The sequence below is a fragment of the Nerophis lumbriciformis genome, linkage group LG02, assembly GCF_033978685.3.
Source record: "Nerophis lumbriciformis linkage group LG02, RoL_Nlum_v2.1, whole genome shotgun sequence".
NCBI classification, from domain to species: Eukaryota; Metazoa; Chordata; class Actinopteri; order Syngnathiformes; family Syngnathidae; genus Nerophis; species Nerophis lumbriciformis.
This window is the reverse complement of record NC_084549.2, coordinates 40,936,717-41,080,895: the sequence shown is the minus strand read 5'-3', so window position 1 is coordinate 41,080,895 and position 144,179 is coordinate 40,936,717. Positions and strand designations below refer to the sequence as shown.

The 144,179-nt window shown below is 40.4% G+C and overlaps 2 protein-coding genes and 1 long non-coding RNA gene across 7 annotated transcripts in view; 1 reads left to right on the top strand and 2 right to left on the bottom strand.

The window, feature by feature from the left end:
* LOC133607810 (serine/threonine-protein kinase 32C-like) overlaps positions 1–34,030 on the bottom strand; it is a 186,347-nt gene extending 152,317 nt beyond the window's left edge. For 2 of the 4 annotated variants that reach the window (XM_061962795.1, XM_061962803.1), the window contains exon 1: positions 33,662–34,030. In XM_061962795.1, the coding sequence (XP_061818779.1) occupies positions 33,662–33,743 (82 nt within the window). In that variant the 5' untranslated portion in view covers positions 33,744–34,030. The remainder of the gene's footprint in view (positions 1–33,661) is intronic. The other 2 variants (XM_061962787.1, XM_061962813.1) reach the window with 2 other exon arrangements.
* Positions 34,031–86,969: 52,939 nt separating this feature from the next.
* pwwp2b (PWWP domain containing 2B) lies at positions 86,970–117,430 on the top strand. Of its 2 annotated transcripts, XR_009815451.1 has the most exons (4): positions 86,970–87,378; positions 100,923–102,648; positions 115,918–116,090; positions 116,175–117,430. XR_009815451.1 is itself a non-coding variant. In XM_061962738.1 (3 exons), exons 1-2 carry the CDS (start codon positions 87,239–87,241, stop codon positions 102,646–102,648), a joined length of 1,866 nt encoding a protein of 621 aa, XP_061818722.1. In that variant the 5' UTR covers positions 86,970–87,238; the 3' UTR covers positions 115,918–117,430. The 2 variants fall into 2 exon arrangements, 1 of the variants encoding a protein (XP_061818722.1); XM_061962738.1 differs by having other exon boundaries at positions 115,918–117,430.
* A 19,574-nt stretch (positions 117,431–137,004) lies between these two features.
* On the bottom strand, positions 137,005–142,522 carry LOC133607914 (uncharacterized). Its single transcript, XR_009815463.1, has 3 exons — positions 142,278–142,522; positions 137,492–137,679; positions 137,005–137,400 (listed from the first exon to the last, which is right to left on the bottom strand). It is a non-coding gene; the product is annotated as an uncharacterized lncRNA (long non-coding RNA).
* Between the last annotated feature and the right edge of the window lie 1,657 nt (positions 142,523–144,179).

Below are 144,179 nucleotides of genomic sequence, written 5' to 3'. Positions count from 1 at the left end.
TCATGGGGGGTCTGCACTCCAATATGCATGCTAAAATACATAAGCCTGCAGATAGGTGGCAGCGGTACACAATCTCGTCAGCAGTTTTAATGTTTTACCCAGCAGTGGTAAGTACACAATAAGAGATGTGTACAGACTAGAGCCAACAAAGGGTAGACATGGAGAGGTTTGTGACGGGGATGAAAAGAAAAAAAAAGAAGTTGTTGGCGGCAAGGAAAACAAGTGAGGATAACAAGAAAAAAGACCCAGTAGTACAACAAAGCATTCATAGCCTTTGGATTCACCGTAACTACAGTACGAAATGATAAAAGACCGGGTGTGTTTTATGCCATTTAACTAGCCTTTGCAGCAGCCTCTTTCAGTGAGATAAACGTTTCTACTGTTGAATATAAAAAAAAGTACAGGTCCCACCTTAACATTAAGCAAGAATTAAGAGTAGCAATATTAAGTTTAAAGGAGCCATATGTAAAAATTGCATGTCAAGTCATCATTAAAAATGGCTCTGATCTGTCAAAAGGCATTAATAAATCATGTTATTTTCAAATACCTCTATAACTCATAACTTTAGTTCAGCTGGGATATGCTCATTTCTAAATTAGATTTACAGCCCTCCATCGTTTCAACCAATTAGAAAGTTTGTGAGTGTGTTCAGAATCAGAATCAGAAATATTTTATTAATCCCAGAGGGGAAATTACAATTTTCAGCACAATCCCATTCAAGATCGTTACATCCAAGTTGGCAGTTACGTACCGCCATCTTTGTCTGGCTATAGCCACTGGTAAAGTTATTAAACATGTCAGACCTTAGTAAATCTAAAAGGCTTTGTTACTATTCTCAACTTATTCATGACAAAGCCAGGAACAAAACGAAGATTTGTATCGGGAATGCCTTTGAAAGATGGATTCGACTGAAGGCGGAGAAGATTTTTTTCAACTGACGCCAAAATTGCTAATTTCCTCCTTGATAGGTAAGTAAGGCATTTACATTTTCTTATTACTTGTAATAAATAGAAATGGACATTTCGTATGTAAACTATATTGTCGAATATAGTCTACGATCTTGTCTAACAAAGCTTGTATGTTTGTGCAACAAATGCTTATTAGCATGCTAGCCCGGTCAATGACACATCGACATATAGGTTAATGGGGGAAATATATGCCTGTTAGCCTATATGTCGATATATAATTGAACTTACAGGGCAAAATATACTTTCAACAAATAAAACCTTGGTGGATTTGGGTCGTGTCAGTGCCTATTTCATTCTCAATGTGCTGATACACTGAGGAAATGGGTTCCAATATTAGCACGGCTGTCATGGCAATGTGAAACGTATGGAGACAGCCAAATTACATGATAAAAGCATATTGTGGACTACATGCACCAAATTATATGGCAATCTGAAACGTTTGAAACAGTAGCCTATAGGCATACTTTGGTAAAATGGCTCCTCTTTAGTTTTGGGCGTACATTAGACTGCTAAGCATGCGCTACTTATTTTCATCAGTACAACCATTGCAAGCATTGGTTGCAGTTCCTTTTAGACTTTGTTTTCTGATAATACTGACAATAACCATATGATTGCCATTTGTTGTGATATTGTACGCAGACGTGATGTACTTCTTCCTGATTTTATCGATTTTTTTTTCTTGTTTCATTATCTCCTTGAAGAGCGTACCTCAAATAAATAATTAGGGGACAAAATGAATAGAACATTCAAGCTCAAGATAAGGGCACATAATTCTGATTTCTGACATATGTACAATGATGTTGCTAGCTACATGTCCTGCATTCCTGACGCCTTAATATCGGAAAGAATGCTGTAAACTCACTCTCTATGCGTCCCAAGGATGCACCTCATTCTACTAGTGATCAACCCAGCGATAGTACCACAGCTTTGCCTCCTCCTGATGAGCCCTTTGCAAAAGACTAGGGGCACCCTGAGCTAACGGGAGTGTACTGTCTATGACAGAAAAATTGCAAAGAGGCGTGTACGTGTGAAAAGTATAATTGGTTTCTGAGGGCAATGCTGTTAGATTGAATGGTAGAGTTTGTCTCACTTTAATACACAGAAGCCTATGCGCACACACTCACATACACACACACACACACACACAAAACTGCATATTCTCAAGACATGAATTATATATTTTGATCTGAATAGCAATATAATGTTGCCTTGGTTTAATAAATTCCAGAATGTTTGAAAATGTATCTACAAAGTTTGCTCTTTAGAAAATAGCAAAAATGCCCTTTCTCCTTCCCTTTACATGAATCTACTCTGGTGCTGTAATGGCAGTGGGCTGACAATAGCATGAAAGTACCATATTTTTTCGGACTATAGCACGCGAATATAAGCCGCATCCACTAAATTTTAGAAGAAAATAATATTTTTCCATATAATAGCACTAAATGAAAGGACACTGCAGCACCTACAGTGAGCGAATTCAGCCAAAAGATGGCCCATAGCACAAACAATAAAACACCCCCTCAGTGGTTTTGCTTGTTTTTTTTAATACAAATTGTTTTATTATGGCCGTCAGTGAAGAAAAATCAACAAATTAACCGCTCCGTTTTATAAACTGCAGGGTTTAAATTGTAGGGAAAAAGTAGCAGCTTATAGTCCGGAATTTACAGTGATATGTATCTGTAAAAGGAAGAGTCTCCTCAGCAAATCGGTAGACAACAATCTATTGTGTACTGCAATGGTTGACATTTTTCCCGTTAATAGTCAGGTGAAAAATCAAAGATAGCAGATGGAAAAGATTCCATGAGGACATTTCAGTGACGGACCCATCTCAATTTATTAGACACTGGCCTAACCCAATGCAGCCTGCAGGAGCATACATGCACACGCCAGCAAAAACACAAGAAAGTAAGAGTGACGCCTCTTCCCAATATGTCAACTCAGCATTAGAATGAGATCATTTCTTTGAAATATCGCCTTTTATTATCAGGAGGAAACAGTGTGACTTTGGATCATACTTGCCAACCCTCCCGGATTTTCCGGGAGACTCCCGAAATTCAGCGCCTCTCCCGAAAACCTCCCGGGACGAATTTTCTCCCGAAAATCTCCCGAAATTCAGGCGGAGCTGGAGGCCATGCCCCCTCCAGCTCCATGCGGACCTGAGTCCGCTTTCCCACGATATAAACAGTGTGCCTGCCCAATCACGTTATAACTGTAGAATGATTGAGGGCGAGTTCTTGGTTTCTTATGTGGGTTTATTGTTAGGCAGTTTCATTTACGTCCTCCCAGCGCGTAACAACACACAACAACAGCAGTCATGTTTTTGTCTACCGTAAAGCAGTTCGTCTGCCGTAAACAGCAATGTTGTGACACTCTTAAACAGGACAATACTGCCATCTATAACATCAATAACATATACGGCTTTTAGAGAGTGCAGTGCACAACTGCGCACACAACAAGGAGACGAAACAGAAGAACGAGGAAGATACAGCCATGGCGACGCCGACGGCGAGTAAGATGAAGAAATACGCTTTGTTGCACCTTTCCTGCCTGAGTCCAGCGATTAGTTGCAAATCTTGCTTTATTGATTGCTTGCACACAGCCAATCCAACACAAAACAAACTACCGCTCCCTCTCTTCTCTCGCCCACACACTCACCGACGTCACTCACCTCACATGCTCACCTATTAAAGGGCCACACACACACATACGCTACTCTCATAACAGCTTGTAAGTTCCAAGCCGCAGCTGCGATTGGACCTGGATAGCCTCTAGGAAGAAGTAGTGGACTACCAAGTGCTTGGCACTGAAAATCTTCCTCAGGAAGCAAAGATTGACCGGTTTTGGGCCATGCTAGGGAGAGATGGAAGATTCCAGACTCTAATACATTTGATGAAAGCACTTTTGTGCGTGCCACACATCAATGCATCATCAGAGAGGGTGTTCAGCATGGTTAGAAAAATAGTGACAGAGAATAGAACAAGGATGGACAATTCAACCCTTAACTCAACAATGAGTAGATGAGTGTTATGTTTGTGTATATGTGTAAATAAATGAACACTGAAATTCAAGTATTTATTTTATTTATATATACATATATATATAATAAAATTAATATATATATATATATATATATAGCTAGAATTCACTGAAAGTCAAGTATTTCTTAGATATATATATATATATATATATATATATGTATGAAATACTTGACTTGGTGAATTCTAGCTGTAAATATACTCCTCCCCTCTTAACCACGCCCCTAACCACGCCCCCGCCCCAAGCACGCCCCCGCCCCACCCCCCTCCCCCCACCTCCCGAAATCGGAGGTCTCAAGGTTGGCAAGTATGCTTTGGATTTTTTTTTCTAAGTGTTAAAATATTTACAAGCACAATAAAATGTTAAATACAATCCAAACATATCACAACTTTGCCTACATAAACATATTGTCCAAAAAAGGGATAGGCAGAAGAGCTTGTTTGATCCTGTCCTGTCCCATTAGTCACTATCATAAATCATTAATTTACTGTGTTCAACATGTTCCAGCTTACCAATTAGTGATACTTTTGTTTTTGTTCACAAACTCAGGAAATAAGTCCCTGGACACCGGAGGGCTTTAAGGGCAAAACCAGATCCAACATTGCTTATGTTTAGTTATTTTATTAATTTATTTTGCTCAAAATGTGTGTGCAATTAAAGGGAGGAAGAAAATAATTGTATTTGGTATTGATATTAGTTTTGGTCGAGACTACAAATTTGTGTATTGAATCAATACCAATAATTGGATCATACTACCCCTGTAGTATGATCTACTACAGGGGTAGTTTGGACCATACTAATACTGAAACTGATACTAAATGTTCAAGATCATTGAATGGATGACTTTTTGATCACAATTACAATCACACAAAAACACAGAATGGCGGTGTAACAATATCAATGAATATCTCAATTAAGTACTTGGTTTTACACATAAAGGTCCTCCCTTTGTCCTGGGACTTATTTTCTAAATTTATAAACAATATCAAAAACAACAACATATTTTTTGATAATAAAAAAATATAAATCTAACCACAACCACCTGATACCATACTTGGTATCGTTACTGTTGATATTTGCATCGATCCGCCCACCTTGTTTACATTCAAGAGCTCTAGCTTACAGTTAGTGGTTAGCATATCCTCCTACAGTGTGTAGTGGAGCATGTTTAGCTATTCCTCATCCTCAAATGATGATACTTGTAAGAAACAGTTTATTTGCCGCCATGGAGGCGAGGATTACGGATTAAAAAAAAAGTTTTACACTGTGGAGAAATGTTAGTCGCTAGCGATAATTGTACATTGCGTTAAGGACAAGACACAGCTAGAATGTGTCATCAAGATGCATTATCACAATAAACCGAGCATTAAAAACTCTAATCAGCCAAATGTATATAATTTGTTAGATATTTTCTATATCACTCAACCATACCAGCAAGATGAATCCTGCTGCCACACAGTCTACAAAGATGCAGCACTGAAACACAATATCTGATTTAAAAAATTCTACAGTTTAGCATTGTAAAGTTTGGCCCAATCATGTAGAATAAAAAAAAATATCAGCAAATTACCAGCATTATTTTGGTGTATAATCCCAGCGAAACCTCTCGAGAAATACTATGTGCCTATTGATTTTTATAAACTAATCATATCAATATAATTCTATTAATGTATTTTCTGCATAACCCTTTTACTGCTGCACAGGAAGTGTACACTAAGGCAGTTTTCAATACATATTGCGCTACATGGCAAATGACCAATTATAGTGGTCTCTGCTGTGGTTAAGAGGTCAGTAGCTGCAGGCATCAATGGAGTGAAGTCGAATAAAAGCACAGAGAAGCTGGGAGTTGGTAAGACAGATGAAAGCAAGTGGGTGTCTCAGTATTCAGTGCAAGTAATCAGCCATTTCTCTGTAGCTATCTTTATACGCAACCAAATCTGCTTTCATTGCCTCATACACTTATCCTTGACAGGAAGTGCAGTCACGCACACACTCAGACATTCAGGCAGACTGAAACGCACATAAACACGAGCATACACAAAGAATGGAAGCCAACTGTCCACATACAGTAAATGGAAATATGCCTTTGATATGAATAAAGGGATAAAACATAATAACGACAAAATAAACACACAACCTGAATACAGTAACATGCACATACTGTATTTAACAACCCACTGTTTGCCATTGAAGGGTTTATTTAGGGCTGCTTGGACCATCAGACCAACATCTACTGTACATGCAAGCTCAGGTTTCTTCTGAATAAAGATGAAAGACCTGTACTGTCTATATCAGGAATATTCAAACATTTTCCAACAAAGACCAGACAAAAAAAAGGAAGAATGTTATTAGAGAGTGACATTATTTATTCAACCTACAAAATTGAATTCTAACCAGTTCAAGACATCCTAAAAAGTTAAATGTAATTCATAAGAAAACCTTAAAATAGCCTAGTGGCATGAGAGCTTCTTGTTCAAGTCTCATAACATCTTGTAACCGTCTCTATTTCTATATCTTAAATTTCAATCCCTTGTTATGATCGGATACGGGCAATATTTTATATATATGTATATGTATATATGTATATGTATATATATATATATATATATATATATATAATTTTGACAACAAAAAGCAAGCAAGCTACAAATGGCCCTCAGGTTCGACTTTGGACACCGCTGGTTTGTGTACTTCTCCAACTTCTCAAAAATTATTATTATTGTATACTGTATGTAATCATTGCTTTTAGTTTGTCTGTTTGCCAGTCAGTCAGTTAGCTAGCAGAAAAAGTCAAAAAACTTATGGGTGAAGCTTAATGGAACTTTTAGTACTGATTTGATTTTGGGCATGAGCCGGATCATTTCTACTGTCAATACGTGGACCTTGGGGTGTTGTGTTTTCCCGGAATGCAAAGGAAAGTTGGCGCGGGCAAGGCGTGAAGGTAAGGACATGTTTATTTTTACACTAACAAAAAGAACAAACGAAAAGCGTACACAATGGCGGAGAACAAACTTGACTAATGAAACCAAAAGACTAGCACGAAGGCAATTAACTATGAACATGAAACAAAAACACTTACTGTGGCATGGCATGAAGCATGAACTGTAGTAAACAGGAATCTCATGGGTAGCAGAGGTAGTAAGGATAATGTCACCAGGCCGATCAACAGAAAAAGACAGGTTTAAATAACAGTGGCATGATTAGTGACAGGTGTGTGAGTTCAAATGAATCAGGTGCGTGACATGAGGACAGGTGATAACTAATGGTCGCTATGGTGACAAAACAAACAAGAGTGCACAAATAGTCCAAAAACCAAACCTGAACATAACCAAAACAAAACATGATCACACAGACATGACATCTACTATGTTTCCTTTACATTGTGTAATTTCCTCCTTGATAGGTAAGGCATTTACGTTTTCTTATTACTTGTAATACATGGAAATGGACATTTCGCATGTAAACTATATTGTCCAATACAGTCTATGATCTTGTCTAACAAAGCTAGTATGTTTGTGCAACGAATGCTTAGTGTGATGCTCAGCTCCTAGTATAAAGCTTAGTTAGCATGCTAGCCCGGTCAATAAAACAACGACATATAGGCTAACGGGGGAAATATATGCCCGTTAGCCTGTATGTCGATGTGTCATCCAACTGACAGGGCAAAATATCCATCCATCCATCCATCCATTTCCTACCGCTTATTCCCTTTGGGGTCGCGGGGGGCGCTGGAGCCTATCTCAGCTACAATCGGGCGGAAGGCGGGGTACACCCTGGACAAGTCGCCACCTCATCGTAGGGCCAACACAGATAGACAGACAACATTCACACTCACATTCACACACTAGGGCCAATTTAGTGTTGCCAATCAACTGCGTGGGTTCCCTCCGGGTACTCCGGCTTCCTCCCACCTCCATAGGGCAAAATATATTTTTGACAAATAAAACCTGTCGATATGGGTAGTGACAGTGCCTATTTTGTTCTCAATATGCTGATACGTTGAGGAAATGTGTTCCAACATTAGCATGGCTAATTGCAGTTTCTGGTACTGTATGTGCATCAGGCACACATAGGGTGGTATTTGCTTGGCACAATATAATGCATTACATGTAATGATTTTCTACTTTGTGTATTGACATGGTAGTAGGCTATATGATTTATGCGTAACGTGGTTTTTACGTAACGTGGGTTAGCTCAAAGAATTGCACTCTGCAGTGAAAGATGGTGATGTGCGTACATGGAAGAGAATGCAGAGCGTCAGGTTGGATGCAATATGAAGTTATGCTGAACGACATGTAGCGGTAATTTTACTGTTGGCCTTGGCTTGCCATCAACGTAGGCCTATGCAATATATAATATGTCATATATTATTATATATTATTATGTATAATTATTTCCATGGTGGTCTGTGCGGTCAAACTAGACATTTTAGCAGGGTAATGCCAACAATCTGTACCGACTACCGACGAAAATATTGCTGCGTAACTTTACAAATACATTTGGCTAATCGACGACAGTAAAATGTGGCATAATTACTTAGTAAACCATCTTACAAGAAGCATAAACAAAAGAAACCTACAGCGTAGGACTCGCCAATTGCCATTTGAAGTTCCTTGGAGTAGGATTTGGATTCGGCTGCGTATCTGGCAACCTCAGTCATGGAGAGTGGGAGGGGACTACAGAATTCTGACCGTGATTGCAGTACCATTTCTAGCCACATTATTACATATGGCACCTTTAAGGAGGACAGGAATTCTATCAATCACTTTATTGAGCAAACCGGTTTATACTGGGGTGTAACTACACCAAAAACATTAGTAAAAAACGTATATCTTGCAAAACTGGTCTATTTCTGCCGTACTAACCAGATCAAAACCAACTCTTTGTCATATGTCATATGCCATTCGCACTCAAGGCACTTAACCACTGCCGGTGATGCGTTCATGGCCACAAACAAAGTCGGACAACTCCAACAGTATGAATCCCCAATCAGATGTGTGCTTTTTCTTTTGTCATGTATTAAGCATGTTAATTTATGGGTATTAATTATGAAATGCGGTTACCAATTACTAATTGAGCATCTGACAAAGGTCACTTACATTATCATGGTGTGTTCAATTGTAAAATGTGTTATTAGTGGGATATTTGAATAGCGTTAATATAAAAAAGTTAAAACGACTATTTAGAATTTGGGCAGTTTTGTCTGACTTTTGCAGGTGGAGAAAGAGCGTTTAACAAATTGAAAGTAGTTAAAAACTATTTCAGAACTGCAAATAGCCTTACTAGACTTACAATTGAAAGTCAGCTGAGCCCACAATGGACTTCAAAGAAGAAGAAATTTGCTAACAAAAAGGCCGGCGTAGGGCTTTCTAAAGAGACTTACAGTGAACAAACAAGTCAATTCAAACACTAATTGAGATTAGATGAGGCTTGTTGTTGTTTGTAATATTTGTTTTATAACAACATATGCATGTGCTATTTACTTGCACATTTAGGTTAAATGCTACATATTTACATGTGGACTATGTTAGTTTTTTTGCATATTAGTGAATGATTGTTAAATACAATAACATATCCACTATACCTATTTGTTGAGTGGTTAATTGAAAATGTATTTTCAATCAGGTGTAATAACATTTTTCAAATCAATGAAATGAGAATAAGACAACTAATAATACATTTTACATAATACTCTGATTTGTTAAGTCGTTAACCGGGAAAAAGGAAACAAATTGGGTGTATTACACAAGGCACCGTCAAGAACACTGAAAAACAAAACGTATGAAGGTGGCAACGGGCAACGGCCCTGGGGATAATAAACAAGTGAGTACATTTAGGGGCTGATTTGGATCATTTCTATGTTGCTTTGCAATTACGTTACGTGTTTCAACTGTGTGTGTGTGTGTGTGTGTGTGTGTGTGTGTGTGTGTGTGTGTGTGTGTGTGTGTGTGTGTGTGTGTGTGTGTGTGTGTGTGTGTGTATGGGAGCGGCCCCGCCTCCCCCCTAAGAGACAAAGACAGTGAATGCGTTAGGGAGTGGGAACGTAGCTTTGCAGCATCACTCCAGGGATGCAGAGACGTGAGGCAGACGGTAAGAGTAAATGAATATTAATTGATATGGAGAGGAGAAATTAACGGAAAACTCACTCACAAAGGAGTGGAGAAAAAACAAAATAGGCTAAAGCAACTAGTAGGTGCGCAGGACACGGAACTTCTTTTGAAGTAATTAGACACTCACTTCGACAGGGAACAACACATGTACGTGAAGCAGGCTGATGGGCAGTAAGTCTAACAGGTGACGTCGTCAGACCCACTGAAAGAGCAGGTGGCGTCGTCGGACCTACTGGTGGAGCTAGTAGCATCTGCAGCAGACGCACTGGAAGCGGCACTGGAAATGCTGGCTGGAGTGTCTTGGGTGCTGTTGCCAAAGCAGGAGGTATCTGTGCGTCCCCTGCCGCAGAGTCTCCCATAAACCCCCCGCCATCCCCGTCCCCGGGACCGATGCCAGACGTCCCCAGGGAATCTCACAGACAAAAAGGAATGGGTGGGAGAGAGATTGAGGAGGAGCAGAGGAGTCCGACCATGTGGCCATAAGATGAACAAATTGTGCAAGAGAGCGGCCTCCTCAGCAGCCCCGGCTGTTATCCGGCTGGCTAGCACATCTAGTTCCAGAACAGTCTGGGAGAGTAGTCTCTGCGAGGTCACTCATAGATCAGATCATTATGTCAGGAAGTGGGAACGTAGCTTTGGGGTGTGACCCCAAGGGAGCAGAGACTTAAGACAGACGGTAAGTAAAATAATAGTATTTGATACAAACAAAAGGAGCGCTCACATGGAGAGGATAAATGAACAGAAAACTCAGTCACAAAGGAGTGGAGAAAAACCAAAGCAGAGGACACAGAATTTATTTTGAGGTAATTAGACACTCACTTCAACAGGTAACAATTTGTGTTTGTGAAGCATTATGCTATAATTCAAGCAAAAAAGTCAGCGACTGGATTCAGGACTTTTTTTTTACTATTGAGAGATAGAGCCTGGCGAATGTATGCACTCTTTGAGTGCTTTTCTAGTTCTTAATTGTAATATTTCATATTTATTACAGATGTAATAATATGAACATTTCATATCACAGTTATCGTGACCAAAATTACAACGGATATAATTATTATCGTGGTATGGTTTTATGTGCTCAAAAAGTACTTAGCAACACTGAAATCTTTTGACCAAGTAATTTTATTTTTAATAACTAAAATAAATAGACACACTGTTAGAAAGCCCAGTATTTTGCATGTTTTGTATTTCTTATGCCTCACTAATAGTGTTTTAGTCTTAGTATTTGATCTGTTTCAATGGCTAAGCTTTTATTGTTTAAAATATTGTTTTGTACTGCAGCACGTTAGAATGTATTCAAATGAAAATTGCTTGACAAACCAAATATAGTATTAATATTTATTATTTCTGGTAGGCGTTGTGGCATCCTACTCTGTTCAGTGGTCCTTGAACACACCGTAAAAACACCACTGTCTTATATTGTATTGGAGTATAGAATAGGGATATAAGGGTATTGTAGATACCGTGGTATTGCAGTTTCAAAATAATCACATTAATGCCGTTACCTCTGACGGTATGAAACTAATACTTAGTGAGTCTAGATTTTTAAGACCCCACTGTTGGCTTTGTAAGGTCCTGTTAGCTTGAATCTAAACAAAATTGATGCTAATCCACCTTTTTGTTAACTTTTTTCCATATAATCGATAAGAACCGAATCGTTGAGCAGAATCAAAAGTGGAATAGGAACCGGATAAATCTGATCAATTCCCATCCCTACTAATATGTAATATTTTATATTTACATTGTTATATTCATAATCACCATCATAGCTTACATATGTACATACATACATACATACATACAGGGTATCCCATATATTTTACCATTTGAATTCTTGAGTAACTAATCGTAAGGTCCTAAGGACACAAAATTAAAGTTTACTTTAGTCATAGGTTCTTTAAGAACAACAGCTAGCATTTCAACCATTTACTACATTCTCATCAAACTATATAGGTGCCAAATTCTTGTGTTCAGACAAAGATTTTAATTTAAGAGAGGTGTCTTACCTGCTGACAGTTTCGGCTGACACTTTAGCCTTCGTCAGAGCTGTTGTAGCTTCCTGGTGTGATGTGTCTAAAAACAGCTGACTGGGTCGGGAAACTTTCAAAATAAAGTTCCCCGACCCGGTCATATCTGTTGTCCGGCCTGGCTTTGCCGATGGAAACTAGCTTTATAGTAGAATGAAATAAAATAAACATTTTTTCGCCCATAATGGGGACATTTCCAAATGCCTTGAACTTGAACCCCACTGCTGGAATATGCCACTGCGTTTGCCGCTAAATGTGATTTTACTCACATACTTGTTACATTAAATTTCAAACAGACTTAAAAGGAGGCCACAGCCGAAAACAGCACCTACAACACGATGCACTTCCCACAGTTATCAGTGCAAGGGATGAAACATGATGAAAGAGAAGCAGCTGTGTTACAAAGGAGGCAAACTGCAGAATCCACACTTTAAAGTTTACAAGATAAGCAGATGGACATGAATAGTAAACTCTTCTCAATGGTGATATGCCCTATGCCCAATTCTTCTTAATTAACAACAGCATGAATTAACAACAGCACTCCGAAAGAACAGAACTCTACCAAGGGCAAATTGTTGGCCAGTAAAGTGTACACAAACAGACACAGCCAGGGAAAAAAAACCTCTTAAACTGCACTCAAGAGAAACAAGGCAAGCACGTGGAAGATGAGCAAGCCGTTAACACCATCTTAGATTTTTACAGTTAAAAACAAAAAGCTTTCTTAATTGTAAAACAATGAATATGCAACTGAATGGCATTTGAACAGTTGCAATTGGGGAGCGGTAACATACTATATACAGTGGTACCTTGGGATACAAGTTTAATGAAAATGTAATTTCAGTTCTTATGTGTCTTGTACATGTTAAAGAATGGACAATAATAAAGCATCCTGAATCCTGAATCCTGATCCTGAATTAGTTACGTGCCGCAGCTCTTACCTAAAAAAAATGGTACTATAAAATAGTGTTGCCCGTTCAAATTAAATGAAATCACTTCAATACGTTGCGATGAGGTGGCGACTTGACCAGGGTGTACCCCGCCTTCCGCCCGAATGCAGCTGAGATAGGCTCCAGCAGCCCCCACGACCCCAAAAAAGGGACAAGCGGTAGAAAATGGATGGATGGACTTCAGTACGTGTTTGTCCCCCAAAAAACAACATCATTCTAACATGCAATATGAAAATCAACCTTTTAGATAAGATATATGTCACTGACAAATTCATTTGTCAACATTACTTGGTGACGTAATCACTGATGTTTTTCCAAACAGAAGCGAGTCAGCGTAGCAACTCGTAACCACAATGCAGGTGAAATCAAGTCAAGTGTGGGGACATTACAACCTCCATCTATCCATTTTCTACCGCTTGTCCCTTTTGGGGTGGCGGGGGGTGCTAGAGCCTATCTCAGCTGCATTCAGGCGGAAGGCGGTGTACACCCTGGACAAGTCGCCACCTCATCACAGGGCCAACACAGACAGACAGACAACATTCACACTCACATTCACACACTAGGGCCCATTTAGTGTTGCCAATCAACCTATCCCCAGGTGCATGTCTTTGGGGGTGGGAGGAAGCCGGAGTACCCGGAGGGAACCCACGCAGTCACGGGGAGAACATGCAAACTCCACACAGAAAGATCCCGAGCGCAGGACCGAACCCAGGACTACTCAGGACCTTCCTATTGTGAGGCACATGCACAAACTCTTTTTTTTTTTTAAACATGAATACTAGGGGTGTAACGGTACGTGTATTTGTATTGAACCGTTTCGAAAAGGGGGTTTCGGTTCGTTTTCGGTTTGGTTCATGCTAGCAACGACCAAGCTACGACAACATATAAAAGCCAGAGCTGGAAGACCCTCCTGCCTCGTTAAGATCTCCCGTTTGGGAACACTTCGGCTGCGCGGTGCGATACAACAATGGAGGACGGAGGTTTGCCGACATTGTTCAGCAGCGGTAAGGCATGCTTCTGCCAACAGGTCAAACATGCTAACCCATTTGAAGCGGCACCACCCCCAAGTGAACATCGCTTCAACAAAGATAAAGACGAGCAAACAGCTCCCACCTCTTACTGCCAAGTTAGCCAGGCTGGGGGGAGGGGACAAAAGTTAATCTGAGGCTGAGTTGACTTGAAACTGTTTAATGTTGCACTTTTTATATGTATAAGAAAAGTTGTGTCATTTTATTTCATCTGAGCAACAACTTGACGCAGTTTAATGTTGATTAACGTGGACCCCATCTTAAACAAGTTGAAAAACTTATTCGGGTGTTACCATTTAGTGGTCAATTGTACAGAATATGTACTTTACTGTGCAATCTACTAATAAAAGTCTCAATCAATCAATCAAAAAAAGCACTTTATATGTAGAAATATTTTGTTAAGAAACCATTCTGAGCCTTATCTTATTTAGTTTTTATTTTATATATGTTGACCACATTAACCCTGGCAATGGACCCTGTGTGTATATGTATGTTATGCCATTATTTACAAATTTGGTAAATAAATAACCAAAAAATGTATATTTTGTTGTTTTCTTACTGTACCGAAAATGAACCGAACCGTGACCTCTAAACCGAGGTACGTACCGAACCGAAATTTTTGTGTACCGTTACACCCCTAATGAATACCATGCTCATTTTGCAAAGCAGACTTATTACTGTAACTGGTTTAGTAAGGTGGGATATTAACTCAGCAGAAAGGGAAGACAGTAGGTTGGAAGTCAGGAGGCACCATTTTGTTGTCTGTCTTGTCTGTCGTCAAAACATGTCAAGACACCTCTTCTCAAACAAAACTCACACTTCCGGCTTCAAAACAATAGCGCTACGTGTCATAGCTGGTCTAACTACACTAATCAAAATTAAAAATGGCTTAAATACGATCATGCTTGATTGACAATGATGTTTTGTAATTTATTATGTGATAATTCTACCTAAAAATGCTAGTGCATAAGTTAAGGAATATAGGGGGAGAAAGTTCCTGGCAGGCTGAAATATTGTGTATATTCTTTAGTAACATGTTCTGGTTGATCGTCCTCAATTACAGAATGTTTAGAATGTTCTGCAGTCTACGTCGCCAAAGACGCAAAGCTTGAAATTTTGGGAAGTGTACGCAAGGCTTGCGGGAAGCTACGCAGGGGGATAGGGAAAGACGGTGTCACTTACGCAAGTCACATGACGCAAGAGTATACAACAGGCGTAAAGGAAAATGGCACTTTTTTTTTTTAATTTTGCCTATCGTTAACAATCATTATGCGAGAATTGACAATGGATGTTATTTTTTTTAATGCATTCTAAATGTTAAACAAATGCGATCAAAAGTCAGCTTACAATGGAGCCTATGTTAGTCGTTCAACTCTGCCCTTAAAAAAACATCCAAACACCTCCATTAGGATTTTATATACATAATGTAATATGTAATGTAATAACAGGCACCGTTAATAATAACATTTAATATTTATGTATTTTAATCATTTTAAAAAGGAGCAATATGTAAGAATCTGGCCAGAAATGGTACTGCAATCATGGTCAAAATTCTGTAGTCCCCTCCCCCTATTTGAAAAGAACATGATTTATTAATGCCTTTTGACATATCAGGGCCATTTAATGATGACTTTACATGCAATTCTTACATATGGCTCCTTTAAGCATACACATTAATTACAAAAACGCATAACACTTGCTTTTATTATCACTGATTTCTGCTAACTGCAGACTTTATGAGAGCCAACAAACATAATAAAACATCACTTAATGTACAATGTCTGCTGTCATTAGGATGCCAACTGTTAGAATGTTCATATATTCCCATTTAGATGAAGAATATCTCATAATACTCACAAAGAAACAGATTGTGGAGGGGGACCCAAGCGCTTTCCGTGTCTTTCTCGCCAGTTCCAGGTCCTAAATGGCTGTCAAATAGTCCCAACTTGTCGGATTATATCCTCATCCATCTACTTTCCAGGTGAGAGGCATGATTTATAATCTACAATTAACTTCCAAGGAACAAGGAAGCGAGGAATCAGCAGACCACTTGATGATGTAAACATAGGATCACACGGTAGTTATCACGTCGCCGCTATAAATAGCTTGTCTGCGTTTGTGCTTAAAATAACAATATCCCTAATACTTGGTTAATACTCAAATCACGAACTGTCAATAGAGTATAGATGGCGCTTTTTGGAATGGTTATCTATGGGATTTTATGGGCAAAATAGAGGACCTCCCATTGGCTCCGCTGTCAGCAGACTTTTAGAGGAATGTTTATTTAATATTTAGAATGCATTAAAAAAAATCCATCCATCGTCATGTCTTTCATAATGATTGTGAACGATCGTCAAAATTCCAAAAAGTTCCCCTTTAAGCCTACAAAATAATGTCAAGTCAACTAATGTTGATGAGGCAAATGCACAAATCAGCCTGTTATTGGCAATGCCGTCTACAAAACATATATATCTTACAGCAAAATGTACTTCACACTTCAATATAGCCAACACGACTCCACAGCTCTGTTTTGCTCTCGTGTTACCTACTGCCCATTATAGCTCAACCCCTAAATCACAGTTCAAAACCACACACAATACTCCTGTCACTACAATATCATTTGAGAAGAGAATAATTGAAATAAAAATATACACAAAAGGGAGGAAAATAATCCCGCCCATTCTCCTCGTGTCTTTGCCGAAAGTCACAATTAATGTACCAGCAGTGGTTAGTGGTGGTTTCGATTTCAGCTTTGTCAACAACCACTTATGTTGACGTCAGTCAGCCAGTCTGAGGGGCATCAAGATAAGTGGATTACACAATGAAAAAATAAAACACACAACGTCAACATGTTTCATCTAAAAACTATGACCTTTGTTGTGCACAGAAACATGGCTGCAGATGTGTTGGATGATAAATGATGTCCAATGTGTCAGTGGGATACAGTTCTGCCGCATAAAAAGCAGACTTGTAGAATCTCTATGATGATCTATGGATCATGATGGTACGGGGAGAGAAGAGAGTGAGCACACCCTAAAAGGTGATGGAGACTGATTATATTGGATAAACTTTCTTTAGTGCCTGATCAGTCACACGTAAATGGCACTTGTCTCATACTGATGATAAGAAGTGATGGATGCCGGCTCCAGGTAGATCATTAACACCAAAAGGCTCTTTGTTTCTCTATTCACCACAGACAAAAGGGACAAAATGTGAGGGGTAAAGTTAAAGTGAAGCTTCTAAATTAAAATATTTATGAAGTTGTACAAATCAGAGTACAACCAAAATGTCAAAGAAATACAAAGTTTTAAACAAAAAAAAACTGCCATCTCTTCCAGAGGAGATCTTGACATCCCCGACAGAAAAACAACCTATGGACAAACAGTATATATCATATATTTTTAGAGAATATTCAATTTTTTACACTTCTAAAGAGCATCTCAAATTGTTTCTTAAAAATTCACAGTAATGCCTATTTCATTGTTTTTATTTTTTTTGTAAGTTTTTTTTAAGATTATTGTTATATTGTCCTGTGTTTTTATGTTTTGGGACTACAGATGACTACAAATGATCAACTACGCTATGATCCAGCTCATTTCTAGTCTATAAATCAGATTGTTCATCTATGTGCATTGTCTTGAATAAATAAACGTATAAAAGTATCCATGTGAAATTGCAACACACCAAGAGTACATTTGGACTGCCATAGAGAGATTTGGTGTCTGCCCTCGCTCATAAACACATTATAATTTATAGACTGTCGGTATATTTAGCAAGTATTCAGAGCCCTCTAGATAAGCTTGGTTCAAAAACTGACGAACAAAAAATTTAGTGGAGACTTTTGGAAAGTCTGAATGAAAGCACTTATTGCTGTTCTCAATTAGAACTAGGTGCTGCTGTGGGTCTAAAAACACTGCAATCTCAACCTGGACAATTTACAGTAAGTATGATGAAGAAATAGTCTATCCACAATCTCTTATTGCAAAAACCAAACAGGCTACCAAACCATTCCAAAACAATAATCAGCAAAAGTAACTGTCCTGTGCGCACGCAGCCATCCACCTTGGCCTGCACCAATACACAGATAGGACTCAGCCAGCTACTTTCAAGGACTCACAGGTCGTCAAAAATCACCGAAATAAGCGACAGAAATAAGTTTGTATGTAGTTATGTGCATATTTGTTTTGCTTGTCATGTTTTTTACTCACATTTTGAGAACGTTCTTTTTGTACTGTACCACCATAGAATGATACAGTGAAGAAAACAATATGGCTAAAGCTTCGATGAGTTGACACTAGGGATCGACCGATTATAAGCGCCATTTTGACATATATCGTCATCTGCCTTTTTTCAATTGGTACAGGCTTTTTTTTTTTCTTAAATATTGAAAATAAATAGTAATATTTAACCTCTATTATTCCTGTTACTGACATTTTAAATGTGATAAGCATCTGCCTTTTTAGGATAAGAGGCAGAGCCATGGTATTCTGTAGGCTCCTCAAACTCACTGCAGAGAAAGTGTAGAGTCACTGCGCTGGGTGTACTGTTGTTTCAAAGTACGTAAAAACACAAAACTCACAAAATTGTAATAAACCTTTCAGTCTTCTACATGTCACAACTACTAGTAACATTACTATGAGTAGAATACCGTAAAAACGTAACATTAGCGGCGGCTCTGCTAGCTCGTAGTCCTTCACAAAGTGTCTGTAAATCACTTGAAACAAAGCTGCTGAAATGATGGTTTTGGAAACAGTCCGTTAGAGTAGAAACATGTTCGTTTGATTGAGAGACAGATTAAATCACTCAAACTAAACTCAGTCTAGTTTGGACTAGGGTTATACGGTATTGTAGCGGTTGCTATAAGGACATCATTCACCACACCTGTTAAGTTAAAGTTAAAGTATCAATGATTGTCACACACACATGAGGTGCGGCGAAATTATTCTCTGCATTTGACCCATCACCCTTGATCACCCACTTGGAGGTGAGGGGAGCAGTGAGCAGCAGCGGTGGGCGCGCCCGGGAATAATGTTTGGTGATTTAAACCCCAATTCCAACCCTTGTTGCTGAGTGTCAAGCAGGGAGGTAATGTGTACCATTTTTATAGTCTTTGGTATGACTCGGCCGGAGTTTGAACTCACAATCGTTTACTTGACTTTGTCGTCATTATTCACTGTCATTGTTCTATTGTTCTATCGCCCTAACCGCTCCACAGAGGACGCCATCTCCTCTGCACTCCAACTGAGCTTAGAACATCTGGAAGGAAAGGACACACATGTGCGGATGTTGTTTCAGGACTTCAGCTCGGCGTTCAACACCATCATCCCGCAGCATTTGGTGAGCAAACTGGCCCCCCTTCGATTCAGTACCCCCCTATGCAACTGGCTGCTTGACTTCCTCACAGATAGACCACAGTCTGTGAGAGTGGGCGACAACACATCCAGTGCCATCTCCCTGAGCACCGGCTCCCCCCAGGGCTGCGTCCTGAGTCCGCTGCTGTTCACGTTGATGACCCATGACTGCTGCGCCAGGTCCACTACTAACCACATTGTGAAGTATGCGGACGACACGACAGTAGTGGGCCTCATCCGTGACAACAACGACATGGATTACAGGGAGGAGGTAAACATCTGGTTGACTGGTGCAGAACCAACAACCTGGTCCTGAACATCAACAAGACCAAGGAGATCATCGTCGACTTCAGGAAGCACCAGTCCAGCCACACTCCACTCTTCATCAATGGCACAGCGGTGGAGATAGTAAGCAGCACCAAGTTCCTGGGGGTGCAGATAACTGACAATATAACCTGGTCCCTACAAGCTCAGCAGCGCATGCACTTTTTGCGTCAGATGAAAAGAGCACAGCTCCCTCCCCCCATTCTCAGCACATTCTACAGAGGCACTATAGAGAGCCTATTGACCAACAGCATCTCTGTCTGGACTGGAGCCTGCAGTGCCTCAGACTGGAAGTCTCTGCAGAGAGTGGTGAGGACGGCGGAAAAGATCATCAGGACTCCTCTTCCTCCTATCCAGGAGATCGCAAAAAGCCGCTGCCTGACCAGGGCTCAGAAAACCTGCAGAGACTCTTTTTTTTCATTCACATGTTGCTGTGCAGCGGTAACAAACAGAACCAAGGAGCATGTTGAGTGTGTCACACACACACACACACACACACACACACACACACACACACACACACACACACACACACACACACACGCACACACACACAAAACAGAAACAGTGTGTAGAGGGAAAATGTCAAATGAAGGCAATTCTACTGGTTGATAAAGAGGGTGGGTGAAGCGCAATATGGAGGTATTTTTTTAGCTTCAAAACTATCGATCAAGGTGACGCTTTAAACAAAAAAGTGCCGCACTGCAAGCAGTGCTTTAAAACATGCCTCGCCAAAGGTGGCAAGACACTGCAGTATTACCACATGTGCTTCAAACTGTTGTAAACATGTAAATAACAATCATCCAGACCTGCACAATAAGTTTAAAGGTAATGTAGTTAAATACCTCCTCTGCTGTGAACATATAGACACATAGACATGCACACAACTGGTTTGCTTGTTACCAAATATTAGCAGAATCTAAGCCGCCCACGTAGCGTAAACTAATAGAAGTGAAATGACTGAATTTTGTACCAAATTTGCACAATTTGTGTTTTATTTTTAACAATTTGTTTTACCTGCTACGTGTCTTATCTGTGTAGTCTCAGCCATAGTATTGTTTTAGTAATTACTAATGATTGTATGTGTCTTACAACACAGACCAAGAGTGGCAACCATAAATCAATAAAACTTTATATTCTATTCTAACCTAATCCTAGATTATGGCAGGCTATGTGTTATACATACACTTGTAAATTGTTCTTTGAGTGCAACAAGAAACAAACTAAAAGAGGCCCTCTGTGAATGTGAGTGTGGATGTTGTCTGTCTATCTGTGTTGGCCATGCGATGAAGGGGCGACTTGTCCAGGGTGTACACTGCCTTCCGCCAGAGTGCAGCTGGGATAAGCTCCAGCACCCCCCGCGACCTCCGGACAAGCAGTAGAAAATGGATGGGGATGGATGGATGGATGTTTAAAGGGGAACTGCACTTTCTTTGGAATTTTGCCTGTCGTTCACAATCATTATGAAAGACATGACGATGGATGGCTTTTTTTTATAATGCATTCTAACTCGTAAATAAAAGTCCGCTAACAGTGGGACAAATGGGAGGTCATCTATTCCATCCAAAAAATCCCATAAATAACAATACAAACACCGCCAACAATAATCCATTTAAATTTTGTGATTTGAGTATTAAACAAATATTAGTGATATTGTTATTATAACTTGTTATAGCAGCGACGTGATGACTACTGTGTGTCCCTATGTTTACATCATCGAGTGGGCTGCTGTTTCCTCACTTACCTGACCCTTGGAAATTTATTGTAGATAAACTCATGCCTGTCACCTGGACAGAAAAAGTCTGAGGATGTATTTCGACAATTTGGACCAGGGAATAGCAAGAACAAAACAAAAAGACGCTTGGTTTTTGGGCGTAGTCACCACCATGTCATTGAATAAATTGCATAATTTGTAATGGTGATATACGTATTTTTGAAAGAGGCTCAAAAAAATGTATACATACATTTAAATACAAATCTGTTATTATGAATTAGTATTTACATATATATTTTTTTATCGTTTAGCCATTTTTCAATTGTTAATGCTTATTGTACAAAGTACTTAGTTGAGATTTTTTTTAAGAGTCTAGAGATTTTAATGACTTTTTTATTAAAAAACAACAAATCTAGAATATTTTTCTGGTGTTATAATAAAAAATGTAGCAATGTTTAGAGACTCTACTTCTGTCCATCGATGTCCCTAACCAACGAGGCGAGCTGCAGCGAGCATGGTGTCACACTTGCTTTGCGCTGTTGTTCCAGATGGACTTTCTGTCTTTAAAGGGGAACATTATCACAATTTCAAAAGGGTTAAAATCATTAAAAATCAGTTCCCAGTGGCTTATTTTATTTTTCGAAGTTTTTTTCAAAATTTTACCCATCACGCAATATCCCTAAAAAAAGCTTCAAAGTGCCTGATTTTAACCATCATTATATACACCCGTCCATTTTCCTGTGACGTCACACAGTGATGCCAATACAAACAAACAGCAAGGTATAGCGACATTAGCTCGGATTCAGACTCGGATTTCAGCGCCTTAACACTGTCTGATAAGATAATTACTAACAACTATGAGCTAGGTTTACAGCATATGAAATACATTTGGCAACAACATGCACATTGAGAGTGCAGACAGCCCATTTCAGGCGCGCTAAGAACATATATTTTTCCACGATTTCAGCACTCAGGTTAACCATACCTAAATAGACACAAAATACTGCATTACACAAGACTACCCGAATGTACTCGAATGATTGAAAAAAATAAATGTTTTTAAGCTAAATTATTGGTAAACACAGTTTATGTATAATAATTTACGTAAAACCGCAAGTAATGAATAAAGTTTTCATTAATTAATATATTCTGTAGACATACCCTCATCCGCTCTCTTTTCCTGAAAGCTGATTTGTCCAGTTTTGGAGTTGATGTCAGCAGGCCAGGGAAGCTAGGGTCGATATTCTTCTCTTGATCATCTTCGGTGGCATAAGGGACGGTGTGAGCCAAGACATCCAGGGGGTTTAGCTCGCTCGTCTGCGGGAACAAACTGCCGCCATTGCTTGCCGTGCTACCGAGGTCCGTTGTCCCTGAATAGCTCACACACTCCGGCAGATTCAATGGGGGTCTGGCGGCAGATTTCTTTGACTTTATTGTTGGAAATGCATCTGCTTTGAGTGTCGCAGGATATCCACACATTATTGCCATCTCTGTCGTAGCATAGCTTTCGTCGGTAAAGTGTGTGGAACAAACGACTGACCATTTCGTCGGCTTTCCCCACACCCTCATATTTTGAACCAATTTCGTCCAATTTCTTGCCACTTTCGCATCTTTGGGCTACTGGTGCAACTTCAATCCGTCCCTGTTCGTGTTGTTACATCCTCCGACAACACACAGACGAAAGTGAGAAAATGGCGGATTGCTTCCCAATGTGACGTCACAACGTCATCGCTCCGAGAGCGAATAATAGAAAGGCGTTTAATTCGCCAAAATTCACCCATTTAGAGTTCGGAAATCGGTTAAAAAAATATATGGTCTTTTTTCTGCAACATCGAGGTATATATTGACGCTTACATAGGTCTGGTGATAATGTTCCCCTTTAAAAGCCGCCACTGCCTTCTTAATATTTGCACATTTTGCAGATCGCTGTCTGCGGATATATCTGGGACATGTTAAAGTTACGTACATATCGCAGACATGCTGACAACGCTCCAGACAATGGCATAAGTTTTGTTTACATCCGGTTTCGGCAGCGCGGTTTTTGCTAAGAGTAAGATGCATTGCATGCAGTGTCATTTTAAACAACTAGTTTTTGATCAAATAAAAGCAAAACTGGTTTTGAATTATCACTGTCGTTTGTATTCATTGGTTTCTTTAAAAAAAAAAAATTTTTAAATCGTAAGTCTAATGTGTTGTTAAGAAAATCAGAGATATTATTTTTAGGCTATATCGCCCAGGCCTCCCCTGACGTCACACTTGCTTCACACTGCTGCAAGCCTTCCTCTACTTATAAGTGGCCACTGTCCTCGTACATTTTGTAGATCGCTATCCACCGGTATGTCTCGGATGTACAGTGCATTCGGAAAGTATTCACAGCACTTCACTTTTTCCACATTTTGTTATGTTACAGCCTTATTTCAAAATTTAATACATTAATTTTTGTCCTCATAATTCTACAAGCAATACCTCATAATGACAGTGTGAAAACAATTATTTAAAAACATTTGCAAATGTATTAAAAATAATTACAAAAATAAAAAAATCACATGTACATAAGTATTTACAGCCTTTGGTCAATACTTTGTTGATACACCTTTTGACAGCAATTACAGCCTCAAGTCGTTTTGAATACGTTGCCACAAACTTGGCCCACCTATCTTTGGGCAGTTTTTCCCATTCCTCTTTGCCCGTTTCTCTTCTCAGCACCTCTCAAGCTCCATTCAGGTTGGATGGGAAGCGTTGGTTTTCATCCATGATGTCTGTACATTGCTGCATTCCTCTCAGTCTAGTCAGGGAGGTGACCAACAACCCGATGGTCACTCTGTCAGAGCTACAGCATTCCTCTGTGGAGAGAGGAGAACCTTCCAGAAGGACTATCATCCCTGCAGCATTTCTCCAATCAGGCTTGTATGATTGAGTGGCCAGACGGGAGCCATCTCTTAGTAAAAAAATCAGTTTGCCAAAATGCACCTGAAAGACTCTCAGACCATGAGACACAAAATAATCTGGTCTGATGAGACAAATATTGAACTCTTTGGCGTGAATGCCAGGCATCATGTTTGGAGGAAACCAGGTACGGAAGCATCATGCTGTGGGGATGTTAGGATAGAGGGAAGGCTGAATGCAGAAATGTACAGAAACATCCTGGTTGAAAACCAACGCTTCCCATCCAACCTGATGGAGCTTGAGAGGGGCGGCATAGCTTGGTTGGTAGAGTGGCCGTGCCAGCAACTTGAGGGTTCCAGGTTCGATTCACGCTTCCGCCATCCCAGTCACTGCCGTTGTGTCATTGGGCAAGACACTATACCCACCTGCTCCCAGTGCCACCCACACCGGTTTAAATGTAACTTAGATATTGGGTTTCACTATGTAAAAGCGCTTTGAGTCACTAGAGAAAAGCGCTATATAAATATAATTCACTTCCCTTCACTTCACTTCACTTGAGAGGTGCTGCAAAGAGGAATAGGCAAAGAGGAATGGGCAAAACTGCCCAAAGATACTGTAAGTGTGCCAAGCTTGTGGCATTGTATTCAAAAATACTTGAGGCTGTAATTGCTGCCAAAGGTGCATTAACAAAGTATTGAGCAAAGGCTGTGAATACTTATGTACATGTGAATTTTGAGTTGTTTATTTTTAATAAATAAACAAAAAATTAAAAAAATAACAAATCTTACATTGTCATTATGGGGTATTTTCTGTAGAATTTTAAGAACAAAAATGTATTTATTCCATTTTGAAAATAAGGCTGTAACATAAAATGTGGGGAAAAGTGAAGCGCTGTGAAAATTTTCCGGATGCAGTGTATTAAAGTACAGTATTTACAGTATAAGCCGCACCCACTAAAATTTAAAAGAAAAAAATATTTTCCTAATATTAGCCGCACCGGACTATAAGACGCAGATATATATATATATATGCCTTGTGAAAAGCGTTATCTACACAGAAATATTTTGTTAATTATTTTTTCACACCTTAATTATTTCCAAACGGTGCCTGTAATACGCCAGTAAAACAGCCAATCAAACAAAAAAAAGTCATCGTCATAGACCCACTAACTGCGGAAACTAGCTCTTCAATCAAACTCAATAAGTCCACTGTATGTTTGGGTGAATTTAAGAAACTGAAACAATACAAAAAGAATGCCATTGCAAGTGAATAACACTAATCGAGACAGTCGTAGACTTATTAGCATATTAGCTACTTCTAACGACGCTAGCTTCATTACATTAAGATAGCGCGTACAAATATGCATAAAAACACTCCTACGGACATCACACATGGGACGGTTTAGTAAGTATGATTTGGTTTAGTTAAATTGTGAAATTTTCAGCTATTAAGTGGAATAATGAATGAAGAATAATTTTGAGCAGAAACCCTATGGACGGTTTTACTTAATTACGGTTTAGGGAAAAACAGGAAGTAGATTTTTAACTCGAAGCACCTGCAGTGAGCAAACTCATCAAAAAGATGGCACCAATAACACACCATTTTTAATCTATAAATTAGCCGCACTGTTTTATAAGCCGCAGAATTCAAGTGTTGAGAACAATTAGTGGCTTGTAGTCCAGAATTTACGGTACGTCCACATTGCAGTCATGCTGCCTCTGATTCAGACAATTCTGTGCGTATTGCTAACGTCATTAATAGGGTTGTCCAAAAAAAATCGATTTTCTAATTAATCGCGATCATTACTTGTAACGATTTTTGATCAATTTCATAAAGTCATTAAAAAAAATGTTTTCTTTTTTTTTTTTTTTATGATTTTTTTTTTTTATCTGTCCTGTCCAGTCTGTCTGGCTGGACAGAGATTTACTTTAGAAAAGAGAAGTGTTGGATACTTCTCTTGTTGCTTTATTTTTATTTCACTTTATTAAATGTTTGGGTAAAATGTTATTATACAAAACCAAAGACATGCACCTGGGGATAGGTTGATTGGCAACACTAAATTGGCCCTAGTGTGTGAATGTGAGTGTGAATGTTGTCTGTCTATCTGTGTTGGCCCTGCGATGAGGTGGCGACTTGTCTAGGGTGTACCCAGCCTTCCGCCCGATTGTAGCTGAGATAGGCTCCAGCGCCCCCCGCGACCCCAAAAGGGAATAAGCGGTAGAAAATGGATGGATGGAAGTTTTGCATGGATGATTGTGAATCAAGAATCGTTTTGAATCGAGAATTGATTCTGAATCGAATCCTTACCCCCAATAATCGAATAGAATCAAATCTTGTGGTGCTCTAAGATTCACAGACCTAGTCATTACAACGTCTGGTTTTGGCAGAGCTGTGCCAGTGATTACATTTTTGATGCACTACTAGTTGTACGTTAGTAATAAACAATATATATCCATTCATACTACAATGTGTATGTTCGTGTGTTTCATGGACCTCATGTAGAAATTTAATGTGCATATAAAAAGCAAAAATAGCATTATAACCAAAATAATATGGCAGAAAAAACATATTAAGATAAATTACTAACATAACTAACATAAATGTGAAAATTGTGCAAGATAGCACTTTATGGACATAAGAGATTCAAAAACAAAAAACAATGTAAGAATTTTGAAAGATTGCACCTGATGGCCATAAGACATAACTGCACTTTCTGTCCATATAAATAAAAATAGTGTTCATGAATGAGACCTAGTCTTACACATAAGGCTGCCATATGTGGCCAAAATAACAATTAAGATTATTTGTATCAATATTGAAATCATGACTACTGGTTGTTAGGTAAAGCAGTGTTGGGGTGAGGGGTAAAGGCAATACCATCATGTAAGTTGTTATGTCTAATAAGAAGGCTATAGATAAACATTATCCATACATCTATCTTTTTTGTTCATTAATAATATCAACGTGTCAGCTTTTTCTCATTACATGATGCCTGTATCTCTCTATTTTTACATTTTGATACATGGAGGTATTTTCTTTAAGTTATGTACATTTATATGTACATGCAGATGCTGTATCGGGGCAGATCCATTTAGAGTTTGAGCAGAAATATGTCATATAGGAATTAACTATACACAATAAAACATTAACAAAATCTTATGTCACATGAATGGTTTCTAAAGTAATACCTTTGTGACATGAAAAAAACACAAGTAATGTAAAAAAAAAACAGTGTTTACTTTTGATATCAATATAAAACTCAAAGCATCAAATACACAATCTTTACAGATGACAAAACTATATAGCTAGTATTGATGTTTTTTAACACTGATAAAGTTAGCAGTTAAATAATGGAGGCGTGAGCGTGCCAGTATACAAACTATCCATCCATCCATTTTCTACCACTTGTCCCTCTCGAGGTAGCGGGGGGTCCTGGAGCCAACCACAGCTGCACTCGTGCGGAAGACGGAGTACACCCTGGACAAGTCGCTATCTTATCGCAGGGCCAACACAGATAGACAACATTCACACTCACATTCACATACTAGGCAGCACGGTGACACAGGGGTTAGTGCATGTGCCTCACAATACGAAGGTCTTGTATTGTATTGTCCACACCTGTTGCCATCTAAAAACAGCAGTGCGCTCTTAAACGCACACCGAGACTCCACGGAAATGAAGCAAAGTCAAACCACGCGCTTGGCTCTGTTTACTCCGAGGGGAAATCTCCAGAGCAAAGTCTGTGTAGTTTGTTCCGCCATGATTTTCAAGCCAAATGACGCTAGTGTGCATGCGCCTGTGCTGTTGTGACTTCATTTCCAGGAAGTAAACAGTGTTGCCTAAAATGCATTAATAAATGACGTTTTTTCGGTAATAAAAAATGTAAACGGTATTACTAACCGTCGGGAATTTTACCGGAGTTTATCATTATACCGTTTACCGTTACATCCCTAGTACACGGGAGAGAATATGCTTTGAAATTGGGACGGTTGTTGGCATAAAATTTGCAATAAAAGTTAAAAAGGTCGTTGGACTTTGTGTGTCTTCTTCTGGACACTACAATACATTATATTACTTTAATTTGTTTTCACGCAAAACAACCCTCATTTTTAAGCTGCGGCAGCATATATTTTGCCGTGGTGGTGCGCCACGATCTAATACGTTAAGGGGAAACCCTGAATAATGTTCGGTATAATTTTGCACCGAACAATTCGCCTTTATTGATGGTGGTCCTGTGTGTTTGTGAATGTGTGTATGTTTGTGTACATGTGTGTGAGTTTGTGTTCATTTGTTTTTTGTCCGTGTGTGTGTGCGCGACCATTCCTGTCCTCGTCGTCGCGAAAGTCATGCTCCCCACGAACTAAATAATGTTCAATCAGCGTTGTGCCTCTTCCCCCTTACACAGCTGGAAGTGGAGCCCAGAAGATTCAAATAAAGAAATATGGCCAACATTAGCATAGAAGTTGAAACACAACATTGAGAAGGAGCAGCGATTTCAGCAACAGACTTTAGTCTCGTTGACTGCTGCAGCTCACCAGTAATTATACCCTTAATGCGCACTTGCACGCAGGCACAGCATGTCTTTGTGACTGAACTATTGTAAGTTGTTGGTCCAGACTGGAAGAATACAAATACCTACAAATTTAATCAGAAAAACAATTAGATCTAAATACAGGTTTGAAAACCTTTTCCATGGCCAAATTCAAGCACTTTTTAAGGACTTTTAAGATTAATTTTCCAGTTTTTCTAGTACCCTTCAAAAGGCGAAAACCGGTGTGAATCAATCCATAGCTTTGCTGTTTGAGGTCACCAAATGCTGTCTGTAGGAAAAATACAGAAATTCTGCTAAAATCTAATCCTAACGTTGAACCAGCAGTTATCATTAACTGGCATAGAAAATGAAGCAGTGTTTCTGTAGACTACTCAATGTCATTGGTGTTTGCAAACGTTGTTTACTTGTTTGTTTGTATCATTATCATCATCATTCCTTACAAGAAATAAAATTAATTATTGTTTACTTGTGTGTTTGTATCATAATTCATGTATACATCATTCCTTACATTAAATAACATTAATTATTGTTGTTTACTTGTTTGTTTGTATTATAATTCATGTAGACATCATTCCTTACAAGAAATAACATTATTGTTTACTTGTATCATAAATCATGCATACATCATGTTCATTAAATCGACAACCTCCAGGTATGATGGACCGATGCACCACTGTCCTCTTGGGGGCGACGGGCATGACAACAACCAAATGTAAGGGCTCGTGCAAAGCCAACAAATCAAACGTGTAGCTTTCATTTTTAACAAAACGTATTTTATTTGTTTCCATTTTACAATTAGCCTATTGAGTCAGACTGCCGAGAAATATGATGAACATTTCCAAGCACTTCACCCAAAATTCTAACATTTTTCAAACCTTGAAAACACAACATTAAAATCCAAGCATTTTCAAGGTTTTTAAGCACCCGTACGAACCCTGTAAATATTTTTAAATCTGACTTTTTGTATATGTGTTTGCTTGGATTCAACTTCACTGATATAATGTGCTAAAAAACTGCAGACAGACCTTTTTCACTGTCACTCCGACACAGGACTTTTTGGCAAAAATGCACTCCAGCTTCTATTAAAGTCAGTTAAATTTGGCTTCAAGCTAGAGAAAGCCTGCACGGTGTTTGAGGTGAAGGAGTCCAGGGACCACACAATAAAAGGCAGAAGAGGGCCAGTCTGTCAGCTGACTGCAACATCGAATCCAGGAAGGCAACGATGGAGTCAGCTGGGGAAACCAGTTAGGTTCTGGTCCAAAGCCTTGAAGAGGGAAAGGAAGGCTCGAAGTTGGAAGTTGCTCAAGCAATGCATGAGCATTACCTCAAGAGGTGTCCCAGGGCAAGTGTGGGCTAAAGGGCAAAACATCCATAAAAGGTGGCACCAGCTTATCACCCTGCATCTGACTCAAATTGCACTAGATAATTACAACGACATCCTGTGTTTTTGTCTGATTATAACTGTGATCAAAAATGTAATGATTCAAATATTTTGAAAATCAGTATCAATATTGGTATGGCCAATACTGCCACTCTAACTACTTGGTATTCAATCGATACCCAAATTTGTAAAATCCCCAAAAAATATTATATGGAGGATTTGACAATAAATAATATTTTGGGAGTATATGAAGTAGCCAAACAAGGGCAGCTAGACCCATGTTAAAACAGAAAGTAGCACTATCCACCTATTAACAGTAAATTAGCACGTAGTTTTGAGAACACGGTACAAACAGGAAAAAAAAGCAATATTAGCCAAATTAGGAGCCTTTGTAACCTGTTTTAAAATGTTTCTATTATCATACATATACCAAACATATATTGTGAAATACAGTACAGGCCAAAAGTTTGGACACACCTTCTCATTCAATGAGTTTTCTTTATTTTCATGACTATTTACATTGTAGATTGTCACTGAAGGCATCAAAACTATGAATGAACACATGTGGAGTTATGTACTTAAGAAAAAATAAATAAAAAACTGAAAACATGTTTTATATTTTAGTTTCTTCAAAATAGCCACCCTTTGCTCTGATTACTTCTTTGCACACTCTTGGAATTCTCTCGATGAGCTTAAAGAGGTAGTCACCTGAAATGGTTTTCACTTCACAGGTGTGCTTGAAGCTCATCAAGAGAATGCCAAGAGTGTGCAGAGCAGTAATCAGAGCAAAGGGCGGCTATTTTGAAGAAACTAGAATATAAAACATGTTTACAGTTATTTCACCTTTTTTTGTTATGTACATAACTCCACATGTGTTCATTCATAGTTTTGATGCCTTCAGTGACAATCTGAAGGCATGAAAATAAAGAAAACGCATTGAATGAGAAGGTGTGTCCAATCATTTGGCCTGTACTGTACATCGTTATCGCATGGGGCTGCAATATACGTATCGTAATATAGATTTTTAATTAAATTACTGAAAATTACTTAAGTCGGATAAGCGGAAAAAGATGGATGGTGGGATGGATGGATGGATGGATGGACAATTACTTAAGTAATGAGTCAAGTTGTGGAAAGGTCAATGCCTAACCCTACCATTCAGAATACACTATTAAATAATAACAAACCTAATGCAAAATAGTGCAGGACTTGTAGGGAACTGGTAAAGGAAGCAGGTTTAAATGGGTTATCTTTGCATGCAGTAGTGCATGAGATACACACACACACAAACACACAGAGGCAATATGACTATATCCCTGTGGTGAAATGACCTCATTTACTCAAGTTGTCCCTTTAACTCTCTTGAACGCTGCCGTGCTGCAGTTTATCACCAAGATTCAGCACTGGACTTCCTTGAGAGGCGTATTTTCTCTCACACTGGCAAGCCGTTATGAATTAACATTACTTCCATGCATGACACTAATCTTGCCTTAATTATGCAATTAACTCTCTGTCTTCCATGAGATCCTCTTTCAAAAAGGGAGCATTCAGGCATGAACAAAATATTTTGCTCACAGTGCTAATGCTGCACTTTATACCACGCATGCAGGATTTGCATGTAGCAAACACTGAGGAGGGAGAAATGTGCGATGAATACAGTATATACACTAAAAGGCCACAACATTAGGTACACCTACACATTTCTAATAACAATTGTATTTGATGAGCATTATTTTTTTTCCAACCCGCGTGGCGCAGTTGGGAGAGTGGCTGTGCCAGCAACCTGATGGTTCCTGGTTTGATCCCCAGCTTCTACCAACCTCACGTCCATTGTTTTCTTGAGCAAGACATTGCTGCTCAGTAGCCTTGTGGTTAGAGTGTCCGCCCTGAGATCGGTAGATCGTGAGTCATACCAAAGACTATAAAAATGGGACCCATTACCTCCCTGCTTGGCACTCAGCATCAAGGGTTGGAATTGGGGATAAAATCACCAAAAATGATTCCCGGGTGTGGCCACCGCTGCTGCTCACTGCTCCCCTCACCTCCCAGGGGGTGAACAAGGGGATGGGTCAAATGCAGAGGACAAATTTCACCACACCTAGTGTGTGTGTGACAATCATTGGTACTTTAACTTTTTTTTTAACTTCACCCTTGCTCCTGATGAGTCGTGGTTAGCAACTTCCTTTGCAGCTCCCGCCATCCGTGTGTGTGTGTGAATGTGTGTGTGAATGGGGAAATAGTGTCAAAGCGCTTTGAGTAACTTGAAGGTAGAAAGGCGCTATACAAGTATAATCCATTTACCATTAAAATGATTTAGAGTTTAATTCAACAGTGTGTTTAAATGCAATGTTAGTCATCTGAGGCCACAATATTAGGTACACGTACAAATTTCTACTAACATTATGATTTGATGATAACAGTTAAAGATGCTACCTCAGTAGAAGCATTTAAGTCTCATTTTAAAACTCATTTGTATACTCTAGCCTTTAAATAGACCCCACTTTTAGACCAGTTGATCTGCCGTCTCTCGTCTGCTCTCGTCTGCCCCCCTCTCCTTTGTGGAGAAGGGGGGCAAAGATTAGGTGACCACAGATGTTGCGCTAGCTGTTCAAAGTCAGGACCCGGGGTGGACCGCTCATCTGTGCATCAGTCGGGGACGTCTCTGCGCTGCTGACTTGTCTCCACTCAAGATGATCCCCTGCTGGCCCCACTATGGACTGGACTCTCACACTATTAACTAGATCCACTCGACGTGCATTGGGTTGAGTTTTTCCTTGCCCTGATGTGGGATCTGAGCCAAGCATGTCGTTGTGGCTTGTGCAGCCCTTTGAGACACTCGTGATTTAGGGCTATATAGATAAACTTTGATTGATTGATTGATTGATTGATGATATTCTTTGTCAATTTATCGTTTAATTCAACAGTTTGAGTAAAGGTAATATTTTGGTCTTTAAACACGTTAATTACACCCACTGCAAATTGCAATTACTACAAACGTGCACATTTATTGCACTCTCGTAGTGCTGGGCTAATATTTATGCATCGAATTAAGGTGCCCAAAATATTAGAAACAGCTATATGTGTGATGCAGCTCAATATCACTTTACATCACTGCAAACTACACCCACAATATGAACATACATCGGGTTATTACCACGAAACCAAACTGAGAAAGATCATCTTGAACACATTAGTGATATTAGTAGTATGAGAAAACTTGGACAACAACAACAACATGTGACGCTAATGCTAATTGAGTATAGTGCAGATCGATGACCGAATAACGCAGACTCAGCAAAAACTTCCAACGGAGTGTTAGCTCTTTGCCATCACTTACCATCTTCTTTTTCGTCGAAAACGGGTCTCTTTGACGAACTATTGGCTCCCATCCTCTTCTTCCACTTTCCCCAGTGAAACATTGATGCTCAGATAGCATTCCTCGCCTCTTGAAGAGAAACTACACCTCAGAGTGGGAGACTCTCCGCGGAAAACATTAACAACATTTCACCCCAAACTGTCCGTTACCTTATTTGTTTTAGTCTTGACAGAAATACCGCGAGTTTGAAGTCTTTTGTTCGCCAGAAAACGGCAACGGTGGCCAATATGTGTTAAAGCAAGTTCCACCGGAACGTTAAGCCTGTTTCCCGGTGTCGCTCGTCTTCCGTAGTGTGTGTCCGTTCACTCCGTTGTGACGCAAACATCCAAGACTTGTGCTACTCGTTTGGAGTGGGAGCTGCGTCAAGCTAGCTGTGGTTAGATATAAAATACCGGAAATTCAACGAATCAGCCTATACAGTTTGTATACTAAATTGGAGTAAATAGGCGTGTGTTATTAATACACACAACTAATTGTAACTACAACAATCACACAACACCCGCTTGGTGGTTTAAATGATGACTTTCAGACATCGTGAGAGGATATTATGTTGAAAGTCTAAACCGGAAATAGTTGTTTATCACGCTTACTAGGTCTCTTTGTTAAATTGCTTAACCGTTGCTGACCAGCGTGTTAGGGTTGCTCCAAATTTTGAAGATACTTGAATGATGTTGTGATTTTGCCAAAAACGCACAAGCAAAGGTTTTAGGCAATTAAAAAAAAAAAAAAAAAAAAGATTTTTCTGAACAGATGTATTAGTGAATTATTTAACAACGCAACAACGTAAGACAAGTGTAACAATGTCAACACAATAATAAAATTATTCATTCATTGTATTTTATTATATACAAACCATAAAGTCAAAGGCAAACATTAATTCATATCATTTGGATTTTTGCTTCCAAAGGGTGGATGAAAAACCATATGGTTTTTCATCCACCCTTGTAGCATGATGAGATCCATACGGATCTCATCATGCTACATGGTATTAATATTATCAATATTTGGATTCATCCTATCACCTTTTATAAAAGTGTTTAACTGATATATTCACACATAAGTCAAAGTCGAGGGCAAAGTCACAGAAAGGCAAAGCATTCTAAATGTGTGTGCTCTCTACCTATATGATACGTGTGAAGTGTTGAAATGGATGTGTTTATTAGTCTGCTATAGACAAGTAAATAAAAGTCAATTCGCTCAGTTGGACCTTCGACGCTTGCCGTTGAAAACTGTGTTGCCATGGTTACCACACCCGAATCCTTCAGGCGTGAGCTATAGTTGCCATGTTAGCATTTATCAATTGAAATTAGGTGAGTCGACACTCATTGAAGTGACTACTGACTCTTTCACGCTGCATGTGCGATTTATTTCGCATTTTTATTCCAGAAATACATTATTAGTCTGTGCAAACTGGAACCAGAACATATCGGGCTATAAGACAGTGTAAATAACACATAATGTCTTTCTTTGAGGAGATAAACAGAGCTAGCAAGCCACACAACAACCTGGCTGAGGATGTTAAGCGCATTAGCCCGAAAGTGTTCTGAAACATAACCAGCAGGATATGGAAGCATTCCATTCATCCATCCATCCATCCATCCATCTTCTTCCGCTTATCCGAGGTCGGGTCGCGGGGGCAGCAGCCTAAGCAGGGAAGCCCAGACTTCCCTCTCCCCAGCCACTTCGTCCAGCTCCTCCCGGGGGATCCCGAGGCGTTCCCAGGCCAGCCGGGAGAGATAGTCTTCCCAACGTGTCCTGGGTCTTCCCCGTGGCCTCCTACCGGTCGGACGTGCCCGAAACACCTCCCTAAGGAGGCGTTCGGGTGGCATCCTGACCAGATGCCCGAACCACCTCATCTGGCTCCTCTCGATGTGGAGGAGCAGCGGCTTTACTTTGAGCTCCTTCCGGATGACAGAGCTTCTCACCCTATCTCCAAGGGAGAGCCTCGCCACCCGGCGGAGGAAACTCATTTCGGCCGCTTGTACCCGTGATATGGAAGCATTATTGTAGCAAAATTATTTGCAAATGCTACAATAATGCTTCCGTAGCAGGAGGTCTTCTATATGTGTGCTCCTCTGGACCACGGTCCACCAGTATACAACATGCAGCATCACACATCCTACTTCTGATTGTATGCTTTTAGGTTTGGGTGATGTTGTTGTTTTTTCCACTTGAGTATTTATATCTTGAAGGGAATAAAATATGCAGTCTACCAAATGCAATTAAGGTTTGCGCGGGGCATTAAAAAGCATTAAGGCGTTGTTCACACTGCAGGTCAATTCCAATTGACCCGCATCCGACCAGAACATCATCAAACAGCGATAAGCATCATAATTACTCGCCAAAATAGGCAGTTATAAAATAAATAGTTGACAACGGAGCAGAAAACAGGCGAAAATAAAATGTTTTAGGAACTCATGGGAAAGTTCCACCACTTCTGTCTCCGACTGCTCACCCACAACTACTTGAATTGACTCAGCTTATTTCTAATGCATTTAAAGGGCTCACTGGCATTTTTCCAAATATCCTTTCATGACTTGTCTTTTGTTTAAATCAATCAACCATTTTGAACACATGCATCATTTACATTCCTAATATGATGTTCATTTAATATACCGTAAAACCATCCATCCATCCATTTCCTACTGCTTGTCCCTTTTTGGGCTCGCGGGGGGGCGCTGGAGCCTATCTCAGCTACAATCGAGCGGAAGGCAGGGTACACCCTGGACAAGTCGCCATCTCATCACAGGGCCAACACAGATAGACAGACAACATTCACACTCACATTCACACACTAGGACCAATTTAGTGTTGCCAATCAACCTATCCCCAGGTGCATGTCTTTGGAGGTGGGAGGAAGCCGGAGTAACCGGAGCCAGTTAACAATTTTTTTAATACTTGTATCTTGATTAAAAAATGTATTGTCCAGTTTGTGGCTATTATAAAGCATATTTTCAGAGGGTATGCATTTTTACAGCATGTTTTAAAAGAGTTACAATTTAAAAATTACTTCTGGGTATATTATACTGATTAACTGATTTAGAATTGGATGTTTATTTAGAGGGCTCTGTGGCGACTTGTCCAGGGTGTACCCTGCCTTCCGCCCGAATGCAGCTGAGATAGGCTCCAGCACCCCCCGCGACCCCAAAAAGGGACAAGCGGTAGGAAATGGATGGATGGATGGGTTCCCCTTTAATCATTTTGATTGAAGGTACTTGTGAATAATTGACAGGCAAAAGCTTTAAATTGGCTATTGTCGACGATCGGTGCTCAAAGTCAGAACATCGGATGCGAGGAATGCTATATCCTGTGAACATGCTCATGCTGTGGTGAAAGCGAGATGAATACATGAATACATGTCGGGAAAATGGGAAACTGCAAATTTCAGCAAAAGTGACTGGCTGGCTAACACTTAAAAACTTGGTTAAAGTCTGTCTATTGTAAACCCAGAGGAGCAGTCTGCAGCGTGTGCAAAAATATATCCCCCCAACTTTGCTCGATGGGCATCAATGCGGTGAAATCACACATGCTATTAGCTAATGCCAAGTCGGCAATAAAAGGCAGGCAGCAGTTAAAAGTGCCAAATTTATTTGGCATGACCAACAACGCCGCTTCTGCTGTTGCCACCACAACTAAGGTGCTGCTACCACTACAGAAAAATACATTCATAAAGGTACATTCTCAGATGTAACAGTCTTGTGATATTAATGCTGTAACTCCATTGACCTCGGAAGTTGGAAGTCGGAGTTGGGAATGACGTCACAGTCGAGTTATTTTTTTATTTTTATCTTTTTAATTGAATATACAATGTACAAACATATTAAGGAACTTTCAGTATAATACAAATCAATATTGTACATATTTTACACAAGGTTGAGCATTATACATCATATAAAATACATTTTAGTTAAATACAATCCTCATACAAACAAAACCTGTTAAGTAATGTAAAAGTAAACAAAAGACAATGCAAATCAGATTGAAAAAATATATATACACATTATGAATAAAAAAAAATCTGGTGTTATTTAAAACAACTGAAATTCCTCCAATACAGATAATAATTTAAGTGATTTTGTCCTTTTTACCATCTTCCAAGATGTAATGAATAACTTGAAATCATTAAACCAATATGAGAATTTGGGTTTAATTTTAAGAAAACGACATTTGTGTATGAAATATTTAGTTTGCAATTTAATAATTGTAATAATAATTTATAGGTTGCGATCTTGAATAAATATGCCAAATGTAATCTCTTCTATAGTAAATGGAGACATTTTTCAGACTTTCAGATCATCTCTGAACTCCTCCCAGAAGAAGTGTACAGTATCACATTCTAAGAACACATTATTTACATGTTCTATAGCATTACAGATATGACAGTTGTCAACTATAATGGTAAAATTGTGTTTTTAAAAAAATTATTGGTGCGGTATATTCCATTTATAATTTCAAATTGTATTTCTTTAACTTTAGGAATAATTGGATTGTAATATATTACAGTCAAGTTGTGTTATGAGCGTTCAAGGTACAAAGTTGGAATTCAAGATGGCCACATCCATCCATCCATCACAAAAGCTATTTAGAAAGCAGTACTGCAAAGCATGCTGGGAACCGGGAAGTACCCCAAGTGAGGCGTTTTGTAGATTTTTGTTTTTTTGCCTAAAATCCGTGTCTTTTGTTTTATTCTGATTAATTCATCATCAACACATTGAAGGTAAAGGCACAAAATCATACAAGGATATTGAAAAATACAGAGTAAAACGTTTCACTAATTGCAATACTGATCCTGTTTTTACTTGGTATCAAATTGGTGCCAACATGTGCAGAATCACCCATCCCTACCTTATGGCATGTGGCTCGTTGGTCTTGCAATCAGCAGTGTGCACTCTGACAAGAATGAGGCAGCAGATGGCAATGCATGTCTTTTATTTTGAAAGCCTGCTGAAAGTTAACACACAACATTGAAACACAACAACGCAAGTCCATACAAAGGATACGTTTAACTCAGTCGTGCATGGACGATGACGAAGCTGTACTGTACAATTTGTGATTCAGGGGCGGTTGGAACATTGTCAAACGGCAAATATAAATTAAATAGAATTGTAAAAAATGTGTGTCCGACCATATTGTGGCAAGTAGCTGTTACTGCAATCAGCAGTGCGTGCTCTAAAAATAATGAGGCAGTAGTATGTCTGTAGATTCTCAGTCTTAAAAGTTAAAGTACCAATGATTGTCACACACACACTAGGTGTTGCGAAATTATTCTCTGCATTTGACCCATCACTCTTGATCACCCCCTGGGAGGTGAGGGGAGCAGTGAGCAGCAGCAGTGGCCACGTCCGGGAATCATTTTTGGTGATGTAACCCCCAATTCCAACCCTTGATGCTGAGTGCCAAGCAGGGAGGTAATGGGTCCCATTTGTATAGTCTTCCAGTTCATGGTAATCAGCAAAGTTTGGTGCAAACCTTTGCACTCTTGTCTGCACATACAGTGCATCCAGAAAAAATTCATTGCGCTTCAGTTTTTCCACATTTTGTTATGTTACAGCCTTAATCCAAAATGGAATTAATTCATTGTTGTCCTCAAAATTCTACACACAATACCACATAATGACAAAGGTAAAGTTTTTTTTCCCCTTAAATTTGTAAAAAAAATAAAAATAAAAATGTAATCAATCTTTTGCTCAATACTTAGTTGATGCACCTTTGGCAGCAATTACAGCCTCAAATGTTTTTGAATATGATGCCGCAAACTTGGCACACCTATCTTTAGGCAGTTTTGCCCATTCCTCTTTGCCCGTTTCTCTTCTCAGCACTTTGGGTTGGATGGGAAGCGTTGGTTTTCATCTATGACATCTCTGTACAATGCTGCATTCCTCTTAGTCTAGTCAGGGAGGTGACGAAGAACCCGATTGTCACTCTGTCAGAGCTACAGCATTCCTCTGTGGAGAACCTTCTAGAAGGACAACCATTTCTGCAGCAATCCACCAATCAGACCTCTATGGTATAGTGGCCAGATGGAAGTCATTTTTTAATTAAAAAATTGACCAAAATGCACCTGAAAGACAAAATTCTCACCAGACAAATATTGAACTCTTTGGCGTGAATTCCAGGCATCATGTTTGAAGGAAACCAGGTACCCCTCATCACCAGGCCAATATCATCCCTACAGTGAAGCATGGTGGTGGCAGCATCATGCTGTGGGGATGTTTTTCAGTGGCAGGGACTAGCTGACTAGTCAGGATAGAGGGAAAGCCAAATGCAGAAATGTAGAGACATCCTGGATGAAAACCAACGTTTTTGTTATGGTTACAGAGGGCAGGTGACGGCTTAGACACCAGGGAGCAGTAATGTTCAAAGATTTATTATATATATAGACCAAATATATAATAATAAAACCATAATAATATAAACCAAGGAAATGTAGTGTGAACTAGATCCAAAAGTGTATGTGGTGTAAGGCTATGTGTGTAGTTAGCTGAAGTGTGTGTTACGAGAGACAAGGAAGTCCAGGGGAAGAGAGAGATCCGTGTCAAAGCGGGAGGTCGAGATCCAAGAGGCAGTCCGGGGAGCAGGGGGAGAAACGAGGTATGTCGAGACGCACAGCTCGACACGTGGAACAAAGGCAGACTGCAGGAAGTATGACAAGGGAAAACGTGAGACCATATAAACACGGCGGAGGAAAACACAGAGAGCGAAGGAAGGTTTGCATAGAGCAGGAGGTGGCTTACTGTACGCGAACAGAAGGTTATATTCCGGCCCGGCATGGCAGCTTGTGCAGGCTTAAGAAGGCAGCTCGATCACTGGAGGCAGGTGCGCTGATTCCCGGTGAATGATTTCAGCTGGCGGCTGCTGCAGGGCGGAGACTCGCGCGGCGTGTCCCTGGATGTGCGACAAGCAGAGCGCATTGGAATGCGCCCTGGCCGTGACAGTTTTCCATCTAAAATGATGGAGCTTGAGAGGTGCTGCAAAGAGGAATGGACCAAACTGCCCAAAGATAGGTGTGCCAAGCTTGTGGCATCGTATTCAAAAAGACTCGAGACTGTGATTGCTGCCAAAGGTGCATCAACAAAGTATTGCGCAAAGGCTGTGAATATTTATGTGCACATGATTTATTTAGTTTTTTATTTTTCAAAATAAAAAAAACTTTTTACAATCTCATATGGGGTATTGTGTGTAGAAGTTCGAGGACAAAAAATGATTAATTCCATTTTGGAATAAGGCTGTAACATAACAAAATGTGGAAAAAGTGAAGCACTGATTACTTTCCGGATGCACTGTAATATCATCCATCCATCCATCCATTTTCTACCACTTGTTGCATGGGTTGCAGGGGGTGCTGGAGCCTATCCCAGCTGCACTCAGGCGGAAGGCGCGGTACAGCCTGGACAAGTCGCCACCTCATCACAGGGCCAACACAGATAGACAGACAACATTCACACTCACATTCACACACTAGGGCCAATTTAGTGTTGCCAATCAACCTATCCCCAGGTGCATGTCTTTGGAGGTGGGAGGAAGCCGGAGTACCCGGAGGGAACCCACGCAGAATAGACAGAGAGCACAGGGATCAAACCTAGGACCCTCTTATTGTGAGGCACACGCACTAACCCCTGTACCATCGTGCTGTTCCTTGGGCAAGACACTTCACCCCTTGCTCCTGATGGCTGCTGGTTAGCGCCTTGCATGGCAGCTCCCGCCATCAGTGTGTGAATGTGTGTGTGAATGGGTGAATGTGGAAATACTGTCAAAGCGCTTTGAGTACCTTGAAGGTAGAAAAGCGCTATACAAGTATAACCCATTTATCATTTATTTATTATAATACATCAAAACTAATAATTTCTCCCAATTGTTCATTCTTGTTTTCATTAGCAGCGGTTTTGTCAGGACGTAGACTATGGAGTGTTTGTTTTCCCGAGATGCAAGTGAACTTGGACCGGACATGGCGTGAAGGTAATGACATCTTTTATTTTAAACACTAACAGACTACAAAAAAGGATGCAAACAAAAGGCGCGCACAATGGCAGAGAACAAACTTGACTAATGAAACAAAACTTGCACAAAGGCAGAAACTATGAACAATAAACAAAAACTTACTTGGCATGGAACTATGAAACAAGCAGCGTGAACTGAGCGTGAAACCGTAAACATGGCATGAAGCAGAGTGATGTTGCCCGAAAGACAGCCTGGCAACTGGAAGCTTAAATAATAGTGACATGATTAGTGACAGCAGGTGCGTGACTCAAAATGTGTAAAAAGTGAGACAGGTGCGTGACATGAGGATGTGAACCAGATGAAAGTAATGGTTGCTATGATGACAAAGCATGGGAGTGAAAACAGGGACTAAAAAGTGTCCAAAAACCAAGCAAAACATAACTAATGAAAACATGATCACAGACATGACAGGTTTTAGATATAGGCCATGTGGGCAATTGCTGCATATGACGTCATGTCTAGAGTCTCAAATTCAAGCACACAGAGGGCAAACAAGCATATTCATAGCAGGAAATCAAGTGGAAGAGTGAAAATTCTGCATACATGCATCTGAGGACATTTTTTCAATGTAGTAAATGTAGTTTTTAGTAAAAGTTATTATATAGTTTATAAGTCCATCAAAAAAGTTTCTGCTGTGTTAAACCGCTTTCTCTCGTCGAGTAGAGCTGAGACAACAACACCATTGAGTTTGCAAAGACCACTTTGTCAATGTCCATATGAACCTAAAATGAGCTGAAAACGCCTGTTTTTGATTGATTTACTTTGCTTATTCTCCTTAAACTTACATTTGAGCATTTTTCCTCATGATTTTATTGTTCTGGCATCTATAACTAAATAGTATCAAACTGGATTAATAAATATCTCGTAAGCTGCATATCCCATATCAATGACATACTGTGTCTTGATATCGCTAAATATTGTTGGGAACTCAACATTGCTAGACAACAAAGAAGCAACTTTGAACCTTAGTAAACATTGAAACAAAACATGGACTGCACATCATTAAAAGTGCAAACATGAATTATAGATGAAAGGAAAATATTTGACTTGCAACAGGAGATTAACTGCAAAAACAAAGGTTATATTGTGACGAACAAAAGATCTATGTCTCAGACCCAGATCTCAGGTTGGGGCGAGGTTTTGGTGTGTCATTCTGGCGTGCATTTCGTGGTGTTACAGATTGCTTGACAACACTGATAAACAACAATCACACAACATCAATCAAAGTCTATCAAAGGCGTAATGACCCGCAAGCAAATAAATCAATTATTTCCATACATGAAAGACATATGGAAGAATCTCTCTCATCCTGTACTCATCCTGGACTGCCACTGCATCGAAGCGTGCCGCCAAACAGTTTGTCATTTCAAAAACCAGAAAAGGAAAAGTGACACATCAAAGAGACGCCATGTTGTCTTTACAAAACAAAACCACTTACAGTTCCTCAGCAAAACAACACAGGTCCAGATAGGGAAAAAAACAGCCCTGCCTGATTTTGTACTTCAATGAAATACAAAGATTATTAAGAGTCCCTAGTTGGTGGTGACCTGTCCCTGGTCCTCTTCGGGCCTGATTCGCAGGAACTTCAATGCCTTGGACCCGGACTCTCTCCAGCTCCCTCTCCCACTCCCGGAGCCTCTCCAGAGTGTCCACCACACTCGGACTCCCGGGCTCCACAGCGCACCTTAGTTTGTTGTTCTCATCTCTTGGACCAGCTACTGCTTGGTCAGGTTCTGCAGGCTCTCAACGTGATGCATCTTGTAGGTCTCGGAAGTCCGGCTGGAGAAACTCCCCGCCAGTGTTGCCGATGTCGTTGCTGCTGCTACCGCCAACTCCACCACTGCTAACACTAACCCTAACCCTCTAGCCCGCATGCCACTTTTGTACCAAGCCTTTCCAGGCCTACCCAAAGCCAGTACCGCCAGGGGATCCTCCCACACCGAGCTGCTAACCACCAGCTGCCACCGAGACTTAAAGGAGACCGATGATGAATTCCCTCTCTTTTGAATTTTAAATGTTGTTACAAAGTTGGATACTCGCGTAAACAATGCCAAAGCATGAAATCATTAGGTTAATGTGCGTGAGCTTGCATGCAGTTTTGGATGCCCCTGAAGGCTGTATTTTGCAGTCTTCTTAAACCATGCGCCATTTGCGAGGAACATACTTACATTATCTGGGTATTCTTGCATCCTCCTCTCCCTCTGTTGAGCTGAGACTGCTGCCTGCTGTGTTATTCCTTCAGGTATCATGTCATCCCGCCTGCTATGATTTCTATCAAATCAATACTTCCTTGTTTATTTGTGCGCAACATTTTACATTGGACGGGTTTGTCATCACGGACCGGTATACAATGTTGAATTAACTGCTAAACTCCGCCATTGCGAATCTTTATACCGGGGGTGTCAAACTCATTTAAGATCAGGAGCAGCATAGAGAAAATGATATTCCTAAATGGGCAAGACTTGTAAAATCATGGCATAATAACTTAAAAATAAAGACAACTTCAACTTTGTTTCACTTTGGCCAAAAATAGATGAAGCACACTCTGAAAATTGACATATTACAAATAATCCTCACTTCTAGTTAGTTGAGTAGTCTGAGGAAAATATTGGCGCAGTTTCTAAAACACAACAAATGACACCATGAATTTAGACGTTGTTACGTTATATCTACCAAGCCATGACTAAACTTTAGGTCACAGCTTATGTGTGATTGAACAAAATACTAAATAGATAATAAATAATGAAAACTCTTCAAGGGATCAAATACAGCCCGTGTATGTTGCGTTTTCGTATGGAATATAAAAATTAAACATAAAATAAAATGTTCCCTGTTTCGGTATAATAATAAAAAAATAAAAACGGAAAAAGCATTGCTATCCATTATCCGAAGTTATTGTGTTTAAAAATTAAAAATATGAATTGAAACAGCGAGTGGAAAACTTTTTCTCCCCATCCCACGCGACAGTTTTTGTGTTGAAAGGGTTGAAGAAAAATATTTGAAAACGTTTGATTGAAAAGCAAAAATGGTCTTAGGACAATTTAAGCCGGAATCAGACCCCAAAGAAGAGATGGACACTTATAAAAAAACTAAATAATTTAATAATAACAGCTGCACTCAAATCGAGTAAAAAAACAAACAAATCGCACTCAAACGGAGTGAAGAACAAGCTACACACATGTACCAGCATGAAGCCAAAAGAGGTAAGTGTGAGCGGAGCCAACGGTAAAGATGATCACAATGGAGCCAAGCACAACGAAACATCCTTGGAGCAGAGTGAACCATAGTCACTAACTGGCACTGCAGGCTGTGGAGGTGAGCGGGGCTTAAATAGGCCTAATTGCTCAGTGGCCTTGTGGTTAGAGTGTCCGCCCTCAGACCGGAAGGTCATGAGTTCAAACCCTGGCCGAGTCATACCAAAGACTATAAGCATCAAGGGTTGGAAATGGGGGTTAAATCACCAAAATGATTCCCGGCCACCGCTGCTGCTCACTGCTCCCCTCACCTCCCAGGGGGTGAACATGGGGATGGGTCAAATGCAGAGAATAATTTAGTGTGTGTGTGACCATCGTTGGGACTTTAACTTTACCTTTTTATTGCTAATCCGCTCGCAGGTGTGAGAGAGAAGCTCCGCCCAGGACGGCCAGAGAGGCGCTGCAAGAGAAGGCGGACAAGAGACAAACACCACAAATGGCCTTTGATCTGAAGTTTGTCTAGTCTAAACTCGATCATTACGTAATAGTCGCAGTTCTTTCCAAACGCATAACTATTGGTCATTTTTCCTCAGGAAATGTGGTTAGCCTCAAAGGGCTGAACTTGAGGTGTGTCCTGCAGTCATACTTGTCAACCCTCCCGATTTTCCCGGGAGACTCCCGAATTTCAGTGCCCCTCCCGAAAATCTCCCGGGGCAACCATTCTCCCGAATTTCTCCCGATTTCCACCCGGACAACAATATTGGGGGCGTGCCTTAAAGGCACTGCCTTTAGCGTCCTCTTTCACCTGAAACCTTCACCCCTTAACAGCCGCATACTGTCCAGGCGTCCGCTTTTCCTCCATTTAAACAGCATGCCGGCACAGTCACATAAAAATGTAGCGTTGGACGGGTTTAACAATGGTCTTTACTCAAAGATGTCAGGAAATGCTGACACGTTGTATGCTCTTTTAACTGGTTTAATGATAACGTTAATTTCACGCACGCATGCACAAGTGAAGGCTATACATACTTGGTCAACAGCCATAAGTGTCACACTGACGGTGGTCGTATAAACAACTTTAACACTGTTACTAATATGCGCCACACTGTGAACCCACACCAAACAAGAATGACAAACACATTTTGGGAGAACATCCGCACCGTAACACAACACAAATACAACAGAACAAATACCCAGAACCCCTTGCAGCACTAACTCTTCCGGGACGCTACAATAACATCTACGGCTTTTGGAGCTCAGTGCACCACTGCACACGCAACAAGAAGGAGACGAAGCAGAAGAACGAAGAAGAGACATGGCGACAACGAGTAAGAAGAAGAAATACGCTTGTAAGTTCCAAAATGATTGGAAAAAAGAACTTAATTTCATCCAGGACAGCTTGAAGGGGAAGGGGTATGCTGCCTGCACCTCAACCCCGCCCCCCCAACCCCGCACCCGCAACCCCGTCCCCTCAACCACGCCCCCCCACACCATCTCCCGAATTCGGAGGTCTCAAGGTTGGCAAGTATGCCTGCAGTGTATCCTCCATTTTCTGAGGTGCGTTATGGTTAGGCGCCCGGTGAGTGGGACCCCTGCAGCTAAGTCAAAGGCATCCTCTTAACTTTGAGCAAAGATTGTGTTCAGCGTCCACATACATCCTTGCCATCTGCTCCTTCATCAAAGAGTGGTTGTCCACTAAAATAGCTCCCTGGCCCGCTTCACTGGTGTCACCTGTGTTCCCTTGGGCACACCACAGCTGAGTCCTCCTTTGTTACAGCCTGGTAATATTTTTAGCCAGATGCAAAATAAGATTGATAACCTGCGGGTTCCAAACAGAAGCGCCCTATCACTAAGTGCTGTTTGTCTGGAGCTAATGATCGTGAGAAGGAAGCGACAGCCCTCCACAGGAGATGTTGCTGCTGCGCAGTGAGCAGTCACACATCTTATCTCACCAACCACAAGGTTATTAGTGAAGACAGACCTGGGAGGGAAATCCACTGGCTTATGCTAATTATCTTCTACAATACAGTAAATTGATTTGATGTACACTTCATTTACATGCATTATGCTTTATAACCACACTTCTCTCAGCTGAGATGACAAAAAACATTCAAAACTGTTTAATGGCTTTCACACGACATGGCAGCACCCTGACACCTTACACGCCTCACTTTTTTGAGAAACACTGTCTTAACACGACTTCTTGCAGTCTTTTACCGCTTTGTTGTGTCATTTCCAGCTAAAAAAGTATTTTTCTACTCTTAAATGCACCTTTAACACTGAAAACATTGGCATCTATTTCATACTTTCAGACCTAAAAATGATGTCTACAGGTTAAAAAAAAACCAAAATAGATACAGTTATGACAACAGTGCGTGATCCCAGGATCAATCAATCAATCAATTAAAGTTTATTTATATAGACTGACCATACGTCCTTTTTTCCCCAGACATGTCCTCTTTTGCGGAGCTGTCCAGGCGGAGTTTCTTAAATGCCTCAAATGTCCAGCATTTTGAGTTAGGGTTGTGTGTATTTTCAATGTACGTTCAGGGTTAAAAGCCTACTGAAATGCGATTTTCTTATTTAAACGGGGATAGCAGGTCCATTCTATGTGTCATACTTGATCATTTTGCGATATTGCCATATTTTTGCTGAAAGGATTTAGTAGAGAACATCGAGGATAAAGTTCACAACTTTTGGTAGCTGATAAAAAAGCCTTGCCTGTACCGGAAGTAGCAGACGAGTAGCGTGACGTCACAGGTTGTGGAGCTCCTCACATCCGCACATTGTTTACAATCATGGCCACCAGCAGCGAGAGCGATTCGGACCGAGAAAGCGACAATTTCCCCATTAATTTGAGCGAGGATGAAAGATTCGTGGATGAGGAAAGTGAGCGTGAAGGACTAGAGGGCAGTGGGAGCGATTCAGATAGGGAAGATGCTGTGAGAGGCGGGTGTGACCTGATATTCAGCTGGGAATGACTAAAACAGTAAACAAGACATACATATACTCTATTAGCCACAACACAACCAGGCTTATATTTAATATGCCACAAATTAATCCCGCATAACAAACACCTCCCCCCTCCCGTCCATATAACCCGCCAATACAACTCAAACACCTGCACAACACACTCAATCCCACAGCCCAAAGTACCGTTCACCTCCCCAAAGTTCATACAGCACATATATTTCCCCAAAGTCCCCAAAGTTACGTACGTGACATGCACATAGCGGCACGCACGTACGGGCAAGCGATCAAATTTTTGGAAGCCGCAGCTGCATGCGTACTCCCGGTACCGCGTCTGCGCATCCAACTCAAAGTCCTCCTGGTAAGAGTCTCTGTTGTCCCAGTTCTCCACAGGCCAATGGTAAAGCTTGACTGTCATATTCCGGTAATGTAAACAATGAAACACCGGCTGTGTTATCCGGCACAACAGTCAAGGGGTGCATTCTTTGGCGGGGGTGCGTTATCCGGCACATCACCTGCCGCAATACACCGCTTCCCACCTACAGCTTTCTTCTTTGCTGTCTCCATTGTTCATTGAACAAATTGCAAAAGATTCACCAACACAGATGTCCAGAATACTGTGGAATTTTGCGATGAAAACAGACGACTTAATATGCTGTCCCAAAATGTCCTCTACAATCCGTGACGTCACGCAGTCGTCATCATACCGAGACGTTTTCAGCAGGATATTTTGCGCAAAATTTAAAATTGCACTTTAGTAAGCTAACGCGGCCGTATTGGCATGTGTTGCAATGTTAAGATTTCATCATTGATATATAAACTATCAGACTGCGTGGTCGGTAGTAGTGGGTTTCAGTAGGCCTTTAAGCAGGGGTTAAAAACAAAACAAATTGTGAAGGTGTGTGCACGCAGCAGCATTCGTGAGGGAGGGGCAGAGACAGAGAGCGAGAGAGTTATGATAAACGCGCATGCGTCGCCAGGCTCAGCTTTTTATCCATAGATTTATCAGATTTAATTTTTTATTGTCTATAGCAGGGGTGTCAAAAGTTTGCCCCGGAGGCCATTTGCGGCCCACAGCTAATGTTTTAAAGGCCCACGGCACATTCTAAAAATACTATTAAAATAAACAAAAACATAACAAAAGTGAAATAAAAAAAGCTTAAAGGTGAAATGTAATTTAGAAAAAGTTGCAATGTAGACTAATAAAACAAAGCTGTTTTTTTTTTTCTTTCAAACTGTCATTGCTCAAAACATAATATTGAATCAAAATCAATGTTATTATGAATTATTGACCTATCCAAGGTTCCGATTACTTCACATCAAATATTCCACTTTGAAAAATATTTTTGGTGGAAGATTTTGCATATTTTGTGTGTTTGCCATTAAAAACATAGTTTTGTTTGACAAAAAAGGGCGGGAAACAAACAAACAAAAAAACAACATAAAAAAAATTAAAACTTTTTTAAATGAGGAATAGATCTGAAGTTGATGTAGACTCCAGAGATTTAAGCGTTAAATATAAAATGTATGTATACCCTGGCACACCATTATCATCATTTCATGACCGAAGCAAAACACGTTTTACACTTTTATACTGAAATAAATACACCTACAACTTATTAAATAAAAACATAGAAAAAACTACCAGCAGCGGTAAAGTTCAGATCCACGAAGGAAAGAAGAAAGTGAATGAATGTTTATAACTGAATACATTTACATATGTATACAAATTTGTTTTCTTTTTTGATTTTTTTTTTTTAATGAATTAAGTAACGTTTATGACAACCTTTTTCAAAACACAATATAGAATGTGAGATGTAACAGGATAATGGATACGTTTATCTTTTTTTTTCAAAACGCTTACAAAAAAGTGGGACCCCAAAAACTTACTGTGGGACCCCATTTTATATATGATGGGGTCCATCATATATATATTATTTATAAAGCAAGTTCGAGTATAATTGGCAAATTTTCACATAGTCCTGGCCTTGGCGTGCTGCCCGCCTTGGCACGCATATATGTGTCCTCTTTTTGGGATTTCAGAATATGGTCAGCCTAATTTATATAGCCCTTAATCACAAGTGCCTCAAAGGGATGCACAAGCCACAACAACATCCTCGACTCAGATCCCACATCAGGGCAAGAAAAAACTCAAGCCAATGGGATACAATGAGAAACCTTGGAGGGGACCGCAGATGTGGGGACCCACGCCCTGGGCGACCAGTGCAATGGACATCGAGTGGATCTAGTTAATAGTGTGAGAGTCCAGTCCATAGTGGGGCCAGCAGGGGATCATCTTGAGTGGAGACAAGTCAGCAGCGTCGCGACGTCCCCAACTGATGCACAGATGAGTGGTCCACCCCGGGTCCCGGCTTTGAACAGCTAGCTCATCATCTGTGGTCAGCTAATAACCTCTCCACACAGGAGAGGGGGGCAGAGCAGAAAAGAGACGACACATCAACTGGTCTAAAAGGAGGGTCTATTTAAAAGGATGGAGAGAAAGTAGGCCAGTTGCAAGCAGGGGGTACCTTTTTATTAGTTACGGAGCAGAAGAGAAGTAACACAGGTTTAGCAGGAACTCCGAAAACTACAAAACACTTTGGCATACAAAAGATAATGAACCAGCACTGAAGGAGGGAACAATGTGGAACTAAACGAAACTAATTGACAACGTAGAACTGGTGTGCTGATAGGACAAGGAACAGAAAAGTAAAGATTCTGCAAAACACTTATACCAAATAGCAAATACTACCAAAACAAGAGCGCCAGCACAGGAAACAATTCAATGTCTAGTCAAATTAATACGAGACAAACCCCAACATATTGTATCTTATATCGTCGGAAAGTCTTAATAGTGGCTAAAGTGCTACTTAATTTTTAGAACATGTTTGTGTTACCATCATCATCATCATCATCATCATCATTTCTTTTTAATCATTTCATGAAAATGCATATATACAAGCCATATACAGTTGTCACTTTCATTGTTTTTTGTTTCTTATACATTTCCATGATCAGAAAGGAGCAGATGGAAGAATACTATTCTTATATTTATCTGCCCCCTTTTTAACACAAATTATTTAGATGACTTTATCACTGTTCCCTCCACCAACACCCGAACTCCAACATACTTTTAATTTTCGTTTAAGCATTTTCAAAATGACACGTTCCAATCAAAATCAAAAATCAGTTTGATATAATTCCAGTTGTCTCTTTTTGTAACTCCTTTTAAATTCAAAGACATTCTTGCAACTTTTTAAGTCTTTGTCTAGAGAATTCCATGCTTTCACACCAGCAACAGATAAGCACATTTGCTTCAAATTTGTTAGCACTCTTGGATATTTAAAGTCATACGGCCTTCTGTGATTCTCATCTTCCGACGTGAACACAAATAACTTTTGTAAGTCCTTTGGAAGAACTTTATTTCTAACTTTGAACATCACTAATAGAGTATGCAATTCTACAATGTCTTTAAGTTTTAATAATCCTGACCTAATGAAGAGTGGATTTGTGTGGTCTCTATATCCTACTGTAAAATGATACGAATTGCTCTTTTCTGTGAAAGAAATAAAAGCATTATGTTGCTGTAATATGTATTTCCCCATATTTCTGCACAATAATTGAAATAAGGTAGAATTATTGAGCAATATAACATTCTCATTGTATTATACGGGAAACTGTATTTAACCTTGTTCAAAATAAAAAAGCTTTTAGACAGCTTATTTTTCACATGCAATATATGAGCTTTCCATCAAATCAAATCAAATCAACTTTATTTATAAAGCACATTTAAAATTTACCACAGGGGTAGCCAAAGTGCTGTACAATGAGCAGGTTAAAAGATAAAACGAGTACCGAGCAAACACAACACAACACAAACAGAACATGATAAAAAATAAATAATTAAAATAGAATTAATAAAAACATAAAAACATAAAAACAGGATCACAGCAGGTGTATTATGGGGCGCCATTGCAGGATGGATATCACTCAGTGTTAAAAGCCATGGAATAAAAGTATGTTTTTAAGAGAGATTTAAAAACAGGAAGAGAGGAGGCTTGTCTAACACTCAGGGGTAGGTCGTTCCAGAGCTTGGGAGCAGCAACGGCGAAAGCTCTGTCACCTCTAAGCTTCAGCCTTGTGTCAGGGACCGTCAACAGCAGCTGATCGGCTGATCTTAAGGATCGGGTGGGGCAGTAAGGCTGAAGGAGGTCGGAGAGATAGGTTGGCGCGAGGTTGTTTAGACATTTAAAAACAAATAAAAGGAGTTTAAAATGTATTCGGTAACGCACAGGGAGCCAGTGAAGGGACGCTAAAATAGGGGTGATGTGCTCACGACTGCGGGTCTGTGTTAGCAGACGAGCAGCAGAGTTCTGCACGAGCTGCAGGCGGGCGAGGGAGGCCTGGCTAATGCCAACATACAGGGCATTACAGTAATCAAGACGAGTCGAGATAAAAGCGTGGATTAATTTCTCAAGATCATGTCTTGATAAAAGCGGTTTTACTTTCGCTATTTGGCGTAATTGATAAAAGCTTTTTTGAACGACGCTGCTGATTTGTTTTTCGAATTTAAAATCTGAGTCAAACTTTACCCCCAGGTTTGTGACAGAGTCGCTGAGATACGGGGTCAGAGTGCCGAGGTCAACGTTGGGGGAGGGAGAGCGACTTGGACCGAACAACATAACTTCTGTTTTGTCTTCATTTAGGCTCAGGAAGTTAGCTGAAAGCCAGACTTTGATGTCGTGCAGGCAGTCAATAAGACTTTGAACCGTGTTATTTTGTGCCATGGGAAAATAAATCTGGCAATCATCGGCATAAAAATGAAATGCAATACTGTACTTCCTAAAAATAGAACCAAGGGGGAGAAGGTAAAGCGCAAATAAAATTGGGGCAAGGATTGAACCCTGGGGGACCCCATGTGGTAAAGGAGCTGTGGACGACATAAAACTGTCTACTTTTACACAAAAACTCCTGTCGGTTAGGTACGACCGGAACCAGTTGAGGGCGGCGCCCTTAATGCCCACACAGTTCTCAAGACGAGTGATTAAGGTGGCGTGGTCGACAGTGTCGAACGCAGCAGACAGATCTAAAAGCACCAGGACAACATATTTACCAGAATCAGTGGACAGGAGGATATCGTTAAAAACTTTTAGAAGCGCTGACTCTGTGCTGTGGAGGGCTTTAAAACCGGACTGGAACAGCTCAGTGATACCATTATCCTCTAAGAAGGGCAGCAACTGACTGTAGACAACCTTCTCTAATATTTTGGAAATGTATGGAAGATTAGAGATAGGTCTGAAGTTAGAGAGGAGAGAGGGGTCGAGGCTGGGTTTTTTAAGTAGAGGTCGTACCACTGCATGTTTAAACTCTACTGGAACTATTCCAGAAGAGAGGCTACTATTGATAATGTTAAGGACACTTGATCCAATAGTAGCAAGTACCTCCTTAAACAGGCGAGGTGGGAGGGCATCTGCAGGAGAACCAGAGGGCTTCATATGACTAACTGTGTCACTTAAAAAAGAAAAGGACACCGGCTCAAACTGATGGAAAACAGAAGAGAAATGCAGGGGAACAGAAGGGTCATATGAAGGCTGAGATAGACTGGCTCTAGTTGACACAATTTTGTCAGTGAAAAAATGGAGACAATTTTCACAGAATTCAAAAGAAGCATCAAAACCAGCAGATTTGGGAGCATCAATGACAGTGTTAATAGTTTTAAACAGAACTCTGGGGTTGTTACAGTTAGAAGATATAATCTGAGATAGATATATATTCATTTCTGCTTTTACAGTCATCTGAAAGGAAAACAGGCTTTCTTTAAAAATGGCAAAGGACACATGCAGCCTGTCTTTTTTTCATTTTCTCTCTGCTCTTCTACATACGCGCCTGGCAGCCCGAGTGACGTCATTCAACCAGGGTTGAGGCGTGGCTTTAGCGCGGCGGCATTTGAAAGGCGCGATCGTGTCCAGTGTTTGTGAACAGATAGAGTTGAACCCAGAAACCAACTCTTCAGTATTCAGACACACAGATGCTGCAGAATTATCATCACAAAGAGTCAAAAAAATAGAGGAGAACCGAGCAGGAGACGAAGAATTAAACATGCGAGAGCGTTGGGGCGGTGCGCACAATTTAACTGGACACTGCGTGGCAATATCAAACAGGATCGGCATGTGATCAGAGAACACAGCGTCGCAAATGTCCAAATTAAAAACACACAAACCATACGAGAGCACTAAATCGAGTGTATGCCCGCGTTCATGTGTAGAACCACACACAGACTGTACAAAGTTAAATGAGTCGATTATATTCAGGAAGCTCCTGGAAAGCGGCTCATCTGGACAGCAGGTGTGAATATTAAAATCACCCACAATAAGGACACGATCATATTTGGGCAGGATTTCAGCCAGAAATTCAGAAAAGTCAGTTATAAAGTCTTTGTGGTACTTGGGTGGTCGATAGATGACGGCACACAGGACGACATCAGAAAGACCCAGTTCAAACATGCACAGTTCGAAGCTTGAAAAGGAGGATTGTAGGCGGATCTGACGGCATTTAAAGTCATTTTTAAAAACGACTGCTAATCCTCCTCCTTTTCGACCGGACGGCCGTGGGGAATTAAAGTAGGAACACTCCGGAGGCAGAAGTTCATTAAGAGGGGCGGACTCACCGGCTCTCAGCCATGTCTCCGTCACACAGAGGAAGTCCAGTCCGCGGGAAGTGAAGAAATCCTTCAGGATAAAAGTTTTGTTTGTCAAAGATCTTGCGTTCACAAGACCGAACCTGGCGGGGGCCAGCACGTCCAAGGCCGCAATTAATCCGGGTGGGGCCCGACACACAGCCCGCAGGTGGCGGTGATCCACCCCGCGCCTCCGGGGGCGGGGACAGCAGGAGCGACGACGGCAAGCTTCTTCCTCCAAACCAACGATAGGAACCAGCCAGGAGCCGATCGGATCGAGCGAGCGTGGGTGCAGGAGGAGACCGGATACCGCACCATTCATCCTTCGGGGAGCCACGGGAAGCCGGGCCAGGAGTGCCCTAACTTTCACCAGCTGGCCGCCACGTTTACCGCGGCGCCGGAGACGCTTCCGCCGGGGGAGAGGAGCCAGGGGGCGGGAAAGGAAGGCAGGAATCCGGCCAGGTGAAAAAGCTGACTGGGACGTCGAAAAACCAACGTCGAAGTTGATCATATCAGTGGGAGAGGGGCAAAGATCCAACAGTGTTTGGCGGTCATACACAAGCAGTGAGCTGACAGAGACGAAAATAGACGCAAAAAACACAAAAACGAACAGAGCTGACAGCGAGAGACGGCAGGCCAAAGCACATACTGGCGCCATCTTGCATCGGGGCGTGGCCAATTCAATGCCCAATTCCATGTCAACTTTTCATCTAAGATGACCCCAAGAAATCTGATTCTGAAATCAGCAAGAAATCTGAAATGTTCTGAATGGCGATGCTGTTCAGAAAAAGGATTTCTATGGGCCAATTGAATAGGTACCTCTAGGCCCATTGAATTGGTACACCACTTTTCCCATTCACTTTTTTTTCAGGAACCAGCAAAATGCAGCAATTTGACCTATTCTTGTTGCTCAGCCATTATTTTACATAGCTAGGTGCTTATTTTGTCCACATCTTGGAAGTGTGCTAATGTCTCTTATATTAGCATGCTAACGTTTTATGCTAGCTTTTTAGCAAATTTTGTATGTTTAAACATAAAATTCATCGCCATTTTGGACGTATGCTAACATCTCTTGTCTTGGCTTGGAGGGTCTTGGTCTTGGCATAGAGGGTCTTGGTCTTGGCATGGAGGGTCTTGGTCTTGGCTTGGGTCTTGGCGTTGTGGAGCTGCGACTGGCGGCACTTGGCGTCGTGGAGCTGCGACTGGCGGCACTTGGCGTCGTGGAGCTGCGACTGGCGGCACTTGGCGTCGTGGAGCTGCGACTGGAGGAACTTGGCGTGGTGGAGCTGCGACTGGAGGAACTTGGCGTGGTGCTCCTAGGCATGTTGCTAGCCTTGGAGCAGGGCGTGGAGCTAGCCGTGGCGTAGGTGCTAGCCTTGGTGCTGGTGCTAGCCTTGGCGCTGGTCGTGGTACTAGCCTTGGAGCAGCGACAGGTGCTAGCCGTGGTGCAGGTCGTGGTGCTAGCCTTGGAGCAGCGACAGATACTAACCGTGGTGCAGCTAGCCATGGTGCAGGTGGAGGTGGCCTAGCTGGGGGTTGCGGCTTGGCAGGCCGAAAGACCGATGGTGGTGGCCGGACCGGAGGTTGCGGCTTAGCAGGCCGAAAGACTGGTGGTGGCGGCCGTGCTGGAGGCTGTGGCTTGGCAGGCCGAATAACTGGTGGTGTCGGTCGTGCTAAAAAGTTAAAGTTAAAGTACCAATGATTGTCACACACACACTAGGCGAGATTATTCTCTGCATTTGACCCATCACCCTTGATCACCCCCTGGGAGGTGAGGGGAGCAGTGGGCAGCAGCGGTGGCCGCGCCCGGGAATCATTTTGGTGATTTAACCCCCAATTCCAACCCTTGATGCTGAGTGCCAAGCAGGGAGGTAATGGGTCCCATTTTTATAGTCTTTGGTATGACTCGGCCGGGGTTTGAACTCACAACCTACCGATTTCAGGGCGGACACTCTAACCACTAGGCCACTGAGTAGGTGGCTGTGGCTTGGCGTGACGATGTGCGACCCCACCTGAACATCTCCCGGCCCTAGCCCCCCCCTCAAGGAGCGGATACCAGGCGCGCTCCCCGCGGTCTGGAACTGTCTTTTGGGGTGGGTGGAGGGAGGTCAGGAGGGGGGCAGAATCCTCCCCATTAAATTGTCCAAAATGTCTTTTTTCTACCTGGGTGAAAAAAAAAATTTTGTGACTTGGGCGTGGCTTGAGTCCTGGGGGGCGGGGCATGAAATTTGGGTGGCTTGGATTGACAGGATCTAATGTTCAGGAACATGTTTTGATAATGCTTTATCATGGTCATGGGATTAGAGTCTTTTGCTGGGGGCGGGTGATCAAAAAAAAAAGAGTTCAGAAAAAAAAAAATCTTGATCTGTGATGTCATCCTTGAGCTGTGGGGCTGGCAGCAGCCTGCTTCCGCCCGGAGTGGGAGGAGCCTGCGGGAGCGCCGCGTGCTGTCCGCTCGTCTTCCCTGATGTCCTTGGTCTGGAGCGGCGCTTCCGGGACTGCGGTGATGCAGCGCCGTCCTCGGGCCAAATGGAGCTATTTGGGATTAGCTTGCCATTCGGCCCCCACGTTCGGTCTCGCTTCGCCATATCTCCTAGCGATTCCTACTTTCCTTCCTCGTCCAAATTCCTTGCGGGAAAGCAATTTGCTGGCGACATAATGTCAGACCGTGGACTATGGAGTGGTTGTTTTCCCGAGATGCAAGTGAATTTGGACCGGACATGGCATGAAGGTAGTGACATCTTTTAATTTTAAGACTCAAAAGGGACAAACAAATGGCGCTCACAGCGGAGGTACAAAACGTGGCTATGAAAATAAAACACTAGCACGAAGGCAGAACTATGAACATAAAACAAAACTTGCAAACTATGGCCTGAATAAAGAAAACTTACTTGGAACAAGAAAAGAGCATGAAAAAGAGCAGCATGGATCATCAACAAGGGTGTGTAGAGAGCAGAGGTGGGTAGAGTAGCCAGAAATTGTACTCAAGTAAGAGTACTGTCACTTTAGAGATTTATTACTCAAGTAAAAGTAAGGAGTAGTCACCCAAATATTTACTTGAGTAAAAGTAAAAAGTATGTTGTGAAAAAACTACTCAAGTACTGAGTAACTGATGAGTAACATACACACTCATATCATATATATATATATATATATATATACTGTATATATATATATATATATATATACATACATATACATTGATATACACAGTATATAATTTATATGTATTTATTTTGCTGTTTTTGTTTACATGTTAAAGGTGTTTTAATGAATATACATGCATGTTTAACATATAGATTCCTTTCTTTAATGAAGACTAGAATATAAGTTGGTGTATTACCTGATTCTGATGACTTGCGTTGATTGTAATCAGACAGTCGTGATGTTAACGTCCACGTTTTCAAATGGAGGAGAAGAAAAGTTCCTCCTTTCTGTCTAATACCACATGAAAGTGGTGGGTTTTCGGCATCCTATTTGTCCAGCTTCCATATTCGTTTTTATACACTTTACAAGAAATATATTGGCGTCAAACTCCGTAGCTTGCTAGCTTGTTTGCGCTGGCTTTCGGAGACTCTTGTTTTGAAAGCGCAGGCGCGATGGAGCGGTACTTTTATTGTGAAGACAGGAACGTCCTCATGTGCGGTCAATCTTGAGGCTTTTGACGGGATGTACGGTTGAAATAAAAAAAGTATATTTTTTCCTTCACACTTTTGATTGATTGATTGGAACTTTTATTATTAGATTGCACAGTACAGTACACATTCCGTACAATTGACCACTAAATGGTAACACCCCAATAAGTTTTTCAACTTGTTTAAGTCAGGTCATGTGACCACCTGGCTCTGTTTGATTGGTCCAACGTCACCAGTGACTGCATCTGATTGGTGGAACGAAGCGAAACGTCACCAGTAAGGCAGGCAATTTGAAGGTCTGTCTGACAGACCAAAACAAACAAAGCGTGCATTAACAGATCGTTAAAAATTAGTAGCGAGTAGCGAGCTGAATGTAGATAAAAGTAGCGGGATAAAAGTAGCGGAGTAAAAGTAGCGTTCCTTCTCTATAAATATACTTAAGTAAAAGTAAAAGTATGTTGCATTAAAACTACTCTTAGAAGTACAATTTATCCCAAAAGTTACTCAAGTAGATGTAACGGAGTAAATGTAGCGCGTTACTACCCACCTCTGGTAGAGAGTGATGTCGCCAGAAAGACAGCCTGGCAACTGGAAGCTTAAATAATAGTGACATGATTAGTGACAGCAGGTGCGTGACTCAAAATGTGAAAACGTGAGACAGGTGCGTGACATGAGGATGTGAACCAGGTGAAACTAATGGTTGCTATGGTGACAAAGCAAGGGAGTGAAACCAGGAACTAAAAAGTGTCCAAAAACCAAGCAAAACATAACTAAACAAAACATGATCACAGACATGACAAACCTCAGTAAAACCAAAATAATGCTATTCTGTAACAGTAGAAGGGAAAGTCAAACACAAATACAAATAGACGTAGTAGACATGGAAAAAACAAAATATATATATTTTTTTGGTGTAATAATAGAAGATAAAATGAACTGGACATCTCATGTTAAAATATACAACATAAAGTAGCAAAAAAATATTTCAATGATGAATAAAGCAAAACTATGTACTGGACAAAAAGTCACGTCATATACTCTACTCCTTACCGGTATTACCATATCTGAGTTATTGTGTAGAAATATGGGGAAATAACTACAAAAGTATATTCCGTTCATGAACCGTGTTGCTAAAAAGACCAATTAGATGTTGTCTATAGAGAACATTTAAACCGTTTATTAATTGAATTGAAAATATTTAAATTCAACAATATAGTAAATTTGTAAACAGCTAAAATTATGTACATAGCAAACTATAACCTGCTACCCAAGAATATACAACAATTCTTCTCAACAAAAGAGGAGCAATATAACCTCTGAGAAAAACTTAATTTAAAACATTTGTATGCACGTACAACACTTAAAACTTTTCGTATACCAGTATGTGGAATTAAATTATGGAATAGATTAAGCAAAGAAGTCAAACAATTTACTAATATGGTCCACTTTAAGAAACTGTTCAAACTACAAGTGTTTACAAAGTCCAAGGAACAAGGAACAAGGAAGAAGAAATGTGATAAACATATTGATCTTTATTCAAAATGAGTTACGGTATTCTCTTATGTGAATCGTTGTACTTCGAATGCTTTGATTTAAACTGTGTTACAATTTGAGAAGAAGGAATGAACGCATGTATTAGAAGTTGTTATGAAGTGGATTAGGATTAAAAAGGCTTTGCTTCTTACTCCTTTTTGGAGTAAGAAGCAAATGAGAAGTTGTAATGAGAAATGGAAATGTGTAATATGTGATGTAACATGCTGACATTGTATACATGTTCGGCAGAAACATGAACATTTATACTTACAGCATGTAAATAAAACCTAATGGAGGTGTTTGGATGTTTTTTGAAGGGCTTTGTTGGCAGAATAAAGCGGCTGCCATAGGTTCCGTTGTAAGCGGACTTTTGATGGCATTTATTTACAATTTAGAATGCATAAAAAAAGAAAAACGTGTTTTTGTCACAGATAAGGATTGTGAACGATTACAGATGAATATAAAGGGTTTCACTAAGTAACCTGGTCCCCACACACCGGAGCTCAGCAGCGCATGCACTTTTTGCGTCGGATGAAAAGAGCACAGCTCCCTCCCCCCATTCTCAGCACATTCTACAGTGGCACTATAGAGAGCCTACTGACCAACAGCATCTCTGTCTGGACTGGACTCAGTGCCTCAGACTGGAAGTCTCTCCAGAGAGTGGTGAGGACGGCGGAAAAGATCATCAGGACTCCTCTTCCTCCTATCCAGGAGATCGCAAAAAGCCGCTGCCTGACCAGGGCTCAGAAAATCGGCAAAGACTCCTCCCACCCCCACCAAGGGCTGTTTTCACTGCTGGATTCTAGAAAGAGGTTCCGCAGCCTCCGAAGCAGAACCTCCAGGTTCTGTAACAGCTTCTTCCCTCAGGCCGTAAGACTCTTGAACGCATCATAATGAAATTATCCCCTCAACTCCCCCCAAAATGGATTAACTCACCGGAATAAAAAAGACAATATAACATACATCCATAAACGTGGACGCATGTGAAAAAGTGCAATATATTTATCCGTACAGTAACCTATTTATTTATTTATATATATTTATATATATTTATTTATTTATATATGCACCTTATTGCTTTTTTATCATGCACAACCATGAGCTAATGAAATGAAATTTCGTTCTTATCTGTATTGTAAAGTTCAAATTTGAATGACAATAAAAAGGAAGTCTAAGTCTAAGTCTAAGTAAAGTGCTTTGAGTCTCTACAGAAACGCACTATATAAATACAATTTGCAATTGGCAAAATTAAAAAAAAAAGTGTAGTTCCCCTTTATGACCTACCTCACAGTCACTGCTCCACTGCTCTCACCGCCTATTGTTAAAAGAAAGTACAGCTTGATGCCAGATTTTTCAATATTTATCGAATCATAGCCAAGATCCAAATTTTTATTACATTTTCGACAATAACTATTAGCATGTCAAGGGGTGCGTTTCTATGACCAATCACAACAAAGTAGGCGTGGTTGGGGACATGACAGGTAATGGGGTTTTTTGGCCAAGAGGAGAAGAGTGCAGATTTACCCTGCACAAACCTTGTATTTCATTCAAAGAAACTTACTATAGTGCTTTCTGGAATCTAATATGATTTTAAAGCGGAGAAGGACACCTTAAAGGACCTTCAGTATGTTATTTGTACATGCTGTTGACAGCCTGGTGACAGACACTGCTGTATCATCTGAACATGTTGTGTCCTTCAGACTTATTATTATTATGTCAGCATGAAAAGAACACTCAACATTCACAGGCTCCCTAACATGCCAAACTTATTTTCTGTCATTATTCTATTGTATCTGTCAGTGACATGCGGTGAGGCTCATGGCTGGTGAGGCACTGACTTCATCACAGTCAGATTTACAAACATATGAACCTTAAAGAGTATCTTATTCACCATTTGATTGGCAGCAGTTAACGGGTTATGTTTAAAAGCTCATAGCAGCATTCTTCCCTGCTTGGCACTCAGCATCAAGGGTTGGAATTGGGGGTTAAATCACCAAAAATGATTCCCGGGCGCGGCGCCGCTGCTGCCCACTGCTACCCTCACCTCCCAGGGGGTGATCAAGGGATGGGTCAAATGCAGAGGACAAATTTCACCACACCTAGTGTGTGTGTGACAATCATTGGTACTTTAACTTAACTTTAACTTTACACATACAAACTGTAGCACACAAAAAAGCACATTTAATAAAAAAATACGTTATTATGGTTGTGCTGGATTAATGCACCCCCGCCGTAGAATGCACCCCCTGACGGGAGTGTTATGTTAACTAAAGCCCACACTTAAACTTTCCACGTGCAAGATTGAATCTTTTTAAAAAGTTATTTAATAAGAAGCCAAAAAGTGCAAAAACAATAATGTTCGTGTTGGAGGAGTTGTGAATGAATGAAATATGAAATCCGTGCTGCAGTCTGCAGGTGTACCTAATGTTGTGGCCCTGCGGTTGTTCGCGCCTCCTCCAACGCGAGCATTGTTGTTTTTGCACTTTTTGGCTTCTTGTTAAGTGACTTTTTTGAGTGGGTTCGGTCTTGCACGTGGGGGGTTTGGGTGTGGGCTTTGGTTGGTGGGGCACTCCCGTCGGGGGGTGCGTTCTACGGCGGGGGTGCATTAACCGGCACAAGGAGGCGGGATTACTGCGAGCCTCAGCCAGTGCGTCTTCGCAGCAGTTTTATGATTGTTCAGCACAATAAATACGTTACACACATACAGTTGTTGACAAAATACACTGTACATTATATACCTCAGCTAACTAAACTATGGAAATGTATAATATAGTTCAATCAATCAATCAATCAATCAATCTTTATTTATATAGCCCTAAATCACAAGTGTCTCAAAGGGCTGCACAAGCCACAACGACATCCTCGGTACAAAGCCCACATACGGGCAAGGAAAAACTCACCCCAGTGGGACGTCGATGTGAATGACTATGAGAAACCTTGGAGAGGACCGCATATGTGGGTAACCCCCCCCCCCCTCTAGGGGAGACCGAAAGCAATGGATGTTCATATAGCAATACGGTCTCACAGCAGGCCAGCAGTTAGCCGAGTCCACAATCCATGTTGAGGCACAACTGAGTGACGTGCCTCAACTGGCTGCTGATCACCGCACCATCTCTTCTCAGTATTTGAACGGCAAATGTGAAAATTCAGCGATTTTGAATAAAAATAATCTAAAACTGGTGAATTTAAATGGAAAATAACTTTATAGTATAATCACTGGATACATATAACAATTTAATTAATTTTTTTTCTTTTTACATTTTTTTTCTTTCAATGATGGCATGTGAGGCCCCGCCTCACCTGCCTCCAGTGACTGCACGTCACTGGTATCTGTCTATGTCAAAGAAGAACTTTAACTTAGTGTTCAAAACCCAACAGCAATGCAGAATAAAAACCAACTGAATGTTGTCTGTCTATCTGTGTTGGCTCTGTGATGAGGTGGCGACATGTCCAGGGTGTACCCCGCCTTCCGCCCGAACGCAGCTGAGATAGGCTCCAGCACCCCCCGCGACCCCAAAAAAAGGGACAAGCGGTAGCAAATAGATGGATGGATGGAGCAAGAAAGACAAATAAAACTATGGAACAAACTGGACTTACAACACAAGTAATGCCAAACTATTAATCGATTTAAACTATTATACAAAGATGGGGTCTGGTTCAAATATAGAGATGAGGGTCTTTAATTTTACCTGCTGTTGTACTCTGTCTCAAAGCGTTAACATGTGCTCAATGTTTCCTTACCATTATTGTTATGTTGTCTATTACCATTATTGCTATGTTGTCTATTACCATTGTTGGTATATTCATTATTCCTACATTGTTGATACAAATTATTGTTTCAGTGTAATAATTATTGTTACCTGTGGTAATGCCACTATGATACAACATCTGTATTATAATCATTGAACAAAGTAACAGTGAACTCATGTGAATAATCACTGAATGGAGAACATTGGGGGTGGGATTAAATAAGTTATCTTCTTCCCACTTCCTTTCAGGCAAAATTGGACAGTCATGCACTATATTAATTTATATTATTATGTTTTGTCAACTTGTACCTCTTTATGTCATTCCCTGAAATAAATAAATAAATGAAAAAAAAAAAAAGAATGAAAATGTGAGGAACTGTCAACCAGTTGACAACATTTTCACCACTAGGGGGCAGAAGAACACCACCTCAGCCAGACTAGACCTAAACAATGAACACCACTATAAAGACACAAGTATCAATTAGTTCATTATTCAAGGAGTTGGGCTAATTCCTTATCTCCCCCAGAATCTTCATTGTTTCAGACAATTTTACGCGTCCAACTTTGCAGCAGCAGTTTTCTGTTTCAGCATGATTGTGCCCAGGGCAAAAAGCAAGATATTAGCAATGGATCTGTCTGCTGTGGAAGTGGAACTAAAGGCCATTTTCCACCAAAAGTCCAGGAATTTCTGGTTCTTGGAACCTCTTGTTAGAAGTTCTTGTCGAACTGTTGTTTGTGTTTATACTGCATTTCACAGTTCAGGGTAGTTTATACAAATCACGTATGGAAGAGTGTTTTAGTATATTTCTACACTGATATCATGTAAATAAATAGACAATATTAGGTCACAGTTTTTTTACTAAAAAGTAAATAAATTAAATACAAAGCAATCATTTACAAAACTATATGATTTTAAAAAATAAAGCGTACCGAATTGTTTGTAAAACGTCAGGCTTTTGTCCGCAATGTCTAATAGTCAGAAAGTCGTCCTCACAGTAAATGATGAATAATGAGGGTCAGGTGATTCATTATGGTCCATTTCATCTGTAAATCACAATATATAAAAAATAAATGTCACTGTTTATCTCACACAACACAAACACGTCGGCTTTAGTGTTAGCTTGTTAGCATTAACATTCCGTTCACTCAGGTTGAGTCGAATAAGTACACAAATGGAGTGTTACTGACTACTTTAATAACATGTAATAAAGAAAATTGTTAATATTTGATGTTATTCACCTTCTTTGTGTACTGCCTTCTTTATTTCACATTCATCCAATGAAGTCTGAGTAGTAAGCAGATGAGGTCCTAGCTTAGAGTCTGGCTTTTAAAGAGTCAGTCCACTTCTCAAAGCTTCGTGTATTGATATGAAGTTTGTAAAAATAATAAACAACAATAAACTGCATAGATATAGTTTAGAGACTACGGCTGAGTAAAAACATTTCAAGATAGTTCCACTGATTGATTGATTGATTGAAACTTTTATTAGTAGATTGGACAGTACAGTACATATTCTGTGCAATTGACCACTAAATGGTAACACCCGAATAAGTTTTTCAACTCGTTTAAGTCGGGGTCCACGTTAATCAATTCATGGTACACTGATCAGCGTTCTTCAACACAAAGATGCCACACAAAAGTTCCTGCATTTCAAAAGTTAATTTCATTGTTCTTTCCCTCCGTTGTGTAGTGTGGTGTAATACAACTACACAAGTAATAAGAAATAAACAAGTCGTCCTCGCATACTCCGCAATGGCGGTCGTGTGTATGAAAAATCAATTTTAGGAACACCCTCAACGGTGTTCAACAAGTCAGTGTTTGGCAGCACACCTCGCTAGATTCGAAAGGTTCCTAAAGAACTAAATCTACCTGGGTAATTTTTGGTGGAAACACAGGGGGAACTTTACTTACGCGGGTAAGTAGGACAGTTCCTAAAAAAGTTCCTGCGGTGGAAAAGGGCCTTAGAACAGAAATAGTCTGACATCAGTGACCTCTGAATGAATGGACAAAAACTTAATGAGGACTATATTTGTCTTCTTTTTCCATTTCAAGTAGAATGATTTAATGGCTGAATACTTTTGTCTCGATGGAACATCAAACTGACGTTCCAGCAAATCATTTGCAGATAAATGAGTCTCAGGATGACGCAGTGTAATTCCACATCGCTGTTAACTACGGCCACAATGAAAAAAATGTTAAGGCAGACTTTTTCATACAGTTCTTGTGTTGTGTAAGTAGTCAATATGTTCGGTCCACTTACTGTACATAACAGCTTTCCAATATTATGCAGCTTGGAAGTTGGGCAAGTAACACAATGAATCCTTTATAAAGAGGTTATCAACACAAACGGTGGACTGTAGGCTACCATTTTATTTGCAGAAGATATATATCCATTCATCCATCCATTTTCTTCCGCTTATCTGAGGTCGGGTCGCAGGGGCAGCAGCCTAAGCAGAGAAGCCCAGACTTCCCTCTCCCCAGCCACTTTGTGCAGGGATTCCAAGGCGTTCCCAGGCCAGCAGGGAGACATAGTCTTCCCAACGTGTCCTGGGTCTTCCCCGTGGCCTCCTACTGGTCGGACGTGCCGTAAACACCTCCCGAGGGAGGCGTCCGGATGGCATCCTGACCAGATGCCCGAACCACCTCATCTGGCTCCTCTCGATGTGGAGGAGCAGCGGCTTTACTTTGAGCTCCTCCCAGATGACAGAGCTTCTCACCCTATCTCTAAGGGAGAGCCCTGCCACCCAGCGGAGGAAATTAATATCGGCTGCTTGTACACGTGATCTTGTCCTTTCTGTCATAACCCAAAGCTCATGACCATAGGTGAGGATGGGAACGTAGATCGACCGGTAAATTAAGAGCTTTGCCTTCCGGCTCAGCTCCTTCTTCACCACAACGGTTCGATACAGCGTCCGCATTACTGAAGACGCCGCATCGATCCTCCTGTCGATCTCATGATCCACTCTTCCCTCACTTGTGAACAAGACTCCGAGGTACTTGAACTCCCCCACATGGGGCAAGATCTCCTCCCCAACTCGGAGATGGCACTCCACCCTTTCCCGGGCGAGAACCATATCTGCAGTACCGTATTTTCCGCACTATTAGGCGCACCTAAAACCCTCTAATTTTGTCAAAAGCTGACAGTGCGCCTTATAATCCGGTGCGCCTTATATATGGACCAATATTGAGCCACAACAAACCTAAACTTCATTTTCAGAAAGTTTAGGTCTCGCACTACGGTAAGCAGCCGCCAACTTCATTTTCCCCCGTAGAAGAAGAAGTTCTTCTTCTATGGTAAGCAGCCGCCCCCGTAGAAGAAGAAGAAGCGTGCGGTGCATGCTGGGATATAAGACGTTTCATTTCCATTTGTGTGTTTATGTAAAGACCCCAAAATGGCTCCTATTAAGAGACACGCTTACGACGCAGAGTTTAAACTCGAGGCGATCAGTCACGCAGTTGAACACGGATGACAGAAGGCGAACACACACGTTCACCAAGACAGCGAGACAGCGCCGGACGACATACGCCACTATCTGCCAGTGGATCGTAAATGCCTGGGCTGATATTTCAGTCTCAACTGTGGTCCGAGCTTTCAGGAAGGCAGGAATTGTCACTGAACTGCTAGACAACAGCAGCGACACTGACTCCATTAATGACAACTTCGACGAGACGGAGCCGGGCATGTTGGATGCCGTATTCCCCCAACTGTTTAATTCGGACATTGAAGAAGAAGAATTCGAGCGATTCGTGGATGAGGAATAACTTCATAAAGTGAGCTTTACATGTTTATTTTGTGTATTGTGTTGTGTGACATTAACGTTGAGTTATTGATATATTGTTATTGCTTTGCACTATTTCGAGTGTTACTATATTGTGATTGCACTAACGTTTGATTTACCGTAACACGTGTAAATCAGCTGTTTATTCATTTTGGGAGTGAACAGAGTTGTCAGAACGCTGGTTTGTAATCTATTAATAAAGTTTGACTGACCTATCTGACTGTTTTGTTGACATTCCCTTTAGCGCAGCTCCATCTAATGGATGCATAGGTGCGCCTTATAATCCGGTGCGCCTTATATATGAACAAAGTTTTGAAATATACCATTCATTGAAGGTGCGCCTTATAATCCGGTGCGCCTTATAGTGCGTAAAATACGGTATATATCTTAAATATTTCCTTTTTTATATTTATTTATTTACTGTACTTGGCACTAGTGTGGACGACAAAGAAATAACCTTATTATACAGATGAAACATGTCTCTAATGTGCACAGCTTTGGTGCCGCAGGAAAGACAGTAATTCTCGAACGGTGGTACGTGTACAACTAGTCAGAGTCAATTACAAAGAGAACATGGCAAACTCGGTTTCAGGCGATCTTCTCCTCAATGATTGGTTTAAAAGGCCCTCATGTGACTACAGGGCGCTATGACTTCTACCAGCTGATGTTATGTGTTTGCAGGGCGCTTCCTCCTAAGTTTTTCGACGTGTAAAAATGTCCTGTTGTGCAACATGGGGCTGCTCCACCAGCGAGAATTGTGAAAAGCTTTGACATCGCTTGCCCCGCAATGCGGAAAGAAGGCAAGTATAAGAATTGGAGAACCACCAATTACAGTGTCTTTTACCAGGTAAACACATGACGTGTCTGCGTTTTGTTCAGGAGAATCATTTTGGGTGTAATTGTAGATGAGAAAATCTCATTAAAAAATATGCAACATAAAGTGGCAAGAAATACGTCACTAATAAATAAAGCAAAATATGTTCTGGACCAAAAATCACTCCATATTCTAAACTGCTTGCCAGTGTTACCATATCTGAGTTAATATGCAGAAAAAAGGGGAAATAACCACAAAAGTATACTTAGCATGTTACAAAACAGAAAGATCAGAATATCACATAACGAGTGATACATATAGTGATTACAAATACATTGGGGACAAACTTCACACAAAAGTCACAATTTCTCCGTGACTGTTGGTCCAAAACTAATGACAATTTTGGTAAAATGAGGATAATAAGCAATGCCTGCTGGTCAAGAAGTGAGTGCGTCAAATACGCCGCAAAATTATACTTTGACGAAATAAAAACATGTTTTACTGTAAGTTTATGAGCTGAAGTATGTTTAGAACTATATATAGACTTATTGTTTTTGGTTTATTTCGTCAGAAAAACAAAATGACAGCAAATGCATGCATCTGGGCACAGCCGCACATGTCCATGGTAGCAGTCATGGCGCCTCTCATTCATTTGGCCACACTCTCTTCATACACGACTCTGCCACTAGTGGTGCGCGGGGTGCATCTAGTGCAGGGGTGTCAAACTCAAATACAGAATGGGCCAAAATTTAAAACTGAACAAAGCCACGGGCCAAGGCTTATATAACTTTATAGTGACATGCAAAATCGAGTTTCAAATAAAAATAATAATAATAAAAAAATATCAATCAAATACAATTTAAATAAAAATTGAATGCCTCTTTTCTATTTGCAGCCTTCTGAGGTAAATATCAACATTAACTTTTTCCACAGGCTAATAATAAATTTGAAAATAAAATAACAATAATGAATGAATAAAACATTCAAGCCTTGAAGTAGCAAGAGAAAGTGCATGAATAAAACGTTAATTATTGCTCAGTTTGCTACACTGATTTGCTTTAACACTGAATATGGAACAAGCAATACTTATATAACTTGATAGTGCAAAATCAACTTTCAAAAAACAAACGAAAAAACATCAATGGTATATTAAATCAAATGTAAATAAAGAATTGAATGCTTCTTTTCTATTTGCAGCCTTCTGAGGTAAATATCAACATTAACTTTTTCCACAGGCTAATACATTTTAAAATAAAATAACAATGAATAAATATCCATTCAGGCCTTTTTACTGCTTTTTACTGGGGGGGGCGGGGGGGGGGGGGTAGCGGGGGTGTACACCCTCAGTGTGACCTGTATGGCTGTTGACAAAGTATGCCTTGCATTCACTTGTGTGTTGTGTGTACGTACAAGCCGCGTAAGTTATGTGACTGGGCATACACGCTGTTTGTATGGAGGAAAAGCAGACGTGACGACAGGTTCTAGAGGACGCTAAAGGCAGTGCCTTTAAGGCACGCCCCCAATATTGTTGTCCGGGTGGAAATCGGGAGAATGTTTGCCCCGGGAGATTTTCGGGAGGGGCACTGAAATTCGGGAGTCTCCCGGGAAAATCAGGAGGGTTGGCAAGTATGAGCGGCGGTGAATGCGGTGTTACAGTGGCATCGCCGCTGTATAATACCGGCGGGCCAGCTCTAATGTTAATTTGATATTGCCAAATTTGGCCCGCGGGCCAGAATTCAAAACCCATGATCTAGTGGTACGCCAAAGAACCACTTGATTAAAGTACAGTGTTGTATTTTCCTATATTCAAACACTGTTCATTTTCAAACTGTGTAATGTTACAGTGGCCAAAATGTATTGTTAAATAAAACATTTGCCTTGTTTTTAATGAACACTTAGGCCCAGTCCGCTACTGTGTTTTAATGTTGGTCATTATGTTGGTACTTAGAAAGCTATTTTTTTCAGAGGTGGTACAAAAACAATGGGTTTTGTATTTCAGGAGGTAAAACCCGGAATAGACGACAACAGCAGCCAGATTAAAAATAAAACCTCTGACTCACCCACCACTTGGCTGGACGACACCAGTTACCACTTTGTAACCAACAAGTGAAGTGAAGTGAAGTGAATTACATTTATATAGCGCTTTTTCTCAAGTGACTCAACGCGCTTTACATAGTGAAACCCAATATCTAAGTTACATTTAAACCAGTGTGGGTGGCACTGGGAGCAGGTGGGTAAAGCGTCTTGCCCAAGGACACAACGGCAGTGACTAGGATGGCGGAAGCGGGGATCGAACCTGCAACCCTCAAGTTGCTGGTACGGCCGCTCTACCAACCGAGCTATAGTGTGCCAAATTCTACACACCATCATCAGTGTACTTTCACAAAAATGTGTAACCACGAATTAAGGCTGAAACGACGCGTCGACGTAGTCGACGTCATCGGTTACGTAAATACGTCGACGCCGTTTTTGTGCGTCGGCGCGTCGCATATTTACGTCACTCTACTTTACTGTCATGGCGGAGCGCAAAGCAGACGATGCGAGCGAGGGGAAAAAAGCACGCCAAAAGTCGTCAAAAGTGTGGGAGTATTTCAATAAACGGCCTAATAATGTTGTTGTATGCACACTGTGTCGAGCGGAAATGGCCTATCATAGCAGCACAACGGCTATGAACGAACATTTGAAAAGAAAACCCCCGACAGCGTTCTTGCCATCACCATCAACAAGTCAATCGTCCGCGTGCGTATACGTTGTCATTATTACACAAAAACATGAATGTGTCATTTGTATCTGCGTTGTAAATTCATAAACTAAAGCACCGTTTCGCTCTGAGAGGCGCGTTTGGCGTGCCTGTTCAGTGTTTACAAAGACGCGCTCCTCTTTAACGCTGTGGAGAGGCGGCAGCGGCGACCGAGCGGCGAGGCGGGGCGCGCCGGGAGCGACGCCGCAATCGTGCCCAGGTGCGCGATCCGCGCAGTTGGAAGAGAAAAGACTTTGTGTAAAATTAAAAGATTGTAAACCTGGCAAAGCCGTCTGGCGTTCAGTCTGTCGGTCCTGAAAGAACCCCACGGCACAAGACGTGTCACAAACGCTAACGTTAATTAGTTGTGCAAATACCTTTTACAACATTAACAGTTACATATACTATGTACAAACGAACAATTAACTTTCACTTTAATCATACTATCATTGTTGTGTTATTAAGCAAAATAAGCAATACTTTTACTTTTGTTGAAATGTTTACACTGTACACTTTTTTGTATTGGATGTTTAGCTTTATTTTTGCACATTTTAGCAAATAAGCAATACTTTTACTTTTGTTGAAATGTTTACACTTGTTACAGAATATTTCCGTTTTGCACTTTTTTGTATTGGATGTTTATCTTTATTTTTGCACATTTTAAAGCAAAATAAGCAATACTTTTACTTTTGAAATGCTTATACTATTCCAGAATATTAAGATTTGCACTGGATGTTTACTTTTATATTTGCACATTAAAAAGCAAATAATATACTTTTAATTTTGTTAAATGTTAAAAGTTTTAAATGTTTACATTGTTACAGAATATTTTGTCATGTTGTTGTCAATGTTGACTGAGTGGCCATACTTTTTTTTTTGTAAATAAAAGCCATGCCTTTTGAAAAAACTGGCCTACATTTATTTTTTCCTCTTCATTTTAAATTAAAAAAAAAAATCGTTAAAAGGAAAAATAATCTATAGATTAATCGAAAAAAATAGTCTATAGATTAACCGATTAATCGAAAAAATAATCTATAGATTAATCGATAGAAAATTAATCGTTAGCTGCAGCCCTACCACGAATACAATTGGAATCACACTGATGCCTCACATGAATGTCTTTTAGTGACTTGAGGCCAGGCTGTGCCTCCCCTGTTTTCATGAAAAATAAAAATAAATAATATGAATGATAACCAAGTAAATATTTATATTTGGCAATTGAACGGTGTTATGAATGTTTTGTTCTGTATGATTCCAGTTGTACTTTACATTTTATTAAGTAAAAATCGTTGACATTTCACATTTGCAGAAAGATGAGATACCACGAGCCAAGCCTACTCTCCTATTGTACAATCTAACCTAAACGGAGTTACTGCATACTCGTTTCTGTTTGTCAGCGTGACAACAATATAATGTTTTCAGAAATATTTTTTATACACCATGACCTTTTACAACCTGTGCAATGTGTTTAATGTAAGCGTGACATCATTATTCTTGCTAGCCGGACAATAAACTGCACATAAATGCCATGTGATTTTCAACCACTGTGCCGCGGCACACTAGTGTGGCTGGTGTGCCATGGGAAAATATGCAACTTCACCTAATTGGTCCAAAAAAAATTTTTTGCAAATCAATAATCATAGTTATGTGCCGTTGTCTAGTGCCTGCGCTGTGTAGAGCTTGACAGGGTAATCTTGTAATACTCCATACCAGTAGGTGGCAGCAGGTAGTTCATTGCTTTGTAGAAGTCGGAACGTGTCGAGGATGGTTTGTCGTGATCCCAATATGCAGAGCACAGCGGGAGACAGCGTGCAGGTAAAAAGGTATGCAGGGGCGCCGAAAAGGGGGGGTAAAGGAGACGGATTCTAGGGGCCCATGATAGAGGGGGGCCCAGAGAGGCCCCTAATGATGATGAAATTATAATACAGAAAAAATAATGACACTGTGTTGGGGGCCCTGTAAAGATTCTTTCATGGGGCCCAAAATCCCTAGCGGCGCCCCTGAAGGTATGTAACGCTTAAACCAAAAAATAGCAAGGCAAATCCCGCTAGGAAAAGGCACGGAAGCATAGGAATGGCTATGTAAAACAAAAGTAAAACTGAACTAGCTACAAAGTCAACAAACACAGAATGCTGGACGACAGCAAAAACTTACAGCGTGTGGAGCAAAGACGACGTCCACAAAGCACATCCCGTACATGACATGACAATCAACAATGTCCCCACAAAGAAGAATAGCGTACGCACAACTTAAATAGTCTTGATTGCGAAAACAAAGCAGGTACGGGCAATAGTGCTCAAAGGAAGGCGTGGAGCTGCTACAGGAGAACACCAACAAAACAGGAAGGGTCACCAAAATAACAGCGCAAGACAGGAACTAAAGCACAACACACAGGAAACAACAACAAACTTTCATTGTTTAACCTTTTCTGCTGGTGGTGTGCCTCCGTATTTTTTTTATGAAAAAATTGTGCCTTGGCTCAAAAAAGGTTGAAAAACACTGCCATAAGGTATGGCGAGGCGCACACTTCTCTGGCTCGCCGTGTCGCTGCCATCTTTCTACAGGGAGGAAAACCGCAACTAAGAGAGAATAAGAGAGACTTTTTTAAGAATGTAGTAGAGCTTTTCCTGGAGAAAGATAGTGTCGTGTTTTTAACATGTCTTTATTTCATCTGAACTATCTACCGACCAGCTTCGTCTTTGCCGGTTTGGCCCCGCTCTCAATGAATTATAGACCAAATGTCCCCGCCCGAAAAATATTACAATTCTATAACTAAATATATGCAGTAGTACATTTTGTATCACTTACATCACGACATTGAAATGTTTGTAATAGTTATTTTTGTTCAAGCTAGATTTGAAAATACAAATATTTGATAGTATTTTAGTTATTTGGTCAGTAAGAAAGAAAGCAATTATTTTATTTCATTATTTCTATCGTTTCATTCCGGAGCTTTACAAACTTATTTTTGCACCTTTGAAACATATTGAAAGTTTAGGTATGATGAAGTAACCTCTGAGAAGCCTATCTCAAAAGTGTGTCATTTGTTAGACTTAGACTTAGACTTCCTTTTATTGTCATTCAAATTTGAACTTTACAGTACAGATAAGAACGAAATGTCGTTGCATTAGCTCATGGTAGTATAAAAGAGCAATAAGGTGCAGAGTGTTTGCATTTACAAAAGAAGGTGCAGATATAAATAAATATATTACTGTACAGGTAAATAATTTGCACTTTTGCATATGCATCCACGTTTATGGATGCATATTATATTGTCTTTATAGTCCAGCGAGTTAATTCATTTTTAGGGGGGAATTGCGGGGATTATTATCATGCGTTCAAGAGTTTTACGGCCTGAGGGAAGAAGCTGTTACAGAACCTGGAGGTTCTGCAACGGAGGCTGCAGAACCTCTTTCTAGAGTCCAGCAGTTTGTGGCCTACAGATTGTTTTTTATGTGGCATATTCAAAAATAAAATTAAAAGTGGCCTGCAATAGAACATTACGAATGAGTTTTTGGGCCACACAGAAAACTAAATAGAAATTACCAAAATAAAATAAAAAATGACTACCTCTGCATGGTCAGGCATAGGTTGTGTAAGAACGATGTTCACGCGTCCTGCCATGAAGAACTTTGGCTTTGGTGTCAAGTGGACCTGTTGGCAGGTGCAAATTATATTAATATGCTAATAATATGTTCAGTTCAGTTTCAGTTTATTTCAAACATGCATACGATACAATGTAGTGCATCACATACTTCCAGTTGTTTCATTGTAGCACGTCCAAAAAGTAGTAGGAAGAAGCTGAGTTTATTTATGTCACATGGGGGTTTTGCAGCTTGCTACAGTTTGTTCTCTCAATGCAAAAGACAGCTCCGGACGAAGGCGTAAAGGTAGGATTTGATTTATTACCATAAATCACCCAACTACCAAAACACAAACAACACAACAAAAAGGCAAGTGTGCCTAAAACAAGTGAAGCTAATACTTAGCAAAAGCTATGGCATGGAATGAACAAAACTTACTTGGCATGAACGAGACGTGTGACAAAATCAAAGAAGCCAGGCAGACTGACAGGCAAAGGTAACTTAAATAATGCCTCTGATTAGTGCTCGGGAAGCAGTTGAGCGGGCGAGCACTAATCAGAGACAGGTGAACATAATAAGTCACCATGGTGACAAAGACAAACAAGGACGCCTAAACGGGAAGTCCAAAACTAACAGAACATAACTAAACTAAAATAATCCAGACCACGGATCATGACAATTTAATCCTACCCCTTTTTATACCATAGCAGTTTTATCCCATTTCCTTGTTCTTTGTAACAGAACAATGAACAAATAAATAATAAATAATATACCTTCCATCCATCCATCCATCTTCTTCCGCTTATCCGAGGTCGGGTCGCGGGGGCAGCAGCCTAAGCAGGGAAGCCCAGACTTCCCTCTCCCCAGCCACTTCGTCCAGCTCTTCCTGTGGGACCCCGAGGCGTTCCCAGGCCAGCCGGGAGACATAGTCTTCCCAACGTGTCCTGGGTCTTCCCCGCGGCCTCCTACCGGTCGGACGTGCCCTAAACACCTCCCTAGGGAGGCGTTCGGGTGGCATCCTGACCAGATGCCCGAACCACCTCATCTGGCTCCTCTCGATGTGGAGGAGCAGCGGCTTTACTTTGAGCTCCCCCCGGATGGCAGAGCTTCTCACCCTATCTCTAAGGGAGAGCCCCGCCACCCGGCGGAGGAAACTCATTTCGGCCGCTTGTACCCGTGATCTTGTCCTTTCGGTCATAACCCAAAGCTCATGACCATAGGTGAGGATGGGAACGTAGATCGACCGGTAAATTGAGAGCTTTGCCTTCCGGCTCAGCTCCTTCTTCACCACAACGGATCGATACAGCGTCCGCATTACTGAAGACGCCGTACCGATCAGCCTGTCGATCTCACGATCCACTCTTCCCTCACTTGTGAACAAGACTCTGAGGTACTTGAACTCCTCCACTTGGGGCAAGATCTCCTCCCCAACCCGGAGATGGCACTCCACCCTTTTCCGGGCGAGAACCATGGACTCGGACTTGGAGGTGCTGATTCTCATCCCAGTCGCTTCACACTCGGCTGCGAACCGATCCAGTGAGAGCTGAAGATCCTGGCCAGATGAAGCCATCAGGACCACATCATCTGCAAAAAGCAGAGACCTAATCCTGCAGCCACCAAACCAGATCCCCTCAACGCCTTGACTGCGCCTAGAAATTCTGTCTATAAAAGTTATGAACAGAATCGGTGACAAAGGGCAGCTTTGGCGGAGTCCAACCCTCACTGGAAACGTGTCCGACTTACTGCCGGCAATGCGGACCAAGCTCTGGCACTGAGCATACAGGGAGCGGACTGCCACAATCAGACAGTCCGATACCCCATACTCTCCGAGCACTCCCCACAGGACTTCCCGAGGGACACGGTCGAATGCCTTCTCCAAGTCCACAAAACACATGTAGACTGGTTGGGCAAACTCCCATGCACCCTCAAGGACCCTGCCGAGAGTATAGAGCTGGTCCACAGTTCCACGACCAGGAGGAAAACCACACTGTTCCTCCTGAATCCGAGGTTCGACTATCCGGCGTAGCCTCCTCTCCAGTACACCTGAATAGACCTTACCGGGAAGGCTGAGGAGTGTGATCCCACGATAGTTAGAGCACACCCTCCGGTTCCTCTTCTTAAAGAGAGGAACCACCACCCCGGTCTGCCAATCCAGAGGTACCGCCCCCGATGTCCACGCGATGCTGCAGAGTCTTGTCAACCAAGACAGCCCCACAGCATCCAGAGCCTTAAGGAACTCCGGGCGGATCTCATCTACCCCTGGGGCTTTGCCACCGAGGAGCTTTTTAACTACCTCAGCAACCTCAGCCCCAGAAATAGGAGAGCCCACCACAGACTCCCCAGGCACTGCTTCCTCATAAGAAGACGTGTTGGTGGGATTGAGGAGGTCTTCGAAGTATTCCCTCCACCGATCCACAACATCCGCAGTCGAGGTCAGCAGAACACCATCCCCGCCATACACGGTGTTGATAGTGCACTGCTTCCCCTTCCTGAGGCGGCGGATGGTGGTCCAGAATTGCTTCGAAGCCGTCCGGAAGTCGTTTTCCATGGCTTCCCCGAACTCCTCCCATGTCCGAGTTTTTGCCTCTGCGAGCGCTGAAGCCGCACACCGCTTGGCCTGTCGGTACCTGTCCGCTGCCTCAGGAGTCCTATGAGCCAAAAGAACCCGATAGGACTCCTTCTTCAGCTTGACGGCATCCCTCACCGCCGGTGTCCACCAACGGGTTCTAGGATTACCGCCACGACAAGCACCAACTACCTTGCGGCCACAGCTCCAATCAGCCGCCTCGACAATAGAGGCGCGGAACATGGTCCATTCGGACTCAATGTCCAGCACCTCCCTCGTGACATGTTCAAAGTTCTTCCGGAGGTGGGAATTGAAACTCTCTCTGACAGGAGACTCTGCCAGACGTTCCCAGCAAACCCTCACAATGCGTTTGGGCCTGCCAGGTCTGTCCGGCATCCTCCCCCACCATCGCAGCCAACTCACCACCAGGTGGTGATCGGTAGAAAGCTCCGCCCCTCTCTTCACCCGAGTGTCCAAAACATGAGGCCGCAAATCCGATGATACAACTACAAAGTCGATCATGGAACTGCGGCCTAGGGTGTCCTGGTGCCAAGTGCACATATGGACACCCTTATGTTTGAACATGGTGTTCGTTATGGACAATCTGTGACGGGCACAAAAGTCCAATAACAAAACACCGCTCGGGTTCAGATCCGGGCGGCCATTCTTCCCAATCACGCCTCTCCAGGTTTCACTGTCGTTGCCAACATGAGCATTGAAGTCCCCCAGTAGCACGAGGGAATCACCCGGGGGAGCACTCTCAAGTACTCCCTCGAGTGAATCCAAAAAGGGTGGGTACTCTGAGCTGCGGTTTGGCGCGTAAGCGCAAACCACAGTCAGGACCCGTTCCCCCACCCGAAGGCGGAGGGAAGCTACCCTCTCGTCCACCGGGTTGAACTCCAACGTACAGGCTCTGAGCCGGGGGGAAACAAGAATTGCCACCCCAGCCCGTCGCCTCTCACTGCTGGCAACGCCAGAGTGGAAGAGAGTCCAGCCCCTCTCGAGAGAAGTGGTTCCAGAGCCCTTGCTGTGTGTTGAAGTGAGTCCGACTATATCTAGCCGGAACTTCTCCACTTCGCGCACTAGCTCAGGCTCATTCCCCCCCAGCGAGGTGACGTTCCACGTCCCAAGAGCTAGCTTCTGTAGCCGAGGATCGGACCGCCAAGTGCCCTGCCTTCGGCTGCCGCCCAGCTCACATCGCACCCGACCTCTATGACCCCTGCTATGGGTGGTGAGCCCATTGGAGGGGGGACCCACGTTGCCTCTTCGGGCTGTGCCCGGCCGGGCCCCATGGGGACAGGCCCGGCCACCAGGCGCTCGCCATCGTGCCCCACCTCACCTAATATACCTGTTCATCATAATTATTGTTCTGTGTACTTTGTGAACGCTTGTAGTTTGAATAGTTTCTTAAACTGAATCATGTTGGTGCTTTGTTTGATATCTTTGGTTAATCCATTCCATTATTGAATTCCACATACTGATATACTAAAGCAGTGGTTCTTAACCTGGGTTCGATCGAACCCTAGGGGTTCGGTGAGTCGGCCTCAGGGGTTCGGCGGAGGTCAAAACACACCTGACTCGTCGTGTAAATACAAACTTCTCCCTATCGGCGTATTACGGATATGGCAACAGCTGACTGATTTGCAGGTGTGTAATTTGTTGTGAGTTTATGCACTGTGTTGGTTTTGTTGTTTGAACAAGGTGATGTTCATGCACGGTTCATTTTGTGCACCAGTAAAAAAAACATTGTAACACTTTAGTATGGGGAACATATGCATGTTACTAATTTGCATGTTAATAAGCAACTATTAACATGCACATTAGTAACATATTGGCTCTTAACTAGTCATTATTAAGTACTTTTTAAGCCTTATTATAACCCTAACCCTCTAACCCTGACCCTAACCCCAACCAAATAACTCTAAATTAAGTCTCTATTACTTAGAATATGTTCCCCTAGTGTCCAAATAACTCTAAATTAAGTATTTGTTACTTAGAATATGTTACCCATACTAAAGTGTTACCAAAAACATATACCTTTGTCTTGAATTTATTTTTCACTAAAGAAGGGTTAGGTGAATGCGCATATGAAACTGGTGGGGATCGGTACCTCCAACAAGGTTAAGAACCACTGTACTAAAGGTTATGTGTCTGGGACCCCTAAAATACGCACAGTTCCTCCAGGATACTCATGCTGACAACATTTGCTTTGTAAAATATAACAAACATCTGGTATTTATTTATTCATTATTTGGTATATCTTGACCAACATTGCATTTATGAGCATGTTTCATAATATGAATTTGATGGTGGAAAGTGCAGTGCTGTGGACACCCCCCTGCTCTCAGGCAGACGAGAGACTCCTAGTGGACATTGTGACACCCGCGGAAGGAAATCTGCATTCTGCTTTGTTCCAATTCACTTCGTTTTTTATGGTTTTGAGAGAAGATTACGTCACATTGTGTCTGATCTTTCAAGGTTTGTTGATGGACAAATTACACCACATGAAGGACATCTTGTTCCATCCATAAATGCTGATGCTATTTCCATACGCATCTACAGTCAATAAATTTACTCTACGTGTTGGCCTTTTGACTTCTTTTTAGGCCTTATAGCGCCACTGAAAAACATCTGGAATGGCAGATGAGTGCCGATTAGTGTTTTCCCGATACCAATATTTTGGTATCCAAAATGAGTTTGATACTTTCCGGTACTTTTCGATACTTTTCTAAATAAAGGGAACCACAAAAAATGGCATTATTGACTTTATTTTAACAAAAAATCTTAGGGTACATTAAACATATGTTTATTATTGCAAGTTTGTCCTTAAATAAAATAGTGAACATACAAGACAACTTTTCTTTTAATAGTAAGTAAGCAAACCAAGGCTCCTAATTTAACTGCTGACATATGCAGTAACATATTGTGTCATTTTCCCTTCTATTATTTTGTCAAAACGATTAAGGACAAGTGGTAGAAAATTAATTATTAATCTACTTGTTCATTTACTGTTAATATCTGTTATTTTCTCTTTTATCATGTTCTATCTACACTTCTGTTAAAATGTAATAATCACTTATTCTTCTGTTGTTTGATACTTTACATTAGTTTTGGATGATACCACAAATTTGGGTATCAATCCGATACCAAGTAGTTACAGGATCATACATTGGTCATATTCAAAGTCCTCATATGTCCAGGGACATATTTCCTGAGTTTATAAACATAATATACATTTTTAAAAAACAAAAGAAGATTTTATGATTCCGGTACTTTTCAGAGGTGGTATAGTACCGAATATGATTCATTAGTATCGCGGTACTATACTAATACCGGTATAACCATAGTGCCGATGCTGTGCACCTACTCAGTGGCCTAGTGGTTGGAGTGTCCGCTCTGAGATCGGTAGGTCGTGAGTTCGAACCCCGGCTGAGTCATACCAAAGACTATAAAAATGGGACCAATTACCTCCCTGCTAGACACTCAGCATCAAAGGTTGAAATTGGGGGTTAAATCACCAAAAATGATTCCTGGGTGCTGCTCACTGCTCCCCTCACCTCCCAGGGGGTGAACAAGGGGATGGGTCACCTCCCAGGGGGTGAACAAGGGGATGGGTCACCTCCCAGAGGGTGAACAAGGGGATGGGTCAAATGCAGAGGACAAATTTCACCACACCTAGTGTGTGTATGACAATCATTGGTACTTTAACTTAACTTAACTTAACTTAAAAAAAAAAGATGATGATGAGGTCCTTTATGTACATATTGATCTAGAATTAATGTTTGATTACTCTCGTTTCTCTCTGAATGGCAGTTTAAAAATGACAACCGATCATGGAGGACACAACAGAGATTGTTTCGCTTTGTTCACAGGAGACGTGGCTGTTTATACCAAATGATGGCGATAAAAATTATTGAAGACTGAAGATGAGTGTCCCACTAGTCCAGTGTTTCTCAAACTAAAGTACCACCCTAAAAAAGTACCTCCATAATGACGTAGTAGCCCTTGGTGTTCATTAAAAACAAGGCCAAATTTTTGTATGTATATTTTATATTTTGGCCAACTTTACATACTTTGAACAGTAACACTGTGTTTGAATATATGGAAATAAAACAATGTACTTTAATCAAGTAATTATTTGGCGTACCACTAGATGGAACCCGCGTACCACAGTTTGAGAATCACCGCTATAGTAGTATTGGCCATGAGAGGAGACCAAACCAATCATAGCATGCTGTTCAGTATTGTGGCCCCTGATTGGTTCAGCCTCAAGCAGCGTTACCAAACTACTTTTTTTCACCTCAGAAAAACTTTGGCTCTCCAAGTACCACCATAATGCCCATCCATCCATTTTCTACCGCTTGTCCTTCTCGGGGTAACAGGGGGTGCTGGAGCCTATCCCAGCTGCATTCGGGCGGAAGGCGGGGTTCACCCGGGACAAGTCGCCACCTCATCGCAGGGCCAACACAGATAGACAGACAGCATTCACACTCACATTCAGACACTAGGGCCAATTTAGTGTTGCCAATCAACCTATCTCCAGGTGCATGTATGACCAACATTAAAATACAGTAGCGCAGTAGGCCTAAGTATTCATTAAACAGTCAGTTATTTAACAATATTTTGGCCACTGTATCATTATACACAGTTTGAACAGTAACACTGTGTTTGAATATAAGAAAATGAAATGTTGTACAAACGTACTTTAATCGAGTGATTTTTTGGCGTACCGGTTTGAACATCACTGCTATGTGTCAAGGTGACTAAAGTATGTTATTTAAAGTCCAGAGAGCTATCATAATGTTGCAAAACATATTTTGAAGGTAGTAAACATATAAAAAAATATTTTATTTATAATCCATGATTCCGACTTAGCAGAAATGTGTTGGTTGCAGTCATGTCTAAAACCAATTAACAGCGACAAACGAGGGACGACTGTAGTTCAAAACGTACACACACCCCAAGTAAGGTAGTACAACTTGGTATTTACATATATACCTGTATAACCTCATTTGTATTATATTTATACTTGTTGGATATAGTTTATTGTCACTTATCATTTGTGCATTTTTATCTGTATTGTTCAAATGCTCTCGTGCCACAAAGTTGTGTAGGTGAGGGGAAGTTAAAAAATAGTGATGTCAAACAAGGCATCGGGGTATGGCACCACTTTTTAGTGCAACAGATTAAGTTTTAAACGTAGGATAAAAATCTTAACATGATGCTTTTAAAACGCTTCCTTCTGGTGACGTCAGTGTTTCTTAACCAGTGTTGGGCCGCGAGCGCAACCCAGAGGGCCGCCAAAAATGATCTGTTTCTCAGCTGTGGTCCTTATGGGCCCCAGCAATACTCGGTTGTAATACACTTTTCCGCCACTTGTGGCAGTAATGACAATATCAAACAAACAAGAAGTCTGGAGCTAAAGACATAGAGGTTTATTATTAAAACTATGACTAAAGTGGTGATGCTCTATTTACGTTTGCACTTTCATTTTATTGACAGTTTAGTTAAGAAACATATTCATTAATAATTTATTTTAATTATTTTAGCACAACATAATTGTATGTAAATGTATTTTGTGTCATTTATTTATGAGTCCCTTCTTATGAAGTATAGTTGGTTAGTACTTAGCCAAACTTAAGCCTAAACTTTATGTGTGCTTGATAAATAATATTTGTGATTAACACATGGTTTTATATCATTTGACAAGGTTGTTATTGAATACTATTAAAACCAAGAGTAAGATTATTAATTCAGTGTTAATATTAGAGTGGGCCCCGGGCCCCTCAGTAATGGAAAAGTCGGGCCCCAAGGTCAAAAATATTAAGAACCCCTGGTTTTCATTAACATGTAAGGTTGGTTCTTTTGTCAAACATTTTTATAGCGTGTTTTACAGGCCGTTTTTAAGCCACTTTCTGACCGTCTCTTCAAAATGCACTGTTTTGTGGGCGGTCATAGTTATGTGCCTCCACTTTGACAGCATCTTCTCCCTGCCATCTTTGCTGTAGGTTTAGCGCTTCCATAGCGCGTTGACTGCCAGTTATGAATCCGAACTATACACTACTTTGTATTACAAAAAGCAACAGCGGATGATGCATGTGCATGTACAAACCAGTCTGCCCTACAACAAGAGAATAGAAAAAAGAAGGAGCTTATTTACCAATGGTGCACTTTGGGTAAATCTCTACCGTATATGGATAATCCCCCAATGTCACCAAGGGTAACAACGTCAGCAATGGGGAAAATTTCAAATGAGTCGTTTGAAAAAACTATGAAGGAAGTCAAGATTATTTATTAAATATATACGCAATGCCTCCATGGTTTGATTTCAAAATTTCAGGACTTACACAGATCCCATATGCATAAAAGCAGGTACTAGTGTTGTCCCAATACCAATATTTTGCTACCGGTACCGGTACCAAAACTATGTAGATACTTTTGTAAATAAAGGGGACCACAAACAATTGCATTATTGGCTTTATTTTAACAAAAAATCTTAGGGTACATTAAACATATGTTTATTATTGCAAGTTTGGCCTTAAATAAAATAGTGAACATACAAGACAACTTGTCTTTTATTAGTAAGTAAACAAACAAAGGCTCCTAATTTAGCTGCTGACATATGCAGTAACATATTGTGTCATTTTCCATTCTATTATTTTGTCAAAATGATTAAGGACAAGTGGTAGAAAATTTATTATTAACGGCTTACTGTTAATATCTGCTTACTTTCTTTTTTAACATGTTCTATCTAAACTTATGTTAAAATGTAATAATCACTTATTCTTCTGTTGTTTGATACTTTACATTAGCTTTGGATGATACCACAAATTTGGGTATCAATCCGATACCAAGTAGTTACAGGATCATACATTGGTCATATTCAAAGTCCTCATGTGTTCAGGGACATATTTCCTGAGTTTATAAACATAATATAATTTAAAAAAAAGCAAAATAAGATGTTGTGATGTCAAAAAATATTGATGTAATCATAGTAGTATTGACTAGATACCCTACTGTACTTGGTATCATTACAGTGAATGTTAGGTGTAGATCCACCAATGGCATGTGTTTACATTTTGACGCCGGTGAGCTACAGTGTGTAGTGAAACATGTTTAGCTATTCCTCGTCCTGCAGAGATGATACTTGTAAGAAACATACTTTATTTGTCGCCATGGAGACCAGGATTAGTGATTTAGAAGTCGCTAAAACACTGCAGACTGCGGATGGACTTTAGCCGCTAGCTAGCCTTGTCTTAAAGCACTTCTTCCTGAGGGCGTTTCAGTGTTAAAGCTTCACCTTTAACTTTAGTTTTTCAGAGGCGGTATAGTACCGAATACGATTCATTCGTATCGCGGTACTATACTAATACCGGTTTACTGTACAACCCTAGCAGGTACCAATAGATCAGATAAGTTTTTCGTAATAAGTCCGCTTTAAAAGTTTAGAGGCAAATATACAAGCCAGATATCATGAAAAAATGTGAATGGGATAAAAACACAACAAAAATAAAAATATAGTTTCTGATTAATCACCCAAAATAGAGGAATATTGGTTAACTTATTCTGATATACATCTTATCTTATAACTGCTGCATTTTATTGTTTCCTTGATTGAAAAAAAAAAAAGTTAAAAAAGAACTATAACAACACACCAGTCTTTTGAACGCTCTGTGGAAGGACCGGCTCCTCGAGATCAAAGATCCATATGTATTTGGGACATGCATATACAAGGTTACATTTAAGTAGAGGTGGGCGATGTGTGAATGTGAGGGTGAATGTTATCTGTCTATCTGTGTTGGCCCTGTGATGAGGTGGCGATTTGTCCAGGGTGTACCCCGCCTTCCACCTGAATGCAGCTGGGATGGGCTCCAGCACCCCCCGTGACCCCACAAGGGACAAGCGGTAGGAAATGGATGGATGGATGGATGGATGGAGGGTTTTGGTTTATTTTGTCAGAAAAACTAACATCAAAACAACAGCAATTGCAGGCTTTCAGACATGTCCTTGGTAGCAGTCATGGTGCCTCTCCTTTTATTGTCCATACCCTGTACATAAACGACTCTGCCATTAGTGGTACGCAGGCTCTATCTCAGGGGTGTCAAACTCATTTTAGATCAGGGGCCACATGGAGAAAAATCTACTCCCAAGTGGGGCGGACTGGTGAAACCAAGCATGATAACTTAAAAATAAAGACAACTTCAAATTGTTTTCTTTGTTTAAAAATAGAACCAGCACATTCTGAAAATGTACAGATCATAATGTTGTTGGGTTTTTTTTACACTTACATGTTGCGGTTAATAGTATTTTATCCTTATTTGTCGTTATTTGTACTTGGTGAATAAATTATCTGATAATGTTCACCAGTGAACTTATTGGTGTTCATTTTCAATCTATCAAGATAAAAAAATAACATCAAAATTAAAATACAGGATGTTATTTATGTAGTTTGCTCGATTTCTTCGACTGGTGCACTAACATCATGTGGTTTATTTTGCACATATGTAGCATCATCTACAAAGATACAAAGAATTGCTATTGTGACATCTAGTGGACACATTTACAACAGCAGTTTCTTTTATTCAAAAATGTTGGCTTATTTTTTTACTTAGCAAACTCATTCCGCAGGCCGGACAAAACCTGTTTGCGGGCCTGATCAGGCCCGGGGGCCGTATGTTTGACACCCCTGATCTAGTGGATAGGGAGTTCAGCGTTTAATTTTCCTATATTCAACACAGTGTTACTTTTTTATGTCACGTTAAGGTGACCAAAATATTAAATATACTTGTTAAAATAAACCTCTGCCTTATTTTAATGAATACTTACGCTTGCTATGCTACTGTATTTTAAAGTTGGTCGTTGTGGTGGTGTTTTTTTGATTGATTGATTGAAACTTTTATTAGTAGATTGCACAGTACAGTACATATTCCGTACAATTGACCACTAAATGGTAACACCCGAATACGTTTTTCAACATGTTTAAGTCAGCGTCCACGTTAATTAATTCATGGTATAAATTAGGCATGTCCGATAATGGCTTTTTGCCGATATCCGATATTGTCCAACTCTTTAATTACCGATATCAACCGATACCGATATCAACCGATATATACAGTCGTGGAATTAACACATTATTATGCCTAATTTAGACAACCAGGTATGGTGAAGATAAGGTTGTTTTTTTTAAAATTTATAAAATAAAATAAGATAGATAAATTAAAATCATTTTCTTGAATAAAAAAGAAAGTAAAACAATATAAAAACAGTTACATAGAAACTAGTAATTAATGAAAATGAGTAAAATTAACTGTTAAAGGTTAGTACTATTAGTGGACCAGCAGCACGCACAATCATGTGTGCTTACGGACTGTATCCCTTGCAGACTGTATTGATATATATTGATATATAATGTAGGAACCAGAATATTAATAACAGAAAGAAACAACCCTTTTGTGTGAATGAGTGTAATAAAAAACCAATACCGATAATTTCCGATATTACATTTTAAGGCATTAATCGGCAGGCCGATATTATCGGACATCTAGTATAAATATATACTATCAGCATAATACAGTGGTCATACAAGTTAATCATCAGAGTATATACATTGAATTATTTACATTATTTACAATCCGGGGGGTGGGATGTGGAGGTACTTGGAGAAGTTTTTTTGTGAAGTAGTGTTTGTTAAAAATAAAATAAAATAAAAACGATGGGAGAACCACTGGAGTAGGTTTTGTTTTGCTTTGTGATGGACCAGATCAGTGACTTTCATTATTTGTCATTTTATTTCCAAATGTCTGAATTGAATATTGCCAAAGACAGAATTAAAATATATCTAATCTTGCTAAATAAATGTATTTGATGCTGTTTGTCGTGTGACTACTACAATACATCATTTAATAATAATAATAATAATAATAGTAATACTAATAAAAAATAACGCGCGTTGATGTTGTTACATTGTCGCGAATAAATGCATCTAAATGTTGCGTCTCGGTTGATGGTGTCGAAAAGCGGAGACAATTCCGAGGAAGAAGGCTGGAATAATGAAGGCGATGGAGTCCAAGTGGGGCAGAGGAAGGGAAGGCCTTGTCTTGGGAGACTTGTGCTTCAGTGTGATGTCAGCGGTGGCAGTGTCGGTGTAATTGACTTGCTAGGGGTGATGGCGTCATTTTATGCCCTGCTGTAGCCTCCTGCTTCAATAGCGAAAGGGGGAGACGGAGCTTTAGCGGACGCGACCGTGGCTCCCTTTGCCCGGATCGAGCACCGCCGAGCCGGACACCTCGCCACGGGAAACATGGAGGCTGCGGCCGAGGAGCTGCTGGCCGGCTCTCGGGTACCTGTCACAATCGATCAAATAGTTAACGATACGCTGCTGGTGACGCTGACCTATCGAGAACGGAGCTTCACGGGGATTTTACTCGACTGTAACAAAAAGTGAGTGTCATTTTTTACTTTCACTTTGATCATTTCTGCCTCTTTTAAAATTTCACTTAGCTAGCGGCTAGCTTGTCGTCGGAGCTAGCTGCTAACGGCTAGCTAGTTAGCCGCCTGGGCCTCGATACAAAAGACATGGCTTATTGTAGCTGACAGGATAGCTAGCATCCTGGCAAATAACTCTTCCCTTTAAAGGTCCCATAAACGGACTTAAATGCGCCGTTTCATTGCGAGAGAGGCATGTGTGGCGACATACTTGTCACATTTTCTGACATAAAAAATGCCTTGATGTGAACAATAGCTAATGTCAGTGGGTTCATCTCTCTAGCTTATTGTTAGCCAAATCATACAGATCAGCTCTCTCGTATTAAATACACGAAATGACTGTTCGACATCTTGTAAATATGTGCTGTCCCACTGTATCTATACTTATACGTTGGTTGTGCATTGACTTTTCAAAAATCATATTCCTTGCAAAATAACTGAACTAATGTAGCTGTGCTGATAAACAGCCATTTTTCAGTAGAATTTGCAGATACAAAGGGAATGACTAAACTCAGTTGTGCATTTGTCTCTTCAAAGAGGTATATTTGGAATGTTAAAGTCAGCCCAGTTGATGTGTGAGGGCCTTACAGGCACACATGTATCAATGTAACACTGCATGTCTCACATGTACACTATAAACCTTGTGTAAGGTTTTTTTCTCTCTACTATTAATAGATGAGCAGAATCAGATTGGACTGAGTGTTGCTTCCTAAGTATGTGGATTGCTTTTCATTTGGCACTGGAGTCATTTTTAACAGGCCTCAACTTTGGATATTCAAATATGTAGCCTTTGCCATTACAATACTTGTTTTCAGGTCATCATTTAAAACATTTTAAGCTGCGTCTGGATACTAAATAAAATGACATTGCATTGAGTCATACGCTGTGTCCTAGTATGCTTGACCGGCCCTGCCTGTTCCATGTCACAGGCAGCACAGTGTGCTGAGCCAGTCCCTGCAAAGGTGAATATTCCGGTTCCTTAGGGGCACATTTCCGTAAGGGGAGTTGAAGAAGCTTCATCAGGAGACTATTTCGGAGGTGACTGTTCTCCAGTGGTCCCCTAAATGTGCACTAATTAATAATCTCACCACACATAAAGCTCAAGTACACGGGGATGTGTAAATAAATAGAAATCTCCTGACTCCTGAGTCCCTACTAAGAGTAGGCCTCAAAATCCCATGTGATCCATGTTTATTTGCTCCAATCAAAGGCCAAAGGAACAGGAAGGTGGGGGTATCCAGTGTCTTTGTCTGCTAAAACGGATGAAAGCAACACAGACAAAAGTATTGCTTACCAGTCACTGTAATACATGAATATAACTTTTAGGCCAACCTGAATCACAGTTAACAACAACAAAGACTAAAGTTCATCCCCTAAATTAATTTATTTCTCGCGGCCCTTCACAAACAGATTTGGGATACTATAATAGATATGACGCAACATGTTAGGTAACTCTGTTTCTTAAAGGGATCCTATTATGATTGATTTTCTGCATTTGCAACATGTACAGTAATGGTAGTTCCTTGGTCAAAATGTTGCTTAGATTATGTTTTACAGACAGCCTTCTGACCGTCTCGTCCAGATGCTCCATCTTATTTACATGCCTCCACTTCGACAGCGTCTTCTTCCCGTCAGCCAGGTTGTAGTTTCCCATGCCTTGGTCATACATAGCCAGTCTACTGACATGTAAGTTAGAACTCTATGCTACTTTGTAACAGTAATGGCAACAGTGGATGATGCATGTGCATGTAAGAGCCAGTCTGCCCCACAACAAAAGGATAGAGAAAAAGAAGGAGCTTATTGAATACGTCAGGCTACAATGGCGGACTCGCGCAAAGCTCTTCCGGTAAATCTCTACCATATTTGGAGATTTCCATATATTATGTACAGTATTTATTTATTGTTACGAACGCCTCTATTTGCGTCCTTTGCGGGTTACGAACATTTACATCGCGCCAAATATGCCTCTGCGTGTGGACCATATCTCTGTTTACAAGCGCTTCATTCATTTTTACACAAGCACAGCCATTTTGAAGAGGCAGGACCCCCTATGTCACATCCTATTTACATCCTGAACACACCGGCACAGCCTATTCGAAGAGCTTCGATGCTAACGGCACTTCTGACGAGTTTATTTCCACAATTGTCGTACTTCAGCCGGTTTGAGCTATGTGAGCCTTTTCGAAGAGATCACTTTGCGTGATCAGATACGCTTTGAATGTGTCCAAACTCTGTCTTGCTGGATAGCTTTGGGTTGCTAAGACAACCACTGAGGTAGTATTTTAGCTATGGAGTTAGCGTCCGGCTTGTGGCACCTTCGTTTAATTGTAGCTTCCAAATTTGTGATCCTGATTAAAATTTTATTAATTGTGCAGCTCTTGCTACACGTACCCGGGTAGATTTAGTGTTTCAGGAACTATTTTCAGCGACTTGTCTATTTCTTATTTCTTGTGTATTTCTATTACAAAATATTTGACAAAAGAGAGAAAAAAGAAAATAAGAAACGTTCTACTTGCAGGAACTTGAGTGTGATATCTGTGTGCTGCAGACCGCTGCTCAGTGGAACTATCTTCCAGTGTTTTTGCTCAGGCGTATAGTCTTTAAACTTGTATGATGTTTAAAGCTGTTTTTTGTTTTTTTTACAAACTTCATTTCAATACGCTAAGCTACGAGAGTTGGGCAGCTCTTCTAAACGTATCTACAGGAAAATAAAGTATTCAGCCCCACTCGAAATGGCGAATTCAGCTGCTTACTACTCTGAGACTTTGTTGGATGAATGTGAAAAAAAGGAGGCAGTACACAAGTGGAACAAAAGTGAATCACAACAAATATTAACTATTTACTTTATTACATGTTGTAAAAGTAGTAAGTGACACTCCATTTTTGTAGTTATTAGCCTCAACACGAGTCAACCGAATGCTAATGTTAACAACGCTAAAGCTGATGTGTTTGCGTTGTCACCGTGAAATAAACACTGACATTCATTCTTCATATATTTTACAGCTGAACACATCACTTCAGTGATGTTGAATCATTTTAATCTTAAGGAAAGTATTTCTTAAGAGTAGGGATGGGAATCGAAAACTGGTTCTTGTAAAAACCAGTTCCCAATGTATCAATACCTTGGAATGGCTTGTCATTTTATCACTCTTTTCTTTTAATCGATTCTGCCATTACGCAACATGCTTAGTGACGTCAGATCTCAAAATGTCAGAGCCCGGCTGCAACAAACATTCTAAAGTTGACTACATTTTACAAGAAAAGATTGCAGCATCATTATATTATATAGGTGAAACTCGTAACATTAGATGTGGTGTAAAAGTCTATTCATGTCAGCAATTAACTTCAAATGTGAAACTAATCTGTGATATTAACTCATTCCATGCAAAGTGAGATATGTCAAGCATTTGTTATTATTTTGATCATAATCACTTACATTTTGTAAGAATTTCAATTGAAAGTTTTCGAAAACTATAAGCCATAATCATCAACATTATAACGAATAAAGTCTTGACATGTCTCACATAAAGTGTAGTAATAAGTTAATATCTGATGCTACTAATATCCCTGTGTAATTTGAACATGATTACATTCTACAGAAGAATATTAATTTCTTATATTTATTTATTTACAAAATAGTTTTTGTTCTTCTATGCTACATTTATGCCTCTTGAGACCTCATTGTAGACTTTGTAAGGTCATGTTACCTCCAAACTAAACAACACTCATGCTAATTCACCCTTTTTAAAAAATGTTTTCCAAATAAGAATCGATAAGAGAACCGTGAAGGAACCAAATTGTTAAACAGAATCAAAAGTGGAATCGGAACCGGGAATATTCCCATCCCAATTTAAGAGTGTATGGATCCACTCCATCGCATTCACATGTTTTCATGAATTTTGGCTTGTATATTGGCTTTCAAACCTTTTAAAAGGGAGCTATTATGCAAAACCAACTTGTCTTATCTTATTGGTACCTGTTTGTGTGTTTTTGGGATTTACTTTAGTTCCGAAAATGAGAAATCAAACAATGGAGGCATTACGGAGCTGTCTATAAAACTATAGTGCCTTCCTTCAATTATGCCATTTTCCCAACTTAGACGTCAGCGAATATCTCCATACATGGTAGAAATTTACCCAAAGTGCTTTGCGCGAATCCGCCTTGTAGTCTAACAATGTTGTCAGTAATCTTTTTCTCTATCCTCTTGTTGTCGGGCAGACTGGCTCGTACAAAACCCAAAACCAAGTAAAGTTGGCATGTTGTGTAAATTGTAATTAAATACAAAATACAATGATTTGCAAATCGTTTTCAACCTATATTCAATTGAAAACACTGCAAAGACAAAATACTTAATGTTCGAACTGGTAAACTGTTATTTTTTGCAACTATTAGCTCATTTGGAATTTGATGCCTGCAACATGTTTCAAAAAAGCTGGCACATGTGGCAAAAAAGACTGAGAAAGTTGATGAATGCTCATCAAACACTTATTTGGTGCATCCCACAGGTTAACAGGCTATTTGGGAACAGGTGGGTGCCGTGATTGGGTATAATCATTCACAAACAAGGATAGGGCAAGGATCACCACTTTGTGAACAAATGCATGAGCAAATTGTCGATCAGTTTAAGAACAACATTTTCACAACAAGCTATTGCAAGGAATTTAGGGATTTCACCATCTACGGTCCGTAATATCATCAAAAGGTTGAGAGAATCTGGAGAAATCACTGCACGTATGCGGCAAGCCTGAAAACCAACATTAAATGCCCGTGACCTTCGATCCCTCAGGCGGTTCTGCATCAAAAAGCGCTATCAGTGTGTAAAGGATATCACCACATGGGCTCAGGGACACTTCAGAAAACCGCTTTCAGTAACTACAGTTTGTTGCTACATCTGTAAGTGCAAGTTAAAACTCTACTATGCAAATCAAAAGCCATTTGTCAACAACAGCCAGAAACACCATCAGCTTTGCTGGGCCCAAGCTCATCTAAGATGGACTGATGCAATGTGGAAAAGTGTTTTGCTGTCTGACGAGTCCACATTTCAAATTGTTTTTGGAAACTGTGGACGTCGTGTCCTCCGGCCCAAAGAGGAAAGAACCATCTGGACTGTTATAGGCGCAAAGTTTAAAAGCCAGCATCTGTAATTTTATGGGGTGTATTAGTGCCCAAGGCATGGGTAACTTACACATCTGTGAAGGCACCATTAATGCTGAAAGGTACATACAGGTTTTGGAGCAACATACTGTATGTTGCCATCCAATCAACGTCTTTTTCATGGACGCCCCTGCTTATTTCAGCAAGACAATGCCAAGCCACATTCTGCACGTGTTACAACAGCGTGGCTTCGTAGTAAAAGAGTGCGGGTACTAGACTGGCCTGCCTGTAGTCCAGACCTGTCTCCCATTGAAAATGTGTGGCGCATTATGAAACGTAAAATATGACCACGGAGACCCTGGACTGTTGAACAACTTAAGCTGTACATCAAGCAAAAATGGGAAATAATTCCACCTGAAAAGCTTCAAAAATTGGTCTCCTCAGTTCCCAAAAGTTAACTGAGTGTTGTTAAAAGGAAAGACCATGTAACACAGTGGTAAAAATGCCCCTGTGCCAATTTTTTTGCAATGTGTTGCTGCCATTAAATTATAAGTAAATGATTATTTGAAAAAAACCAAAAAAAGTTTCTTAGTTGCAAGTTGCTCAATATTTATTGAAGTGCAATTTTTGCGGTGATTGAAAGTCTCTACTTATTTTGATGATTAAAATTCATGACCGTTCAATTACAATGGTAACAAATAATGAGAAATAAAGGTTTATTGCTTTTAAAAGGGTTACTTCAAGCAGTATTATTGTTATAAGTTATGAATAAGTTAGTACACAATTTAGTCTCAAAAGAAGGCTGACAATAATATTGTTTATCGGCAATAATCGTTGGGACAATCTATCGTCCAGCAAAATGTATCGGCCCAAACCTACCACCATGTGCAACCCAGAAGCGCTTGTAGGTCACGTGTACCAGCAATGGTAACCGATCGCGTTATACTATAAACAAGCCCAAACACATTGACAGCCAATCAATGTCCATTTCAGGGTGTGACTGACCCTTGTTTTTACAGTACACTAGGGATGTAACTATAAACGGTATGATAATAAACTGCAGTAAAACTCTAGATGGTTAGTATTACAAATTGAAATTATCGTAAAACCGTGATTGATAACCACACTTTGATAAACTTATTGACTGTGGACACCGCTCATTTACTGGAGAAGCAAGCCAGCGCTATCTTACTAGCTAGATTAAATGCTAACATGAATACAGGAGACATCGTCTTTCCCAATTGATAAACTACATACCCCTATCTAAACTTGTATCAACACATTGCTGTCTGAGCAAATAAGCTATTCAACTGTGCACACTGAACCTACATGCTGTACTCTCTTCGTACAAAGTTGTCGATCTATATACTTGAAGAAATAGAAATAAACAACGGGAAGTGAACTCTCGTGATGTCACAAACTGAAAGTGAAGCAATCCCAACAACTGTTTTTTTTATTATTAAAAAAAATAACTAAAACCTTTACAAATTAAAATGGCAGAAGATAAACATATTTGACATTGAAATATAAATGAAAAATGTGAGTGTGAATGTTATCTGTCTATCTGTGTTGGCCCTGTGATGAGGTGGCGACTTGTCTTGCCTTCCGCCCGAATGCAGCTGAGATAGGCTCCAGCGACCGCCCACCACCTCAAAAAGGGACAAGCGGTAGAAAATGGATAGAAGGATGGATAAAAAATACGCCTCTTAAAAATAACATTTAATGTTTCGCCTGCGAAGAAAATGTCTGTTTTATTTATTAAATAAAACTTGGTAACAATATTTCAGTGTGTGTATAAGTAATTAATGAGCACATTCAACATTACTGCAATAATACTTATGGTCACAATAACTGATATGAAATTTTCATATTCTTACATCCCTTTTTTACACCCTCAATAAGTCAAACACAATATGGAACAAGGTAGCTGGCATTAAGAAATTGTAATGTTGGCGATTGAAAATTATAGATTATTATGATTAAAAAACATATTACGCTAGATATGACTAATTACTTACGGTAATCACAATAATTATCTTGACTAATTATACACAACTTATTTTAACGGATTGAAATAATTGAACTGTAGCCGTTTAAGAATTAATTCAAAATCGCAGATATCTGAATCATAATGCATTTAGGAATCGAAAATGTCCCCCACCACAAAGAGATCGCTGTCCTGTGGCAAACACGGGACTACGTCTTACATCTGCAGGCTTGCTCACAAGCTCCCAACTCCCACATGTCAAGAATTTTCAACATGCAGGTGACAAGGAGTGCAGCTGGGTTGGCCAGTCAAATGAAACAAGTAGTAAACATCTGAGTTTACCCACTGTTACTAATTTTTGGTTTGAAGAAGCAATAGGAGTACACAAAAAAGTTAAGTAAAATAGTGAAATTACAAGATTAGTGTCGTAAGGCGACAAGGAAATGTTGAAATTCCCACATGACAGTTGATGACCCGCTATCACTGTTTGTCATTACAGATATTGATCTGGCAATATCTGTAAATTATTAGTTAAAAACATGTTTGGCTCGATGATTGAACAACACCAATAATTGAGGACATTTCAGTCTGTGTTTTTTTTCTCAAGAATAGCCAATAATTAATATATAATAATATAAAATGATAAACAATATGTGATCATTTAAATATGGCCTATGACAGACATTTTTTGTAATCCACTCAAGACTTACACAATCGAAAGCAACAAGCTGCAACACATTATTGATGAAATAAGCAAACATGATTGAAAGAAAATACAAAAATAAAAAAATACCAATACTAAAATACTCAGTTTCCCCTACATGTAATTGAACGTGGCGCCTCGCCCCAGCAAAATAAAAGCAGCTACACCTTTAAAAATGTGTTTTTTTTTTAACGTGATAACAAATTTAACTTATACAGCATATTGTATGTATGGTTATATATTATATAGCCAATATACGCACTAATGGCCATGATTAGTTTGCAAAACTTTTCAAATATCATAAAAATGTTTCTGCTTTATTTTGAAAAAAGTGCATCTGAGTCATCTGTCAACATAAAATGCTACAGCTGGTCGCACACCTGATCAACCCTGGAATGGAGTTGGCTCTATGCAAAAGAAAGTCATGAAAAGAAGGTATTTCAAGTTAATTAATGCATTTTTTTTGTTCAAACCTGCAAAAACTACCCTAATTTTGACATTACTATCGACCGTAATCTCTAATCAACACTGTGTGAGTCTTCAATTCTGAGTTTTTACATCTCTGTGGTGTGGAGTTTGTTCTCCCTGTGTATGTGTGGGTTTTCTCCAGGTACTCCAGCTTCCTCCCACATTCCAAAAATATCCATGTTAGGTTCTTTAGAGACTCTAAATTTTCCTTATGCATGAATGGGAGTATGAATGATTGTTTGTCTATGTATGTATGTGCCCTGCCATTGGCTGGCAACCAGTCTAGGGTGTACCCAGCCTCTCGCCCGAAATCAGCTGGGATAGGCTCCAGCTTACCCCCTGCGACCCTAATGAGGGTAAGTGGTATAGAAAATGGATGGATGTGAAAGTTTGATCTGCTAATTTTTGTTAGCCTGTCAATGAGGTGGTCCATTATATGTTAGCATTAAACTAGCCCAGGTAGAGCCAACCTTCATCCTGTATATTTGTATTGCTTTTTGTACAATACAGTTTTTCTAAACTGTATTTGCCAATCACCTTTCAGGCACTGATATAAAATCCAAACCACACAAACATAAAACATTAACATTAACACCCTACTCGTAAATAATGTGTGCAACAGCAACAAACATTGCAGTGGACGCAAAGTTAAATCATGAAATGCAACCTTACCCGAGCAAAAATAATGCATATTATCCGGTCTTGATACCAATTTCCTTGACCCAGCCACACACAAATAAGCTGTAGACCTCCATTCATTTACAAGTTCCCATCTGCTTAGTCGTGTAGAATGGCGTCTGGAGCACAATAGTTTGAAATGTCTGGGAAGGCGACCGATGTATAATCCTTAATCACTTGAGAAATCTTTTTGTGATAAAGTATAGGAATAGATTCTATTGCATACAAAAGGGACAAGCAGTAGAAAATGGATGGATGGAAGTTTGCATTTTTGCTGATCTGCTTTTTGCAGGAGGATTTATGCCTAGTTAGTACTTGATTTTTTGGTATTAAAATGATATCTGATAGATTATGTTGAAAAATGTACCGTTTGCACAATAAGTGTTTTCAACTACATGCAAAATGCAGTCCATCCCTAACACTGTTTCCATAATAGTAATAAGCTAAACTTTTCTGATTCTGATTCATTATAAACCAAAACACTATATATATGCCAAAGCAAGGAAAGTTTATATCAATCAATAAATCAAAGTTTACTTATACATCCCTTAATCACAAATGTCTCAAAGGGCTGCACACGCCACAAAGACATCCTCGACTCAGATCCCACATCAAGGCAAGAAAAACTCAACCCAATGGGAAAAACGAGAAACCTTGGAATGGACCGCAGATGTGGGGACCCCCCCTGGGTGACCGGTGCAATGGATGCCGAGTGGATACAGTTAATAATGTGAGAGTCCAGCCCATAGTGGGGCCAGCAGGGGATCCACCTGCATGTAGACACGTGGTGGCGCAGAGACGTCATGGACTGATGCATAAGGAGTGGTCACCCCGGGTCCCAACTTCATGTGAAAGTCCAGTGCATTGGGAGACCAGCAGTGGGTCATCTTGAATAGAGACAAGTCAGCAGCGCAGAGACGTGACCAACTGATGCACAGATGAGTGGTCCATCCTGGGTCCCGACTGTGAACAGCTAGCGACTCATCCGTAGAGGTTGATCCGTGGTCACCTGATAACGTCTCCAGAGGGGGGCAGAGCACAAAAGAGAGACAGCAGATCAACTGGTCCAAAAGGGGGTCTATTTGAAGGCTAGAGTGTACAAACAAGTTTTAAGATGGGACTTAAATGCTTCTACTGAGGTAGAATCTCTTAACTGTTACCGGGAGGGCATTCCAGAGTACTGGAGCCCAGTAGAAAATGCTCTATAGCCTGCAGACTTTTTTTGGGCTCTGGGAATCACTAATAAGCCGGAGTTCTTCGAACACAGATTTCTTGCCGGGACATATGGTACAATACAAACAGCAAGATAGGATGGAGCAAGACAGTTTAGTATTTTATACGTAAGTAGTAAAACCTTAAAGTCCCATCTTAAGTGCACAGGAAGCCAGTGCAGGTGAGCCAGTATAGGCGTAATATGATCAAACTTTGTTGTTCTTGTCAAAAGTCAAGCAGCCGCATTTTATACCAACTGTAATCTTTTAATGCTAGACATAGGGAGACCCGAAAATAAAACGTTACAGTAATCGAGACGAGATGTAACGAACGCATGAATAATGATCTCGGCATCGGTGGTGGACAAAATAGGACACATTCTTGCGATATTACATAGATGAAAGAAGGCTGTTTTAGTAAAAATTTTTACAGAGTCGCTTTGTGTAATTGTTTGGTTGTCAAATGTTAAGGTGGTATTATTAAAATGGTGCCGGTGTCTGGCAGGACCGATAATCAGCATTTCTGTTTTCTTAGCATTAAGATGCAAAAAGTTGCTGGACATCCATTGTTATATAATAAAAAAATAAGTGCACATTTTGAAAGTCTTTGCAGTTTGCAATAATCTTGCAAACAAGGTACAGTTACTAATCAATAATGTAGTAAACACACTCAAACAACTTAACATAGTGCACCATTTACTCTTCTTTAGTTTAAACAGTTTTTGAAACAAACAAGCTTGTTTACCTTTTTGCTGATCTCTTTTTTTGGTACAATGCGACCCCAGTTCGTTGTGATTACTTATAGATGTCCAACGTTCTCCAGAAAGCAAAAATAAATTCACATTTAGTCTGTAGTTGCATCGTTATGCTCTTGTTTGTGTAGTACAGTTGGTTTATGCTGGCTGTAATTGTGCCTCCTAAAGGCATTGTACGACAGATCAGCTGTGGTGATATGAATGACTTGGTCTCCACAGATGTTAGATGTCCTGCATGCGATGGCTGTCCGTTTAGGAAAGGCTTAACTGTGCTGCTTTTGTTGACAACATTGAATCAGTAAACTTTGACAGCATTCATGTCCATGTAGCTAGTATTCATGCTTGCATGTCGCTGTCGGCGGAGCAGTACCAGCTGACTGACAGCAGCCGTCAATGCTCACTGAGAACAGTGACTGCTATTTCTAAGTCACTAATCCTCTCCTCCATGGCAACAAATAAAGTAAGTTTCTTACAAGTATCATCCCTGCAGGACGAGGAATAGCTAAATATGTTTCACTACACACCGTAGCTCACCGGCGTCACCACTGACGCCGTTTCTTAATGTAAACAAATGCCATGGGTGGATCTACACCTGACATCCACTGTAATGATATCAAGTACAAAAGCGTATCCAGTCGATACTGCAATGATTACAACGATATTTTTCATCGTCACAACATCTTTTTTCTTTAAAAAAAAAATCATATTATGTTTATTAACTCAGGAAGTACGTCTCTGGACACATGATGACTTTGAATATGACCATTGTATGATCCTGGAACTACTTGGTATTGGATCTATACCTAAATTTGTGGTATCATCCAAAACTAATGTAAAGTATCAAACAACAGAAGAATAATTGATTATTACATTTTAATATAAGTGTAGATAGAACATGTTGAAATGGAAAATAATCAGATATTAACAGTAAATGAACAAGTAGATTAATAATCCATTTGTACAGCTTGTCCCTCATAATTTTGACAAAATAATAGAATGTGAAATGACACAATATTTTAGTGTTTACGTCAGCAGACAAATTAGGAGCCTTTGTTAGCTTACTTACTACTAAAAGACAAGTTGTCTAGTATGTTCAGTAATTTATTTAAGGCCAAAATTGTTCTTCGATTGCAATAAGAAACTAATGTTTAATGTACCGTAAGATTTTGTGTTCAAATAAAGCTAATAATGCCATATTTTGTGGTCCCCTTTATTTACATAAAGGGGACCAATATTTTGGTGCCGGTACCAAAATATTGGTATAATATGTATATAAGTCTTTGGTTTAAGAGGACATTTTAAACATCAGCAACAACTTGAAAAAAATATATCATTAACAATGGTGTTTTTTCAACTCAGCATTTTTAGAAGACCATTTGTTCCTTTTAAAAATTTAAGCCAGGAACACCAAGCTGCCAACTGCAGGATGCTGTGTGGCAGCTCACAATATTGCCACTGCAATTAAACACCCTTTCAGATTGTGTGTGTACATTTGTTGTGGCAGTGTTTCTTGAGCAAATTAATTGTGACAGGCCAGGAAGGTCATATAACAAATTAATTATTTCTGGCAGCTTTTTAAAATCGTTTTTTTCATACAGTTGCAACTAGGAACATATCTATATTCACAAAGTTTATATTTTGGCAGAAATGTCTTCTCCATCGTTTTCAAGTGCATCCATCGCTCTCGTGGGGTTGATTTGATAGAATCACGTCGATAGCAACTCCCACGCTGCTGTCATGAACGCGTCTTACCCCAGTGATGCCGAGGCTTGAGTCAAACAGACCCGATTGCTGGCAACAATAGTGCTGAGGATTATTTATTTATTAAGAGCAAAATGAAAAACGGGAACGGCAAGATTCCGTGAAAGGAGGACAAAATATGTGATTTCCCGGCAAAAAAAGGGAAGGTTGACAGGTATGCCTCACACTCCTCGTACTGGAGTTTATGTCAAGTGAGCAGTGGCTCCTACCCCGCCACACTCTGTGCTTGGAGGAGGCGGGACAGCACACAGCGCAGACAGAACGTGCAGAGAGACTTCTGTGTCAAAAAATTAAGGAATACATATATATTTATGGCGGTATTATCACAAATACATACCTCTTTCTAATATATATTGGTATACCGTACAGCTTTAATTTAATCAAACTGTTTTGTAGGTTTTGGAATGTTAGGTTTGGTCTGTAAGCCAACCTGTGTGTGACAGTCGGGCATTATGGGTAGTATTGGAAGCCCAATACAGGGGAAGGGGTTTGATGTGGAGGCCATTTTGTTTAAACCATTTAGACATGCTGCCAAAAAGCACACGCTTTATTTTCTTGGTTTTAGTGAGAAGGTATTTGCTTTGTATCTTTTGATAGTTGTTAAAGTTGTTTCTTTGACTTGTTCTGTTTGACACGTGTTTTAGACCTGTCTTTTCAATAAACATACCACACATTAAAAAAACTGAAAGTCTGCCCTCTATTGTTTGCCCTTGGACAACATTAAAAAGGCAAACTATTCATGACAATTTGCCATTTACATTACTCTAGAAATAATACTGGATGAGTGAACTGAGATGCTTGATTAAGTTGTTGATCTTTCCCCCCTCTCTATATTCTTTTAGGACTGGACTTTTCTGTTTACCAGATTTCACAACAAAACCAGTGGACTTCCCGATATCCAAGACAACTTGTGAAATCCCAGAAGTGCAGGGTGACGAGCCAGATTTTATATCTCCCAGCCAGTCATCACACAGACCAAAGGATGAAAATACTCTCCCAGAAAACGGTGCTGCGCCACCACTTTGTCCAGTTCCAACACCGGTGCCAGCTGGGCAAATGCCATACCCTCCTTATTTTGAAGGAGCCCCCTTCCCCCAACCTTTATGGGTGCGCCACAGCTACAGTCAATGGGTACCACAGCCCCCTCCACGACCAATTAAAAGGAGGAAGAGGCGGACACGAGAGCAGGGACGCATGGCCATCAGTACCATCCGTCTGCGGCCACGGCAGGTACTTTGTGAAAAGTGCAAAAATACCTTGAATAGCGATGAGGACAGCAAAGATGGCATAAACAATACCAAGACCTCGAGAAAAGAGAACACACTACAGAGCGATGACGATGGAGACGACAAAGATATACCTAATAATAAGCTCTCAAAAAAAGACGATGTAGTGGCAACCAAGGACAGTAAGAGACGGGAAAACGGCACCAGCATTGACAGCAAACGCCTCAGGAAAGACAAAAAGGGGGAATCTGAAGGGGAGAAGTTCTCTGGAAGTGACGTTATCCCCCACAGTCCAGTCATAAAGATTTCATACAGCACTCCACAGGGCAAGGGAGAGGTCATGAAGATCCCCTCGCGAGTCCATGGTTCAGTAAAACCATTCTGTCCCAAGCAACTAGTGCAGAATGGCTTAACTGCAAATGGCAAGATTCCATCTAATCCTACCAAGGAGCAAAGACACATTTTAGATGCTAGGCGGTCTGGTCTTACTGTATCCATTCCCAAACTCAAACTGACGAGACCTTTCACCACCGTTTGTCAGGATTTGCCATCTCCAAAGATCCGCTTGAAACACCCACCGAGGCAGCGCAATGAGAGCCTGGTCGAATATGAGGCAGAACTTGTAGGAGATCCCAGGAGACGAAGTCCAAGGGCAACAGCACCCTGCCTCGCCCACTCTGAAGACTCTGGGGAAGGCAAGAACTCTCTGGAGTTGTGGTCAGCGAGTTCTGGAGAGGAGGCGGAACACGGCCACAATGACCTTACCCTTCTCATCAATTTCCGTAAGCGAAAAGCAGATTCCTCCAGTCTGTCAGTTTGCAGCAGTGACAGCTTGGATGAATCCAAGTCTTTCAGTTCTGATGGCACGTCACCAGAGCTGTGTGATTTGGCACCTGGCGAGGATCTATCTGTAACCTCATCTTCACTACCATCACGGGACGATTGCAAGACTGTTCCCCCACTCACAGTGCGGCTACACACCCGCAGCATGACAAAGTGTGTGACAGAAGAGGGTCACGCTGTGGCGGTGGGGGACATTGTGTGGGGAAAAATCCATGGCTTCCCCTGGTGGCCTGCACGTGTCCTCAGTATCAGCGGCACCCGCAAGGAGGAGACTGCCACTTCGGAGGCCCAGTGGCCCCAGGCAAAGGTGGCATGGTTTGGTTCTCCTACAACATCCCAACTTTCTGTTGCCAAACTTTCACCCTTCAGAGAGCTCTTCAGGTCCCGTTTCAATCGTAAAAAGAAAGGGATGTACCGCAGAGCCATCCTGGAGGCAGCCAAGGCTGTTGGACACATGAGCCCAGAGATTACGTCACTACTTTCCCATGGCGACACATAGGTTAGTTGTTACATTATGTGTGGTCACTTCAACTTTCCACGCAAGACCATTTTAATCTTTGACTGTTTTTATAACCATAATGTTAAACTTTGGGAAATCATTTATTTGGAAAATACTATGTTGAGTCTTTTGCGGGATGCTGTGAAAATATAGGTGGAATGCTGGACTCTGTTGCCCAAAGCAGAATACATGTCGTAAATGATCCATTATTACCTCTAAAAATTAGTGAATTAATTAAGGACATAGGGGATTATTTAAAAACAAATTTAAGCATTTATTTTTAGGCAGTGATTATTGCCATTTTAAAAAGGACTTTCTGTGTTGGCTACATGAGCTGACATCTTTGTCAGCAACAATTATAAGTACAGTACAGTGGTACCTTGGGCTGGGCAATTTGGCGGGAAACTATATCACAATATGTGTTTTATATCGGTTGATATCGATAATTGTTGGTATTTTTAATGACCTATCGAAAACAAGGACCAGGAGAAAAATCTGTAAAATTAAAAAACATTTTTATTTAAAATGCAACCTTTCTCTGATTATAATCTCCTCTGCTATCAAGGCATAAGGAAATGTCAATGCAACCATGAAAAACACTAAGTCAGTCAATGTAAACAATATTCTGAATTCACATTTAACACTTATCAATATCCTCTTAAACTTAAGGTGCGAAAATATGCAAGAAATGCTAAATGAAGTGTAACAAAATAGTGCAAAGTGTGAAAATGCAATCAGAGAAACCCGACAACTATTTTCAGAAGGTTTTGTGCCAGGAAGTTATGGCTGTGCTCAAGAGCAAGCGCGGCAAAGATGGTGGTATTACCGGTGTTGGTACAGACAAGCGCCTTGCATAGTTTATAGACCACATTAAAAAATAAAAAACTGCCATAAAGATGAGGGGACATTTCCTGTTTTATCGACAATTCTTCGCTCTATGCAGCATAGGGATGGTTCACATTTCAACCATAACGATACCAATTTCAATACCGGTTACTCAACAATACCAATTTTTGGTACTTTTGTGTGTGTTTAAAATATATTAGTTTTATGGTAATAAAATGTAATATTTTTATTGCAACTTTTAAAAATGAGCTAAATATGATAACGTCGGTCCAGTTGTTATATGTTGTTTTATTATTTTCATTTGCAAGTATTAAGTTGCAAGTCCAAGACGTTAAATAGCTGTGATGAATAGTTTGTGTTTTTTATTGTGCCCGAAAAAGTGTTAATACTGCAAGTATTGTACTACCAGCAGCTTGATTGTAACGTTCATCTTAGTTGTAGTTTTCATGAACAAATTTTGAGGTATTGAAATCGCTAATGCTAGCAGCAAACCCAATGTAGCGTATTTTTCGGATTATAAATCGCAGTTTTTTTCATAGTTTGGCCGTGGGGGCGACATATACTCCGGAGCGACTTATGTGTGAAATTATTAACACATTACTGTAAAATATCAAATAATATTATTCATCTAATTCACGGAAGAGACGAAGCAAATGTCAGCAATCGTCAAACACACGTCAACCAATAAGAATTTGGCGGGGGAAGGTCATGGCAGAAGTGCATTGTGGGTCATGGGATGCTAACTGCTATATGCTACTGCCGTAGCTATTAAAATTTATCATTTAAAAAAAAATTGAGAAGGGCTGAACAAAAATGGTACCGAAAAGGAAATCATATACTGCAGATTACAAACTGGACGTAGTGAAATATGCAGCAGAAAACATCGATCGAGCAGCAGAAAGAAAGGATGCTAGCAGCGCATACCAGGAGCGACAACGAGGAAGAAGATTTCATCAGATTTAGCGATCAGGAGTGACAGATTGTTTGGTAAACGTATAGCATGTTCTATATGTTATTGTTATTTGAATGACTCTTACCATAGTATGTTACGTTAACATACCAGGCACATTCTCAGTTGGTTATTTATGCGTCATATAACGTACACTTATTCAGCCTGTTGTTCACTATTCTTTATTTATTTTAAATTGCCTTTCAAATGTCTATTCTTGGTGTTGGATTTTATCAAATACATTTCCCCCAAAAATGCGACTTATATATGTGTTTTTACCTTCTTTATTATGCATTTTCGGCCGGTGCGACGTATACTCCGGAGCGACTTACAATTCGAAAAATACGGTATATTAGCATCAAGCTAGCACATTTTTTGGAAAAGTGGAGTCTTACTTATTTTTTGTTGGAGCGTTTTTGGGTCAATTTCCTTGTTGGCATTGAAAATTGCAACATTATCTAAAATTAGTTTGGCTGAGCCCACTGTCAGTGCTGCTGGAGAGATTGCCAAGTGCTGTAGTGCAAATAGCCGGCTGAGTCGGCAAACAAGCGTGACGTCACGCACAACTCAGGAACTATGATATGGCACTGTTGGATTTATGTGAAACGGTGCCCGGTACGACTGGCTGGTTTTGGTCCGTGCCAAAAAAATACTGGATTTAGTATCCATCCCTATCGCGGCACTCATTTTTAGTGTCTCTTCTAGCTCCATGCAAATAATCCACTGCGAGACAACAAGATGGCGCAACCAAACCTAATAGTTGATACTGTTACCAGATTGGCTGTTGGCATGTCACTCCCACTGATCAGTGATCACTTTCTGGGTTGCTCGATTATCAGAGAGCGAGTTCTTTTGTTAAGGCAACCAACCTTGCTTAGCAACATCCGATTTCTTCTAATAAAGACGAAAAAATTATCGTAATGTTTTTCCGAACGCAATTTTTAGCGATTATGTGTGTATTGCGATATATATACTTATCGTTTTATCGCCCAGCCGGAGCGGTACCCTTATTTTTTGTATGCCCCACTTTTTGTATCATTCGGTTTTTGATGAAAAATGTTGCCAACATTTTCCCCCCGTTTTCATATTTCGACTTAGTTATCATGCGTAATAATTACAATTACGCACAATTACATTACGCGTAACAATCTAGATCATTTGCCTGCATTGGGAATGTAACGATATGAACATTTCATATCATGCTTATCTTGATCACGTTAACATTATCGCAATATTGTTGAATGTGCTCAAAAAGTCCTTATCCACACACAAAACATTTTTGATCAAGTTATTTGTGTAAATAACAAAAAAAAATTGTCACACTGTTAGAAAACCCACTATTTTGAATGTTTTTTGGGTTTTTTTCGGGCCTTCAAGTTATTTAAAATATTAATGCGATGAATCACATTTTGTTCAAAGTGAACTCAAAATGAATCACAATTAATGACATATATTTTGTTCATCATTATTAAGTGTACCCTGGATGGATCATTTTTAAGTTTTTCAGACCATGACTGGACATTTAGTTTTAATTAAATGTTAGTTTTTTTTAAACAGCTCAACACAAGATGGACATAAACAATAAGAAAATGACCTGCAGTGTGTTGGTGTCTTGCGAGATTTTGTATTTTGTAGGAATATGTGAAAGTTGTTGATCTGTGTTGGCCCTGTGATGAGGAGGCAACTTGTCCAGGGTGTACCCCGCCATCCGCCCAAGCTGAGATAGGCTCCAGCGCCCACCGCGACCCCGAAAGGGACAAGCGGTAAAAAATGGATGGATGGATGGATGGATGGACAGAATCTGTATTCCTACAGAATACAGAATTTGTATTCTGTATTCCTGCTGTAAGAACACTTGCATTTAGAGAAAAAGAGCTACACTTCCATGTTTAAATACCAGTTTCACGTGTTAACAACACAAAATGTGGACTGTTACGATCATGCTTTGATTGTCAAAGATGTTTGGGAATGTAATCTGTGATATTGTTTTTACCTGAATAAATGCTTCTGATATTCTGTACATTACTTGGTTTACAAGTTAATGGTATTCATATCACTGCATGTATTTACCTTCTCTATTTATTAATTAAGTGTAAAATTCAGTCTGCTAAACATTCTTTAATTGAGGACTATCTACCAGAACATGTTGTCAAAGAATATACACAATAGTTCAGCCTGCCAGAATCCCTCATATTCCTCAACTGATGTACTCGTATTTATTTATATCACAGATTACATTACAAAACGTCTGACTATCCATGATCGTTATGTAAGAAATGTTTTCATTTTGTTAGTGGAGCTAGACCAAATGTGACGCATATCGCTTCTACTGTGAAGCTGCAAGTGTGTGATTGGTTTAAGAAGAGGTTTCTTGACATGTTTTGACGACGTGAAAGTCTTTGTTAAAGTAGTGACTCTAAACTTTCTGCCTAGCGGTTTTCCTTTTTGCTGAGCTTTTATTGCATTTTACAAAACCAGTTACAGTAAGAATCTACATTTCATGTTATCAATGCAGTAAACTGTAATCCAAACACGGAAGTGAAGCTCCACCCTTCTGAGTGCAAGTGTGCCAGCAGGCATTTGCTGCAGTGATGACGGCTCACGGCGATCGTTGCGTAATATTGTTTTGAGTTGTCGGGGGAACGATTTGCCATGGCTTTGGACCTGGGTTTTCCATAATGTACCTTTTTGATTTTCCATTTCTGCTAGCTATTTAACGCCGCTCGTGGCTTAACAGGAACGGAACGCAACTACATTTTCCCACTCTGTAGAATGGACCAAGGGTCAGACAGGATACATGCGCGATAATTGCGTAACAAAACCTGTTATTTCTGGCAGATGTGGCGTTCTACGCTTTTGAGCGGCCCTTTAACACACTGTATACACCCCGTTTCGTATTCTAGTATATAGAACGATCCCTTTGTGCACTGCTCAGAGAGCACGTCTTGCAAGTTCAATGTGCACAATTAAATAGCTTAGTTGCAGACAGCAATGTGTTTATATAAATTTCGAATGAGGTGTGTCGTCTCCTAATGGAGAAAACCTCAATGTCACTCGTTTTTATGTTAGCATTAAAGCCAGCAAGCTGTCACCATTCAGTCTAAGTCTATCAAAGTGCAGTTATCAATCACATTTTTTTAATAATTTCAATTTAAAACGGTAATACTAACCGTCGGGGGTTTTACCGTGGTTATCATTAATACCGCTTATCCTGTATAACTCCGTGGAATCGAGTGCTCAAGCAAAAAATCCGACATGTTGGCCACTCAGTCTTTGTGCTTTTTTGTTAACTGACAATGACTGCAAAATAAGACACCCTGGGGCCAAAGAAGGATGTAATGTCATCACTTTGATGAAGAAGGTGTGAAACTATTAATTTCGGCTACGTTCACAATGTGGAGTAGGATGTAAAATTCTTATTTTTTGGTGGAAAATTATATTTTTATGTAGTCATTCATATTACATAAACACGCGATGTCTAAGGTGAACACAGTCTGACTGGCATGCAGACATGATGTCATGACGTCACACACGCTGCAGTGTTGACAGAAGTAAACATGGCTCCAATTTGAGTAGGTCTCAGTCCTGGCGCATTTGTGGCAATTTCAAGAATTTTATGAACCAAAATATTGCACGTAGAAGATTAAGAAGAAAGAGGGCAAGCATTCTGGCTCGTGCAGTTTGTGGGGCATTTGCTTTGACCTCTGCTGTCAACTATTTATTTTGCAACAGTCTATATTGGCGAATAATTATGAAATAATGCCTGTCGCTTTTTGATGACTTATTATTCGGATGAGCGATACATCTCTGTTTTATTTCCATATACAAAAGAGGCCTGAGTAGAATTTGAAAAATCTGGAATTGCACTGTTCACATCAACATGAAAAAAATCAGATACAGGTTTCATATGGAAAGATAAATCGGAATTGACCTGCCGTGTGAACAAGGCCTTCAACTCTTCCCTCCTCCCTCTGCGCATATCGCCATCTTTGCCAACTAGAATCTTTAATAATATATGTATTTCACATTTACTGCATGTGAAATTATAGTTATCTATAAAATGGTGTTTTGGGTGTCTGGAACAAATTAATTAGATTCACATTATTTCTTATTGAAAATAAATTTGCTTCAGTTTTCATTGGAACTTTTGTAACAGCTCACAAACAAAAATCGAGGTACCATTGTATAGTGTAAATCGAACATACAGTGGAACACAATTTGTTCTCTGATGTTGGTCGACCTCCAAATTGTTTTGCTTTCAAAATATTTTTTTCAAAAGAAAACCAATATGATTTGATCGTTTCTAGAGTCCATTGCCATCATAAAACCTTTTAACTTTACTGGCAGTTTTAATTAACATTATTAAAAAGTTAATCACTGTATAGCAGGGGTACCTCAAGTTACGAGCTCAATTGGTTTCACGACCGTGCTCATAACTCAAAAACTCATATCTCAAATTTATGCTCGCAACTTAATAACAAAAAGTTTAGAGGCAGCTTGTATCACAAAATACACTTACCGGTACTATAAGTTGGGGTATTTCTAAAGTTGGGGTGCCAATGTACATAATGCAATACACTTTGTAATCACTCCTAACTTATATTTTACTTTTTCTTTTTTAAAAAAGGAGAAATTGAACGTAGATCCGTCTCTCATAAAATTTCTTAACATTGGCACACTTGTCAAAAGTTAATCACTGTCAAATCAGTAAAATGCTACTTTAACAGTTACCTTGACATTTGGTGTTAAAGTAGTTAGTGTTAGTTGCTAATGTTATAAGTCAGCACCCTTGTAACGCAGTACATTTACTTTCTTACATTTACTTAAAGGTGCTGTTTGCAACTTTCTCACCGTAACATTTTTCGGCTATATTCACACTGCAGAGTAGGATGTCCAATTCCATTTTTTTTTTAAATCTGATCTTTTTATGTACCGGTAGTCGTTCACATTACATAAAATGCGAACTCTACTGTGAACACAATCTGACTCTCATTCAGACATAATGTCATGACGTCACAAATGCTGCAGTGTGACACAGTAACATTTTTCAAAGCAAAAAATATAACAAGAACCCCACCGTCTAGCTTAAGTTATATACACACAGTGAAATTAATACAGCGTAAAATAATTTGAATGTTTCGTTAGTCAGTAGACCAAAAATAATACACCACATAGATCAAAGAACTTCAAGACAGCATTGATCTTATTGATTCAAATCAACCACAACATCGTTATTCACACTTTATTTAGTGATGTAAGAATTAAATGTCCATTTATACAACAATTTTGGCAATGTCGTTGACTTGTAAACCAGTAATTGAAAATAATTCACTGCAGTCAAAAAGTTGACCAAAATAGATAATTTTTTGTATGTCTTTGACGATCACAATAAACACGAGTGTCATTTAAACTAGGGCTGGGCGATAAATCAATAACAATATATATCGCGGTAGACCCATAATATCAATAAAAATTTTATCAATAAAACATTGGAAATATATTTATATATATATTTTTTTCTTTGTCGGAAGAAACGGGAAGTTTCGAAGGAAGGTTGCTTGCATGAACAAAGGCACTCTTTGGTAACCGAGCAAAACAGGATCACTGATTAGTGGGAGTGAGACACTAACAGCCAATCAGGTAGCAGTATCAACTATCAAGTTTAGTTGCGCCATCTTGTTGTCCCGCGGTTGATTCTGTGCAGAGTGAGAAGAGACACTAAAATGAGTGCTGCAGAGGGCCAATAAATTGTCGATAAAATAGGAAGAGTCACCTTGAGTACAATTTTTGGCTACACTACCACCCACAGTGGAGTCAGGAGCTTTCCACTGCTTTAAGTGAAGATTAACTAAGTTCTTTGATGCTTTAACCTCCCCCATGTTTTTGTGCGACCTCTTCCCATAAAGTTGTACATTGGATCCTTGCAAATTTATGGATGTTTGGTTAAAAGAGATGTTTTTAACTGGAAAATCCTCACATGATCTCCAAATTTTAACTAACCTTTCCAATGACTTAGATAGAGTGTACTGCGCTGCACTGGGACAATGCACTCCCGTGGAAACTGCCACAACACGATAATGTATGGGAATAATATAAAAACTGTTAGCGTATGTCTATTAATGCTCAATGGGACTCAACAGAATTTGTTGGAAAGGTTTCAATGCCTAACCCATTGCTGCAGCTAAATGGGTTTAATATTTATACACATCTGCCTGTTTGACTTAAGGGTTAATGTTGTCTGATGAAACAAACTTAGGTTTGTTTCTCAAACGTTCTCACACACACACAGACACGCATACACAAATACACACGTTACATCGCTTTTTTTCGCCACACAGCAGAGCGTTGATTGTGATGTACTCACAATCATTTGGACCAAAATAACACTTTAGTTTGCGTTGAATAAACCGACTGAACAATAACACATAACTTCAAGTCCTTCAACAGGCCGCACTTGTCCTGCGGGCCATAGTTTGGACAGCACTGCTCTAAATTATGAATGCGAGTGTGAAAGCCCCAAATGAGGTTGGATTGGATTTGATTGGATAAGATAGGATGGATAGATAGATAGATGGATTGATTCATGGAGTTCAATATCAAAGTAGTCTTCATAAATACTGTACTTACCCACCATGAACAACTAAACATGAGGAATGTGAATCATGCAATAACTCGCAATTCAATTTGATTCAGAATCCAAACAGATTATTTCAATATATTATATAGTAGAAAAAATATAATAAAACTATTTCAAAACAGATTACAGGTTACAAAAGCTCCTCTTGGCTGCTGACGTATGAAATATATACAAGCTGTGAGTAACTGCAGAGATGACCTAAAAACACTTGATTGATTCTTAAAAAATAAAAAGTTTTTTTTTCGATTCTTGAAAATGATCAAACAATTTAGAAGCAGAATAAATAGGAATTGCGTTTCGTATGTGATTTTTATTTTTTTTCTTCAGCACCCCAACTAATCATTTTTCGATCACCAACAGTAATGATAACGTGCGGTAAAATTCCTGGCTGACTGAAAATCGTGGTGGTTTGTTTTGTCTTGGTCACTTAAAAACACTCTTAAAATCTTTTACAAATTTAAACAGTACACTAGGGTTGTACGTATACCGGTATTAGTATAGTACCGCGATACTAATGAATCATTTTCGGTACTATACTGTCTCTGAAACGTACCGGTCCCGCACCCGACCCCGCGCCCACGGCGAAGTCACGTCGTGACATTGTTGGTTTACGAGCAGACGAGCATGTTCGGTAGCACACAATCACGGAGTACTTACAAGCAGACACAGTGTGTAGACAGAAAAGGGAAAACGGACGCATTTTGCTTTAAAAACTAATGATAAAGGTGAAGTTATAACACTGAAACCCTCAGGAAGAGATGCTTTAAGACATGGCTAGCTAGCTAGTGGCTAACGTCCATCCGCCGTCTGCAGTGTTTTAGCGACTTCTAAATCACTAATCCTGGTCTCCATTGCGACAAATAAAGTAAGTTTCTTACAGGTATCATCCCTGCAGGACGAGGAATAGCTAAACATGCTTCACTACACACTGTAGCTACCATGAATTGATAAACGTGGACCCCAACTTAAACAAGTTGAAAAACTTATTCGGGTGTTACCATTTGGTGGTCAATTGTACGGAATATGTACTGTACTGTGCAATCTACTAATAAAAGTTTCAATCAATCAATCAATCAACCTCACGGCATCAAAATGTAAACAAACGCAATGGGTGGATCTACACATAACATCCACTGTAATGATATCAAGTACAAGCACGTATCTAGTTGATACTACTATGATTATGTCAATATTTTTTGGCATCACAACATCTTCTTTTGTTTTTTAAAAATGTATATTATGTTATTATGCTGAAGAAGGAGTCCTATCGGGTTCTTTTGGCTCATGGGACTCCTGAGGCAGCAGACAGGTACCGACAGGCCAAGCGGTGTGCGGCTTCAGCGGTCGCGGAGGCAAAAACTCGGACATGGGAGGAGTTCGGGGAGGCCATGGAAAAAGACTTCCGGACGGCTTCGAAGCAATTCTGGACCACCATCCGCCGCCTCAAGAAGGGGAAGCAGTGCAGTGTCAACACCGTGTATGGTGGGGATGGTGCTCTGCTGACCTCGACTGCGGATGTTGTGGATCGGTGGAGGGAATACTTCGAAGACCTCCTCAATCCTACCAGCACGTCTTCCTATAAGGAAGCAGGGCCTGGGGAATCTGTGGTGGGCTCTCCTATTTCTGGGGCTGAGGTTGCAGAGGTAGTTAAAAAGCTCCTCGGTGGCAAGGCCCCGGGGGTGGATGAGATCCGCCCGGAGTTCCTTAAGGCTCTGGATGTTGTGGGGCTGTCTTGGTTGACAAGACTCTGCAACATCGCGTGGACATCGGGGGCGGTACCTCTGGATTGGCAGACCGGGGTGGTGGTTCCTCTCTTTAAGAAGGGGAACCGGAGGGTGTGTTCCAACTATCGTGGGATCACACTCCTCAGCCTTCCCGGTAAGGTCTATTCAGGTGTACTGGAGAGGAGGCTACGCCGGATAGTCGAACCTCGGATTCAGGAGGAACAGTGTGGTTTTCGTCCTGGTCGTGGAACTGTGGACCAGCTCTATACTCTCGGCAGGGTCCTTGAGGGTGCATGGGAGTTTGCCCAACCAGTCTACATGTGCTTTGTGGACTTGGAGAAGGCATTCGACCGTGTACCCCGGGAAGTCCTGTGGGGAGTGTTCAGAGAGTATGGGGTAACGGACTGTCTTATTGTGGCAGTTCGCTCCCTGTATAATCAGTGTCAGAGCTTGGTCCGCATTGCCGGCAGTAAGTCGGACACGTTTCCAGTGAGGGTTGGACTCCGCCAAGGCTGCCCTTTGTCACCGATTCTGTTCATAACCTTTATGGACAGAATTTCTAGGCGCAGTCAGGGCGTTGAGGGGATCTGGTTTGGTGGCTGCAGGATTAGGTCACTGCTATTTGCAGATGATGTGGTCCTGATGGCTTCCTCCGGCCAAGATCTTCAGCTCTCACTGGATCGGTTCGCAGCCGAGTGTGAAGCGACTGGGATGGGAATCAGCACCTCCAAGTCCGAGTCCATGGTTCTCTCCCGGAAAAGGGTGGAGTGCCATCTCCGGGTTGGGGAGGAGATCTTGCCCCAAGTGGAGGAGTTCAAGTACCTCGGAGTCTTGTTCACGAGTGGGGGAAGAGTGGATCGTGAGATCGACAGGCGGATCGGTGCGGCGTCTTCAGTAATGCGGACGCTGTATCGATCCGTTGTGGTGAAGAAGGAGCTGAGCCGGAAGGCAAAGCTCTCGATTTACCGGTCGATCTACGTTCCCATCCTCACCTATGGTCATGAGCTTTGGGTCATGACCGAAAGGACAAGATCACGGGTACAAGCGGCCGAAATGAGTTTCCTCCGCCGAGTGGCGGGGCTCTCCCTTAGAGATAGGGTGAGAAGCTCTGTCATTCGGGGGGAGCTCAAAGTAAAGCCGCTGCTCCTCCACATCGAGAGGAGCCAGATGAGGTGGTTCGGGCATCTGGTCAGGATGCCACCCGAACGCCTCCCTAGGAAGGTGTTTCGGGCACGTCCGACCGGTAGGAGGCCACGGGGAAGACCCAGGACACGCTGGGAAGACTATCTCTCCCGGCTGGCCTGGGAACGCCTCGGGATCCCCCGGGAGGAGCTGGACGAAGTGGCTGGGGAGAGGGAAGTCTGGGCTTCCCTGCTTAAGCTGCTGCCCCCGCGACCCGACCTCGGATAAGCGGAAGAAGATGGATGGATGGATGGATGTTTATAAACTCAGGAAATATGTCCCTGGACACATGAGGACTTTGAATATGACCAATGTATGATCCTGTAACTACTTGGTATTAGATTGATACCCAAATGTGTGGTATCATCCAAAACTATTATAATGTATCAAACAACAGTAGAAAAAGTGATTATTACATTTTAACATAAAGTTAAAAAAGTTAAAGTACCAATGATTGTCACACACACACTAGGTGTGGCGAAATTATTCTCTGCATTTGACCCATCACCCTTGATCACCCCCTGGGAGGTGAGGGGAGCAGTGGGCAGCAGCGGTGGCTGCGCCCGGGAATTATTTTGGTGATTTAACCCCCAATTCCAACCCTTGATGCTGAGTGCCAAGCAGGGAGGTAATGGGTCCCATTTTTTATAGTCTTTGGTATGACTCGGCCGGGATTTGAACTCCCAACCTACCGATCTCAGGACGGACACTCTAACCACTAGGCCACTGAGTAGGTGTAGATAGAACATGTTTAAAAAGAAGGTAAGCAGATATTAACAGTAAATGAACAAGTAGATTAATAATTCCTTTTCTACCACTTGTCCTTAATAATGTTGACAAAATAATAGAATGATAAATGACACAATATGTTACTGCATATGTCAGCAGACTAATTAGGAGCCTTTGTTTGGATGGATGGACTTAACTGCAATAAGAAACATGTTTAATGTACCCTAAAAAATGTTGTTAAAATAAAGCCAATAATGCAATTTTTTGTGGTCCCCTTTATTTAGAAAAGTACCGAAAGTATCAAAATAATTTTAGTACCCGTACCAAAATATTGGTATCGTTACAACACTACAGTACACTCTGAATATATTAAAACACTGAAATAACAATAATATGACTCTTAAGAAGCCAAAACATTTAGTCTTTTTTCTGAAAATAAAAATATAGTTTTTTTAATTAATTTATTTATTTTTCAAATATATACATACAGGATTTATGAGCAAATGCAACAACCCTGTGATAATGATGATAGCCATGCTAGTTAAAAAAAAAAAAAACATTTTCATATCGTTACATCCCTAATCCCAAACTAAAACACACTGTCTTTCTGAGGGACAGAGATTTGTCACCCCTGGAACAGGACAAACACTATTTGTAAAACGCATCCTTTACTGTGTTGTGTACTTTTATTTTGGTGAATAATTGACATTTATACACAGAGATATATTTTTCATTGATATTTTTTACAACCCCGTTTTTTAACACTTACACATTAAATGCGTTTAAACTAAGAAAACCTCTCCATATTCCAAGTAAAACTCACTAGTTTTTCTTCAGAAGTAAGTTATTGGTAAGCATTATCAATCGGTTGTATTGATTGTTGTTGGAAACTGAAGGAACACTCCCATTTACCTCACTTTAAAGACACATTTCCACATAATCAGAAGATCCCCAACAATCGGTTATGGCCATCCCTAAGTTTAGTGTTCCAAACTGTACCGTGCTGAACTCTACTGCTGAGAGGAAACATTCCACAAATGAAGATAAGGGTAGTTCCTATTATAAACTGCATACTGTAAGTGCAACCAGTGATGACAAACATGGGGACCATCTGTGTTGAAACTCTCAAAGCAACAATGAAACCTGTCTTGTTTGCTCGTTGTCTTTACTTTGTGTTTTTGATTGTCTTTTGTCTTCTGTAGGAGGCTGGGTGCAGAAAGGAGGTCGCAGAGGTTTTTCTTCTTTCGTGAATTCTCAGACCCCGGTCATCAAGACCCAGGAGGGAATACGTGTGGTTGCCTGGGCTACTATTTATATGCTGTCCCCCCCTTTTTTCATTTCTTTTTCACAAGGCTGATGTAAAATGGCTGCCAAGGTGAGGACAAGGGAGCAAAGAAAAAAAAAAAGGCCATGCACCCCATGGTATGCTGTGACTGTTCCTCCTTGTTTAATTTTCTAGAAGGAGTGGCTAGAACGGACCAACACTACAAGAACCAGAATGTATTTATTCTCTTATTGTTTAAGAATCCACCTTTGTCTCTGAACTTCCCAGTGTGCTGCTGTCATTCGGCACAGTTTGATGGAAGGGTTTAAAAAAGTCTTACCCTTTTTACTTTCCCCCCCGCCCACAGACCTACGGTTATAAAATGTGAACAGCTCCATCCAGTGAGTGGTAGTAAACTGTTCTTCTAGTGACCAGTGTTCCCCTTGTGCATGTTGATACTGATGTTCAGTCATTGTATGTCTCTCCTACATTTCATTTGGAACTTGAGAGGCGTCGGCCCCTTTCTCACTCTTCTTTTCCCGTCACTTGTAATTATTTAAAGCATTAAGAAAAAGCACTTTATCTGTACCTCGGTGGCCTGCTGTAAGCTCACTGTCAGAAACACTATTATTGTGAGCTACAGCCCTGATAGGCAGCAGGGGAGCTAGGAAATCATTTGTGGTTGACTATCCAACGGCCTTGGAGATATGACTAACATTTTTTGGATGGTTGCGTACACTGTATTCTCACATGGGTGTGTTTCTTTCTCAGCTCGTCTACCACACTACAAAAACCCCACATGTGACATTTCCTACTGGACAAACCTGGGTGAAATGCGTGTAAACCTTCCCTATGCAGTATCAGTTCAAGCTTTACGGTCGACTTTGGAAGAACAACAGAACATGCTGGAAGAATACTGTGAAGTCAACTGCTCATAGCCCGCGGTTATCGAGTCATTCGGCAAAGCAAACTGAAGCGCTGACCTTTAGTGAGCTTTTGTGTTGAAAGGCGCACTGTTTGAATAAGGGAGAGGGGCAGGAGCAGAGACCACTGGTGTTGAGCACAGGCCAGCCTGTATCAAAGAACTGCACACAGTCGCCCTCGGACAAGCAGCCTGGCTAATATCCGCTTGGCCACAAACGCTTAGCTTGTGATTAAGGCGGAAGAATGAGGGACTTTTTTTGTTGAGTTTTTTTTCCAAGGGGAGCAGATGACGACCATTCTGGTTTTCTGCGCTTTGACTGCCATCAAGCCCGGCTCGTTTTCCAGGCAGCCTTACACAGATTCTAAATGTATGTACGCCCAAAAGGGGAAACGCGTGTGAGGAATTTCCCATGTGTGTGCAACACGGCTATCAACTGTTGCCCATATTGGTCAATGTTATTGGCTACTTTGTTTTCTTTTTTGTTTTTGTTTTTTACGTGTACATAAAATAAAATATACAAGCAATATCAGCGATGTTGTGAATTGATTACTTCGACTAAATCAGCGTTATCACATGTTGGGAAATGTTTCACCAATTTTCCATTAATGAAAAACATTTTTTTTAACGCAGTGGTTCCCAAACCTTTTACCAAGTACCACCTCAGAAAACACTTTGCTCTCCAAGTACCACCATCATGACCAACATTAAAATACAGTAGCGCAGTAGACCTAAGTATTCATTAAAACTTTTTTTTTTTTATGTTTTTGGCCACTATAACATTACACACGGTTTGAACAGTAACACTGTTTGAATGTAGGGAAATAAAACATTGTACTTTAACACTAGATGGAGATTGGTACATGTACGAAAGTTTGAGAATCACTGGTTTAAAGGACTTCTTTCATTTTCACTTCCTGTTAATGTCATACATTGCTGTGGCAATATTTTACTGAACATATGCATAAACATCAATAATTGTGCCAAAAAATATTAATGAGCTAAACTGAGTTGAAAACATAATCTGTAGATTTTACAGGTAAAAACTGGTAGCTCTGTTGCCAGAAGATTACCGTAAAATGTACTGTTTTTTTTTTTTAACCAATTGCTGCAAATGGAAAAATGGTACCATTGTTATGTTCAGAGTTGGCGTTTGAGGCGGCAGTATTTTTTACCGTAAAATCTACAGTGGTTTTTACGGTGTACGCTAAATGGTAAGATTGTGACAACTGAGTTGCTAGTCTCTGCGCTAATAAACTACGGTCGTCGTTGGAAGTAGAAAAACGGTACCACTTATTTTTACGGAAAAATTCTGGCGAGTGAGCTGCCATTTTTGTAGCTTACAGTTGCTGTTTCTACGGTGCATTTAGGTAAATCTCATAACTACCACTTTTATTTTTGCCCATAAAGTTCTGGCGTCTGAGCTGCCAGTTGTTTTTTTTGTTTTTTTTACTGTAAAATCTACAAAATCTACCATTATAACAGTGCATTACTGTAAATAGAAAAAACTACCATTGTTTTTACAGTAAAATTCTAACAACTGAGCCGCCAGGTTTCTTTTTTACAGAAAAATCAACGATTGTTTTTTTACAGTGCATTGCCGTAAATGTAAAAATAGTACCAGTTTTATTTTCACTGTAAAATGTTGGCGACTGAGCTGCCAGTTATAAAATGTCAAATCTACAGTCGTTTTACAGTGTGTTATTTTGCATGTAAAAACAGTACCACTTGTATTTTTGCAATAAAGTTACAGCCTGAGTTTTATTTTTTTTATATTATTTTAAAATCTATGGGCATTTTTCCAGTGCATTACGGTAAACGGAAAAACAACTAATTATTTTTACGGTACAAATCAGGCAGCTGTGCTATTTTTTTATTGTAATATCTATGGTTATTTTTACAATGCATCACTGTAAGTGGAAAAACTCGCTATTAATTTTACTGTGACTTTTGCAACTGAGCTGACAGTTTATTTTACATACCTTAAAATCTACGGCCGTTCTTATATTGCATTACAGCAGTGGTGTGCCGTCAGGGCCAGCAAGGCCTTCTCTGCTGGCCTAACATTATCAGAAATCATGATCATAATAATAAAGATTAAAGTATTTTTTTATTTACTTTATCTAAAAGTATTCATATTATCTTAATGTCATATTATGCTCCTTCCAGTGCTGTTGTATTTAGTTTAGAGTTTTTATCCAATCAGAATTCAGCTAGCTTATGTTGCCATGCTGTACCAAATCTGCCCCGCCCTGTGATTGGATACTCACTTGTTACTTAGCAGGAAGTAGGAAGTGTTGACCCACAAAGAAGGAGAACAAAATGTTGATTAGGTGGCAGTTATATAATTGCAAAGCCATTTTCAAGAAGGATATTTAAAGAGAAACTTCATCTTGTGAGACCATGTCAGCAATGAAATGGGGAAATGCTCGCCATTTCTACTCGAATCGACGAGGGGTACCACTGGCTTATACGGCGTCCAATGGGTGCTACAAATTGTGAGTTCAAATATTTTAGTTCTTAATTTTTTCACGTTTAATATGTTTTTTTAAATTGTAATTTTGACAGTACCACATAAGATATGTTTTAATTGCTGATGCGGGTTTATTCATTTTTAAATGCGCCAGAAAATAACCCGTTTTGTACAATGCCTAGTAGTGTGTAAATGTGTTTCTGTATAGTATTTCTCCAGCAATGGTCATGTGGTGACATAAATGATGGTATTTTGAGAGGTAATCATTGAAGTCGGACATCACTGAAGGCCTAGGTGGGAAACGCACGGCCCGCCACTGGGTTACAGTAAACAGAAAAACAATACCACTTTTATTTTTACAGTAAAATTCTTGCAGCTGTGCTCCTAGTTTTTTTTTGTGTGTGTGTACTGTAAAATCTACGGCCATTTTGACAGTGCATTACGGTAAATGGAAAAACTACCACTTATTTTTACAATTAAATTCTGGCGAATGAGCTGCCCTTTTTTTTGTAAAATCAGTTTTTTTTACAGCGTGTTAAATGTCCGACTGCTTGCTGAGACCAAGCCGTTGACAAGGTGAATGATGGTGGGTTTCACTTACACATTTTTTATGGTAAAAGCATATTTCCCCTCAATTTGTTTGAATTCTGAATCGTAAGATGTCAGAGGTTCATGTTATTCACAATTAAGATGATAGACTTTACTTTTGCTAACGGATGTGAGCGCCACCTCCAGGGTAAAATTGTAACATGATCGATTACAGCTCAAAATCAATGACATTTATTTGAATTGTGCTTCTTTTAAACTTGTAGTTGAGACCCCTCCGTCCGCCGGCGCAACGCGACCTAGGACGCATGCGCGGAAAAAATGTGTGCGTCATAGTCACCTCTGACCTGGAAGTGTATCCTTACCCTGTGTTTCAATGTAGACTATTACCACATTTCTTTTAACAGTAAACCTTGCTTACCTCACCATCAGCAGCTGTTAGACTATTGTAGTGAATCACACCTGAGCCATCATACATCAATCATATCTTTAATGGACGTGTGAAAGTAAACAATGTGATAAAGAACATTTTACAACAATCATAGATATCTGGTCAGGACACTGTGCTTGTAGGCTAAAATTGGCGGTCGTACTTGACGGCCACAACCACTTCATGGCTTCACAATAGTCATGTTAAAGTTAGAGTTGAAGTACCAATGATTGTCACACACACACTAGGTTTGGCAAAATGATTCTCTGCATTTGACCCATAACCCTTGATCACCCCCTGGGAGGTGAGGGGAGCAGTGGGCAGCAGCGGTGGCCGGAGTACAAAACTAGACGTTGAGTAATCGCTCGACATACAAACCCCGTTTCCATATGAGTTGGGAAATTGTGTTAGATGTAAATATAAACGGAATACAATGATTTGCAAATCATTTTCAACCCATATTCAGGTAAATATGCTTCAAAGACAACATATTTGATGTTCACACTGATAAACTTTTTTTTTTTTGCAAATCATTAACTTTAGAATTTGATGCCAGCAACACATGACAAAGAAGTTGGGAAATTTGGCAATAATTACTGATAAAGTTGAGGAATGCTCATCAAACACTTATTTGGAACATCCCACAGGTGAACAGGAAAATTGGGAACAGGTGGGTGCCATGATTGGGTATAAAAGTCGATTCCATGAAATGCTCAGTCATTCACAAACAAGGATGGGGCGAGGGTCACCACTTTGTCAACAAATGCGTGAGCAAATTGTTGAACAGTTTAAGAAAAACCTTTCTCAACCAGCTATTGCAAGGAATTTAGGGATTTCACCATCTACGGTCCGTAATATCTCTGAATCAAAGGGTTCAGAGAATCTGGAGAAATCACTGCACGTAAGCAGCTAAGCCCGTGACCTTCGATCCCTCAGGCTGTACTGCATCAACAAGCGACATCAGTGTGTAAAGGATATCACCACATGGGCTCAGGAACACTTCAGAAACCCACTGTCAGTAACTACAGTTGGTCGTTACATCTGTAAGTGCAAGTTAAAACTCTCCTATGCAAGGCGAAAACTGTTTATCAACAACACCCAGAAACGCTGTCGGCTTCGCTGGGCCTGAGCTCATCTAAGATGGACTGATACAAAGTGGAAAAGTGTTCTGTGGTCTGACAAGTCCACATTTCAAATTGTTTTTGGAAACTGTGGACGTCGTGTTCTCCGGACCAAAGAAGAAAGGAACCATCCGGATTGTTATAGGCGCAAAGTTGAAAAGCCAGCATCTGTGATGGTATGGGGGTTTATTAGTGCCCAAGACATGGGTAACTTACACATCTGTGAAGGCACCATTAATGCTGAAAGGTACATACAGGTTTTGGAGCAACATATGTTGCCATCCAAGCAACGTTACCAAGACAATGCCAAGCCACGTGTTCCATCAACGTGGCTTCATAGTAAAAGAGTGCGGGTACTAGACTGGCCTGCCTGTAGTCCAGACCTGTCTCCCATTGAAAATGTATGGCGCATTATGAAGCCTAAAATACCACAACGGAGACCCCCGGACTGTTGAACAACTTAAGCTGTACATCAAGCAAGAATGGGAAAGAATTCCACCTGAGAAGCTTCAAAAATGTGTCTTCTCAGTTCCCAAACGTTTACTGAGTGTTGTTAAAAGGAAAGGCCATGTAACACAGTGGTGAACATGCCCTTTCCCAACTACTTTGGCACGTGTTGCAGCCATGAAATTCTAAGTTAATTATTATTTGCAAAAAAAATAAAGTTTATGAGTTTGAACATCAAATATGTTGTCTTTGTAGTGCATTCAATTGAATATGGGTTGAAAGGGATTTACAAATCATTGTATTCTGTTTATATTTACATCTAACACAATTTCCCAACTCATATGGAAATGGGGTTTGTATCTTAATGTCATATTATGCTCCTTCCAGTGCTGTTGTTTTTAGTTCAGAGTTTTTATCCAATCAGAATTCAGTTAGCTTAGGTTGCCATGCTGTACCAAATCTGCCCCGTCCTGTGATTGGATACTCACTTGTTACTTAGCAGGAAGTAGGAAGTGTTGACCCACAAAGAAGGAGAACAAAATGTTGATTAGGTGGCAGATATATAATTGCAAGGCCATTTTCAAGAAGGATATTTAAAGAGAAACTTCATCTTGTGAGACCATGTCAGCAATGAAATGGGGAAATGCTCGCCATTTCTACTCGAATCGACGAGGGGTACCACTGGCTTATACGGCGTCCAATGGGTGCTACAAATTGTGAGTTCAAATATTTTAGTTCTTAATTTTTTCACGTTTAATATGTTTTTTGAAATTGTAATTTTGACAGTACCACATAAGATATGTTTTAATTGCTGATGCGGGTTTATTCATTTTTAAATGCACCAGAAAATAACCCGTTTTGTACAATGTTTAGTAGTGCGTAAATGTGTTTCTGTATAGTATTTCTCCAGCAATGGTCATGTGGTGACATAAATGATGGTATTTTGAGAGGTAATCATTGAAGGCGGACATCACTGAAGGCCTAGGTGGGAAACGCACGGCCCGCCACTGGGTTACAGTAAACGGAAAAACAATACCACTTTTATTTTTACAGTAAAATTCTTGCAGCTGTGCTCCTAGTTTTTTGGGTTTTTTTGTACTGTAAAATCTACAGCCATTTTGACAGTGCATTACGGTAAATTGAAAAACTACCACTTATTTTTACAATTAAATTCTGGTGAATGAGCTGCCCTTTTTTTTGGACAGATCAGCTTTCAAGAAAAGAGAGTGGATGAGGGTATGTCTACAGAATATATTAATTGATGAAAATTGGGCTGTCTGCACTCTCAAAGTGCATGTTGTTGCCAAATGTATTTCATATGCTGTAAACCTAGTTCATAGTTGTTAGTTTCCTTTAATGCCAAACAAACACATACCAATCGTTGGTTAGAAGGCCATCGCCGAATTCGTCCTCGCTTTCTCCCGTGTCGCTGGCTGTCGTGTCGTTTTCGTCGGTTTCGCTTGCATACGGTTCAAACCGATATGGCTCAATAGCTTCAGTTTCTTCTTCAATTTCGTTTTCGCTACCTGCATCCACACTACAACCATCCGTTTCAATACATGCGTAATCTGTTGAATCGCTTAAGCCGCTGAAATCCGAGTCTGAATCCGAGCTAATGTCGCTATAGCTTGCTGTTCTATGCGCCATGTTTGTTTGTGTTGGCATCACTATGTGACGTCACAGGAAAATGGACGGGTGTATATAACGATGGTTAAAATCAGGCACTTTGAAGCTTTTTTTAGGGATATTGTGTGTTGGGTAAAATTTTGAAAAAACTTCAAAAAATAAAATAAGTCACTGGGAACTGATTTTTAATGGTTTTAACTCTTCTGAAATTGTGATAATGTTCCCCTTTAAGGTATTCATGTGTGATTTCCACACGGGCATTTCTGGATGACTCGCCTCCATCTTTTTGATGTCACTTCCTGTGTGGGGCGCGGTATTTCTGGCGTCACTTCCTCTCCGAACTCAGTTTGTAAACGATCAAGGATACAAAGCTAAGAGCCGGAGATTCAAGAAATAGACGGCGCATTTACCCGTGTAAAAAATTATCCAAGGAGGGGAACCTTAAACGCTGGTTTAGCGTGGCTGAAACGAGGCTTAGGCTAAATAATTATTCGTTTAAGGGGTTATCCCACTTAGTCTAGCCTTATTTTTGAGATAAGAAGGATTAGCATTATGCTAGCTGGTGTTAAATTTGTGCATATTGTTCTAAAAACTAAACAAACTCTTTTAATGTCGTGTATCGTTGATTTGAGATGAAAATGAACAATTGAAGTAATAAATCCTGGTGTGTGTGCTAGCCAGGCCATATAAATGATAGCTAACTTTGGGAATATTTATGAAGAAAGTGCTCAGATATAATGACTCCAAAACGAATTAACTTGTACTTGTGTTACTAATATGTCCCTTCGTACTTGAAAGACATAAAATGCGGGAAAAGCACTACATTTGCATGAATTTTAGGCTCTGCCTCCACCAATACTCAATCATGCGTGTTCCTTTAAAGGCCTACTGAAACCCACTACTACCGACCACGCAGTCTGATAGTTTATATATCAATGATGAAATCTTAACATTGCAAATACGGCCGGGTTAGTTTACTAAAGTGCAGTTTTAAATTTCGCGCGACATATCCTGCTGAAAACGTCTCGGTATGATGACGTCAGCGCGTGACGTCGCGGATTGTAGAGGACATTTTGGGACAACATGGTGGCCAGCAATTAAGTCGTCTGTTTTCATCGCAAAATTCCACAGTATTCTGGACATCTGTGTTGGTGAATCTTTTGCAATTTGTTCAATGAACAATGGAGACAGCAAAGAAGAAAGCTGTAGGTGGGAAGCGGTGTATTGCGGCCAGCAACACAAACACAGCCGGTGTTTAATTGTTTACATTCCCGGAAGATGACAGTCAAGCTTTACCATTGGCCTGTGGAGAACTGGGACAACAGAGACTCTTACCAGGAGGACTTTGAGTTGGATACGCAGACACGGTACTGTGAGTACGCATGCAGATGCGGCTTCCAAACATTTGATCGCTTGCCCGTACGTGTGTGCCGCTATGTGCATGTCACGTACGTAACTTTGGGGCTAATAGAGTATATATATGTCTTGTGTTTATTTACTGTTTTAGTCATTCTCAGCTGAATATCAGGTCCCACCCGCCTCTCACAGCATCTTCCCTATCTGAATCGCTCCCACTGCCCTCTAGTCCTTCACTCTCACTGTCCTCATCCACAAATCTTTCATCCTCGCTCAAATTAATGGGGAAATCGTCGCTTTCTTGGTCCGAATCGCTCTCGCTGCTGGGGGCCATGATTGTAAACAATGTGCAGATATGAGGAGCTCCACAACCTGTAACGTCACGCTACTCATCTGCTACTTCCGGTACAGGCAAGGCTTTTTTTATCAGCGACCAAAAGTTGCGAACTTTATCGTCGATGTTCTCTACTAAATCCTTTCAGCAAAAATATGGCAATATCGCGAAATAATCAAGTATGACACATAGAATGGACCTACTATCCCCGTTTAAATAAGAAAATCGCATTTCAGTAGGCCTTTAAAGGCAGTAGTGGTGTTGAACAGGATATTATATTTAATGTGAGCTGAGCCATACACCCTTGAAAGGTCACTTGATCCCAACATTTAGCGATACTCACCTGGACTCTCCCTCCTCGACCCCACCTTGCCTGCTCATATTTCATAAATGTGTTTTGGCTCAGTGTCCTTTCATGTGTTTCATAATCATACCCTCAGTTAGGTTTCTGTCGGAGCAAAGTCGCCTCATGGCAAGCATTGAGTCAGCAGGAAGGGATAGGCCATAAAGGAGGCATCTGCTTGTCAGATTAGTTTATTATGACTACAGGCGACAGTTTTTGTGTTGCTCAGTTTATCACGAACAGGAATAAAAGAAAAAAAGAAACATTTTAGTGGAAATATTAGGTGCATTATGGTACAACGTGACCATTCCAGGTAGCATTGGGCAGGTCTTGACTTATTACACGATGAACCAAAATGTTGTTGGAATGTATTATTTTTATATTCTGCTATTTTTACCAGCTGAGATTTTACAAAATGCTTTTAAAGTAATCTTCTAAAAATCGTGTAGACTGGAACAGTTCCATTTATGCTTACATATTTGTTATTTCTGCAGGTTTCTTCGACCAGGGATTTTTGTGAAAAAGTATTTGATTGGTGATTAATAATGCGGATTATAATGGTCGACCCCCTCTGGCTGACACTGTATTTACTTTATTGACAAGCGGCTAGTACTCCATACACAGTGTGGAGCAGCTCCCTAAAGATAATGATAATAACCACCTCCATTGTGGCAAACAAACTGTATTTCTTAGTATCTTAGATATCATTATCAAGTTACATTGTTACTCCCTCCGAGGTCTTAATCAAGGCTCAAGTTGTTAGTTTTTCTCAAACAGACATTTATTTTCAGCCACTCCTTCTCCTCGTAACAACGATGCCAACACAATGCCAAAATAATGCCGTCAGAACTAATAAATAAGAAAAAACAGAACTTACAATTAGTCTGACATCCAATAACATAAAACACATTGATTTCACATACATATCAGAAAGAATCATACCTCATTGGCCTCACAAATTCCGAGGGAATAAAGTTTATTTTCAAGCCGAGACTCCATTAACCTCTTCCCTCATGTTTGCTGTCTCATGCTGCTTCCCTTATTCCGTCACATATTAATTGTCCCCCCAACAATGTGACCAAACCGGAGAAAAAAATATGTTCCTCTCCAATATACATGAGTTTTGTAACAAAAATAAAGTTAACTTATACTTGCATGAAATTACCAAATAAAATACATTTTTAATCACATTAAATGTAAATATGAACTTATATTTATACATTGTATTCATTTACTCTAACCAACTATGAAATTATATAACATATATACAATGTGCTTCTGTCAGCAGCTACATACATTATTACCGAAGGATGAGGTTAAACATGTTACACATGCATGCTAATAGCTAAGCTAACTGTTAAGCTAGCTTTAAAGAACACCAAGAAATAAGTGCTTAAAGAAGTTTAAAAAGTGTAGATGTAAGCATGTTATAGCAGAAAGTAAGCAGTTAATAACAGCAAACTAAAAAGTAGATAAGTCTAGAGCAGGGGTTTCTACTGAGGGCTGCAGACTTAAAAATCAAAGGATGTGGGGGTCATTTTTGTATTTTTTACTTTCAAATTCAATACAATGTATAGATTTTTTATTTTTTTGCCAGAATTTTTCTGTAAAAATAATAGGTATTGTTTTTCAATTTACAGTAATTCACTTTTAGAAACCAAAGTGAATACCAATATTTTTTTCCAGTGAACTTTTTCTCGTAACATTACACCTTTGCTCTTCTATTTCACATTCTTAATTTTTGGTAATAATGTTTTTAGAATGTGCCACAGGTCATTAACAATTAACTGCAGGCCACAAATGGCCCCCGGGCCGCACTTTAGTCACCCATTGTAAATAATGTAAATAATTCAATGTATATACTCTGATGATTATCTTGTGTGATGACTGTATTATGATGATAGTATATATCTGATAGTATATATCTGTATCATGAATCAATTTAAGCGGACCCCGACTTAAACAAGTTGAAAAACGTATTCGGGTGTTACCATTTAGTGGTCAATTGTACGGAATATGTACTTCACTGTGCAATCTACTAATAAAAGTCTCAATCAATCAATCAAACCCCTGTTCTAGAGAGAGGACAATATAACAACAGCTGTTGGTGTGTCAGCATTGTCACAGTCAGTTCACGACATGTAAGAGGAGGGCGGATCGATCCATAAATTGGCAGTGTCGATACTGTCACGATCGGCTTAACCGGAGTAGGACCCCAACGCACGACAAAAAATACATATGAATAATGACAAAACACACTTAAAAAGGAGTGAGGAATAAATAATCAAGATGCACACTTAAGGTGTGGACAAACAGAAACGGCACACAGAAGATGTGGAGAAGTAACAGTTATCACTATCAATCAATCAATCAATGTTTATTTACATAGCCCTAAATCACAAGTGTCTCAAAGGGCTGCACAAGCCACAACGACATCCTCGGTTCAGAACCCACATAAGGGCAAGGAAAAACTCATAACCCAGTGGGATGTCAATATGAATGACTATGAGGAACCTTGGAGAGGACCCCCCCCCTGGGGAGACCGGATGCAATGGACGTCGAGTGGGTCTAGCATAATATTGTGAAAGTCCAGTCCATAGTGGATCTAACATAATAGTGAGAGTCCAGTCCATAGTGGGGCCAGCAGGAGACCATCCCGAGCGAAGACGGGTCAGCAGCGAAGAGATGTCCCCAACTAATGCACAGGCGAGCGGTCCACCCCGGGTCCCGACTCTGGACAGCCAGCACTTCATCCATGGCCACCGGGGGGCAAAAAAGAAAAGAAACGGCAGATCAACTGGTCTAAAAAGGGGGTCTATTTAAAGGCTAGAGTATACAAATGAGTTTTAAGATGGGACTTAAATGCTTCTACTGAGGTAGCATCTACACGGCAACGGCGAGACTGAGCTATGGGGAACGAGAAGCGCGAGTGGAGCCAAAGCAGAGGCGATGTACACAACTGTAAGGGTGAACCATCAGGAATCTACTGGCACCGAGTGAACGAACTGGAGAGCCTAAGTAGGTAATGATTCTCAGGTGGGCGGGCAGGTGGCTTCGACCCATGACCCAGGCACTGCAACCAAAAGCAGATATGGTATCATGACTGATACCAAGGGTAGTATCGGTATACGATTGATACCAGAGAGATCAGATTTTTTATTTTTTTTTGGTTTATTTGTTTTTGTTAATGTGTACAAACTTAGGGAATAATTTCTCCAGACACAGGAAGACTTTGAGGGCAAAAAGTATTTCAATGAGTGGTAATTGTATGCATTTTTTGAACTAAACAGATACCATAAACCATAGTAGTAGTTTTGGCTTTTGTTTAGTTATCGTCTACTATTGACTTTGTTTTGAACAAACAAATGTATTTAATAAAAGGGAATATGGAAATATTGTTACACTACAGTTGTTATGGGTATTAGTATCAATCGGTCTCACTCAGCATCAAACTGATCGGAACATCCTTCATTTGAACTGTGTGAAATGTACAGTTTGCAAGACTATGTTAACGTTGCAATCAAAAGCTTATCCCTAAAGCTCAGTGGGTTGTTTGGCTCACAAGGCACTGTGCAGGTGAGGAAGGAGGGCAAACTGTAATTACAATAATAATGTCGATCCATATAATGATTGGAAAAGTACAGTAAGACATGTGTAGTAGTTAAAAGTGACGGTGAGAATAAATCTGTCAGAAAGGTGAGAGAAAAGCAACCATCCTGTGTGTAGTTTCTGCTTGGCAGATAGTTAAGGACAACATGGCCGCTCTTGTTTATTCCCCGTGGGCTGAGTGGCACACATTCCAGCACTATCTAAGATGCTAGATTAGATTTTATTCATAGATGTGAGTAAAACAGCCTCAAAGAAATAGCTGCAATCTGCTAAAATTGCCCTTTGGTCGCATTTGTTTGTGATGTGAGCTGAGGTCTGCAGCTTTTTTCACAACACATGTCCAAAAGTGCTCCTTTAATCACTTTTAACTCATTGAAGATTTAGGTAGCCTGCATTTTTTTGTATTAATGCTGGACACATATTGTATGATGTAATTACAAGCCCCGTTTCCATATGAGTTGGGAAATTAGGTTAGATGTAAATATAAACGGAGTACAATGATTTGCAAATCCTTTTCAACCCATATTCAGTTGAATATGCTACAAAGAAAACATATTTGATGTTCAAACTGATAAAAAAAATTTTTTTTGCAAATAATCATTAACTTTAGAATTTGATGCCAGCAACACGTGACAAAGAAGTTGGGAAAGGTGGCAATAAATACTGATAAAGTTGAGGAATGCTCATCAAACACTTATTTGGAACATCCCACATGTGTGCAGGCTAATTGGGAACAGGTGGGTGCCATGATTGGGTATAAAAGTAGATTCCATGAAATGTTCAGTCATTCACAAACAAGGATGGAGCGAGGATCACCACTTTGTCAACAAATGCGTGAGCAAATTGTTGAACAGTTTAAGAAAAACCTTTCTCAACCAGCTATTGCAAGGAATTTAGGGATTTCACCATCTACGGTCCGTAATATCATCAAAGGGTTCAGAGAATCTGGAGAAATCACTGCACATAAACAGCTAAGCCCGTGACCTTTGATCACTCAGGCTGTACTGCATCAACAAGCGACATCAGTGTGTAAGGGATATCACAGTAGAAAAGTGTTCTGTGGTCTGACGAGTCCACATTTCAAATTGTTTTTGGAAACTGTGGACGTCGTGTCCTCCGGACAAAAGAGGAAAAGAACCATTCAGATTGTTATAGGCGCAAAGTTGAAAAGCCAGCATGTGTGATGGTATGGGGGTGTATTAGTGCCCAAGACATAGGTAACTTACACATCTGTGAAGGCGCCATTAATGCTGAAAGGTACATACAGGTTTTGGGGCAACATATGTTACCATCCAAGCAACGTTACCATGGACGCCCCTGCTTATTTCAGCAAGACAATGCCAAGCCACGTGTTATATCAACGTGGCTTCATAGTAAAAGAGTGCGGGTACTAGACTGGCCTGCCTGTAGTCCAGACCTGTCTCCCATTGAAAATGTGTGGCGCATTATGAAGCCTAAAATACCACAACGGAGACTGTTGAACAACTTAAGCTGTACATCAAGCAAGAATGGGAAAGAATTCCACCTGAGAAGCTTAAAAAATGTGTCTCCTCAGTTCCCAAACGTTTACTGAGTGTTGTTAAAAGGAAAGGCCATGTAACACAGTGGTGAACATGCCCTTTCCCAACTACTTTGTCACGTGTTGCAGCCATGAAATTCTAAATTAATTATTATTTGCAAAAAAAAAATAAAGTTTATGAGTTTGAACATCAAATATCTTGTCTTTGTAGTGCATTCAATTGAATATGGGTTGAAAAGAATTTGCAAATCATTGTATTTCGTTTATAATTACATCCAACACAATTTCCCAAATCATATGGAAACGGGGTTTGTAAGTAGCTTGGTTTTTATATGCCCCACTTTTCGTAAGGTTCAGCTTTCGAAGGAAAATTTCAACACGGCTAAAGAGAAACCAGAAATCCTACTTTGTATGAGAATGTACTGATCGATTCATAGATCTTTGTCAGCGCCGCTCTGAACATGTCTTCTACTGCACAGCCCATATTTGGTGTTCCTGGGGCGGAGCCACTATCCCACACCCGACTGCATCTGCGATCATGCTGTTTCAACTCTGGTCACTGGATTGTTCCTCTGCCATGCCTGTTCCAGGATCTGAGTTCGATGCCAGCCCTGTGTTAACTTGTTGACCCTTTGCCTGTCTTGTCAAGTGACTTTTGACTTTTGACCTGTTCCCCCTTTTCCCTGTTATTGTTTGGTAGTTTTGCCCTTTTTTGTACCGTGTTTTTCTCAAACGTAGTTTTTCACAGTATCCTTGTGTTGTTGTTTTGAGTTTCTCCACATTTCTGTGCTGCCTTTTGTTAAATCTTTTTGTGTTGACTTTTACCCGGATCTCTGCTTTGGGGCCAAATTACGCTGCCAAAGCGGCTCCTGACACTTAGATAAAGTACTGAAATATTGAAGAGTTAAACATTCAAAAGTTAAAAACAATTAAAGGACCAAATGAGTCCGAATGACCAAGGTGTCACTAACAACTTCTTTTTATGTACAAACCCCGTTTCCATATGAGTTGGGAAATTGTGTTAGATGTAAATTCAAACGGAATACAATGATTTGCAAATCATTTTCAACCCATATTCAGTTGAATATGCTACAAAGACAAGATATTAGATGTTCAAACTCATAAACTCAATTTTTTTTTTGCCAATAATAATTAACTTAGAATTTCATGGCTGCAGCACGTTCCAAAGTAGTTGGGAAAGGACATGTTCACCACTGTGTTACATGGCCTTTCCTTTTAACAACACTCAGTAAACTAGTGATGGGATCGGCAGTTCTTTTGACTGTACTGAATCACTAGAATCAGTTCCTTAAATTTATTCTTTCAAAAAATTCGTTCACCGAATCACACCCCCCCCCCCCCCCCCCCCCCCCCCCCAAAAAAGGAGGGGGGGGGGGGGGGGGCGTACGTAGTACAGTACAGTGCAGACATTCGTGGGAGAAGCAGCAAATAGGGTGAACGCGAGTCCCTACACAGCTCTGTGCATGCAGTACACCAGGCAGTGAGTGACTGACACAGCGCCACAGATAGCACAGTTCAGTACGTGAACCTGAATCACTTCTGCAGCAGCAGTTCTGTGTGCAGGTCGGCGAATCACCAAATCACTTCTGCAGCAGCAGTTCTGTGCGCAGGTCGGCGAATCACCGAATCACTTGTGCAGTACCAGTTCTGTGCGCAGGTCGGCGAATCACCGAATCACTTGTACAGTACCAGTTCTGTGCGCAGGTCGGCGAATCACCGAATCACTTGTGCAGTACCAGTTCTGTGCGCGGGTCGGCGAATCACCGAATCACTTCTGCAGCAGCAGTTCTGTGCGCAGGTCGGCGAATCACTGAATCACTTGTGCAGTAGCAGCTACAGTTCTGTGGGCCAGAGGGCGACAGACGTGAATCGCTCTCTGCCCTGACAGACTCCCCTTGACGTTCGCAAATTAACAGACATTGCAGCTGTAGAGATTCCGTTACATTTAAAAACACTGTGTGCGTTTCCGGCCTGTCCAATAAACAAAATGTGACTAAATGTCTTGGTTGTTAAATATGTTTTATTGCACTGAAATGAAAATAAGAAATAAATAAAAGTGGGAAATTAAAAAAAATGGTAATAGCCTACTAAAATGCTTGCAATCAACAGTTAAATAAATAGGCCTAGTTTGTTTAGTGCAAAAACAAATATTAAATTAAGAAACGCTTAACAAATGCCAAAATAAAAACTAAATGTTCTGTAGCAAAGAAAATGTAAACTTAAATGTGCAAACAAAAAGAAAATAAATAGGCTACCTTAAATAAAACAAAACAAATATTAAACCAAGTGCCAGAAAAGCCAACATTAAAACTACAATTTCTGTAGCTTACATTTAAAAATATAAAAATGGAAATATCAACTTAAATATGCAATAAAAAAGAAAATAAATAGCTTAAATAATATAAAAATCAAGATAAATAATAGCCCATGTATATGTACATACATTAGTTATTATTTTTATTTTAAATCTTCTCAAACAGCCTGCCCTACACTTTACCCCCCGCCCCTCCCCCTCGCGTCGCTGCTGCTCAGCCTTGCCCTGCACTGACTTTCTTTCTGTCTCCTCTACTCTCATAACTTTATGTGTTGAGATAATGTGTGTGTTTGTTTTCATGTGGCTTGAGTCAACATTAGCCGTTAGCTTGGAGAATGAATGGAGAGCGGATGCCAATGGCATGAAACATATCCCCGCAACGGGAGGAGAATCACCCGCGGCATTGGGGCAAGCAGAGCAGAGAGCGAGAGCGTTGTCGTTCACTGAGTGATTCATGTCGTTAATCCGCGGTGAAAGAATCGTTCGCTCAGTCCCTCCCCCCGCCCCCATGATGAGTAGCTGGCTGCGTCGTTCGCCGACGTCACAGAATGCGCCAGTTCCACTCATACCGGCATGGTCGCGGCGGAGCTCAACTGAACTGAGAAAGGAACGAATCAGTTCATGAAGTGATTCGGTTCAGTACGTTCACTCAAAAGATTCGTTCGTTCGAACGAATCGTTCGCGAACGACACAACATTACAGTAAACGTTTGGGAACTGAGGAGACACATTTTTTAAGCTTCTCAGGTGGAATTCTTTCCCATTCTTGCTTGATGTACAGCTTACCGGTAAGTTGTTCAACAGTCCGGGGGTCTCCGTTGTGGTATTTTAGGCTTCATAATGCGCCACACATTTTCAATGGGAGACAGGTCTGGACTACAGGCAGGCCAGTTTAGTACCCGCACTCTTTTACTATGAAGCCACGTTGATGTAACACGTGGCTTGGCATTGTCTTGCTGAAATAAGCAGGGGCGTCCATGGTAACGTTGCTTGGATGGCAACATATGTTGCTCCAAAACCTGTATGTACCTTTCAGCATTAATGGTGTCTTCACAGATGTGTAAGTTACCCATGTCTTGGGCACTAATACACTCCCATACCATCACAGATGCTGGCTTTTCAACTTTGCGCCTATAACAATCTGGATGGTTCTTTTCCTCTTTGGTCCGGAGGACACAACGTTCACAGTTTCCAAAAACAATTTGAAATGTGGACTCGTCAGACCGCAGAACACTTTTCCACTTTGTTTCAGTCCGATGGCGTTTCTGGGTGTTGTTGATAAACGATTTTCGCCTTGCATAGGAGAGTTTTAACTTGCACTTACAGATGTAGCGACCAACTGTAGTTACTGACAGTGGGTTTCTGAAGTGTTCCTGAGCCCATGTGGTGATATCCTTTACACACTGATGTCGCTTGTTGATGCAGTACAGCCTGAGGGATTGAAGGTCACGGGCTTAGCTGCTTACGTGCAGTGATTTCTCCAGATTCTCTGAACCTTTGATGATATTACGGACCGTAGATGGTGAAATCCCTAAATTCCTTGCAATAGCTGGTTGAGAAAGTTTTTTCTTAAACTGTTCAACAATTTGCTCACGCATTTGTTGACAAAGTGGTGACGCTCGACCCATCCTTGTTTGTGAATGACTGAGCATTTCATGGAATCTACTTTTATACCCAATCATGGCACCCACCTGTTCCCAATTTGCCTGTTTACCTGTGGGATGTTCCAAATAAGTGTTTGATGAGCATTCCTCAACTTTATCAGTATTTATTGCCACCTTTCCCAACTTCTTTGTCACGTGTTGCTGGCATCAAATTCTAAAGTTAATGATTATTTGCAAAAAAAAAAAAAAAAATGTTTATCAGTTTGAACATCAAATATGTTGTCTTTGTAGCATATTCAACTGAATATGGGTTGATAATGATTTGCAAATCATTGTATTCCGTTTATATTTACATCCAACACAATTTCCCAACTCATATGGAAACAGGGTTTGTACTTTTTGCTCCTGAAAATTAATGTAGAAGTAATTTCCCATAATATCAATTAGTTTGAGTAATTGGGCAGATACCTAATTGTACTTAGAACACCTCCTTTCCATCGCCAGACTCAATATGTTGTTCCCTCTTGGTGTGACGTCATCTACAGAGCTGGAGCCAGTTCCCCGCATAGACGTTGTGGATAAAGGAATGTAAAACTATTATTTTGATTACTTGATTGCATGTTTTTGTTGCCCTAGTTTGGGGGTCGGCAACCGCATGCGGCTCTTTAGCGCCGCCCTAGTGGCTCTCTGGAGCGTTTTCAAAAATGTATGAAAAATGGAAAAAGATGAGGGGGAAAAATTTTTTTTTTTGTTTTAATAACAAACATGACACAAACCTCCCTAATTGTTATAAATTACCGTTTGTATTAAACATGCTTCACTGATTCGAGTATTTGGCGGGCGCCGTTTTGTCCTACTAATTTTGGCGGTCCTTGAACTCACCGTAGTTTGTTTACATGTACAACTTTCTCCGACTTTCTAGGACGTGTTTTATGCCACTTCTTTTTCTGTCTCATTTTGTCCACCAAACTTTTAATGTTGTGCGTGAATGCACAAATGTGAGTTTTGTTGATGTTATTGACTTGTGTGGAGTGCTAATCGGGCATATTTGGTCACTGCATGACTGCAAGCTAATCGATGCTAACATGCTATTTAGGCTAGCTATATGTACATATTGCGTCATTATGCCTCATTTGTAGCTATATTTGAGGCCATTTATTTTCCTTTAGGTCCTCTTAATTCAATTTATATCTCATGACACACTATGGCTTTTAATTTTTTGTGGCTCCAGACAGATTTGTTTTTGTATTTTTGGTCCAATATGGCTCTTTCAACATTTTGGGTTGCCGACCCCTGCCCTAGTTCATGGTTACTTTAAAACTGATATGGTTAACATTATTAGCAAAAAAATAATATTTCCCGACTTCCCCGCTCTTCCATAGACACCATAGTCTGTTTCTTCATGCTCTTTCAGAATTTTCTCAAGCGTCTTGAGGAAAACATCAGTAGAAGAGGACACAATAGAATACTACTGGCGTACCATCTGTTCCTCTCTTTGATCTTCTTTCTCTGTTTTTCCGCAGGTTCTCATTCAGTCTTTCTCCCCCCGAGGTTGCTACTGATTTTCGGGATCGCGTTTGAAATATGGTTGGACGGTATACCGGTACTAGTATAGTATTGCGGTACTAATGAATAAAAAAAACAGCTGGTATTGCTGGTTTTGAGAGCAGATTCGACAGCGCACACAATGTGTGTAGACAGAAAAGGGTACTGTCATGATCCTCTGCCCAGATCGTGTTTGTTTTGTTTTCATTTCCCTCACTTTTCGTTTTCAGCACCCCTAGGTTTGTGTTTTAGTTGCCATGGGTGCTGATTAGTGTCACCTGCCTCTGATTAGTGTTCGGGACACTCACCTGTTCCTGGGCACTAACCAGAGAGCTATTTTAGTCCTGCCTTTCGCCACACCCGGTCTGGCTGTTTTGTTTGCTCTCATGCAACGGTTACGTGTGTTACTCTGGATTACTGAACTAAGCTTTGCCTTTTGCGTTTTCTTGTGCATATGCTTTGTTTTCCTTGTGAGCTATTCCGTTAGTTTCCCATGCTATAGGCACGCTTGTTTTGTTCGTTTTTGTATTTCTTTTGAATGATTTATAGGAATAAATAATTTCCTACCTGCACCTTTGTCTCCGGAGTTCCTGCTGCATCGCTTGGAAGAACAATCCGCGCATCACCATGCAACCACCACGTTACAGGTGGTTTCTGAACGAAACTCCTGTAAATAGCAATGATTTACTAGGTTGCATTTTAGCATCTTCACTTTTTGTGAGTAGTCTACATATACACTTTTATTATACATGATGCAGTTGATCCGACAATTTCTAATACCCTTAATTTGGAGTTGAAGTGAGTTCAAGAAAGTAGTATAGGATAGGATTTACTTTATTTATCCCACAACGGGGAAATTGTTACGTACGGCGGGGGAAGGAGACGACACAATGGCAGGGATCAGTTCAATAGGTTTATTGAAGCTGATGATATGTTGGGGTGTGTATGCTACTCTAAGTGAATGGTGCAAGACGATGTGAAGATTTAGCAATGTAAATGTTACCAGAGGTTGTTGTTTGTGCGTGTTGGATGAATCCTTCGACAGTCCAGAGGGTCAAGGCAAGAAGACAGTCCGTGGGCAAGCGAGAGATCGGGGTCTGGAGAGAGGCGACGAGGTCCATGTCCAAGCGGGGGTCGAGGATCGAGGAAAGCAGTCCAAAGTCCGGTGGGAAGTCGAGGCGCACAGCTAGATCACAGGATACTGAGGAAATACTGCGAGGAACACAGAGGACATAAGACACAGGCAGAGGGAAAGCATAGAGAGAGCAGGTACGAGGAGGGAAGCCAGAAACGGGATGCTTACTACAAGAATGAACTACGTTCCGGCACTGGATTTTCGGGTCCGCTGGTCTTTATGCCCTCTGCCCTCATCAGACCCATGTGTGCAGATTGCTGATTGCCTGCAGCCGTGGAGGCGCGTGGCTGCGATGCGGGAAGAATGAGCAGGGGCGTGTCCCGGCGCGCTTCTAGCGGAGGTGCCGGCTACGCTTGCTGCGGATGGCATGCGGTATTGCGCATGCGCCGTGACAGGAATTATGTTGTTGCAGTGCAGATTCAAGAGGTGCACACAAAGTGAGGTGAAAAAAACATGAAAACAAGAAGGAAACATTAAAGAACACAAAAGACATTAACAGAGCACAGAGCTGATGCAACCAGCTGCCACTTCAGCGGCACCATTTCTACATACAGCTACAAAGTAAAGCACAAAGAAAACCCCAAAAATGAGCAATAATAATAGTACATACATCCATTCTTGCCAACCTTGAGACCTCCGATTTCGGGAGGTGGTCGGGGTGCGGGGGCGTGGTTGGGGGCGTGGTTAAGAGGGAAGGAGTATATTTACAGCTAGAATTCACCAAGTCAAGTATTTCATATATATATATATATATATATATATATATATATATATATATATATATATATATAAGAAATACTTGACTTTCAGTGAATTCTAGCTATATATATATATATTTTTTTTATTATATATATATATATATATATATACGTGCAGTGATTTCTCCGGATTCTCTGAACCCTTTGATGATATTACGGACCGTAGATGGTGAAATCCCTAAATTCCTTGCAATAGCTGTTCAACAATTTGCTCACGCATTTGTTGACAAAGTGGTGACCCTCGCCCCATCCTTGTTTGTGAATGACTGAGCATTTCATGGAATCTACTTTTATACCCAATCATGGCACCCACCTGTTCCCAATTTGCCTGTTCACCTGTGGGATGTTCCAAATAGGTGTTTAATGAGCATTCCTCAACTTTATCAGTATTCATTGCCACCTTTCCCAACTTTTTTGTCACGTGCTGCTGGCATCAAATTCTAAAGTTAATGATTATTTGCAACAACAAAAAAATGTTTATCAGTTTGAACATCAAAAATGTTGTCTTTGTAGCATATTCAACTGAATATGGGTTGAAAATGATTTGCAAATCATTGTATTCCGTTTATATTTACATCTAACACAATTTCCCAACTCATATGGAAACGGGTTTGTATATCATCTGAAAAAAATTGGACATTGAAACAGTGTTGGTCTGACTTGGTAGGATATGTACAGCGAGCAGTGAACAAAGTGAGCTCAGAAAGCATAAGAACAAGGTGTACCTAATGTTGGGTCCATTGTACACTCAGTTACATTAACATTGAATATATATACATACATACACATTTATATTTATATACACACATATACTGTACATACCTAAAAAAAAACATGTAGGTGTGACGTGTTGATGTGCTGCCACACATGACCAGATCTTAAATTCAGCACGTACGAACCGGTTCTGCTACTAAGCAGGAGAGAACAGCTGCCTGCAGGATGTTGACACAGAAACACATACGTGCGCTTATATCCGTGCGCATACCTGCACAACAAACATGGCGCAGTAAGCCTGTCTTTCCTGAGTCCTCCATGCTCACACGAGGCCTCAATCAAGCGAGGCTCGCTCCCAAACCTAAATGCAGAGCGACTCCCCCCTGAAACACGCTCTCACATGGCAGCCGCCACTTTTTGTCCTTCAATTCTTGCCAGAAGGAAAGAAGAATTGCGCTCCCTCCTTCATGGATGAGTGCGATGTAAATGTGGGAGAAGAAGGAGAGGCAAATGGCGGTGGGATTCTGTGTGCAATTACTGCTAATGATATGCTTCCATGCAAGCTGTGGCCATAATTAACTCTCGTGCAAGCCCAGCTTGTCTGACAAGATCCTTGCAGGGAAAAGGCTGGGAGGCGAAAGCGTGGATAGCAAAAGCTTCCATGACAGCGTTACCCCAAATGCTGGTAAGTATTTAGGCTGGAAGGTGTGGTGATGGTGAAGCATGCTGGCAGAATATGAATTAAACAACAATCAAATGAAATATAGCACATGAGCCGAATAAAAAAGTCTGCCTTTTCAAATATAATAGTTTTTATTAGGTGTGTTAATTCAACACTATGTTTGTTATTGCGGGTGGACTTTGCAGGAGTGTACCACACTGCAGCACATTGAGAGATGTTCTTGTGCATTGAGCCATCACAGCAGTGAGCAGAGCAAGCAAACACCATTAGTGACACAGTGGGAAGCGCTCCAAGGGGGTGGGGGAATCGAACCTCACTCATTTGGGCAGTGCACCCAACACTGCAGTATAGCTTCCTGGCAACTATGGCTTGGTTTTTGCTTCTATTTCTAAGTTGGACTTACACCAGTTAGGAAAAAAATAGCCGTGTTATGCAAAACACCAACGTCCACTACAGTGGACATCTGATTTTGGTCTATGTCTTTTGTCAGATTTACAACTGTCATGACTGCGTGGGTTCCCTCCCACCTCCAAAGACATGCACCTGGGGATAGGTTGATTGGCAACACTAAATTGGCCCTAGTGTGTGAATGTGAGTGTGAATGTTGTCTGTCTATCTGTGTTGGCCCTGTGATGAAGTGGCGACTTGTCCAGGGTGTACCCCGCCTTCCGCCCGATTGTAGCTGAGATAGGCTCCAGTGCCCCCCGCGACCTCGAAGGGAATAAGCGGTAGAAAATGGATGGATGGATACTTTTGGTCAGATGTACAACTGTCATTAAAAAAAAAAATAGCTCTGTTTTGCAAAACACAAATGTCCACCACAGTGGACAACTGTTTTGTTCTATTTCATTATTCAGCATTACAACAGTGAAAAAAAATACCCTATTATGCATAACACAAATGTCCACTGTAGTGAACCTTTGTTTTGGTCTGATTTTAGTCTTATGGACAACTTTCGGGGGAAAAAAGTAGCTCAGTTTTGCAAAACACATAACGTCCACTACAGTGGACATCTGATTTTGGCCTATGTCTTTTGTCAGATTTATAACTGTCATTAAAAATAAAAACAAAAAAACAAAAAAAACGCTCAGTTTTGCAAAACAAAAACGTCCACTATGGTGGACAACTGATTTTGATCTTTTTCTTTAGTCAGATTTACGACTTTCATAAAAAAAATAAAAAATTAATTGCTCTGTTTTGCAAAACACACATTTCAACCACAGTGGACATCTGATTTTGGCCTATGTCTTTTGTCAGATTTACAACTGTCATAAAAAAATAGCTCTGTTTTGCAAAACACAAATGTCCACTGTAGTGAACCTTTGTTTTTGGTCTGATTGTAGTCAGATGGACAACCTTCGGGAAATTAAATAGCTCAGTTTTGCAAAACACATAACGTCCACTACAGTGGACATCTGATTTAGGTCTATTTCTTAAATCAGATTTACAACTTTTGTAAAAAAAATAAAAAAAATTGCTCAGTTTTGCAAAACACAATCGTCCACTATACTGTTTTTTATCTATTCCTTTTTTTTCTCCAGAGGAATAACTTTCGGATAGCCACAGCTCCGTACGCCACACACAAATGTCCACCACAGTGGACACCGGTTTGTGGTCTATTTCTTCAGTCAAGGGTAATGGTTTATAGTGTAAATTAATTTCAAACATGCATGCAGTTACAATATGATACATCACATATATCGACAACATGTCTGAAAAGGAGTTGGAAGAAACATAACTTATTTAATCCCACACATTTGTTCACTTCCTGTTCTCAATTTGTACACACTTTAAATCAATAAATACTAACTAATAACATTCTCAATACAAAGTTAAATAAATTGTAATTCACATCATGAGACGAATAAGAATATCTCATTTTTCAATGGAGTTTCAAAAGTTTATCAGGATTCTTCTTCTTTGTACTTTGAACAGTTTTTTCAAACTGCATCATAACAGTACTTTGTTTGATTTATTTGCTTAATCCATTCCATAATTCAATTCCACATACTGATATGCAAAAGGTTATATTTCTCTTCTTTTGTTGAGAAGCATTGTTGTACGCCATGAGTGACATCTTCTTAAATTTTCTGAGCATATTGAAGTAACAACTCATGACACACATGACTTTAACACCAATTATGGCAATGCAGGACAACATAACACAATGGTGTCCTTTATTAAAACTATTTTGTCAAATCCAGTAAATGTGTTGCAATCTGGTTGAGCCAGGACAGCAAGTTTATTCTCTATGCTCAGTTACATAACAACATTCCTCTCCGGCCTGTCAAAACCGCCTAATGAACACGTTTCAATATCGATCAACAGTACATATGTAAATTTATAGTTAATAACTGTGTACTTTCTTGTTTAATAACATCCAATCATTTTAACGTTTCTTTTCAAATGTAAACAGGAACAAGGTTGTTTGCGTTGTCCTTAACTGTCCCTGGCATTATCCATCATGAACACAATCTCTTCTATGACCTTTGATCTTTCCATGTGTTTCCATGGCAAACTATTGAAATAAGAATAAAGTATGCGTGCCTTCTGCTTAGTTCCACTGAGGTAGGATTGCATCAGTTTTAGGCGAACCTTTTTCACTTCTTTGTCTCCCAATCAATCCATCATGTTTTCACACATACAAGGTGCACATCTAGCAACAGAGATGACATTGACCCACAATTAAAATCAAATCAAAAAGAACTATGAAATAAAATGAAATGAAAACTATAGGTCGAAATCATCTTCAATTCAAAGCTTGGCCAAAAAGATTGATTTGAAGTTGACTTTACTTTACATTTGCAGCTGACTTTAGATCCTCAGGCCGCCTGCTTCACAGACGGTGGTTGTGGTCTCGGAAAGAGGCTTCACCGTGAGTTCTGGTTCAGATTTTGGGATTGTTCAAATATTAGTACCTGAGGACCTGAGAGTTCAAGAAAGTTCATATGTTGAAAGCATTAAAATATTAAAAGCCAATCCAAGTATTTCTAAAATCCATTCTGAGACTCCCAGGCAGCCAAGGCAGACATTTGAGAACTGGTCTGAAGTACTTTGTCTTTCTGGTTCCTGGGCAGCCGAGATTTGGAACAATTCCATCTGATTAATAATTCTCCCGGACAGTGTTGCAACAGTCAATTTGTTTTGTAACAAAAGCATGGACTAAAATCTATGTATTGGCTCGGCAAAGTTCCTTAAAGGGGAACTGCACTTTTTTTTGGAATTTTGCCTATCGTTAACAAACATAAGAGAGAGGACACGTCTTTTTTTTTCAGGATTTTGAAGATGATAAGAAAAAATGCTTGCAAGATGCGGCTGATAGGAGTCACCATTGTAGCCTTCAAAGCCCTCTAAAACAACTTCATATAATGTATATGATATATAATGTAGTAACATACAAGTTCATAACAATATGTAATATGTACAATATTGACCGTATTTTCATCATTTCAATCAATTCAACCGCATTCATTTCCATTTCCATAGCAGCACACGTCCGACTTCTGGCAACATTGTGTGGACAAATGAGGATTCACAACCTTATCTTTTTGAAGCTGAATATACGGAGGATGAACTGCTGGTTAAAGAAGCAAGCACAAAGGGAGGATGAGACGTTGGAGCAGACGGAAGCCGAGAGAATGAGGTAAAAGTGACTTGGAGCCAAGCTATTTCAACATAAATGAAGTGCTTACCCTAATAAACCAGAAAAAACGTAACTGGCCAGCTGGACCAAACAGACCAAGTCCATGGAGTGAGTCATGATAATATTGATCATGATACATGCAGCACGTCGTGTGTTATTACAACTACAGTACATACGCTGTCTATACTTTACAGATACTGTAATATGATTGTTCATGTTTTTCAGTCAGTACGTATTGGTATCTAATCGCATTGTTTTGTGTATGACAAACTCAAACTCGTTTCATGCTGACGTACAAGCTAGCTTATCTCTTGCCGTAGTTAGCTTCAACGGCTAATACCGAAGCATGCCAAAGTGTTACTACGATAGAAAAAGAGTTCTTCAGTGTTTGCTCTTACAATAACAATGTCGCTACATTTTGGTTATTTTACAGGTTACAAAACATAAATGATGTATTGTTGATGTTTTTAATGCATTTTTAAAGTGATTTATAGGTAGAACTGATTGCTCCCATTAGCGGCATTGCTCGCTACCAAGAACGAGACGATTTTTATATGTTAGAATGCAAAAGAAAACCCTAAAATTTTGTCTTCTTGTCTCTCATAATGACTGTGAACGATTGGCAAAATTCACAAAATAAGTGCAGTTCCCCCTTAAATGGTAAAAACCTGTCATAGTCATGGACGTGATGTGTGGTTTAAAGTCAAACTTTTAACCTGCTTGGAGCTTAGCTTTAAACCTCGCTCTCTGAATTTTGGGACTACTAACCAAGTCCTGGTTAACTAATAACCCTGGTTAAGCTGGAGAAAATTAGCAGCCATCCAAGACTTGATATCGACAGTACATGTAAGAAGAGTGTCAATAATGTTCAAGTCAACAGGTGAGTCAAGCATACGTCAGGACGTGGATGTGGAAATGAACATCATGAAAAGGTCAGAGAGAGAAGAAACACAAATATTGATGGCAACCGCTTGACTGTTGCAACGTATCCTTTAAAACATGTTAAAGGATCTGTTCCTATGGAGGCAACAGTAATAACTAAGCAGTAGTGGTCACATT

What these genes read in the sequence shown, in the direction of transcription:
- pwwp2b (XM_061962738.1), top strand. Translation starts at nt 87,239, where the DNA reads ATGGAGGCTGCGGCCGAGGAGCTGCTGGCCGGCTCTCGGGTACCTGTC. An exon ending in TTACTCGACTGTAACAAAAA is followed by an intron (nt 87,379 to 100,922) that starts GTGAGTGTCATT and finishes ATATTCTTTTAG; the next exon opens with GACTGGACTTTTCTGTTTAC.